The sequence below is a fragment of the Hirundo rustica genome, chromosome 5 (assembly GCF_015227805.2).
Source record: "Hirundo rustica isolate bHirRus1 chromosome 5, bHirRus1.pri.v3, whole genome shotgun sequence".
NCBI classification, from domain to species: Eukaryota; Metazoa; Chordata; class Aves; order Passeriformes; family Hirundinidae; genus Hirundo; species Hirundo rustica.
Window position 1 is genome coordinate 67346015 of NC_053454.1, and position 144179 is coordinate 67490193.

Genomic DNA, 144179 nt, shown 5'->3' on the forward strand with positions numbered 1-144179 from the left:
TTACAGTGGGGCTTGCATAGATCAACATAGGCTTGAAGGAATGGTTAATCATATAGATTGACATTAAATAATTATGTTGTCATGTTGGTATTACCACTGACTTAATATTAGAAATATAGATATATGATATAGATTTTGAAGGTCTAGACTTTGTTGAGGACATAGCTTTAATTGCTAGTTCAATAAAAAGGAAAAGAGAAGAAAGCAGGCCTCATACTACCCCCTTCCCCCCAAAAATATTTTTCTGTTATGAGAACAAAACAGAAATCTCATTAAAAACAAAGTAAACTGTGACTCCATCACTTCATTAAAAAAGAAAGTAACTACAATAGGAATCAATTTCCACACTAGAAAAAGCTACTGGATTTTCAGAAGGAAATCATTAATAAATGAGCAAGGTGGCACATGCATTTACCAACTTAACCAAGATTTTATCACTAAAATCTATACCTTCAAGACTGATCTGTGAATTCAAAACACACACAGTATTTCCATTATACCATGGATCTGAGAGTTAGACATTGACCAGAGGTACAGATATACACATCCTATCTTTAAAACTTATCCATAAAGAAAGTAAAAATATTCAGGACATGTTAAAAGAGTATCACTCAAACTGATCAAAATTACTTTTTCATAAATCTCATGGTAAGAGCATGTATGGGAACTAGGACTCTTGTCCCATTTTCATAGAATGGTTTAGGTGGGAAGGGACCTTAAAAATCACCTAACTCCAGCCCCCTGCCATGGGCAGGGACATCTTCCACTAGATCAGTTTGCTCAGAACCCCATCCAACCTGGCCTGAACACCCTCAGGAATGGGGCATGCTGAGCTTCCTCTGTGCATCCTGTTTCAGCACCTCACCACCCTCACAGTAAAGAATTTCCTCCTAATATCTAACATACCCTCTTTCAATTAATATCCTTCCCCCTTGTCCCATCACTCCAGTCTCGTACAAAAAGTCTCTCTCCATCTTTCTTGCAGTCTGCCTTCGATACTCGAAGGCTACAGTTAGGTCACGCCAAGGCCTTCTCCTTTACAAGGGTGAACCATCCCCAATTCCCTCAGCATTTCTTCTTCATAGGGATCCCTCTGATCATCTTGCTGGTCTCCTCTGGACTCACTCCAGCAGCTCCATGTCCTTCTGTTGGAGTCCAGGGCATTCCTTTGGCTGCCCTGGAGGGTCAGAGACCTGGACAGGGCGGTCTGGGACCCTGGCCCAGAGGGACACTGGCTTTGATCGCAGTCCATGGGAAAGGCTTCCTGCACTGCGGGAAGGATTGCAAGCCACAAAAGTGTGAAAGATAGTAGTTTAGTTTATCACAGGGTGAAAAAACAGTAGATTTGGGTTTTCAGCATTGAAGTGAATGGGGGCAAGATGGAGGATTTGGGGCGTTGTCTCCTGCTTCTTCTTTCTTCTCCCCTCACTCCATTTTCAGCAGTGATGGTGGCACAAAGTAGTTTAAAGAGATTGGGTCAAAGTAGGGATGACCTCTTTAGTATAAGTGATAGGTATTGGCAAGTAATGATAAATAAAGAATACATAGCAGTTACTATAAAAGATAATGACAGCCCAGTTCAGGAGGAGTTGAGGAGTCACCAGATGCCCGAGCAGCTGCACAGACCTTTGTTGGGCACTGAGAAAATTGTAAGATAAAAAATAACAAACAAAGCATGCAACCTTGAAAAATCAGAACCTGAAGATTCCATCTCTTTCTTGCGTTTGGCTCAGAGCTTTGCAGAGGGCAAAAGACTCTAAAACCACCTGAATCTCGGGGAAAAAGCCTGACATCCTTCCTGTGCTGGGACCCAGAGCTGGATGCAACACTGCAGGTGGGCTCTCACCAGAGCTGAGGGGCAGAATCCCCTCCCTCCCCTGCTGTCCGCAGGGCTTTGGATGCAGCCCAGGACATGGTCAGAGCATGGCCCAGAGCCATTTTAAGATACTGTGGTAAAGCCCTATCACACCCAAACAAAACCCTGATACCACAGAAAGAATTTACAAATAATCTATAGAAGATATAAACCAGGCACATTTAAAAAAATATTTGCTTGTATTACATCCTATTTATAGTTCTTGCAACTGGAATCACTTGCTGAGAATTCAACATAATAAGTACAACATGCTCAATCATTAGCTATAAAAGAATAGAAGTCCATCTGGAAACCATGTAGCAGATATTAAGAGACTATTTATAAATCGAATTTTAATTTAAAGTGCTGCTGAGATTGAGCCTTAAAAAGTTTTCAGTTTATTTCAATTGGGCCAAGTCAGCTTTAGAGGATGTATGAAAATATGTAGAACTGCTTCAGGTTATTGATAGGACATGCTGCCAAAGCCATACTCTGTATTTGGGATTAAACTTTCCATCATAGTAGGAAGATCTGCTAACAGAAAAATCCTCACCTCCAGCCCTTTTTTATAGATGTTTATTAGCCAGCAGTGCCAGCAAGAGCCACTGGAAGAATCCATGTGCTTGAAGAGTGGCATCCACTCTCTCATTGGATACCCTAGGGCATCCAGTTCAGCCTGCCTGGGTCTGACCAATGGAAGAGCTGTCCTTCCTTAGCTGCTGGAAACTAGCTGGGATATGCTGAAGCACCTAAAATTACACTAGACACCTACACCTCAGGTGTCTGACTCAGCCTCGTTTTTATATTCTTGTCTGTTTTATCAAAGTACCAAAAACTAATCACAATCTGATTAAAATATGTACAGTATGGGGTACAACTCTAGCCATAATTTAATAATTTATGACCTAAACCCATACACACATATCAAGAAAACCACTGGAAGGAGACGGTTTCATTTTCGTGTTACTGCAGAGAATGACAAGAAAAGCAAGGTAAACGATCTGAATAATATTAGTTTATCTGCACTCATGGCACATATCACTGTTTAGATAAAAACATTTCATTTAGAGGAACAGGTTTTTGAATAATTTTTCCAGATATTGGACAAAAGCTTCCAAAATAAAAGAGTTTACAGGTGCCAGAGGTTATGCCCCTTATTTATTATGACAGCTGGGAAGCAGGATATTGTCACCTAAATACCCAGTCCAGGACCATCTTGTTTGACACAGAGAGATGTGGAAATAACTGGTCCTATTATTGAAGGGGAACACTAAAATATGATTTAAAGTCCAACTCATGTTGTAGCCAAGATATGATTGGACAAAGAATGAATATGGGCAGAGAATGACAACAAAAGCAAAGCAAACAATCACATCCCTAACTCTGACTGCTCTGTTAATAATTACAGACAACCCAGTCATTCTTCAGGAACCTGTTACCCATCCAAAAAAGTCCAAGTTATATTTCAGCCAACAAGCAACACAAAGGACTTCACAAAAATACCATGCAATGCCTGACTACTAGCTTTGAAACAAACTAAACAAGATGCCAGGAGAAAACAGTGCTAATCTCTTCCCACTTCCAGTGTTTTTAGCCAAGTACTGCAATGACTCCCACTGACAGTTTTGCATCAGTAGGATAACCTATTTTTAGCCCATTAAATTTCCTGTATCACTTTACTCTGTCAAACAGAAATGGCTCTCAGTAACTCTAAGCAATTACATCCAAGCAATGACAGAAGTTACAGAATGTGATTGTCTTGGTTTGAAAAGACAGGTGTCTGCTAAGGAGAGGCAGGCCTCTCTAGGAAATGAGGAATTCAAATCCTTCCCTCCGTGTTATTATAATTTGGATGATTAAAAAAACTGTTCAGTCAGAGCTATGGGGAAAAGAAATAACAGTCCTTTACTAGTAAATATAACAGGACAGACAAAAAAAACCCAACAGCAATTATAATAATAGTAAAACAGAACCAAGAACCCCGAGGGCAAACGGTGGAAGCTCCGGTGCTGATGGCTGGAAGCCGGGCGCGGTGGACTGTCCTCTGCAGGCAGGGGAGTGTCCTGGCAGGCAAAGTTGGCAGTGCCGGAGAAGCCGCAGCGGCTGGACCCGGGCTGACCCAAAATCCAGCAGGACAGCGAAGAAACTCCGAATTCCTGGGTGCTCTAACAGATGGTAGAATTCCCAGGACCAGACTCCTCCGTTAACCGTGGACTCCAGGCAGCTAGCAGTTGCCCGATCCGTGCTCCCTGGAAGACTGAGAGCCGTGAGAGACCACCACCCTCAGCTCTCCCTGGAGCTTTCTCCCTCCCCCAAAACTAAGTGATCAGCTTCTTTTGTCCAGGTTAAGCACTGTCTAACTACCAGCATTTAGTCTCCTAGCAACTTGGGGTGGGGGGGGGGGGGGGAAATCCACAGGAAACTTAACCCTCAACAGTGATTTATATCCCATCCAAGCCTTTTTTCTCCTGCAAAACCTAATAGCTTTTTATAGAACCACTACCTTTCCAGTTTAGTGCCATTTTGTCCAACAATCTCACAAGGCTTATCCTCATATTGTAAAATCCTCAGCAAACATTTAATTAAAGACCTAAATAATTGTAACCAATTATTAAGAAAAGCATAATGAAGATCCTTATTGTTTTTTAAGCATGTGGGTGCTGGTCTGGGCACACACAAACAGCACTTAAGCTACTTTTCTGCTTTCAGAGAAGACTCTTACTATATTATGGCAAAAAAACTCTCATTAATGAGGAATATGTGTAAGAGCAAGTCAGTCCCCCAAGGCAGTACAGATTATCATGTCACAATACAGTTTTAATAGCAGATATTCTTTTTATCAATTCCACTAACACAGCTTTGAAGACATCATACAGTGTTGCAGCAGACCTCTTGTTAGGGGTAGAAATGAGCCAAGACACAGACTCTCATTTAACAACATGAAAAGGGTCACAGTTTATTGTTCTTACAGCTCAGCTCTCCTGACTCCAGCAAGCTCCTACTGCAGTGTCCAACTGCAGACCCTGACTGCTGGTTATTTCCTGCTGGAATATGACTGCAAGTATTTCCTTGCCACCTCTGACCACAGGTTTTACCCAGCTCAGCTGTAGCTGCAGGCTCCAACCCCATCAGATCCAGACTGACCTCACAGCACACCTTTTACAGCAGCAACTCTCTCCCTTGTTTCTTCTTCTTTATTTCTTCTTCAGGGCTCCTCTACTTCCCCAAGACCCTCTTGCCTCCCAAGTCTCCCCTCACCAAGCCAACCCATCCCGTTTATCACACTTACCTTATCAGTCACAGCTGTGACCCATTAAGGGCCAGGCTGTTCCTCTTTGGTAATTAGTACAGCTGTGACTTAGCAGGGCTGAGGTCACCCATAATCCTTTCTTCTACACCTACAGTATAGCAAATTCATAACCTGATACACCATTCCCAAATAAATGGAGAAAATTTAATTCTTCTGCACCTTTTTACTCCTTTGCCTCTGCAATTCTTCTAAGGATAGACATTCCCTAAATTTTTGAAGTGACAAAGAAAAAGGCAGACTCCCTTGCTGAAGTGAATTTCTGCTGATGTTCCCTCAGAGCATTCAATAATGTTAAATCTGGGAGTATTCGCAGCATGATGTGTATTTTACTTGATACACCCGAGTCGCTGATGATATCACAGGAATCTTAACTGGAATACTATTTTCCACCCTTCCAAATTAAATTTCTGCATCAAAACCACCTCCAAATAAGAAATAGTAATTTTTCCACATTACTTTCACAGTTTCACTGTAGAGATCACTAACAAAACTAAAAAAAAAACCCCACATTTCCTCAAAGGCCAAAATTCAAGGAGTGCTGCCTTTGTGAATAGAAAAATGTACATATCCCCATATAATGGCCAACTAAAACTATTCTTTTTTCACCTGTCAAAATCTTTGGATTTAATGTTTTAGTTTAGCAATTCCTTTTCTTCTACTGCCATATATGTAATAGAGGCATATTTAATTCTTTCTACATATGTGTTAACTTCTGTTGGAATAAAACTAGACACAGAACCAATTAAAACTTTATACAGGAGACCAGTCCAAAAAAATTAAGAAGCTGCATGATAGCAGACACACGAAAGAGACAGTCATACATATATGCATTAAATCCTCAGAAATATCAGGTCTCCAAAATTTTTCCGTACTGTCTTAATGAGAAAACACCATCTCCCCCTCTCAATTATAAACAGCCTCAGAAAAGTCACTGGTGTTAAAAAGGAAAGCATTTGACCCACCTTATTGACAGAAAGAATTTAGCATGCTTGTTATAAGAGCAAATGGACTAGGTTAAGGTCAGGGAAATGGGAAAGAGAAAAGATTCAGTAGAGAGGTAGAGAGTGGGGTGAGCCAACTGTGTTCTTACGGTAGAAGAGCTGTATAAGGGTTTAAAAACAACAGGTGCCCTTTGTCACCTTCAGAATCACTCCAGACACATAGCTGAGCATGAGTTTTGAGACGAATTTTTGATATATGACAACAATCTGTATGCTAAGAAGGCAAATTCTAATGGAGAATTGGTGAATGTGGTTTTTTTAATAATTATCTCTGTAACTTCATAATGCTTTTCCTTCAAAAGAGAGAAGTGAATGTTGCAGTTCTTATATTTAATGCACTTAAAACAAAAGTACTATGGTTACTGACTTTTCTCTGTGTGTGAGGATGATGCAAATTGGCCTGTATGCAAAGACACTTCTACTTTACTGTTATCTTTGAAAAGAATTTCTTCAACAATGCCATTCAAAGAAAGAGGCCTGGTTTTTTTCCTTTGTTGTTGCAATTCAAATAGTAAAAAAAATCTAGTAAAGAGAATGCTTCAGACTCTCTTATTTTGTTCTCTTAAACAGGATTTCTGATTTTTAAATAGTTGCTATTCAGCTGCTTGTTCAGAATCCCTTATACAATCGACTATGCCAGCTTGCCTGTTACTGATCTGCCTGAGGCAGGTTGCTATGTTTTCAGAACAAACAAATATTAAAATACACGTAGAATTCAGCTGAATGTTAAAAACAAAGCAGTGGAGTCTGTTCACAGCTCTCAGCAATGTTTTCATAACAATTGAGACATTTTATTTTATTACATCAATTTAAAGCTCTGTTTATCACAGAATTTCTATTAATGTTTTCTCTCTGGATGGTCTATTTAAATCATCATGCAATGAGGCTGTTTTAAGTCTTACTTTAGCACTCTCTTCTCCATGATGTTTCTGGACCATGAAGGGAGGTGTAACACCATTTGCAAGGGGGAATTTTGACAGAGCAAAACTGTGACTCCAATGATTATATCCTGTGTATACTATCTAGTCAAGAACTGTGTCATTTTGAAAAGGGGATCATGTAATGTTAGGTAATTATTTTTTCTGCCCCGTATTTGTGCTCTTGCAAGCTAACCATTCTCAAGCTTTGCTTTATTTTCAAAAACAGGTAAAATCCTGAATCAATACATATATTAATACATATATAACACATGTAATAATTTTTTGGCTGAAACTTGATGGGCTTTTTGGTGCAGCAATGATTGTAGAGAAATTTAGAGGTCATGTTGAAATTAATAATGAATGACTCTCTCTTCATTCATTCATGTTCACAACTTGCTGACACTTCCTGTGAAATTGGCTATTTATCAAAAGAAAGTTTTACTTAATGATTTTGTCCTGTGCCTATTTTTGCCTCAACACCTCACCTGGGAGCATTTTAGAGGTAGGCAAACAAAATGAAGAAGGCTGTGGTGGCCTCTAAAACATAAGGAATCCCAGTTACTGTTTTTGAGATGTTCTAGATCTCCCTTGTCTCCTATGGAAACAGTTAACTGTCCCAAGCATATTTTTTAAAAAAATTATTGGGACAGGAACTGGTGTGCTCAGAAACTAAGAGTTCTTGTCACCAAGTCAGAGAACTGTTCTCTTCTAGTCCTTCTGGGTCAGGGCACATTTCAGTATCTTACAGAAAATACACAGCTTCTGCAGCAGTACCTTTACAGAGGTACAAGACAGCCCTGCTACAGTATAAGTCATGATCGTGGGAGATTTTTCAGGGTCAAATATAGAAATGTCTCCCATTTTTATTTGTATACTCCATTTGCTTTATTTGTAAGCTCCCCAGCCACAGGAATACTACTGTGTACAACAGAATTCCCTAATCTGCAATACTTACGGGAATTTGAGTTGAAGGTTATGTAATGGTATCTTGAACACTTAGTGATAACTTAAGAGAGAGGCTCTTCAGAAAGTTTTCTATTTCCATCACTTTCACTTTAACCCCTGCTTACTGAAATATAACAAGGTCATAGTAAACAAATTAATGTGTTGGTGTCTTTATCGTTCCTCTGAAACAGGCAGCTCTGCAAGGGTCAGCTGATTCTTGTGGAGCAGTAAATGATCCCCACAATGTCACATCAGGCCAAGCTAAATTGTAGCCAAACTTCAGCTGTAGTTTTGTGTCCTTTTGATCACAAAGTCTGCAGGCATGTTTATGAAACACAGGAAGGAGTTAGAAGTTTGTGTTGGAAGGAACAAGCTTTAAAAGAACTAATGAAAGCATAATTAGATTCCAAATTTTGTCCCTTGTCAGCCGGTCGTCCTGACCTTTAATTTTTTTTAAATTAACTGCATAAGTACTGTAAGCTTTATTTACATAAATGTTATTTACATAAGTGTAAACAGTTTCTTAGGGTACAGGATGTAGCAAACACTACATTTAGTAACTGGTTACACCTATCTTACTCTTTCCATGTAAGAACTACCTTGTATGATCTGGGACATGTTTTACTCCAGCCTTGCTGTATCTGAGCAGGGACATCAGGATGCATCAGTCATAAACACAACAGCCTGATAGGGCTTAACTGAGAAATCTGCTGGTTCTTTGCAACAATATCAAGCTTTACCTGTTAATTCAAAGTTCTCAAGTGTCTAAGACAAGTTGCTTTGCCTTAAACTTCCTTTTTGACCTTTTCACCGGCATATCCTTTCGCCTTATACTCTTTTCCAAATAATCTCAGCTGTTTCTTGACTGGAGTCCAAAATGTTCTGTTTGAACTCTCTCAGCCACAATTCCTCCTCTACACAATTTCATGTTATCTGCTCAGTGTTTCTTGTTTTCTTTTACATTCAGCAATCAGCAGACCTGGCCTGTGATCAAATAAGTGCTGGAGCTAAGTCCCCCTGAGCACATGCAGTGGCTGCTGACATCACAGGGTCAATTGCAGGATACACTTTCCTGGAGCTTTTGCTATAGGGTATCAAATGGGCTGTCAATTGCTCTTGTCCTGAGACGTTATACCCATTCTTGTCCTAGTAAACTCTTACGTGATCCAGGAAAATTCTATGGGCTGAAACTGCTGGAGCAAAAATATATTTACCAATGGAAGAAGTCATATTGCTGAAGATTTTCATTCACTGGTTCTTCATATTGAGGATTTTAGTTCTGGCCTGTTGAGAGAAAATCAGACTCCAAGAAGTTTTTATGCAATCCAGGGTCCCAACACCTTATCCTCCGCACCTGCACATACCTGTGCATAGGAATCACCATGGAAATCTCTTGCTCACATTTCCTCTTAAGACTGTCTTGTCCCAGTCCAGTTTTAAACATTCAAGAATCAGGAAGTATGATCAGTTCCAGTTAGGAACAATTTGAATCTTTAAGTTATTTAAGGTCTCGCTACTCCATATATAAAAATCTAATAGCACGCTGTGGTCAGTTTAGGAATGTCCAGAGAACCATCCAACCCAAACAGTCTGAGAGCTTAAAAACTTGTGAGCTAATGTTTTTCTCATTTGTTTATCAGGAAATTAGGCTTATTTATATAATTTAAATTCAGGCATGATCAGCCTTTCTATATACACAAAGAATTAGATTGGTTATCCTAGTGGAGCCAAAAGAAATTACATACCTTTGGGAAAATGAATACATGGCCATTACATTTCCCAAATCATACCACTATAACTATTTTTTTCCTTTACATACACAATAACCATACCTCTTGGAGCTGCTCCCATGACTGTTCTATCATAAAAACTGAGCTCTAAGGAAAGATAAGAAATTAGAGAAGCAAATACTGAGTGTTAGAACAGCGAGGAAGTTGTGTCAGTAGTACAGGACAAGAACAGAATAGAATGGAGGGAGATGAGCTGTTAAAACCTCTGCAAGGGAAGTGAGGGAAAAAATAGAATTAATACCAAACCTGAAAGAAGAGTCAAAAGAGAAGGGGGGAAAAAAAAAAGGAAGATGGCTTATTTTTGTTGTAGAAAGAAATATGTTCAGGGTTTGGGGAGGAAGGAATAATCAAGGATAGAATTTGTTGTAGAAAGAAATATGTTCAAGGTTTGGGGAGGAAGGAATAATCAAAGATAGAAAACTATAAAATTTTGAGTCATTGCCTGGAATTTCATCTGAGGGTTTGTGACTTCAGTTTCACTGTTAATAATTTAACTTAATAGACCCACCCGCTATTCTGATAGAAAAATGGCCCCTCGGTTTTTACTGGAGTGTTTATTCTATATTTAATACTCTCTGTAGGTGATGGAACACTTGAGACTGATGACTCTCACCACAGCCATCTGACATCCAGTATTAACGAGTCAATAAATATGCCCCCTTTGTTATGTGCAAAGGCCCAAGATGTTCTTCAGTCTTTGATTTTTCCTATTCATTAAAAATACAGAGCCTTTCAAAGCATTCCCTGTCAAACAGAGATAACAGAGATTTCATTGGCCATTGTCTTGTACATGGTGATATATCTTCTAAACAAAAGTGTCAGAATGTTGACACAGGAGAAATCTGGCCAGCTGGAGGGCTTTAACAAATAACAAAATATAAAATTAAAGCATTTTTAACTGTTGTGTTTAATATAAAAGAATCTGCAAAAGTTAATGACTAGATGGGTAGTTTAAAACAAAAGCCCCAGCAGGCAGAGAAATAGCTAGCAAGGGAAATTCTTGATCCAGCTCTCTGGAGAGCATAGTTGGAATATGGCATGTATTTTTTTGCAATACAAAGCAATTACAGGCATCTCCAAACAATAAAAATCCACAAAACGTTCTGGTGTTCTGATTATTTTTTTTCATTAGATAAGCTTGCGAAGTTACAGGATCCCATTTCATGCTGACAGCTCTCCACATCTGATAGGAACACTAGGAGATAAAAATGCTTAAGTAATCAAATGTTGTGCATATTTTTAAATGTGCCGATTATGTTTAGTACAGCATCATGAAAATAAATATGGGAACTTGTAAAAATTGAGAGCTGTATTTGTCCCTTATATAATCAAATTCACTGCCTGTTGAAATAACCCAAAGTACAACCAGCACAAGATGTGAAACATCACAAAATCACATCAGGCCTCTAATAAGTCATCTAAATAGACTTTTGCAGCCTCCTATTGATGGTGAACATATCACCCACTGTGGGAAAATCATTCATCTTGTCTCTGCAATCTGATGGAAACTTTCAATACTCAGAAGTAAAAAGGATTTTCTGTTATTTTGAAAACCAGGATCTCCTGCTTCTGGATTCACTCTGTAGAGACAAATCAATAGCAGACATGGGTTTATAAAGTTTCTTCCCATTCCAGTTAATCAGGATTGGTTAAGCTGTTCCTAATAGGAAATGTTAAACATAAATGAAAAAAATATATCAGGCTCATTTAATACAAACTTCATGCTGTAAAGAGTAAAATAAAGAAGCTTTCCTTGATTTATATTTGGCTTTGGACCACATTATAAACTAAATGGCAATATGTGTAAATTTTTAAATTATATTTGGAAAAATTATTCTTTAAAACAGCACATTAACTAGCTTGAAAAAATTGTTTATATATCTGAAAATGTATATCCATTATAGGTCTTAATCCAATAAAACTGCATCTGATAGGATTTTCCTGGTATTAGAACTAAATTTACTGGTAATTAATATTTTGATCAATGATCTGGAAGTAAATATAAAATTGCAGTTGATAAAATGAGTGGAATCCATGAAGAGTGCCAGGCTGGAAGTCTGGAGGATGAGGTGGAGAAGGTAATGCCACAGACACGAAGACACATTCAGCTCTCCATGCCTCATCTTAGACTGACAGAATTTACATTGGTCAGCAGCATATTTATTTAAAAAAAAATAAAAAACCAAAACCCAACAACTGAAGAGTTGTCATCTTCAGTAAAAGAAAAAAGATGAATTCTGTTTAACAAGAACAATGTGGAGAATGGCTGTAACTGAAGGAAGACAAATTTAAACTGGACACAGGGCACAGATTTTTAACTGCATTCACCATTAAAGGAATAGATGCCTCAATTATAAAACATTACTTCAAGATACTAATGAGTTTATTATTCTTCACTATATAAGGACAGGAAAGTAACAGTATTGTCCCATTTAACTTCTTAGGAGTTCTTAAACTGCCTTTTTATAAGTTAGAATGCTGGCCCAGCAACTAAAGAGATAGCAAAATTGGGAAGGAAATCTTTCAAAATGCTTCTTGTTTTCCTTTATACCTACAAGATTGTTAACTACCTTTGCCCAAAGGAAGTCTTCCATGACTCAGCAAACACGAGCACAACTATCAGTAGAAAATGTCTAGGATTTTGAAAGTTCATGTGCATTGATGGTATCAGATAAGACAAAAGAGATAATGACCTATAGTACAGAGAAAGGTTATCAGGAACTTCTTACTGACATATGAAGTATAAAGCAGTTCTAGGCAATTCTGGTCTATTAACAACATACAAAGTAATTTGCAGTCAGGTGTTTCCTGGCCTCTTTCTTTGGCTCAGTACTCAAGAAAAGTTCCCATGATTTCTGGGGAAGATGCTAGCTGAGGCTGCTTCCAGTGATTTCTGCAGATTAAGCAGAATTTACTTCTTTAAATCCTGTACTTGAGGAAAACAATTTATTATTGAGCCCAAAGTATGAGCTGGAATGTCTGTTTTTATATCTGAGGAAATAAAAAATCTTTCAAATACAGAAATATTATTTAAAGGTTATCTATACCATAAGTTGTTAGGTATAATGACTTATTAACTTAAAAATAATTTCTTACAATTGCTGAAATAGGTACTGGTTTTAAATCTTTGCTTTAATATATTTTAAAAGTGCACAATATGATTTCTTTTTCTTTAGTCTTCTGTGAAATAATATTGTCTGCATTTTCCAGCCTTTAATCAGTAACACCCTGCTGTTACTGTTGGCCTCTTTTGTGGAGGAGATCAAACTGGGCTCCTCTCCAGAAATGTAACTCCTTAACCTTTACAGAATTCCTTAACTGGCTAGAGGGCAATTTGTTATGTTCTCCCTTTACAGAGCTGAAAGAGCTGCCTCTGCTGCCCTGCAAAAGGATGAGAGCAATCGGGCCACATCCAACCTCAAAAGAATTCTGGAAAATAACTTGTTACTAACTTTATGTTCTGTTTTGGGGGTTCAAAAAAATGTCCTGGACTTGCTCCCTCAATGCATTCCTCAATATTTAGCATGAAATCAGAGATTCTTCTTCAAAGCTCTATCTTCTAGTCAGATGCTGAACTACTCTTTAAAAATCTGCATACATTCCAAAATTGTATTTATTATGGAACTGATGCAATATAAATGACAACATTTTATTTCTTTTTTCATGAAGGGCCTTAAAGCTGAGAATCCAATTCTCCAAGTTTAAGAATGTGTTTTTAGTTACTTGATCAGCTGCTGTTTTCAGAGCTCTTTAACTATTCCTCTCTGTTCTGAACATCCATTTTCAGTGAGATAAAGAAGAAAACTGCATGCTTTAACCTGTAAATACCCAAAGATATGCACAGCACCCTGATGAGGTACTTGTCAAAAAAGGTCCCAGAGCTAGTAAAGTCCATGAGCTTTGAAGTGTTGGTGCATTAAATTATTTTTAAAAGCATTTTAACATTTTAAAAATAATATCTACACGTAATACATGCAGAAATATTCTAAATGTTTCTAATAACACTTAAGAAAAAAAAAGCAGAGTATTTTAGAGTTCACGATGGGATGGAAACTAGTGCATAATCTAAACAATATGACTGCACCTTGCCCTTCCAGTGATCTCCAGTAAATCCATAGCCTGACCTCATCGGTTACCAATCAGAAAACATAATGCTAAGCTACAATATGTCTTATGGCATACCTTGTCACTGATTTATTACAATAATGAAGGTCTGTTATGCATCCTGACATAACTAGGCATTAATAAAAGCAGAGTGGCATTAGCTCTGCCTCTATAGATGTTTCTGGAATGTATCGGTATTATTTTGGCATGCTGGTTTAAATTGAAGAGATGTGCTCAGCTGTACTGCAGTTGAATTTTTTCTTCCTATAGACCACTTTTGCTTAAGAGAGCCCCAACTAGACATAAGCTGCAGTGGTTTGTGCAGCAGGTACCAGATATTACAAAGAGTTTTAAGCTAGTCTACGTTCCAAATTAACAGAATATTTCCTTTTTCCCTGTATATATCATGGCAGTCTCCTTCAACCCTGGAAGTCTGGAGTTTTCATATCACTTTCCTAGTTGGCAATAGGCTGATCTGGTTTCTCTTCTTATTATCTTCCTGATGAATCCCAATCTTCTTTTTCAATAAACACTGAATATTAACAGGCAGTCACACAGCTGTTCTATGCACATTAAAAATGTACACATAATTTACAGATTAAAGCACTTGAGATTCTCCCAAGAAGGAAATGGGGCTTTATCTTGATAATTAAAAAATGCAATTACATCTGCATAAAGTACACTGTGACTTTAATGTTCAACTCAATGTACATGCTTTCTCACTGAAGTCAAAGGTGTTGAAATCAGGATAGACAGCAGCAACAGTCAATAAAAAGTTCTTTAATTCATTTTGGCCAAGTTCTGGCTGTGCATCTGACTCTTCAACCTGGCTACAAACAGATGTCCCGTGTTTTACTTAGTCAATGCCAGGAATATGCTGGAAACCCTCCCACAGCGTGTACCAGGGAGAGTAGACAGTAGATATTAAAAGTTTATGTTGGTTGGAACCTGAAAGCTTCAGATTAATGCATGGATTGCTGTGGCAAGTTCACCACCAAATAAGCAAAAAATAATTTTCTGACTAGCCATAGCTAGAAAAAAAATGATTCTATGATTTGCCACTACTTGGGATGGATGACAAGTAAACACCGATAAACTGTCCAAGTTCTTAACTACAGCTGATTATGAACAGAAAGAATATTTGAGGCAAAGAAAACAAGATTTAAACATAATGACAGAACACAAGGTATTTCTGGTGCAGAAGGTGAAGATACTGTGCTTGAGTTCCTTAGTAACTTTCATCTCATCAGTGTTGGGCTATAGCTGATCTGCCAGCACCTTAATTCTCTGTCATAACACCTGCTGCCAAACAGCAGAACCCATAGCATCCAACACTGAATGTAAATATTTTTAAATCTTACAGTGAAATTGTTCCAGTGAAAACCAGAGCTAGTGGCCAGCAGTCTTTCGTAACAAGAAAGCAAGCAATTCACAAAAGCCTGAACTCTCAAACACAAATCTGCTGCTGCTCCACTGGAAAACACTATAGGAGATCTGGTCCTCATTTTGTAAGCTTCCACTGCAGACTTTCTGTAATTTTCAAACATTTCTGTGTGATCTCAAGCCTCACAGATTTTTATGGACAACTTGCAAAGAATGCAGTAAGATGTCTGTTATTTTTGTAAGCCCCAGAGCTTATGACAGGTTGAGAGAGAGCTCATTTGATATTCTCCCTTGCTGAAACTTGTTCTTTATTCCTGTTGTTAGCAGATAAATATACAATATACCATAACCTTGTCAACATTTCTCTTGTTTATCTTGAATTACCAGGTTTTTTGAAAGTGAACTTGAAACACTAATCCAGTGAGGAAAAATTCTCATTTCCCTTTTTTGTTTTCCTTACAAAACATACTTTTTGAAATTTTATACAATATTGTATATTGTAGCCAAACTACAAAATTCAGTTCCTCAAATAATATATTTTCTATCGAAAGAATAAGTTTAGTCACCCTTATTTTTATCTGCAAGTCAAATGCTACATTCTACACTGGATTTTGCACAAAAGCTTTAATCAAAAGAGAAGTGCTGTCTGCTTGTTTTCTTATTGCAGAACTTCCTAGGATTCATTCTCTAATGGGAAGATACCTTTGCAGAGACTGGTCTAAAGTCATGGGAGGCAAATTTCATTGGAGTCAGCTTTCTGATTTTCTGATATTCCTGATAATGATATCTTTGTCTGTATGTATCCTAGTTCTCCATTTCCTGTGATTTTTCCAAAATAGATTAGAAAAATGAATAATGACTTTTTCTGGATATGGAATCTTCAACATTCCTGAGAACAGTTCAGTTGTGACAGACGCTGTTAAACAGCTACATGGGCTGGGAAAGTTACCAATATGCAAAATGACTATGGAAAAACATCCAGGCTTTATCATTTTTGGTTAAACACTAAAGCCTGTGATAGTGCACAGCCAGTGCAGGTTTGTCAAGCTGTCAGGAATAAGAGAAGCAGGAGGAGGCTGCCTTTCCTTGCATCACTTTGCATCACTCCCTCACCTCTCACACTGTGGCACAATTTGCACTTTCCTAAAACAAAGAAAACCACAAACAAACAAAACAACACCAAAAACAAAACCAAAGAAAACAAAAAAAGATAACCAAACCAAACACAAACCTCTTTGATGTCTGACACATGCAGACACAAACAGGCATCTAAAACAGATAAAGAGATAAGGGAGGGTAAATAACTTGTCTGCTCAAAGGAAGACATTCCTCTGTGCATCCCATATGAGCAGTTCTGTCTCAAGGACTCTCTTTGTCCTTGGAATTCTTCCTGCACGGTTATTTCCAGGAAGAACAATCAGTGACATTTTATAGGGGACAGAAGCTTCTGAAAAGCCTGAATTTTTGGAAGCAGAATCAAAGAAGAGTTGCAAATTCTACTCCCATCACTGACTTCCAAACTCCTCCTAAAATCCCCCCTTCAAGTATATACATTCTGTCTGTACTTTTCTTCTCTCTTTATAAAAACAGATGCAAAGTTTTGAACTCGCTTAAAACTGATCCTTGTGAAATTATCAGCTTTTTTTTTTTTTTTTTTTTTTTTTTTTTTTTTTTTTTTTAACAGATTTTGTACAATGCATATGGGGAAAAAATATAATACTTTTTGGACCAGAGATGGTTTGGAATATATAACCCTGACAGCTGCCAGTCACAAGTCAGACAATTCTATTTGCAGAAATGGATGTCTGTAACATAGTTTTTGCTTCCATTTTTCAGAGAAATCCACATGCATCTTCACATTATATTCGTTTTGATGGTGTGTGCTGCGTGTGCTTGCTGACCAAAGCAAACACTGTATTTGTCATTTAAGAGCCAGAAGTTTTTTTGCAGTCTGAAAATTGTCTCCACAGCTTTTCCCATCGTGTTAGCAAGCTTTTATTAGTTAATCTGAGTTATTTATTAGTTCACTAAGAAGACTGCTGTTACAGGAGAGCACTGTGGAGTTACCATACGAATGAGCACAGAACTTGCAATGCCCTCTAGTGTTTCTGGCCTGGAAATTAAAAATTAGAGAGAAATTTTGTTAGCAAGCTTGGTTAGATGCACTTCTAAGTCCCTTTGTGGATACTGAAAACAAACCCATTGTAAACAGAGCCACACCATGAAACACAGATCATCCATAAGAAGGAAGGCAAACAAATAGCTGAGATTTCAGAGACCAGAAGAAACTGAAGTTTCACTGTAGTTTGATTAGAATTGCATTATCTCAGAGACAGGGAAAGTATCCATCCTAAACCACAACTCCATGACTGCCCTGAATTTCATATGTGGACACAGTGAGAAACAGTCCTGATGCTGGAAGACAAAATCAAGCCAAGACACGACACAATGTATTTACAAAATTCTCTCCCAAAACGGCAAAAATCATAAAAACTACACAAACATCAGGATTTTGTCATCTAGCTAGCAACTATCTAAGAACTAACAATTATTTTTGGAGCAGGGACTGCTTTGATTTGACATGCAGCACAGCAGCAGCAGTGTATCATTACAGCACTATGCCCAAGCTAAACAGCTTTGATCATGCTTTCATGTTCAAGCAACTCTCTCACACAGTATAACCCTTGTTCTGCAAGGTTCTGGCTTGGTATAGCTCAGATCTCCTCACCCTCCTGCTGTGTGCACTCAGGAAGATATGTCCCTAGTATCTCTTAGATTCCTTGTCAGCGATTTCTTACTTCTGCTTAATTAATCTGAAGAAAATTCAATTTTTAGTTGGTTTTCATACTTCAAACACATCAAAATAGAACAGAAAAAATGCTCCAAAACAATGTTGTAGCTATCCCCTACTCATTTGTGAGAGTTTACCTAGTTGTTGGTTTGCTTATTTTATGAATGTGCTGATGTTTATTCCAGGAATGTGTCGGCTTTGTAATTTTTTACTTCACAAGAAATAATAGACAATTCATTTTTAAAAAGTAACTTAAGCAAAACAGTGGCACACAAAGTGGTGCTTGTGGGACAAAGTGATCACAATGTTACCATCAGTCACTGAGGAGGAATGAATGGGGAACTATTTTCAGAAATAAATATATAATGCCGAGAAATTGAATTCTTAGGGATTCATCCTCAGGCACTTTTGATTTTGACAGGTTTTAGACAGCTCAAGTCCTTTCAGGATATAGGGATTAACCTCAATTATCCTTTTATTTCTGAGCATCGCAAGGAAGCCCAGAAATAATTAGAAACAAAGAAAACTCCTTACACATATCCAGAATGTTTAAGCTAGAAGAACTTTTTCTAGAAGTCCCTAAAAACTGGTAAATAATGGATAAAGATTAAGAGGGAAGAAAGGTCCACAAGAAAAAGGAGCCAAAGCATTAATAATAGAAACAGTGATAAGGTTATTTCTTTATCTGACTTCAAATTGATATTGCGAAAGCTGCTGGTTTAGCTGTACAGCAATAATCGCAAACGGAGAGACTGGAACTAATCGTAAAAACTTTGATCAGCACCAGGTGGAGCTATTTTGCTTTTTTAAAATTTTGTAGCTTGGTGAAATATTTACATTTTTAATAATAGGCTCTGATGAAAATTAAATAAGTGAGAAGAGTATCTATTTTCTCATGCTGTAAATTATTTGTGGCTGCTTTTGGTGTTATGTATTTATATATTTAAGAAGCAGAGGATTCCCAGCACACCTGACAGGAAAATTTAAAAAATCTTTAGCTTTTAAAATAATCCTACTTCTCTCACAATTAAACTAGTTTTATCAACTGTTTAATTCGTAGAAATTCTATCTATGCTTCTCTCAGATTTTCACACAAAAAGAAAATCCCTCTTAATCCAAAAATGCTGTTTTGTGAGGTGGCACATATAAAGTACATGTATTTGCTTGTAAATTTTTAAATTACAGACAGGCTGTTCCAAAGCAATGCACCAAAGTCTGTGCCTCCAGAAACTCAGACAAGTCCGGAAGCTGGAGTTAAGAAGGAGAGAAAAATATAAAATCAATCCTAGAAAATAAATCTGGGGTCAAAGGTTTGGGTTTTTTTTTTTTAGTTAGCATGTTTGCCACACATTCTTATACTTTGCCCAGATGTTCATATAAAACATAAGTTGCCCCTTTTTATGGTTCTGATCTATTTCTCACAAGAGCACATGGCCACAAACTCATTTATAGACAAGTTTACAAGAACTTTATCAGTTTCAATTTAACAAAGTCTAATCATGTTTTATCAGTCTTTGCAATATATCAGTCACGTAATCATTTCAACTAGGTTGAGGTTTCCCATTGGTACAAAAACTGTCTTAGAGGAAGTAATAAGAATCCAGCAAGTTATTTTAAAGGCCATGAAGTAGCCACATGTTGCCAACCTATCCCCACTGCTCTACAAGCTGAAGATTCTTTGCAGAACTGGAAGATTTATATGAAATTAGTGACATCATCCTATGCTGCTCTTCAGTTTATCACTTACTCATTAGATTAATGGTTTCCCCACAGACCATAAATCTGTATTTTCAGGGGTTCCTGTACTGATGACTTCACCAGTTTGCCAAAAGCATTGCCTTTGTGGCTGCTTTTAAAGAGAGCCCAGAACCGTAGGAGTTTTGCTTGACAAATAAACTGGATTTTCTCGCTTGTTGCTGCAAGGCTGGACAGAAGGCAGAGCCTGAATGCACAGAATGTTTAGTGCCCCTGCAGTCTGAGAAGAAGAGATCCTTAAACTCAGTGTAGCAGAGCTGTTCTGCTCACTGCAGTGCAGTGCTGATGTAACACAAGGAAGGTAATAGGACAGCTTGGGGAACCCAGCTGTCTCCGTACAGACACAAAACAAGGAGCTATTCTTTCAGTGATGCAGTAACACCAAATCTGTCAGTGTTTCGGGTTTTTTCCATATGCCACTAGCTTCAATGAGAATAAAAGCAAATCCAGAGGTGGATGTCCATATCTGATTGTGTCAGAAGTGAAAATTAGAGGTTGCCTCTACCTTCTTTACAATTGTTTGTAGGCAAGAGGCAGAGCCTGGAACCATCGCCTTGGAAAAATACCCTACCAATCCCACTCCTCAGTCTTTCAAACATGACAACAGACAGGCAGTAGCAGCCTGAGGATGCATCTTATGGTGAGGGAGAACCTAGCCTGTTGTTCAAGAACAACAGTACCCATGCCACATAACTGCCATCACTATCCACTGTTAGATCAGCAGAAGATCAAGTCATACCAGAAATAAAGCATTGTAGATATGAGGAATATTTTTAGACAGAATGGCAGAACAGGGGAGTAATCTTGTACCCTAACAAACATTTGCCATGGACCTTACTTTGGGAATTGAGTACAGTACAGTAACCTTTACTTACGGGTAAACAAACAGAAAAAACAACAACAACAAAAAACAGGGACTTTTTTCCTTCAACTGAAGGAATGAAGTATCTCCCAAAACATTTCAGCTCTCCCCATCATGTGCTAATGCCTCATGACATAAATGACACAATCATACATATGAAATAATAAGCTGATTTCCACCTTGTGCAGCCCATGAATGCTGGGTAATCTTTGATCCCTGAGCACACTAAAACTCACCAGCCAAGTCAAGGAGATCAAAAGTGTTTAGATCTTGCAAAAGTAGCTTTACCACCTCCTTTAGTTTTTTTCCAGAATGGGATTATGACTCAAAAACTTCTGACCTTGTCAGCATAGGAAATAGTTGTATAATCTGTTAGAGCCTGCTGGAGAAAAAAACACAGTATGATTTCAGAAAGAGGAGTATGTCATAGTATCACAGTATTTTGCTATTTCTTTTTTCCTTTTACATCAGCAAGACCACAACTGTTCTGTAACAAAGCAAAAGGGTTTTCATAAGGCAGTTCAGCTGGCAGCAAAAGTACCACAAATAGAAGGGGACCCCAGGTATGCTATTGTTACTTTGTAGGCAGGGTGTCTCTTAAAATTCATTATTGTTGTCATTTCTGTGTGTTTAAACTGGTTGAATTTCCTCCTTCCCCAATCCCTAATGATTTAGCTTTCTCTGGACTGCAGGATTTTATAATCTTTCTCCAACTGCAGGTATTTATTGGATTCAGAAAAATGTGCTGTAGTGCTGTGCTCTCATTCGTGTACAAATACAGGAGCTGACAAACTTCAAATGGAATAGTGACCTTCCTTTCAGGTGGCCTAAAATCTTGCAGAAAACACAACATGATTGCACTTTGTATTTTAGCGAAATTGCAATCTATAAAACTCAATAAAGTAATTCTCGTAAATGTCAAAGGCTAGGGTATCTGCCGAAGTTGTTACAGGATTAATGCTAGCTCAGGCCCGTTTTTAACTTTAGAAACTTAGGTGCAACTAAGGTAATGTAAATATATTCACTAAAAAATATAGGGCTCTGAAAGTATCCACTGTATCACTTTTGACTCTCCACTCCTCTTTCATTTTCCAGTTGTGTCACCCATAAATATTGAGTCTAGGCATACTAAATGTGGTGGAAGTTGTAATTCACACCTAGAAAACATTCTATTTGATTTTAAAATTAGTAATTTGGCCTGTTTACCAGCAGTGTGGTGCTTTGTGATCTTCCATTTCATAAGCTACACAAAGCATAAGGCACCTTCTTTCATCTTGGCACATTTTGGGGGTCTCTATACTTATATTTTACACATTCTAGATTTCCTGAGTTGCAAGTAATTCTAATAAGGATCTTCACAATCAGTTTTAAACCCATGTAAAACTAAAATACTTGTAGCAGATTATATTACCACTAAATTCAGCATTAGCTCAGTAGTTAAGAAACACCAAAAAACAAAACAAAAACAACAACAACAACAACAACAGTGTCCCAGAGAGAAGGAACCCAGGGAAAAAGAAAAGCTGACAAGGATCTTTGAAAGGCCTTCTGGACACACAGGGTGATTTTGATGGTAACATTTGGGGTTTTGTTGCTTTCCACCATCAAATTCTAGACCCAGATGTGGGGTTTGTCGTACCCTAATTGAATTGGAAAAACACACCCCTGCTGTGTACAAATTAAACATCTCTGCCTCCTCAGGGCATAAAAAAAGTGCAAAGGCTGAAATATGGATGGTGCCTAAGTGTTTTTCTAAGGCAATGGTGACACAACCACCATGAATTTTCCATCAGCTTTCTGAAATCAAGATGTGGGTATTGCAAAAATTTTTTTGCTCAGTGCCCACTGTGGAAGCATTATGCTGATCTTGATATTATACATACCAAACTCTTCCAGTCACTGCTACTTAGACACTAAATCCTGGTGTATTCAGGATTCAGATTCCCTGGCATCCTGGTGCCAGATTTTTTATGGTGATAATTGTTAGTCCCGCTGCTGTTGCTCACCTCAATGGATGACGGTGGCTCCGCATCTTTGACAGGAATAGGATTCAGAAGGGATTGTCTTTCTCTTAAAATTTCATGCTGGTGTCAAAGACAAAAAAAAAAAAAAAAAAAAAAATTAAAGAAGACGAAAAAATGTCAAGACATCTAAATATTCGAGTCACACTACTTGGTGAGAATCCCATCCACAGACTCACTGCAATTCTTCATTTGCCCTCTCCAAACTGAATTGTTGCCACCATCTACTCAAGCCAAAGTCTCCAAAAAAAAGCTGAAGCTTTTGCTCCTTGTGGTAGCCACCATCCCAGAGAGTTTGGTGCTAAAATATTCTGTGGTTTCCAGTTTGCTATCCATTGTGTATCATGCCAGTGGTCCTCGTCTTAATGGTCTTTTTGGGAAACGACTGTGTTGCTGTGCTGCTGCAATTACCTCAGGCACAGTGTCTGAGGGAAACTAAAATTTATGTTTTTTATAACAAATTGCAAGACTTTATTAGCTATTGATCTTATGTCAGCTGTTGGAGAGAACATGGAGGAGATGACCACATCTTGCAAAATTCTCATCATTAGAGAAAACTGATCTCATAAAAGGGAGCAGAGAAAATAAATTATGGTAATTCACGGGAAAGAATAAAAATGGTGCAGATATGCGTTTTATACATTCACATCCCTCTTTATTCAATATACTGCATCAGAATTTTACAGATAGGAACCCAGTGAGGAGTCCCGTGATCATCTGAAACCACTTGTAACTAATATTTTGTGAAAGGGGGAATCAAAGATTGGGTTGGATTTTGTGGGATTGGTAATTATTCATATTGCTACTTAAGGAAAGAGGATCAACTGGACAATTCGCTACTTTGACCAGCAGGAAAATACATGGAGAAAACCTGTTTTCTCACATAGCGGGAGCTGGGGACGAAGCTGGGGGGGAGGGGGAGGGAAGGGGGGGGAGGGGGAGGGGAGGGAGGGGCGGAATTCTACGGCTGCAGTTAGGAACGGCTTTACAGCACGGAGGAGAGACTCGGTTTTCACGGTTTCAAGTTCCTGACAGAAGCCACACCGTGCCACAGCGCAATCCCTGCAGGAGCAGCCGCGCTCTCCTGGCCGCGCAGGGCGCGCTTCCCCCGCGCCCCGCGGGTGGCGCCGGACGGTCTGAGGGGCTCGAGGGCTCCCACCTGCCCGGGGCCCCCCGCAGTGCCGGTGCCGCGCAATGCGGCGGCGGCGGCATGTTCGGGGCGGGCAGGTACAGCATCCCGCGGCCCGTCACCAGGAACCTGGAGGACCTGGACTCAGTGCAGAGCGTCCTGCTGCACAGGTCAGTGCCGGGGACGGGGAGCGGCCGCTGCGGGGCCGGGGTGCGGCTGCCCGAGACCGCTGCCCGAGCTCGGGAGGCTCTCTGGCACCCCTGCCCCTCCGCAGAGACGGACTCCGGATCCCCGGCGAGCAGGAAGGGCGAAGGGCCGTGTCTTGCCGCCGGGAGCCGGGGCTGCCCTTGTGTGGAAGGCAAGGCAAAGGCAAGGCAAAGGCAAGGCAAAGGCAAGGCAAAGGCAAGGCGAGGCGCCCTTGGGTTTGCCTCCCTCCTTCCTGGAAAAGGGGAGGACGTGCATGTGAGAGGAGCTACGGGGCTGAGCCCGGGCCTCTTACGTGAGCAGAGAAACGTGCTGATACTCTTTGATATGGGTTGTTATTGCATCCGTGCCATACGCGTTTTAACCCTTCTCTACGGGGACGGGATAATGTGTTCTAAGTCGCGCACAAATCCAAGAGGTATAGTAAAGAAATCATTAAATGAATGTACAGGAGGCGGCACACTGTATGAGAAACAGTTGCTTTTCCTCCTGCATTCACCATCCCTGACGGACGATTTTCCACGGTACGCCCCCAGAAAGACATCTCGACAATGGGATCTTGCCCAACAGGCCCGTGCAGGACTCTGAAAGCCACCCTTAATGGCATTGTCCATGTGCTAGCTGAGAGCCGCAGAAACTTTACAAAGAAAAACGCATCCCGTTCAGTAGAATCCAAGAGAAGCTCGTCTCCAGTTCTGCTAAGTATTCGTTTCCCGTTTCTCAGCCACGCTGGTTTATTTCCAGCTGCACAGAAAAAGCACACGGGCACTTCCAGGCAGCTTTCGCTACGGAAACTTGACAAGTGGTTGTTAACTCCAGTTCTAGGCGTCAGACGGAGCAGCCGTGCGAAATCCATTCCTGTGTGCGCTGGGGTTGCAAACAGAGAGCGCAGCAAGGAGGGCACGCTGCAATCAGCCTGCTTCGGCAGCGCACTCTGAGGCTGCTTTATGCATAATAAACGTGCTCTTATGCAAACACAACGCCATGGACTTTTCAGTGACTTAACAGAAAACGTTCTGTTTCAGAGCCGGGTTAAAAACATGCTGCCCCATGGTATTGATTATGTTAATATACTCTTAAGTGGAATAAGGCTACTCATGCTTGAAACATTTGCATGTTGACTGACTGCAAATAATGGTTTTCTTTCATGCCTGACATGCCTGCTATGCATAGCAGGTGATCCTAAAAAGAGCATTTAAAACATTTAAGGTGAAGTAAAAGAAGCAGGAAAAAAAAAAAAAATACAGCTGCTTTTTATTCTGGAGAGAACTCTTAACTCTGTAAGAGTGTTTTTCAAAAGAATGAGATGGGTTGTACCGCTCTTCCCAGATTCCTCACGGCTGTCTTCCTGTTGGTTTTGTGTTCTCCTGAAATACCTTCTGTGATCAGAGTTGATACAGAAAGCTTAAGAAGTCGAAGTATTTTTCTATTTCATTTATTGAGCACTAGACCATTTGTTCCCAAAGTTTCTTTGGTCCCGGAGGTAGCCTTCATTCTCCGTGGAGTCTGTTTATTTGTAAATATCCCAGTTAAAATGACAGCCTGATGTCACTCCTCAGTTGGTGCCACTTTGCTGTGGACGGTGTCTACACAGTCCTGTGAGAGGAATTGTGAACAGAAGATTCTGTAATCACAGTCTTAGACGGTTTTATGGAAACCTTGTAATCAAAAAATCTTAATTGTTAAAGAATCCATGTGAAATACGTATTTTGTCCTTTAAGAAAGCCTTGAGCAGGAGAGGGGAAAGTTGTGTGTTGTCTTTAATCTTTCAAAAAGAGGGAATGATTTCTGACATATTTTGCTTGTGCTCTGCACTGGAGAAATAAAAAAGAAACAAACAGGAACCAATAAGTGAAATATAATGCCACTCAGGTTTTGTTAGTTTTTCTTTCTGTAAAGCAGGTGTTAGCAAGAAACACATCTGAAGAACAAAGATGAAACTATTTTCCTCTTTGTTTTATCTGCTTGCTACATATCATATTTTATCTACAATATATGATTTGTGTCTGTCCAGTTATTGGTGGAGCCTTCCTGGAAATATTAAGTGATCTGAAAACAAGCAGAAAGGAAAAAATGAAACATTAACAAGTCATTTAGGGCCTTCTTATCTCATTATCACTAATGAAGAGCTGTAATTTGAAGCATGGAACCAGTGTGTCCTCTAGCCTGTCTTCTTTTAACTTCAGTCTCCTGAACACAGGCACGGATCAAGGCAAGGTGTTATTTTTAAAGCACAACAGCTTCTGAAACCAGTTAAGCCAAAAAAAAAAAAAAAAATCCAACAAAATAAAAATTAAAAAAAAAAAATTAAAAAACCCCCCTCTTGTTCAGGAAATAAATTTCCACACGTGGATTTAGTTCTTCGCAGGAACAGGTAATCAGAACAATCTTCAGGCTTTAACTGTCCACTCCCAAGTGCTCATTACCCAGTTGTCCAGTGAGGGTGAGCAGTGCCTCAGCAGCCTGAGGGTGAGATGCCAGTGATGCCCCCTGGCAGATTTTTACCATCTGGATGTTAAAACAGCAGCTTAGCATAGAAGGCTCATGGATTCCTTAGTGAGGAGCATCAGCCCCAGCTACTTGGATTAAGTGTAAAGTGTCTGCCAGAAGACAAATTATTTCAAGTCTCATCCTAATATTTGTGCTCAAGAAGTGAGAGGCTTTCCTCTCAAGAGGGATTGTGTGGGAAAATCTGTGTCTTCACTGAAATAAGATCCTGCTGTGTGAGATACATCCTGCAATCTTTAATTGTTCCCACAGCAGCAAAAATTCCACATTCATTTCAGTGAAGTCTTTAGGCTCCCAGCTATTCCTCTCAGAGGACTAAAGCCTTCCATCATCCTTCCATTCATAATATACTTATTCCTATAAAATAGCAAGTGGTGCCAGAGCAGTGCCTCCTTGAGAGAGAGCCTGGATTTCTCACTTAATGAGCAAACCACTGAAACCAATTAATCAACTCTTGAACTCAGTGAAATTTAACTAACAGCACCATCTGGCATTGACTATCACTTCTCTACAGAAACACTTCAGTGTGCTGCTCTGTGTATTAAAAGTGCTTGCAAATGTAAGCATAATTAGGGAGGGTGGGACAGTGTATCTCACCTACTTCTAAATTGAAACCGTGGTAGAGCAAACTTTTTTCTTTACGAAATGTTTGTGTCTCCCCCTCTGGATAGGTTTGTAGTCTTCATAACCATGCAACAGTAATTAATCTGTGAAATCAGGTCTTGTACAGCGACTTCAGAATGGCCACAGTACTTAATACAGGCATTTTTACTCCAGTTGAAGCCTTTAATCACATGGATGTGAGTCCAAAACATTTGTCTGTTAATTCACTTGAAATCACACCTACTAATATACACTTCCCTAAAGCAGTTTCAAGTACAGGAATTTCATACCAGGATCCTGTCACTCCTCCATAGTGTTCCAGCGCTATAAAACCTCACTGCTGAAGCTGTGCAAATATCCTACAGAGCAGAGATTAAATCCAGCGCATTAAACATGTTCCAGCAATTACTCTCCAGCCCTTTCCCTACTCACCATGTGTGTCGTGATGGTTTTACTGACACAGCTCCACAGTCTGCAGGGCTGCCATAGGTCTTGTTTTTCATGGATGTGAATAATTTAAGTTCTGAAAACCGAGTAGGGTTTTTATTTTTGTCTCTCTGTCTCGACTGTGCATGATTTTACACGTGCAGACTGCATGGGCTATTTTAAGGTATTTGTTTGGGTCTGTCACATCCTTGCTTCTCCTGAACCGCACTGCTCTCCTGACAAATCTAAGGAGAAGCTACTTTAATTTCTCACAGCTCATTTAATTAATATAATAGCACATAAAATAAAGCACAGAGGCATCCCATTTTTTACCACTTGACCCGAGAATCACTTTTTACCTTGTGTTTCCCCCTCCTGATCAGTGTTTGGTTATAACGCTCTGAGTCTCACCCCAGGACTCTCCAGTTTCACTAACGGTGTCTTTTAGGGGACGGGTGCTGGGATCTCGGAATCAGGAAGCTAAATAAAGTCTGGTTCCGCATGATGCGTTCCTGTTCAGCCGGGGAAAGCCTTTCGAGGGCCGGGGGAGGCTGGGCCCTTGGAAATTCCCATTACAACGTCGATTTGCCCCCAGCGCGGCGGGACCGCGGCGCGGCCCCTCACGGCCGGGCCCTCGCGCTTCCTGCCGTCTCCATGGCGCCGGCCAATTGGAGGGCGCGGCGTGCGTCACGTGGCCTGCGCGGCGCGCTGTCATGGCGTCCGCCGGGCCCGGCGCTGCCGAGGGGATGGAGCTGGCCGGGGGAGAAGGCGCTGAGTTCGCGGGCACCGGCAGCGAGAGCGGCTCCTCCCGCTCCTTGATGTCTGCGAGCTCAGAGTAAGGGCGGGGCCGGAAAGGGTGAGCCGCGGTGGCCGGGGGCTCTGCCAAGGTCGCTGCGCAGCGGAGCCCGGCGGGAGGCGCTGGGAGCCCCCCGCGCTGTGGGCGGTGCGGCGCTGGGCTGGCTCTGCGAGCTGAGAGCCGTGTGAGGTTTCTGCAGAGTCTCTCTTCAGAGCCCTGATGGTAACGCGACGTGGGTTCAGCTGCGGGCAGTCCTTGCACCGAGTCCTGCATCCCAGCTGGGAAGCGGAGGGGAAGGAGGAACTTGGCACATGCTTTAGCCAGAGTGGTGTAGTCTTTCTCTTTTAGTGTCCTGTCTAAGTCAGAAGACATTTTTGTAATAATACATATTTTAAAGGTATAAATGCAACCTCCAAGGTTTTAATTAATTTGTATATTTTTTTTTAATTCGGATGAAGGTAAACTTACAACATTAACTTGGTTCCCTGTGTTAAAACAGCTCTGCTCGACACTTCAAGTGTGTATTTCAGGGTCTTGAGACATTAAATTTGAAGAATTAGGGATTTTTAGGAAAGTTAAGATAGTAAGTTGCTGAAATAGCTGAAGTAGATAGGTAAGCTTTGTTCACAGTTAACAGAATGCGGATCTTAGATAAGATATCCCGGATTTAGTAACTCATTGCTTGTCAGCTTTATGTTTATGTGGCTGTGCTTTAATGAAAAACAAAATGTGGTAAATAGGACATAAGATAGCTGCAGATTTCCTGCTTAAAGGACCCATTGAACACAGGAAACTATAAGTTCTACCAAGGATTCATTTGTCACGAATGCATTGAAAAGGTAGAAAGGTCAGGACGAGGAAGACTCATCTTACTTCCTCCTTTTGGGTGACCCCTCCCCAGAAGAGACCCCCGACTTATTTTAGGAAACAAAGTACGCATGCTTAATAGCCTTTTTTGACAATTAGCATACGAAGCGAGGAATGGGAGGTGACAGGGGTATGAACATGTATTTGTATTTTGGATATTCAGCACTTTTGTAAATAAAAGGATTTGTAATTACCTGTGAATTTCGCAGTGCGAATTAGGGAAATATCCCGCAGTGCTGCCCGGCCATAATAAACATACACTTTCTAACTTTAAACTGTTAGAGAGTTTTTGTCTGTCACAGTTGGGTATCAATACTAGATCAATACCCATATTTCTTTAATAAGTCTGTTTAATCAGTGGCATTTCATTCAGCATGTTCTTTTCGTCATGCTGTGCAGTGGAGGGGAAGAAAATATTTAAGTGGGAGAAGTTAGAATTGTGTTCAAGTGTAGTTTAATTTGTAGTTGTCCTGTAGCTCTGGCTCAGGGATAAAGCTGTTGTGTGTACACCTACTTACTTTATTCCTATATTTATAAGCCAGAAGTCAACTGTAAAATTTCAGCTTGAACCCATTTTTTAAAATATTTTGTGTGTTTGGGTTTTTTCTTTCCTCAGTTCTTTCATCTAGAGTGCCTTTTTACTGTCATTCTTTATATATAAGGGATAAAGGTGTTCCACAGATTTCAGCACATAACACATGTTCTAATACTTGAAATAATATATGTAATACTTCTAATAATTTATCTATAAAAAGTTAGAGTTATTGTGTAAGCACTTGTTTTGACACAAGGGAAAAGAGACCAAAATCAGATTTTTATATTTATATTTTCTTCCTTTTTTCTTTCCTTACTTGGTTTAAATTATTGTGACACTATAACGTTAGGGGCAAAACCTCTCATCCTAGGTGCAGACTTCTTGTTTCAGATTTGCTTTTCCAGATGCCTGTGTGGATCTATATTGGGAAAGTGAGAGACTTTTTACAGTCCAGATCCTTCTTGACTTTTCTCTGGAGTGGTTCTGTTTGGGTGAACCTAGAGTAAACACCAGACATGCCCGCACCTTCTTTCCCCCCAACCCCTGTGCTTGTCTTGGTTTGAAAGACAGGTATCTGCTAGGGAGGGGCGGGGCCTCTCTAGAATTGGGGAATTCCAATGCGTTCCCTCCAAATTAGTATAATTTGAAAGATTAAAGAGGCTTTTAAGGGAGAGCTATGGGGGAAGGAATAACAGTTCTTTACTAATAAGTATAACAAGGCAAACAAACAACAACTACAGCATTAATAATAAACAAACAGAACGAGTAACCTCGAGGGACTTTGTTTCACAAAGCCTGGGGCAGTCTGATCCCTTGGGACCCCGAGAGCACCAAGCTGGGATGGTGGGACACTCCGGGGCTGGTGGCTGGACCGGCGGGGGTCCCCAGCAGGCAGGGGGTGCCCTGGCAGGCAAAGGGCAGTGTCCCAGCAAAGTGAGCAGTGCTGAAGAAGCCGCGACGACTGGACAGGGCTGGTCCAGCTCCAGCAAGGCAGGCGAAGGGGCTCCGAATTCTTGGGCGCTCCAGCAGATGATGGATGTAGAATTCCCAGGGCTGGACTTTCTTTTGACAGTGGACTCCAGTCGCAGCAAGCAGCAGCCTGACCGTGCTCTTCGACACCGAGAGCAGGAAGAACCTGCTCAGGTCCCCCAGCACTGTCATTTTCCCTCCCCCAAACTTCATGTGATCTTCCCCCTCCCTCGGTCACGTCTTTTTGTGTTAGTCAAGTACCCTCTAAGTACCAGCACTTTGTTTCGTAGTAACTTATGGGAAAAAAATCTTTAAGACAAAAAGGAGCAAACCTAACCCCCAACAGTGCTCCATATTCTAATAAAAATAGAGAACAAAGCTGGAGACGATGAGTGTATGAACTGACATCCAGGCTGAAATTTTGACATCTACCCCAAAGAAGAAACAGCTTTTCCAAAGATCAATCTCTTTAAAGAGGGAATAAAAATGCTATCACACGACAGGAGTTTTTGCTAACCCAGATGTTATTTCTTTGTAAATTTCTAGTGTTTGCTTTTCTGTGGGTTTTTTGGTGGGGTTTTTTTCTTTGTTGTTGTTGTTTTGGTTTGGTTTTGGGGTTTTTTTTGTTTTTTGGGGGGGTTTTTTGGGTGTTTTTTTTGTTGGTGTTTTTTTGTTTTTTTTGGGTTTTTTTTTTTTTGTTTTTTTTTTTGGTTGGTTGTTTGGGTTTTTTTGGGTGGGAGGTGATTGGTTGGCTTGGGCATTTGGGGTTTTTTTGTTTGTTTTGGTTGAGGGGTTTTGTTGTTGTTTGGCTTTCCTTAATTTTGCTTATGTATGCCAGAATGTAGGAGTACTCCTTAAAAAACAAACCAAGGAGAAACTCTTCTCATGTTATTCCTTGCCTAAAACCTTCTGAGAGATGTTGGATCAGAAAGAGTGTGCCCTTTGTTAGGAAAATTAATCCACGAACACCAGAGGTTTGTGTCCAAAAAGGAGATGGAGGAGTCCTTTTACTTTATTCGAATAAAGGGAAAAGCCATGGGGCATTTCCCCTGGGGTCTCTCAGTTTTTCGGAGGATGCAGCCTCCTTTTTATCCTAATTTCCCGGCCGCATTTCCCTCTCTCTTTCCCCATTGGCTGTAGTACTTGAGAGGTACAGACTTCCCGAAATGCCTGAGATTCCCCTTTTAATGTATAACCCGCCTAATTTTTAATTTTTATGGGATTTATGGGTTTTTCCCCATTGTTGCTTTCATCTTTCATTTCAATATTGAATTTCAAGTATCTTTTCCATTCATCAATCAATAGAATCCTTCCCATTGTTTCTCTTATCTCTCAGTGCTAGTTTTGTCTACCAGCAGACCCAGAGCTTGTTTGTAAAGACAAATCTAGTCATTCCTCTCACCTTGACAGCCTTTAGGTTTTGTTAGCATTCTGACACTTCCTTGAATAAGAACGCAGGATTTCAAGTAAGACTGCAGAAATCACAAACTTGGATATCCTTCAGGTATAGCCAAATTATCACAAGTGGTGGCTCTTCTTTTAAACTACCTATTTGGGCAAAAAAAGCTAATAAGTGCAGAGAAGATAGGTAATGTTTCTTTCTGTCTGCAAGATCCATAGACTTTTCTCAATAACAGGGGCTCGAGAAAGAGAGTAATGCCAATGTTTTCTGTATTGTTAGTCCAGCCCCATCCTCTTGCTGAGCCCTTAAAGGTGCTCTGGTACAATGTCTTTATAATGATCTCTGTTCAGCAAAACTTTGAAACTCAGTCATTTATCTGTGTTTTCAAATTAAAGCTCTGGTTGAATATTTATGACTGGCTCTAAACCAGATTTGCACTCTTTAGTCAGTAAAAGTAGTTCTAGTGTAAAATGTATGAATGCATGTTGAATTTAAACTACTGTATTAATGTACATCTCCAGTCTCGTTTTTCCTTATATGATTTTTATGAAACAGAGAGGAGTCTTTCTCATCTGGTTAGAAAGAATTAACTGGTCTTGTCTGTTCCTGGAAACCTTGCATGCAAAACATCCCAGATAATTAAATCTCTGACTTCTCTTCTTACTTTGGCCGTTACTGATTCCCGTCTATCTGGAGTAACACTCCACAGATCACCTTGAGGTTCATTTAGTCTGCTGCCCCTCAGCAGGCAATTTTTTTTTTTTTTTTCCGCCTCAGCCAAAAGAATATGATTTCCTTCAGTCTCCTTCCCTTTAAATGTGTTTATAGGCTCCTTAGCATTTGTCTCTTTGCTCTGGGTATGTTCCACTTATTACATCTTTCTTAAAACTTGCTATCCAAAACTGGATATGGCTGGCAACGCCATTGCCACATTAGGAGAAAAAAATTTTTGCACTGTGCTGATGATGTTTCTGTTGTATCCTAGAGCTGCTTTGCAGAAGTGTCTTGCTCTTGACTTTGGGTGATCCATACCAGCTGCCAGATCTGTTTCTGTAGCAGTGCTGCCTCTGCATTTTTAGTGTGTATTTCTGCATACGCTATTTGGAACTTGGCTTTTAAAATCTGTTACCTAGACTTCATCTTAGATTGTTTTGGGGGTTTTTCATGTTAAATCTAAGTGATTTTTAAAAATGTTTATCTTCCCTTTACAAAGGGCTGGCAGTGCAATCTCTGCTCCCATAGCATTATGGAATGTCCTGAGTTAGAAGGAGCCCACAAGGATAAACAAGTCCATCTTCAGGCTCTGCACAGGACCACCGCAAAAATCATGCCATGATTGTATTACAAATGCATAAGGGAAAAAAATAATGGGAGAAAACAAACGGAATGGAATTTTTTCTCTTACGAGAAAGTCCCATCGTGTGCCTGAATGTAATTACTAATTAAAGCTTGCATGTCAAAGAAATATTTGTTTTCTGAAAAGAGAATACTGCTTTTTGCAATGGGCGTTTTCCTCTAAGGCATTTGAAGAAACCATTTTGCTGGTGAGAGGGATGTTTTTCTTTGCCAGATCCATCATTCATCTAAAACAAGCTCTAACCCTCATGGCAGACTTAGAGCAGTTGAGCTATCAATGTTCAGGAGGTAACTGGGGTTTTTTCTGCTTTTTATTCAACCCTTGCACTCTCTCTGTCCCCTCCCTGCTTAAAATAATCAGATTTCACTTGCACAGTGATCTTTCTTATCAGAACTCACTCAATTCACTCACTCATTCTCCTTATTTTTCCAGTGACCTTGAGCCTGAGTGGTTGGATAGTGTGCAGAAAAATGGAGAATTATTTTATTTAGAATTAAGTGAAAGTGAAGAAGAAATTCTGCTTCAGAACAGCTGTCCAGAAATGCCAGCAGTGAATCATGTCAGGTTTTGTGAAAATGAAGCTGAAATTATTCAAGAGGGATCACGAAAGGAAAGAAAGTATGAACTGAAGAAATGGACCAAAATGCTAAAAAAGAAGAGTCTTTTACCAAAGCCTTCTGGTAAGAAAGGCAGTGGAAGCTGCAATGTGCACCCCTCTGCTCCTATTTCCATATTGAAACACCGGTCTGCTCAGAAAATGGACGTCACTGTTCAGCAAAAGTACAAAGATGTGTCTGTTTATGTAAATCCCAGAAAACTCTACAGTGCTGGGGAAGAAGAGCAGCAGAAGCTGCTGGAGGCCTTAGTGGGCATTGTCCATCAGTCTTCATGGAGCAGCAGAAAAGTAGAAAAACAAAGCAGGAGGGATAAAGCTACCAGAGGAGACAGTGAAGAGAAGCTTGTGGTACATGGCTTGGTGCCAGGTAGTTCTGCAATGAAAACAAGTCAAATCCTGATTGGTAAGTAACTGAAGGAATGGCTAACTCCTGCATTCTTCCTTTAATATGAAGATTTATGGGTTTTTTGCTGTTAGAGGCAGCTGACTTGAATATTCCTGAGACGTAAGCAATTACATCAGTTCTCGAGGGACTGTTTTAAGTTAGTGTCATTGCATCTGATGGTTTGTTACCTAGTCAGTTTTACTGTATTACTGATTTTAAGAACATGTGGCATAACCAGAAAGGTGTTAAATATACAGTAAGGAGATCACCATCCCTTAGTGTTCAGAGACTGAGCAGCTTGGAGCAAGAAATACCCCACCACTACCTTTAGCTTAGGATTTTAACTGAGGATTTACTCAGTAGATGAGTGGGACTGGAGCAAACCTGTAGTCTGCCAGATACTGTATTTAGATTTCCTTCTTCTCCACAGCATCCTCCTTAGATAAAAAGCTTTACTGTATATATGCTTTAAATGGATTTTGTATCATAAAAATGAGGGGGAAAATACTGTGTAAGGTACGTTCTTATGTTACAAACTTTCTCCACAGCCTTGTTTGGTTATTTTTCTGTTTAGCAAGTCCGACAGCAGCTTCCTCAGCAGCTGTGACTTTGGGAGGCTCCAAATCCATGTCAAGGCTGCAGTTTGGGGAGGCAGTGAGCCAGTACAGCCTTTGTGTTGGTTTGGCTGCTCAGGCGCTTCCATGGTCTGAGGAAATAATCTGGCAAGAAACTAACCCAGAAGAGAAATTGGCTGTCTAGTATTTTGCTGGTGCAGTAAGTTAAGCTTGGGTTACAGAAGGTCTGACAGGCACCCAAACATGAATGATGGAGGGGAGTGAACTGCTGTGAGGGGTACTGAGGGAGCAGAAATATTCCCACTCCCAGCATTAAGGCCACTCAAAGCTTGGCACTTGCAGGACATCAACCTCGGAGACAGTAAATATGAGACAACCAGGCTACGTCTTTAAAGGTTGAAAGATTACCTAATTACCCTTGAAGCTGGTTGCTCACAGAGTGGGAGAGCAAAGATGTGATGTTGGGTAGAAGATCATTAGAAATCTTAATGCTATAAGTAGCACAAATCCCACAAAGTCAGCATGGGTGCTTTTGAAATTCCAGTGTTATGTGTGTAAAAAGGCACATCGTGCTTCGACTGGCTGATTGCTCCAGCGTGTGTTTTTGATAGAGATGCTAAAGAATACTCCAGAGGGAAAACTGGATAACTTTCAAATTTTCCCAGCAAGAACTGGTTAGTCAAAAAATGGGACAAGTGGGCTTGAGAGGGAGGAGAGAGCAAGTTTCAACTTGATCTGCTTAAGGGTGTTTAATCTAATTAGTGTAAGAGTGGGTGTTTGTAACCTCTAAGTTAATTTTGAGACACAGATTTGCGTGTAACACTTTTGTGAGAGCAGGTGTGAAGTCAGAACAGTGTAGGCAAGTACCAGATCCAGGAGATCAAGCTGACCTATCCAGAGATAGTGTTTCATCTGCTGCACTTAATGCTTCCCAGAGCTAGAGAGGACAAAAATTGTGGGGTTTGTTTGTTTGTTTGTTTCAAATAGAAGAACATTTAGCTTAATCTAAGAAGAGTCTTACACTTTATTATGTCCTAGGCTATCATCAACCCTTGCCTTCTTTTTTTGCACATTGAAAATGAAATAGTTTCAAGCATACTGGGGTTATTCAGCTCTTATCTGGGAAAATGAGCTGTGTTCAGTGCCAACAGTGGAAAATGTATCATTTTCTTATAAAAATATTTTCAAATTATATATCTATAGTGAAGCTGAGTACTCTGCAATTTTTATGTGGTGTCTAGAAATAGGGATGCTTTGCATAAATTAGATGCTCAGATTTCAGTCTTGTCTGCATAAAGAGTATACAGTAAAAAAAAATCTGTTCTTGTCAAAAGTCTGCCCAGTTTACTGTTTCTATACTGCACATCACAGGATGGGATAGCTGTGGTGTACACCCAAACCTGATTGAGAAGCCACTGGAGTTCAGTAGATAGCTCTTCAGATCTGAAGCTGGACAGAAAGTTCAAGAATAATTACAGTAGAACTTTGCCTTTCAGTTGTTCTTTATCAAAGTAGGTTTTAGGAGTTGTGTGGAGAACTGTGGAAACAGCCAGTTAAGGATGGTTTTGTGGTCAGTCTAAAACTGAAGAATTAGCACAGAAGTGAGCAACTTCTTTGGCCATCACAAAGGAGGAATACCTGGTCAGCGCAGCACGATGCCTGCTGGCTGCTCTGGTTATAACTGTGTTCAACTGCATTGACCTGAATGCTCATAAACATTAACCTGTTCTTGTTTAGCTTTATAATATTTCAGTGGCCTTTGGTAGTCCAGACCAGCTTGGCAGTAGTCTTTTGTGAGGCAAATCCAAATAATATTTTCCTTTAAAAATACATGCTTTAAAATGACATCTGTTTGTCTTCCTGGTGACCAGTTTGCAGCACTCACAAAGTGGTTTATACTTCAGCATTTTTAGTAGAAGTAACTTCTTTTTCCATCCTTAATAATCACTTTCCTCAGGTGGCTTCTTGTATTTGTTTTGAAATGTCTTAAAACATCTGTTTATTTTTTGTGCAATACACTTTAATTTTTGGTTTTAAGATTGCATATGGAAGTCATAAGTCTTGTTGCTGTACTTTATTAACCGAGTGGAATGCAGGCTCTGACCGTATGTAAGTAAATACAACACTTTTGCAAGCTAAAAAACCCTGCTGCTTTGTAACTCTAAAAAGATGGCACTCTATTCATGTGTTGTTTATCAGTTCATTTACCTTTTTTTTTTACATTTAGCAGGCCAGCATCCATCTTAAATTTTCAAAACATAAAAGCCCTCATTGATCTTTAAATTCATTGCCACTCATTTTGGTTAAGATAAAATACAGTTGCTTCCATCTTTTGCTTTTTAAGTGTCTTTTGTATTTTTGGCAAAACGTTTTTCTTGCTTCAATTAATTTGCAACATTATGCAAAGTTTGGTCTGCTGTGGAAAACTTTGAGCATGTCTTCAAAGACGAAAAGCTTGTCAAAATACTCACATTTAGATCCTGACAAATAAGGGTTGTGATAGGTAATGCCATTATAATTTGGTTCCCACCCCCCTTCAAATTGAAACCTGTTGGATTCAAGCTAGGGAAAAGCTCTTGTAAATGCTGATGAGCATCATCTTTACCATAGTAAAAATAAAAAATTAATTTCAATGACACTGAAAATGCAAAGCTCTTTTCACTATCAAAGCATACTGTTGTTATCGTCTTTGAAAGTATCTTACTGCTCTCATAACCAAATAGCTCAGCATGAATCTTCTCACTTTATCAGTATGTACAATTGTCAGAAAATTGTGAAAACTCCCCACTGACAAGAATTAATTGTGTTTGATTGAAAAGAAGGGCTGTAATAATCCCATTTTGAACATGTGTGCAAAAGATACAGCTGCTGTTGCAAACTTCACTTGAAAGGTCCATATCCTTAGAGTCCTGACAGGAAAAAAAGCCCTTGAAAGGACCAAAATACTGGGAGAGTTTGAGATTTTTATGTGGCATTACTGTACTTGGAGTATTTGTGGAAAAGACTTTCCAGAGTAGAGATGTTGGGCTCACAAGATGGAACCAGAGTTTGTGTAAGCTTTGCTGTGTTCTCACTGTGGTGTTTGGGACGTGGCTTTTGTTCTTTTCATCTCCCCTCAAGCACAGCAGCAATTATTTGGATGAAAGCAGCCTGTTAATATACAAAACAAGTAATTGATCTGCCTTTCTTCAGTAGGAATGCCTTCCATAGTTTGCCTTTCTTGGAAAAGTTTATGGGAACTTTTGTAAGTGCTCCCACCAAGTCATTACTGAGAACAGAGAAAACTAAATATCAGGACTCCATGACAAAAGTGTCCTCCATCCTCTCCCATGGTAACAACTATAATCTCATGATTTCAGGAAAAAAAAAGAGAAGTGCATCTCCCATCGCAGTGTGGAAGTGGTACTCGCCAGTCAGTGTCCCTGGGCTTAATCCAGTGGGGATCTACTTTTAGAAGTGGTGCTTGCACGTTATCTCTAGGGAAGGGATGGTTAACAGAAGTCATAATCTTGTGCCTCAAGTGGCAAAGAGAGGCAGAAATAAACATTCTAGGGATGTCAGCAGTGCCAAATATTTTCCTAAACTTTGTCCTTAAACAGGCAGGAATAATTCCATCAGCTGTGTGTAGACTGGGTGTTTGAGATCAGCACACGCTGGTCTTGGTTGCTGCTGACTGAATGGGAGAAGTCTCTTCTGATGAGAACAGATAAGATAGAAAGAATCCCTGCCTTGCCTCTTTGTTTCATCACTCAAGTAAAGTTCAGCCCTGCTTCACATCATGCAGAGGACATGTATAGATGTCTTAGAGTTTCTTTGTGAACTGAGACTCTTCCCACAGTAAGTGATAGAACTCAAAAGCTTGATCATTCATTGCTATATTTAAGTAAAGCTTACTATATTCCTTAAAGAGAGTGACAGAATCATAGAACAGTTTGGGTTGGAAGAGTTTCTAAAGATCATGCAGTCCTAACCCCACAGTACACCCATCCAACCTGGCCTTGAGCACACCCAGGGATGGGGCAGCCACAGCTCTACTGGGCAACCAGTGCCACCTCTACCACCCTCACAGGAAAGAATCTCTTCCTAACACATGATCTAAACTATGTTTTTTCAGAAGGATGTATTTTTTCTAAAGATAAATTTATTGACTTAAGGAATGATATCCTGGAGCGGCCTGAAGAAAATTCCTTTCTTCTATTGCAGCATCTCTAAAAATGGAACTGAGTGATACTTTGTTCTGATGTTTCTCCCTATATCTGTAATTCAGTGATGTTTTAGATTGAGGTGGTTCGATTTAACTCTGCAGACCATCGAGTTAGACCAACTTAAGCAATTGCAAAAGCTATTTACACTTCGATTTCATTTAACCAGAATTGTTTAAGCATTAGGTAAGTGAAATTAGATTAAACTTCATACAATTGCATTATTTTTTTGACATAATTAATGTCTGAAGACCTGAAACAGTCTGTCCTTAAGTTTTGCAGACTGCTAAAGGGCAAGAAACAATTTAAAATAAAATGTGGATGTCAAGCTCTTACAAAGTACGAGTTGCATGCATTAACTCTTTCACTGCAGTTAATTATCACACTGAGTAGATCTTGTGGTCATGTCCTGCTTTAAGACTACACTGGGTTCATAATTTTACACAGCTCATACTTTGCCCAGTGATGTAATTTGATCTGTTTACTTCACAGTCCCTATCCTTTGACTGCTGTTGTGTGTGGCAAAAAGAAAAGTAGCAAAAAATGCAAACACCCACCCTCGCTGCCTCCACCCCCAATTCCGGAAAATCCATACTAATCAGTAAAGATTTTCTACTGTGTATGGAGTTGCTCTTCTTTGATAGTGATACAGCATTTCCGGGCAGAAGGAAGGCAGCCTTACAGGACTGCTTGGGCTGTGTGCTCTGGAAAGCTCTTCTATGCATGGTCCGTGATTACATTTTTACCAATTGGATGGAATAAATATTTACTGCTGCAATGAAGGTTTTACATGTGTACATTAGTCATTGAATAAATAAAACGTTTGGAGTATGTAACACGTAAATACTGATGGCTCTTCTCCTTTCCAAGTGTCTTTGTCTGTTCCACCCTGGGAGATGTGGTTCAGGTACTTTCCCTCAAGTGCTGAGGTGTGTATGTCTTCACAAAGTGTGCAGCTCCTCTTAATGGCTTTACAACAGAATTCATAAGGATCCAGTCAAACAGAACACAAACAACTTTGGTTTAAGCAGATGAGTTTAAGACAAGTAGAAAAGTAATTTATGCTTTCTCTTGTAGTTGTGAATAGTGATCTTTAATACAGTGTTCTTAACAAAGAACATAGTAATCCTACTTATAATTCTTGTACCCTTAGTGCTCTGCTTTTCATTACTAATTTTCATGTCCCGGGGCTCTGGCATGGACTTACTGAGTTCCTTTCAAATGCTGTTTAACTTTCAGCTTTTCTGTCTTTGAATTACTGTTGTATTGAAGATTTGACAGACTAAAACTTTACTGTCCTGTGCAGCAAGAAACACACAGGTTAGGGAGAGAGCTATTTCTTGAAAAAGAAAAACTTTAAACTTTTTTTATGTAGAATAAAATGTAACCTTTTCTTGGTTTTGCATTCAGGAGGAGTAGGAATGGCTTTCCCTTTAATGTAAAAGAGTGAGCAACTGGTTAATTCCTAATGTATTAAAGAGGAATGTTGCTTGCATTTTGGAGCTATTCATTGTTTCCTTATTGATGGTTAGTTAAGAAGAATGTTCTGTCTCTTGCTGACCTTGATTGTGTGTTGCACTGATTTTGAGCAATCAACCTTGTACCTGGGAAGAATCCCAGTTGCAATTTGAAGGTATTTAAAAACAAGGTAGAATATAGAAATAATGGTCACTGTTAGTCTTCTTCTGAACTTGAACATTCCATGGCCTTGAATAGATTTTCAGGGAATGGAGAAAGCTTAGAGACTCAGGCTGTGATTTTTCATAGCGTGCATATCATTAGCACTGTGTCAGTTTGAGCTGAACAAGTCTCCTCTCTGGAAAATTGAAATACCCACTGAACCTTACAGTGGTTCAGTGCTTCGCTTCTGCGGGTGATGATATTTTTGTTGCCAAGTCAAGGCTTAAAATATAACTATGCTATGCATGCATTTTTGCTGCAAATCCGTATCCTTTTTCTAATCCCTTTCCACTGCCTGAGTTAATAATCTTGGAGAGGATGTGGAGGTGCTTTCTAGGGGAATCTTTGTGCAGCTCAAGCAAAATGAAGCTTGGTTTTCAATTCGCTCGTTCAGAAGAGCTCTTTGTATTTTTAGTTCACACATAAGAATGAATGACCTTGGAGTCAAGTCACCTTCAGTGTTAAGTAAGAAGCTAATTTCTTTATTTCCTTATCTACAGAAGATGCAAGCTAGAAACTAATTAAAATTTTTACGAGAGACAGCAGAGACAACTGGAAGTGCCACCAACAAAAATCAAGTAGAAAATAAGGCCTGTTTTGTTAGTCTAAAGTTGAATATTTGCCTCTGTAAAGGAAAAAATGAACCATCAAATCCTGGTGCCACTGGCAGTCACTTCTTACAGTTCTTGTCATAAATTTATGTTGCCTCATCTTAGGTACTGTAGTGGTTTCACATTCACTAAATTTTGGTCTTGGTACTTACTCTTTCTGTGGGAGAAAGACTAGGAGAAAAACAAAGCAGGCTTAACCTTAAAATTAACAAATAGTTTTATTAACATACACTAAAAGAATAGAAAAAAAGCTGGAAAAAAACGAAAACAGAATGAAACTTCAAAAACACTCTTCCTTCCCCTTACAAACTTTTTTACAAAACAACATAAAGAGACAAAACTTGTAATTTTCAGTCAGTTTTACTATGTGACAATAGTCTTTCACTAATTGATTAGGGGAAGAGTATCTTATAGAGTAATGGATCCCATTGACAACTTAGAACAGTTCTCTTGTGGGTTTTAAACTGTCACAAAAACAACCGCCCAGAGAAACCTGCCTTTGTGACCCTCCCAGGAGCAGTTTCCCAAGCTGCTTATCGGTCATGGGTCTTACACTTTTGCATACTGGGGTGTCACCTTTTAAAGATGAAAAAAGCAAAGGATTCTTCACCTTAAGGTACAGAGATATCTTCTCACTTCTTCACTGGCGCAGGGGGCTTCTCATCTTTATCTCTGTTTAAGCATCTTGTAGGATATTACTTAGTTCATCACAGACACTTTTGCTCGAATCCTCACACAAATTAAAACAATCATCTCCCCAAATGCATATTTTTCCCATGATTTAAAGGAATGACTTAAATAGAGAGTTCATTTCCATGGATCAAATAAGAATAGAACAACCAGCTCCTCAACCCTCTGTCCTAATAGTCTTTTCATTCTTGCTACTGACTTCATGCTGTTGGTCTTTATGTTCACTCTGTCTTTTCTTACTGTCTCAGAGAAGGGCTAAGCTCTGGAAGCTTCATGTTTCTCAGAAAGAGTTAAATCTGCTCGGAGTATTTGTCTCTCTCTCTGTAGCTCGTGGTGTTAGGTGTTCAAGGCTGTGCTGATGAGGGAGGAAGAACTCACAGAAACATCAGAGACTGGAGCACTTAGGCAGTCTGGAATCAAAAAAAAACCAGGCAAGATCATAAATGCCTTCTCAGCCCACCCCTCAGTGTAAATCGGGGTGGTCTCAGCCCAAATGGTGCCCATAGCTCTTATCAGGGCCCCAGCAGAGATCTCTCCCTGCTCCTGGGAAGTCTGAAGAAAAGTAGCTGTTACAAAACAGCAACTTCTCCTTCCCTCTGCCCCCTTCACCTGGGAGCCGATGGAATCCGGCCAGGCCTCAGGCCAGCTCTCCCCCAAAAAGGGGGGAGCAGCAGGCCCAGCTCGATGTTACCTGTCTCTCTCTAGCCAAAGGAAAGAAGAAAAAGGACCCACCTTCAGGAAATTCACAGGGTTTTATATGGTACTTCCCAAAGTCGCAGGTAACAATTTCAGTGGTCAGAACAGACGCCAATATTCCAACTAACTCTCTGATAGGTTGCTGTCTCTTCCAAAGAAATTCCCAGGTCCTGACCTGGAGAATTATTCTACATTCTTCTGTAGCTAAAAAACCACACTGTACTAACCCATGACAGTACCTTTATTGGGTAGCTTTTGGGAAGCTTTTCAGAAATTCTCTAGTTAGTGCCTGATTTCCACTCTGCTTTCTCACCTAGGCTCTGCTCACCTTGTCTTTAACCAAGAGATTCTTAATTTCCCATGATTGCTGCAGTATTACATCTGTCTATCCGATCTCATTTGATTTCTTTTTCTTGAGCACAGGTGGATAGGATGGTAAGGAATACTCTGGATAGGATCACTCACCTACATTCCAAGGAAGGGCCAAACAATGAATGGTCAAAAGCCTTTCTATTTTTACTTTCCAATTTCTATTATTTTTGACAGGTCTATGTAGTTTTATCTCTTGATGTTATTTTACTTATATATTTTCTAGCTTCACATGTTGGTTTTCATTTCCACAAGTCTCATCCCTCTTGCACACTCCATGTTTAAACATGCATCTTTTTGAGGGGGAGGAGGCATAGGTTGCCAATTAATTACCACTGGGATACTTATTGAGAATATTTTCCTTCCCTTCATGTAGAAATGATTTTTGTACTTTAAACTGGAATGTGGATTTTGCAAGCTATAATTTGGTTCTGTTTGCTTTTGTAGGTGGTGATTCTGAATTTTCAAATCTCTCCCTCTTGCAGTTAATGACTTTGTCTTTGGGATCCTAAGGAGTTGTTTTGTTTTGTTTTGGTTTTTTTTTTTCCCATTTCCAGTGATGGTAAGGGTGTCAGATGTGGAAAACACAAGGTTAGGCAAGAAAAACTGCCAGACAAAAACATGGAGAGGGGGACCCATGGCAGGGGACAAAGAACGGAAGAGAAAGGACTAAGCTGAGAAATTTGCTGTGTTTTCTGGTCAGGGAACAAGAGATATACAAGCCTGGATGGAGGGAAGAGGCTTGGACAGTTGTTGTACAGAAGGAGCACCAAGATGATCAGAGGGATGGAGAACTTGTCATGAGGAAAGGCTGAGAGAATTGAACTTGTTCAGCCTGGAGAAGAGAAGCTTCACAGTTACCTAATTGTGGCCTTGAAGTACCTGAAGGAGTGGGAGACACTTTTGACAAGAACATGTAGTGACAGGATAAAGGGGAATGTCTTTAAACTGACAGTAGATTTAGGTTGGATACAAGAAGGAAATTCTTGACTGTGAGGATGGAGGGATACTGGAAAGGACTGCCCAAAGAGGCTGTGGGTACTCCATCCTTGGAAGTGTTCTAGGCCACGTTGGATGGGATTTGGAGCAACCTGATCTAGTGGTAGGTGTCCCTGTCTGTAGCAAGGCGTTGGAACTAGATGCTTTTCAAGGTTCCTTCCAACCCAAACCACTCTGTATTTCTGTGATTTTTGTCAAATGATGTGAGTGTGGCCATAAGGCCTTAAGAGCACTGAGGTAATAGACTAAAAGTGGTAAATGTTGCATGTAGCAAATATCTACTTAAATGTAACAAATGGACAATTATGACAGCTTGAATGGCATACTTATTTAATAAGACACTGTTTTGTTCTGTATTGTGATGCAGTAGCCACTGAATTTCTCATTTCTTGTCTATTCCACCTCCAGGAGATATTCTTGTTGCTGTTAATGATGTCGATGTGAATTCTGAGAACATAGAGAGGGTTTTGTCTTGCATTCCAGGTCCTATGCAGGTACAGTATACAGTACAGTTGAACATTTATTCCAAAAATCCTCTATAAAAGTTAGTACTGCTTCTAGCCTTTTTTCCCTGAAGAAACAAAATTTAGGTCCCCTTTTCCTTGAAACTTCCTCTGTTACCTTTCAAATGCATTGCTTGGCTTCAGTCAGAGTAGAAGTTTCAGAGTTTAATTCTGGTAAAAATCAGAATCAGAAAAATCCTATGAAAATAGGTAGGTGCTGATGTCTAGCTTAAAATAAACATGTCAGCAGAATAGTGGAAATTTTTTTGCCAATTACTTTATTTAAAATGGTAATAATTGCTCTGAAAATACTTAAATAGAATAATTATCTCTTCATCAATACAAACAAGACTTACAAACCACAAGAGTGTAAAAACAAGCCCTGAATGAACAGGAGTGCTATTAAAAATATTTAAGAGCATTTAAATTATGAAATCGAGACAGGCATAATATTTAATACAAAGATTAATGCTAGGAGTTCTAAGAGTTGTTAGGTTGAATACTTTTAAGATCTTTGAAAACTCAACAGTGATGGAAGTGATAGAAGTCAGTAATAAAAATTGATACCAAATAAAAAGTTCCAAAAAAATCTGACCTGATGAATAATGTTTCTTCCCCAAAACCTCCTGCATATATCTTTTCTTCTAGCTGAATAATTTTGGAGCTCTATGAAGATTAAATAAGTAATGAAGAATTAGATAGCTAGTTCACAGCTAAGCCAGTAGAGTGTTACTCATCTAGGATGTTACTAGCATAAAATGGAATATTCTGAGTTATTCTGCTTAAATACACTTCCTGATGGATAGGAAGACAAAAGTTGGAACACAGAGGTATGAGCAGGAGCGAGTTAAAAATTAAGGTGTCTCTTGGTAGTTTTTCTTCCGGTAGAATGTACGAGTTGATGATAGTAATAGAAATATTTTACAGTCCAGTTGTTTTTAAAGGTAGAAATTTTATGTTTTCTTGAGCACAGAAGTTCTGCTTGCAATTTACATAGTGCAAGTTCCTGTGGAAGTATATCTGCAGCTGCAGTGAGATTGATACTTGGGATGTCAGTTTCAGGAAGCTTTCCAAGATAATCTGACAGCTGAAGTTTGACTGAGCTACTGGAGTTGTGGTCAGGTACTGGCAGAGCTCCATGGGAGAAAAAAAAAACCTTCTCTTGTCCATCTTTGACCAATATGGAGTTGCTGTACTGTTATTAAATACAGAACGATTAACAAGGCAGAGATGGTAACAGTTTGGTGTAATTGCATCCTCTCTGGATTAGGGTGTAGGTATTACTTGTTGCTGAAATGCAGTGCAACTATGCAGAGCAGTTCCTGGTGATGCAGTTGTCACTGTTTGCACTGTCAGTAGTCTGCCAAGCAGGCAGTGATTACTTGAAATGTAAAGCAGTTTGTTTATGGTGGCTTTCCATATCCTTTCATTAAAGTGCCAGTTATTGCTTTTCTACTGTGCAGTTTGAGTCAAGCCAGGCGAAGTGGTGGCTAGAATAGACCAGTGGAGATGTAAATGCAGACTTGTGGGGTTTTGCACTGCAGTCATGCTGCTGAAGGAACAGAGAGTTGTGTGGTAGCTGATAATTTGTAATACAAGCAAAATTGTCACTTCTTCTCATTCATCTTACCTTGCAGAATATCAAAAAAGATGCAGTTTAAAGTCTTTTTACTTACATGTAAGTTATTTCCTTAAGTGAAGTTCCTCTTCTTCTGGATTCACATTAAAAATTGCTGGACTTAATTTCAAAAACTTCACTACCTAGATTCAACTGCACCATGTGACATATCTCATTGTGTTTCCAGAATTTTTTTTTTCTTACCTTAGTTTAGGCAACTGGATCTAGGCTTGTAAGGGCTAGTTTAGTGCATTTACTGAGCAGTAGAAGTCCAAATGCTACATTAGTCCTTTGTTTTAATTTCTGTAATCAAAATAGTTGCTGTCTCCTAGGCACCATGAGACAGAGAAGGCAGCATAGAAAGGGCAAGATATGCTAAAGGAATATACTGTTCTTTGATACTCAGAAGTTGCAGAACCATTTTACTCAGAACTTTCTAAAAATATCCAGCCTGAGACAAACATCTAGAATCAGAAATTTCAGCCTGAAAATTTGAGTTACAGTTGTGTAGACCATGGCACATGGCAAACAGATACTGAAAACAGGAAGCAGCAGGCAGTCTTTAAAAGGCAGGCTCTGTCTGTAATAAAATCCATCTTCCAAGCCATGCAGCCTTCTTGCAGATGAAATCATGCCTTCCTGGAGCAGTGATTTATGTAACTGATTTGTATTCTGTTAATTATCACTGGCTTTCAAACTGCCATCTAATCAAGTGCATGTCATACCCCCCTGTTCCTGTGTTATGGGAAGTTAACTGTTCATGTCTTACCCTACCATGTCTGTGGGGAGCTCTGTCATGTTCTACTTTGTCACCTTTCCTGAGCAGAAAATGATGATCCATGTCCCTCACAGTTTACTGTTCCTGCCACCTTCTTGCCATTTGATTAAATTATTTTTGAGAAATGTTCTAAGTATTGAGAACACGAACATGATATATAGAGTGGAATATTAATGCTTTTCCCATTCTTCATGTTGTTTTCTGTTATGCATTGAACTGATTTTCTTCAGGAGAAATGGAATCAAAGCTGTGGAAGGTTTCACAGTCAGTACTTATAAAAGGGGACTTCGTAGTCATATTTAATCAGATCCTATGCACTGCTCAGGATGAAGATTCATTTCTTCACAAAAAAAAAAAAAAATTAGGATATGTAGAAATGCAGTCTCTTGGTCCTTTTCTATTACAGTGATGTGAGAGGCGGCATGGATGACTCCAGGTTGAAAGAGAGTTAAAGTTCTGTTCAGTCCAGTTTGTTTTGAGCTCTTCCCTGGAGGATCATATGGTTATGTCTCTGAAACAAGACAGACTATGTTTGTTTTTTTAAAAAACTGAGAGACTGAAAGATAGATTGCAGCAAGAATGACATCTGTGTGTCATTAGTGTAGAGACTGTAGCCTAAGTGTCATGACTAAATGTCCACTGACCAAGATTCAGTAGAAGTTAAGACAAATAACTATTGAGCCTTGAGGAAATCTGTAGAAAGTTAGAAAGGGTATGAAGAAAATATTCTGAAATATATGCAGATGGTGTGACAAAGAAACAGAACTGCGTCTCCGAATGTTGGAGAAGAAAACACACTTCTGGAACTGTCAGCTGTCAAGTTACTGGGTCTTAGAAAACAGCTGCTTCTTAGCTGGGTGTTCCTGCTCCTTGAGCCCTGTTCACATGCAGTGTCAGGAATCAAAACTGAACTGATGAGGAGAGGGTGAGGGTGAGATACTGTCAGAAAAGAAAGGGGTGGTACGGGTAGTACGGTAGTAGGAGAGCAGTGCTCTACGAGGGGAGAGGAGGAGAAAAAAGGCTGATAGCAGCCCAAATAGGAGAGGAGAAAATTAATGGAAAGTGTTGGGAGAGGGAATAAAGTGGAAGGGGAAGGTGCCAAGCAGTGACATAAGCGTAGCTGTAAGAGCTGACGATGGCACTTCTCTCCAAACTAATTTGACAGGCAGTGGGTGTTTTAAAGCATCATTTCTTGCTGACACTCTTCTCTTGAGGTTTGTGTACACACACAAACAATTACGAAAATGATCTGGTTTTAAAACGTATAAATTACCTCTGCTTGAGCTTCTCAAAATTTATCGCAGCTGGAAAATAAAAAATGGATTTTGTTGTATCAGACCTTAGGCTAAACTGCCACTGATTTTAACAAAGAAGCAGGATTTGGTGTGATGTGTTACGTTCAGAACTTCCCAGCCAATAGGCATGTTACAGGTATTTCAAGGCAGACGGTCTTGAGTAAAAACATGTGAAAGAGGGAACTAAAGAGCATGCCTATGTAGGCCAAAATATATCTTCAGTCACTTTGAAAAACTGATAAAATCTATGGTTTCATCCAAGAACATAAATGATTTTTTCTCCTTGGAAATTGCAACTTTTATGCTCAGTCAAGAGATAGGGGTTTCTCACATTTTTTTCATACTCAGGATAACGTGTTCATTCACCAAAAAAAAAAAAAAAAAAAAAAAATCGCTTTCATTGCTGCTGAGACTACTAACAAATAGAATTTTTGAAAGTCAGGGCTTTAAAAAGTAGGTCTATAAAGCAAATTTTGAAACATGTTTCCACATCAAGTTGGATATGTTGTTTGTGTGTCAGGAAATTCACATTTATTCTAAAACTTCTGGGTTTAAACTTACTTGGGAAATAATGGACAGTAAACATCATATAATTTTTTGGCAAAATAAGCTTGATGATCTAAACTTCTAAGGTTTTGTTTAAGAGAGGATGTTCTGTTTGTGTTCTGATCTTTTTTTCTTCTGAAGACATAGCACAATAAGGGATGTGAAGCATTTTTAGGCTACTTGGTAGTTGTGTAAATTATTAAATACAGCAAAAAGCTCTTATTTTCTGATTTTACAGTTAAAAAAGGAAAGTTAACATATTGAAAATGAAATAATTGCTACCATTACAATTTAATCGTACTTTTGCAGTTCAATGTAAATTTAAATGGATTTCCCTGTGGAAATGTCAGTGCACTCAAAATGGAAAAGAAATGCTCAAGAGCCTTCAGGATATGTATTTGGGAAACTGCTGACATTTTGAAAGAAGTCAAATACTGTGTGTGTTTCAAAGGGTTTTTGTGATCAGTCAAAGCCAGAGCAGTAAGTATATTTTCCATTCTCAAAACCATAAGAATTAAGTATGAAAACACAGCAAACTACATGCTTACTCACATGGTTCATAGAGCATGTAATAGCTGGCTTTGTCCTTTGTAATAGATGGTTATGTAATGCTGAATGTATAATTGGTTTTCTTGAAACGGCAGGAATTTTGTTTGCTTATATCTTCCTCAGTAAAGCAGAGGCTGAGAACACCTAACCTCTTAAAGGGTTCAAACTGCATCTGTTTCATGTGATGGTGGAAAGTAATTGTAAATACAGCCTCATTTTCACAGTAATTAATTACCTTGATAGGTGAAACTGACATTTGAAACCTCGGTATTTGAGCCTGAAGGAACTTCTCAGCAGAGGAGCAAACAGACTAAGTCAGGTATGAACAACCTGGGTCGGCTCCTGTGGGGTGAGGAGAGTTTGGACCTTCAGCAGGCTGTGCAGGACATGCCTCACATCGTCATGTTCCTCACGCTGAAACTGGACTCGGAAACATCCAGGGATGAGGTATGTGGCTGACTCAATAAACTTGAGCTGAAAGATAACCACTGACCACGGCAGCTGCTAGCATATTTGATGTAAAAGGATAAATAAAAAATCCTCTTCATGGTTTGGAGTGGTGAATCATCCATAAAATACCCATTTTGGCAGAAATAAGGCCTGAAATTCCAAGGAGGAAGAATCAGCATTGCAGCTGCCAAACTCTTGAGTGTCCTTGAGCTCGGCTGAGCGCTGCTGAGCAGCAGCAGTTGAGGAGCAGTCGGGCTGGTGACTGCACAGTCGAGGTGCATTCCCCAGTGCCTAGCTCACCGGGATGTTTTCAACGACGGCATCTGCCCAGGCAGAAAAATATCCCCCAGCACGAGCTATTGGCAGTCCATATCCATAATCTGTCTGGCTCCTGTTTTGAAATGCTAATGTACCTTTTCTTAGAGGGCTCTGGCATGTCTGCTGTTAGCAGTCAGCCGCTGATTCTTGCTTGAGCAGCGTTTTTAGAGCCACTGAAGTACTTTTCCTTTGTCCTGTAAAGCTTCCTTTCGCATCTCTCCTTTTTATGTTCTTCAGGAATATTTTGCCAGTGTGCATGTAAGCCATTGTAAGTTTGTGTAGCTGTTCAGGATGTAGCCATAGCTACGAATACTCCTCTCCATGCAGGGACACAGAGCTGAGGTTGGCCGCTTGGCCAGTCTGGAAGTGACAAGTGGACAAAATGGACTTCTTAAGAACAGACATTGGGAAAAGACTCTTCTGCTTTTGTGTGAATTCTCAAATTTAGCGTTGTGTCCCAGTGATCTTACATTATCTGTGCTGAGGAGACATCAAACAAAGCACAGATTTTTCCAGTCCCCAGGGACTAAGATGGCAGGAGGGTGATGGAGTAGGGAGCAAAAAGAAAACATTTTGCTTTCTATCCCTTGGAATTTATCCTTAGATTGAGATACCTTTACTTTTTTTAATACTGATTTTCAACTGGTACAAGTCTATTCTCTGTTGGCAATGTGTAATAGTGAAAAAGTGTTCCAGCTACACAAAACAGGTTTTAATCTTATCTTCTAGAGATAGGGTCAGGAGGAGAACCCTGGAAAATTACCTGATATCATAATAAGTACTAGTGCAAGACCAGTGTTTTCTTGACCACATAAGCTTTATTTTAAAAAATAATTTCAGGGCCTCTGGCTCCTCTCTTACACACGTGAATGCCTGATTGCAATTCTGTGCTTCACAGTAAATTGAGTGCTGGTTTCTTGTCCCATTGTTCCTTTACATTCTCCCAAGAAACAGGGATTAATCCTGAACATTGAGCAGAGGTAAAAGACTGTAATGTCCTTGTTGTCCCTTCACAACATGGAATAATTGCTTCCTGAGAAGTCTTGGCAATTATGCAACCCCAAATATGTTGAGAGATGCTTTGCTGATATAATGAAGCTCTTTGTAACGTTTCCTTGCAAAATAATGCCGCCTTCTTTAAGGCATTTGTCTTTAATTTAATTTTCTGAACTTCAGGCAACTGCTATCCTGTAGATGTACTGTCCCAGATTTAGTTGAAACAGTACTTTAAATGAAATTCTGGTACCCCAAAGCCATCCTGCACAATAGAAATATAATGATCCATATCCAGAGGAGGTAGAGTATGCTGATCACATCCGTGTAAACTGTGGCAACTGGAACTTGTAAATAATTATTCCACTTGTGAGCTTTTGGCACCTAAAATAGAATTAATGAGCTTTAAGACTTGGAAGCTCTGTGTGCTCAGCTATACAGGGAAGTTGTACTGGGAATCATTTGGGATGTGTGTATGCCTGTGGCGGGAGTGTCCCCATGGTAATAGTTTCTCCGTGAGTAAGGTCAATCCTGCCTTTTTTTATATTATAGTTTAAGGTGGGTATTACAGTTACACATTATTTATAGCAGTGTACAACACTCGCATCTTTGTCTTTGACCTGATTTTGGCAATAGCGTGTCTTAAAAGGAATAATCTTCATGTTCCTCCTGCTGTTACTAGAAGACTTTGTCCAGATTTTAGGGTTGGGTTGAGGGAGGATTTACACTTAAAGAAATGAGCTACTTGTACTTATTAATTCCATTGTTATTGGCCTGTGACCTTTGGGCTTGCTTTGGAGACAGCTTTTGGAGATCGGGTGGCCATGTGTTGGCCCTTGCTAAATCAGTGTATCCATCCAGGATAACAGCTCTGCTAGTTTGTTACAGTTGGCTTTTTCTTTCCCTGGGAATGGGTTCAGATAATTCTCAAACAAATTTTGTGTAAAGGCCCTAGTTCATAGTGAGGAGGGGGGAAAAAGGCTCTTTTCTAGCCCTTTGTAGTGCTGCAATTAGAAAACAGCAAGGTTTCTCCAGTTGAGGGATTGATTCCAGAAAAAAAAAAAAAATCCTTGTCACTAATGAATATTTATAAATAGAGTTAATTAAATTGGATATGAATGAAGAGTTTGTCAGGTCCTACTGTAATGAAATTTTGTATTCGTTTAGTCTTGATGAAGGAAAATTTTCTAACAGGTGTTGGCAGTGGCTGAATGTGCTTAGTGACATAAACAGGGAAGTTAATCATGCCTGTGTTTCATTTGTTTGTGGAGAAAGATACTTTACCATAATCTTTGCAGTGGATATGCTTAGTATTACATGCTTTTGTTTTGGTCCATCATGATTTGGCAGAAAGCAATAAATGAGGGGAAGTCATGTTTGCTTATTACTGTATTTCTATAGTTGATGAAATAATACAAAATTTTTGAAAGTCCTTGAATAAAAGAGAGGTTTTTTAAAAGTGGTTAGAAAAAGAAAAATATCTCACAAATATTTATAGAGCTTTAGTTTCAAATGACTTTTGGAAATGTATCTGGTCAGATGTTTCATGAGAAATCATAATGGTGTATTTTAAGATTTGAGCATATTCATGAGTTATGTTTTATGTTCTCCATGTAAAGCAGCTAGGTAGGGTTAAACAGAGAGACTTGAGTTTTCATATTCTTATGTTAGTTTTGAAGAGCTGGATGTCTGATAATGGTTTCAGTCAGAACCTGAAAGCACTGTACAGATACTTGAATCAGAGAATGACAATCGTTTGGTTGGAAAGGATGTTAAAGCTCATCCAGTTCCAACCCTACAGCCATGGGCAGGGACAGCTTCCACTGTACCAGACTGTTCCAAGCCCCATCCAACCTGGCTTTGGACACTTCCAGGGATGAGGCAACGACAGCTTCTCTGGGCACCCTGTGCCAGGGCCTCAGCAACCCTCACAATCAAGAATTTTCTTCCCCTCTCTTGGCATCAGATGTATTAACAGTGTACTTAGAACTGTAGGATGCAGTGGCCACACTGTTTGCCATTTCATGTTTCTCCATGTAATAATTATTCTAAATAATTCACGCTTTTCTATAAAATAGAGATTTTTTAACTGTGAGAAACATTCATGTGTGTCTTGGTTGAGGGATAAATTTGGGAGAAAACCTTTGAATAGGATCCTTCTGGGAAGTAAACATAAATGGCCTTTCTTTCTAAGTGGTTCGGTAAAAAAACTTCTTCGGAGAAAAGTGGAAAAAACTATTTTACTTAACAAACAAAGTGTATACAAGTATAAAGAATGAATAATATGAAACAGTAGAACTTCTCATTTTGGAGTGAGATGGTAAATTGAGAAAGTTCTTGCTGTGGATGTAGTTTGGCTCTTTCTCAGTCTTTTATCAGTCTTAGTCTTTCTGGCGCTGCTGGAAAATGCTGAGGTCTAGGCCCCAGTGGGCTGTAGGTGCAAGCCCCCAGTGGTTTTTTGGGTTTTTAGTTTAGAGCAGGTTTAAACAGTTTTAAGAAAAAGGAAAAAAAAAAACAGTTTAGGGAACTTTTTTGCCTTAGTTAGCTGAAACTAGCTAAAAGTAAAAAAAATCTTTGTCCTGCAGTCTTTCTAAGCGTCTGCTGAACACCCCATCTGGAGAAGAATGTGTAGGAGTCAAGCAGTTTTCTTAAAATAAATTCTGCGCTTCTCTTTGCTCTTAGAACCAGTCTTAAAGGCACAGAACGTAATATAAAGTACAGATAGAACAGATGATTGGGGATACAACCATCATAAAGTCACCCTAGGACAATGTGCCTTTTAGAACTTTCCAGTATGCCCATAGAGCACTCTGCTTGTTTCAATGTCATATGAAAGAATATGATAAAAGTTTTCATGCTTTTAAAAAAACCCCAACTGTTACCAAAAAAAAAAAAAAAATTATCCTTCCTTCTGTGGGGATTTTTTGGAGGGGTTTTGGTTTTGGTTTGCTTAACTAATAGCTAACTTTCTTCACAGCAAGAAATTATTTATCAGTACCCGATATCTGAGGCATCCCAAAAACTGAAAAGTGTGAGAGGGATATTTCTCACACTGTCTGACATACTGGAAAGTGTTACTGGTACCGAGATTATCAGGTAAAAGTGTTTGAAATGTAATTACTGGTTTTTATTACTTTATACATACATGTACAGCAAACATGGGTCATGCATCAAGTTCTAGACAAACCAGAGTAACTCAGCCTGTTTAGGCAGTAACACTTAAACTACAACAGCATGCCTGAAGTTGGAGTGCTCAGCCTGGATGTAAATTGATTTGGGGGAATTTTGTTGTAGCGGGTAGCAGTGACTAGGATTTTTTGTTCAGTGAAATGATTTTCAATTCCTTTATAACTTCATTGTGTTAACAGAAATGTTTCTGTCTTCATTTTTCTAGTTCCTCCCTTTTCTTATGTGAAAAACTGGTTCAAGTTGTTTACTGGAAAGAATCTGACAAGTTGCTCATCATTGGCCTTCCTGAAGAAAAGTGAGTTTCCATGGAAAGGTTTTGTTCTCCTTTAAATTTTGTGTCCTCAAATTTATTTTGTGTACTCTTCTAACCAAAATAGGCAAGAAAGAGCTTAAAATGTACTCCTTTTACTGTAACTAGTTTTTATGTCTGTGATTCCACTATTTTGACTTTATTCACATCTTTTCATATATCCATTGTTGTAGTTTCTTTTTCATTTCCTCTGAAGAGAGTAAGATCCCAGAAATATTTGTAAGTTAGAAAAGAGTAATATCCTAGGATTTTGTCGACTCAAGTTCTTTGCAGAGACTGCTGAATAACATCAGTAATATTATATATTTACACATTCTAGGAGGACTGCTTGTTCATCATAAAGATGCTATAACCATAGCTGTACGTTTTAATTTTTATTTGTTAGTGTGCCACTTTCTCAGCTGAGGAACATGATTCAAGATGTTGTTAGGACCTTGACATTCATGTACAGTTCTTTGGACAGGTGGGTTCTTTCAGAAGTATTTTTTTTTCAGTCACTCATTTTTCATTGGTGTTCACTGAAAAAGACATATATTAGGATTAATTTTAATATTTCCAGGGAATTTCTTTGCATGTTCCTTTACACTTGTATAAAAACAAGAATTCTGCTGTTCTTGCCTTCTGATTTCAATCTAAACACTAGTAAGACACTGTTCAAGCAGTCTTTGTCACTTCAGAAAGTTTTGTCCTTGATGAGGTTAAATCATTCCCATAATTCAAGTCACTGTGGATGTCAGCAGCACTCTGCAAATGCTATCCTCAGTGTCTGTAAAACATAGGTGTGTGTGTATCAGTGTTACATTTTTAACAGAGTAAACACTCCAGACTTCTCCAGAGTGAGTGTCTGGAGTGCCAAACTCCATTTGGTAGTGTCTTTCTCTGCATTTGGAAATCACGCAAGAGATTTTCATTCTGTCTGTTACCTACATAAAATTGCCCAAGTGGATTAATCATATTCTTGCATTTAATTCAGGGTTAATGTATGTTTGCCATAGTGAACAACAAAGACTAAATCTCAGTTTCCAAAAGGATGAGACTGATGTTTCACCCACCTTAGGTTGCTCTATGACATGTGCTGTAGTACCATACTGGTTTAGTTTGTTACTGGTTTGTAGGTACTGCCTGGATATCAGCCTAGTTGTTTTTTTCATGTTAAAAATGCATCCAAATGTAGTATCGTGCTGTGAAGAGGATTGTGTAGCACTGAGGGTTATAAAAGCAAGCTGCAATTTCTCAGTGTTATTCTAACTTGGGGTTCATGTTTGTCCAGTGCTTTTTGCCAGGTGGAAAATGTTTCTCGCCTGGATCATTTTTTCAACCTGTTCTTCCAGCATGCCCTTCATCCTGCGAGGCTCCAGTCCAGCACCAGCCCCGGTGCTCAGCACCAGGATTCCTGCAGTGCCCTGTTCCTAGACAGCCTCCCAGGCCTGCGCTGGGTGACTCTGCCTCAGGAAATCAAGGTCATGTCCTTTTCACATCTCTCCAGGAAAACTTGGGCATGACAGGCCAAAAAGTGAATGCAGGTGTCTTCTGCTCTTCCTCTCTGATTTACCTGAGGGCTCTGCCCATCCCAGACCGTCCATTTTCCTATAAAATTCAAGTTTGGAGCTACACCACCATTCCCACAGGATTGCTATTGTGAGTGTAGTTTGGTGTTTTCTGGGAAGAGAATAGGAAGAGTAGGGAAAGCAGCCCCTGGTAGGTAGCTATATGCTCGATTTTGACCCTTGAAATATTTTGGCAGGCAGGAAATACTATTCTTGAAGCCCATGTATTGCTCATAATTTAGGAGAGTTATGAATGGCTGTTGTAGAATCAAAATCAATGACATCAACATGTTATTTGTTGACACCAGACAGGTACAGCTTTTCTGCACCATTTCATTGTGCCAGGTTACCTCCATGTTAGAAACTCAGTTGTGCTTTAAGCTGGACTAAGACAAAAGGTGGATCACAGTAAATAACATTTAATTATAACATTAATAACATTTTAGCTGCCAGTCGTAAACCTCACTTTCACTACTTCAATATCTGTGACTCCAGTTTAAAATGTTAGTCTTGTCATGGTAGCATTTGTTTTTTAATGAGTATCTGCTGTGATTTAATGGAAATAGGAACAGCTGGGAAATTTTAAATTCAGAGTTTTCTTTCACGGAGAGACCCAAAATATTTGTAAGTTTGTAGATAACATTGTTAGGGCTAATTCTAGCTATTAGAAAATTATTCTAATCTCAGCTGACCATAAACTCCATTATCCAAACTTATTTCAACAGCAACAGCAACAAAAAAAAATACATTGTAGTCACTGAACATCAAGAGGCTGTACAATGTGAAATTAAACTTGCTTTTCAGAATGGCTCTGGAAAAGGCCCGAGTCTGGATGTCCGTAATGACTTTTCTTCTGCAGTGGCATATTCTGTAATTTATAGGTCTTTACTTGAAGATAACATTAACTAGGACTTTCCTGCATTTCTGTTTTTGTAAGACCTCAGTGTATAATTTTCATGGGAGTGTTTGGAGGGGAAGGGATGAAGGGTTAAAGTCTTTCAATTTACTATCAACAGGGTTTGCAGAATGATTTCAGGTTTGCTGTGCTTCAGTATGAGTTGTCAGGGATGTTGCAAGTTACGCATTAGTCTGTGCCATTGTTTCCAAACAGATTTCTCTTTGCTATTGTGACTTTTTCCCCTGTCTCCTCTAAAGGACAATTGTCTTCTCCTTTATCTTTAGTCACAAACTGATAATGATTTAGTCCTTTCCACCTTGCACTGTAGTTTTTTTTCTACATTTTTATGATTTGTTGATCGAGGGTTTTCCATGCTTTTTTCTTATTTCCCAAGTTTCTGTAGAGAGGCTCTGTTGCGCTTTGATCTCCAGTTTAGCTTTCAGGCTGTTTTTTTCTTAGAAAACAGTAAGTTTTAGAAAACAGCATCATTGATACTTACAACACAGACCTCACTTTCCAGAGGTCTTTGAGATAGTTCCCATTTGCCAGAAAAGTGGTGTTGTTGCAGAGCATGACATTTCTACTTAGTGTTTGGGTGAAGATCTTTCTCTATAATATTCTATAATTAATATTCTGTAATATAAAACTAAAAATGTCGGTTCTTCAGGCAGAAGGCCACTTACATTTTGACTGGGGAAAAGCTGAGAGACTGGTTAGTTGTCGAGTGCCAACAAGCTTGCTGACATTTCTCTGTTTGAAAACTGGCTGAATTTCAGTTAGAGGCAGGCTGTTAACACACAGCCCAAGAAGTTTGTAATTATGTGATTTAGGTTCTTTTCAATAAGTAGCACATTTATGTCATGAGTTTCAGTGCCTAAGACCAAGGAATGTACTCTTATTAAAAATTGAATTAAACAACAGCTCTTGCAGCTACAGAAATAAGGAAGCTTAGAGTAGTTTCAAAAGAACAAAAATAATGTGTGAGAGAGTTTTGGCAACTTCCATAGAGACAAAAAAACTTAAATCCATTGGATAAAAGATTTTTCTGAAAACTCAGTTGGAGTTGTTTGCAAGGTTTGTCTCTAGACCTCGTGTTTTGAAGCCTGCTGAAATTAAGAGTGACATCTCCATTATACCAAACACTGCGGTCAGCAGGCACAAACAGAGAAATAGTACAGTTCAAAGAGCAGGGAAATAGGCAGGGAAGAAGGATTTTTCTTGATTCTGGTATCTCCAGCTGTTCTTGATATTTGCTGTTATTAATAAAAAACAGGTGCAAACTTTTATCCACTCACTTTGTCCTTGTGAATCCCAGCCTGAGATGAGCAAGACAGTGAGGTGTGCTATTACTAGAAATTGATGTGTTGGAAGTCTCAGTTAAAAATTATTTTTTCACTATTTCAGATGGAAATTGACACAGCGCTGAGTGATCTAGAAGCAGCTGACTTTGCAGAGCTGGTAAATATTTTATTTTCCTTTGCTTTGCACAGTGTCTCCCTGCCTTGGTGTCACATTCAGTGATGTAAACAAGCACTATTTGCAAAATCCATCAACTTCTTTTAATCAAGTGGGAGTCAAAGCAGTTTATCCTGAATTTCTCTCCATACTGAATATTATAATAATATAGGATTGGTCACTGAAAATCCATGATTTAATATAATTTAAATCCATAGGATGTCCACAAAAACACTAATTTCAACAGAGGTGATGATTGTTACATTTCTTCTTTGTGTAAATAACTGTCTCCCTCCCAAGCAGTTGTGAACAAACTTGGAAACATCTATGGATAAGGATTTTATTTTCCAGTTTACAGAAGGCAATTACAAATTCTGCTTGTTTTTAATACTGTTAAAGAAGGTAATAGTAATGTAATTTACTTAAGTAACTCTTAGCTTGTTAAGATGGTGTAAACATACTGACTTTTCAGCTTTACTTTGTGATGAAAGAGTTCTCTTGAGCTCATGTTCTGGAACAGTTACTCTAAAATGCTATTCAAAAGAATCCCTGCACTAAACAACCTGGATGGTTATTTACAGAAATCAGTTTTTGTAAGTTACAGTTTATTGCACAGAAATTGATTCCACCTACTTAGCTTAAAATACAATATATTCATCTAAAAACAGTGCTGCTAATGGGAGAGCACTGGGCATTAAAAGATTAATGAATGGGAATACTTTGAGTAAAAAGTCAAAGACTGGAAAAAATGCTTTGACTTTTAAGTTTTACTCTAGGAGGGCCCCTGGTGTCAGTAGTTATGCTAAAGCTACTCTGCTGTTAACTGTGAGAATGAACATATCCTAATAAAGACAGTTTATTAACAGATAACAATTAAATAGAAACTAGGTATTTTGAGCTGAAGTTTTTTAGAGAAAACTGTAATGACACAAAATACAATAATGGAGGCTAAAAACCTGGTATTTCTCTTAACTGCTCAGTATTAACTGCTGTTCTGGTAATAAGAGGTGGTCAAATATGAATGTATTAAAGTATTGATTACAATTGACCAGAATTAGTTCACTTGCATTTGGTAAGTAAAAACACTGAATTCAAAATTATACAATGTTGTTTTTTTTTTTTACCCCCCAACAGTCTGAAGATTATTATGACATGAGAAGATTATATGTGATCCTGGGCTCTTGTCTCTTTTACAAGGTAGTATTGGTGATTTAGATTGAAAGATGAGGAGAATGCATGTAGAAATCTGATTTAGTCTTTCAGAATCTCACAAATCTGAGGTGACTATATGACTGGTTTAAGCATGTATTTCTAGTAACAGATCTAGAGCTCAAACACCTTTACAGAAAAAAATCAGTGTTGGGAAATGATATGTACTGTATCAACAGCAAGAACAAAAATACTTCTTTAAAACTGGAATTTCTTGGTGTGTAATCCAAGGATTGGAAAGAGAGAGCAATAAGAAAGTAGTAAGAGTCAGTTCAACTGAGACTGTAGGATACTCTAATATTAACTCTTTCGTTCATACCCATGTTTTAATAGCAGCTGCTCCATCTTGAATCTGTCTTAAAATCCAAGACTTGAGAAATTGTATTGACAGCTTTTTTTTACTTCGGCCTCATTCATAACTTTATTTCTCTTTGGTAAATGTAGGCAGTGTAATCAGCAGTACAAAGAGGGAGGTAACAACCTTTGCTTTAAGAAAACTTTAATTTTAAGGATTTTATCAGGCAATTCTCATTTGTGCCTGGGGCTGTTATGAGAGAAGTGGAACTGCACAGTATCTACCATGTGTCTTGGTTTGAAAAGACAGGTGTCTGCTATGGAGAGGCAGGCCTCTCTAGGTAATGAGGAATTTGAATCCTTCCCTCCGTGTTATTATAATTTGGAAGATAAAAAAAAAAAAACTTTTCAGTCAGAGCTATGGGGAAAAGGAATAACAGTCCTTTACTAGTAAATATAACAGGACAGACAAAAAACAACAGCAATTATAACAATAGTAGAACAGAACCAAGAACCCCGAGGGCACACGGTGGAAGCTCCGGCGCTGATGGCTGGAAGCCGGGCGCGGTGGACTGTCCTCCGCAGGCAGGGGGTGTCCTCGGCAGGCAGAGGTGGCAGTGCCGGAGAAGCCGCAGCGGCGGGACCCGGGCTCACCCAAAATCCAGCAGGACAGCGAAGAAACTCCGAATTCCTGGATACTCCAACAGATGGTAGAATTCCCAGGACCAGACTCCTTCGTTAACCGTGGACTCCAGCAGCCAGCAGCCCCTGATCTGTGCTCCCCGGAAGACCAGAGACCCCCAACCCCCACCCTCAGCTCTCTCTCCGGGAGGTTTTTTTTCCCTCCCCCAAACTAAGTGATCAGCTTCTTTTTGTCCAGGTTAAGTACTCAGCATTTAGTCTCCTAGCAACTTGGGGGGGGGAGAAATTCTACAGGAGACTTAACCCTCAACACCATGACAGCACTCCAGCTGTAAAACCCTTAGTGCTAGAACCACTGTACTCTGGATCTTCTTTGAAAGTTGTATTAATTCCAGTGAAAGCTTACTATTTTTGGAGAGAGAACAAAATGAGAATTCGAGGACCTTAACACTGTAGCTGTTTTGCAAGCTGGGAAAGCCCAGATCACCTTTGATAACTTGCATATATGCTGATGGTTGATTTGTTTATATTTAGTGTTTTGATTATTCAGATGAGGCCCAAAAGCTCAGTGTTGTACAACTGTACACCCAAAAGAGTCTATGGCCAGAAACCTTAGGATCTCAGTGCAAGTGGAGCAGGGATAGCTCTGTATGAAAAGTACTCTAGAAGTGCTGCATGCTGGTGTTGTGTTTCTCACTGAACACACTTCCTTTCCTGTGTTTAATGAAGGGATACTTGATTGGTAATCACTTGCCAAAGGAAGACCTTGTGGATGTGGGTTTCTATTGCCGGCACTACTGTCTGTTACCCCTGGCAGCAGAGCAAAGGATTGGGCAGTTAGTGATTTGGAGGGAAGTGTTCCCGCAGCATCACCTTCAGCCCTGTCAAGAGTCAAGTTTGACAGGATACAGGGAACCTGAAGCAAGATACTTCTTACTGATAGTTGGCTTGGTGAGTTAATGCTGCAGTATGCCCGTTCTCCGAGGCTGTCTTTTGCTATTGTGAGTTGTCTGTTCACTAGATCAACACTTTCCATGCATTTCGTTGGGTATTTTTTTAAAATACTCAAACTGTAGCTGTTTCATGGGATAGAATTTCCCAGGGAGTAGTATTATTTATACATCTACAAAGCTTGCATATTTTAATATAAATTCTCATTGGTTTATGCCTTATTCACTTCAGTTGAAAATATTTCTACCTTCATTATCTTGTCTTTTCAGACAGCTTGCATCAGAAATGTCTGGTTTTGGTGAAGCAAACTGATGCGTTTGTAAGCAGTCTTTTACGTTTGCATCCTCTGTATTTACAGAGACACTTTGTCCTCTGTGTCCTGCTGGAGGCAGGGGGCTGTGCATCCAGAGCTATTGGGAATCCAGGACCAGACTGTATCTATGTGGATCAGGTCAAAGCCACCATACTCCAGCTGGAAGGAATAGATGCCAGCATAGAGGAAAGTCTGGATTCTCCCTCCATCCCACCGTTAGCCTGTGCCGACTGGTTCCTACCTGCAGCACGGGACAGGCTGGAGAGCCTGAGTACCTCACCAATGCTGAGCAAGCTGCAGAACTCCTGCAAGCCTGGGAGCACTTCTGAGAGCAAGAGGAGCCTCTGTGGGGACGCTTCTCACAGCACGCAGAAGCAGAGCCCCCCGAGGGGCAGCGGGGGAGCCGAGCAGGGCAGCGAAGGGCCCACAAAGAAGGAAAGCACCAATCCACAATCTGTGGTGGAGCAGGTCAGAGAACATGGGCAGAGAGAATGGATAAGGTTCTGGGGGGCTTGAGGAGAGGGCAGTTCATTCAAACTCAGGTAGCTTTTATAAAAAACACACTATAAAAGATTAAATCCCTCTAATTTGGTAGAAAATACTTCTGTTGCCTTGGGAAGCTCTGAGTCAGCTTCAGAGCCATCAGAGTTTTTTATTTTATCATTCCTTGTAAATATTTGGGGATTTCACACGACTGAAGTGGGCATAGCTGAGCTGAATAAAACAGATAGAATTGGAGAATATCCCCAAAATAACCGATCAAAACTAATTGTTATACAGCTGTACAACTGCTTCTAACCAAGTTTAGTCTAAAATAGGCTATAAAATACATTTATATAAACTGATATAACCAGGCCTTATTAAACATGCTACATTTTCCTTTCTGTTGGTTTGGTTGGATTCTGTTCTTTCTTTAGCTGTGTGTTCTCTGTTATTTCATCTGTCTGCTTGTTTTTCAGGCCACTAGGAAAAAACACACCCTGCTCAACCCATTTCATTCAGGAAACCTTAAAAAAAACCCTTCAGAGAAAGATACAGAACTTCTTAATGCTATCAAGTAAGAAATGATTTTTATTGAGTAATTTCACTTTTTAAAGGCCATGCTTGGATTGGTTTTTGAATATACACAAATCACAGAAGTCCCTGCATGATTTTATTCCAACCAAAGCTTTGCCATGCAAATATTATCACAAGTAAATCTGTTAAACTGAGAGCTTAATTAAACATAAAAATTTGAAATAGTACAATAAAAGATAACTGTTTCTGAATAATGTCTGTATTGTGCACACATGTCCCATATCTGTGTGACCTTGTAATTTCAAGTGGAAGTTTTTAGACCACACATGTACTTACCTTGTGCCTCCATGTTGTCTCTAGGTAGGTGTACAATGAACAAAGATTTTATTTCACTTTCCTTTTTTGGGGACAGTTTTTGAGAACACAAGTGCAATGCCTAACTGGCACCACAGTTTTTTAATTTGTTGGGGTTTTTTAATTGAGTATTACAGTCAAAATTAGCAGGATTTCCTTGGTGTGGAGATAGGAACCTTTTGAATGCCTGTATCCATTTTGTACCCTACTGTGATTAGAAAAACAATTCTGCCTTAAGAAACAAAAGCTGCAAATTATTTTAGTTTTTTTTAATATGAATTCTCCAATATTTTTAAGGTTGACATCAGGTCCTGAGAATACCCTCTTCCACTATCTGTCTTTGGAGACGATGCAAGGAATCTTTATTACTCCAACTCACAAAGAAGTAGCACAGCTCGGTGGCTCCATCCACCCTCAATTAATTGAGAATTTCTACCAGTGCTGCCTTTCAATTCGTTCCATTTTCCAGCAGTCCATGAGGAAAGAGGTACAGAAATTTGTATTTCTCTTTGTCCAATCACATTCTCAAGTCAGTATTTCAAGATTCTTTTCACTTCATTATTTCAGTGGTTCACGAGCAGGCTGTATTTGCATGTCTGCAGACTCTAAACCAAAGTGGAATGCTGTCATTTGTATTTTTTAGATCCTAAAGTGACAATTCAAGTGAGTTAAGTGAGAAAAGGGGAAATAACATTACAAATTGAATGAAGGCAAGTTTGCAAATAGCAGCATAGTTTTTCTTTAATATTTCTTTGATGTTACTGAAGAAGTCATTTCTGGCTAGACCCTTGTAAATCTAGGAATTTTTAAGTGTTAAAAATAGTGTTAATTTGGTGGATTGGTCATGTGACACTGGGGTTTGGCTGAGTAGGACCTTGGCAAGGAGCCATGTGTTTTTGGCATGTCTCTTGGGAGGTGTAGAAACCCAAAAGCAAGCAGAGAGAATAAATGAGTATTTCTGAGCATCAAATTGCCTTTGGCTACAGCCATTAAATAGACATTTTATAGTTCAAGCCATAAAAACAGAGAATCAGAAATAACTGATGGACACATCTCTTTCAGTGAAAATTGGTGTAGTCTTTTGCATATCGGCTCCAGCAAGTAATGCTGAAATTGGCAGGAGGAGAATGTAAAATAATAAACAGAAATTTGCTTTGTTCATAGTGCATGACAAGAAAATCAAATGGAGAAATGTACTATTATACTGTGTATTCTTTTTCATCTGCTAAATATTGTTATGATTTAGGATCCAGAGAACTGCACCAGTAATGCAACGTTACTGTAAACTGATTGATAATTAACTCTGCCTCAATTTTTGAGAACTGAAAATTCACAATTTAACATTTAAAATGTGTACAGGAATCTTGAATAAATCTTAAATTGAGCAAAAATAAGCTCTGTAGTCTTAAACCCTAAAATAGGATGTTTTGACATCATATTTTCTAGATCTTCAGCCCCTATATCTTCAATATTGTAGGCAGACTGAACGTTGTGGTTTCTGCATCTGCATATGGCAGACAGAAGTTCCTTGAATTGTTTTCTAAAAAAACCTTTTCTTTCACCTTTGAAACAACTGTTTCACTGGCAGATCCAGAGACAAACTGGAATTTTTGCAAGGTTTACTCAAAAGCTCTGCTCAAAACATAGCTCTAAAAGCTGGAGAAAACACAAAAATGTCTTTATTTTCTATGCTTTTATGCCCTCATACTGAGTAAGAGTCAGAAAATGCTCTGAGCAAAGTGCTTCAGCTGTTTATTTACAAAAAGAAATTCTTGCCTGGCCAAGTTTATTCAATAGACTCTTACTATCACAGCTCTTAATTAGGGAGGCACACAGAGAAGAAAAGATGCGAGCTTTACCTGTTGTAACACACTTTTAAAAAGTGCTGTAGTAACTCAGATGTCTTATTAGAAAAACAGTGTTTAGCTAGAAGGCAAAAAGTCAAAAAAAGGGAGCACGTGTCTATTTCCAACTTGTGTAACAGTGGAAAAGCCTTTTGATGCCAAGGTAACAAAACTGGAGAATTGCATCATGTAAGCAAGTTAATCATATCTTCTAAGCCTGGCTTTTTGACAAGAGAATCATCCATCAGAGCATCTTGAACAAATCACATGTTGTTATTTGCTCATGTTTATGTCAACTACTATGTCTACTAACATTTCACTTATTGTTTTACAGAAAAAGAAAAAGGCAGGCACTGGGATTTCTGAATTTAGTAAGGCAGCTGAGGACCCATGTCTGGTAAGAGAATATGGACTTCTGTTCGAGTGCTCTCCTGAAAACTGGAGTGACCAGAAGAAACCACCACCAACAATGAACTACTGGGTCGTGGGGTAGGTTTAAAGACAAATTTCACCTTCAGTTTTTCATTTTGACTATGCCATTGTGTTCTTTAAAAATAAATTCAACTTTGTAAAAAAAACTGTTGCACATCACAAGAATACTTGAGCTGACTGACTGAGGTAGCTTTAATTTAAGGGGACTGGGAAGTTGCATTAATGTGAATTTCCACCTTTAACAGTTGCTGAGTCGATATTAACAAATGAGGTGAACAGTTATAATTACTGTTTCATTATAAAAGAGGCTTTTTCATTGGGAAGAAAAATGTTTAAAGAGAAAAAAAGAAAAATAATCATTTCCCACCATGAATGTATGTAACTGCAGTTCATGTAGAAAAATTTAAATCTTTAATTAAAACATTCAAAAATGCTTATGCTACTGTTGATATCTTTTAAAAAATATAAATTATAATGCTCATGAATTAACAGCTTCTGTATTTTAGCTCATCCCATCCAATGAGCTCTTCTTTAGCTCTAGAAGAGCTCATTGGATGAATATGTAGGAATGTAACTACCCAGATGTTACTACATTTAAAAATTAGTAAATATGTGAATCCTGAGGCTTGCTCCCAAGGACCTTAATTGCAGCTTGTAGCCCAGAAACCCCGATTGCTGCAAATAGACCAGTAACACAGAAGATCCTGAAAACCTGAAGACTTTTTTCCCTACACAGCATTAAAAAAACTGAGTAGAGAATAACTTGATTTAAAAATCCAGTGTATTGAAAGAGGTAAAGGAACGCAGGACAGGCACCGAAATTTGCCAACTGTCTTAGACAGCCACTTGTTTTTTAACTTCCTACTGAAACCTCACAGTACAACCAGAATCTACCATTTGAGGAGAAAAAAAATAACACCTGTGATGATTTTCTTCTTTTTCTTCTTTCTTTTTTTTCCCCAGGAGACTCATTCTCCATCCCAAACCTCAGGAGTGTTATGTGTGTTTCCATGACTCAGTGACAGAGGCTGCTGTGGAACTGGCCTTTAAACTGTCCTTTGGCTTAGCTGCATAGATGAGCTTCCTGCACACTCAGGCATGCTGCACGGTGGTGGTAATTCTTTAAAGTATCCCCTATAAATGGAAACTAACTCAATTTGGGTGCCACCCATGGGGTATCTTTGAAATGCTTTAAAAAAAATCAAATACATTGTGGTATGATGCAGTTAAAACTTCAGTGGTGCTTCTATTGAGCTCATTAATTGAATACTTAAAAATATGTCAGAGGACCAGAGTTCTTATTACTGTCACTTTTTTTTTTGTCCTGGTCATAACTTTATTATGTGAAAACACCATATAAGTTGTAGGTTCACTGCTGTTCCGGCAACGTGAAATCGTAAGCTGATCGTCAAAGTACTCTATGAACATGGAAATTGGTGATGGAGGAAAAAAAAAGTTCTCCAATTAGTTAAAATTTTGTGCCTCCAAGGGCCTGAAAAATGCTGAATGTTTTCAGTAGCACTGGGTTAATCAAAACAGAGAAATCTTTTAGACAATTCCTGGCACTTAGCCTCACAAAACTAATGGCTTACCAGTTCTGCTCTCCTGGCACACTTGAGGACTATAGTTTGGTTGATGTTTTACTTGAATCCGTGAATTTTAACTATAAATAATACTTATATTTGTTAAAATGCAATTTTGAATACAGAAAGAAAGATGGGGGACGGGCAGGCAGGGTGGTTTCAAGATGTACAGGGACTTGGCTTATTTTATATTCATAATTTCATAATAAAAATGTGTATTTGTTAAAGAAGAGTAAAGCTTTTTTTTTCTCTTAATGTATTTTCTCTTTTATTATTTTATTCTATTTGTTTTTTATGAGTGCTTTTCATAAAATGCATAATTAGAATTTCATTTTAAACAAAGAGATCAAAAACTTTAAGTCTTCAGGAAAGCAAATTCGATTTCATGGGTTCTCATGACCAAAGCTTTGGATCTTGTTTTCACTAGCAAATTGACACAGTTTGGGGTAGTCCTAAAACAGTCAGTCAAATGCTTGCAGTGCTCACAGCCTGATTCACAGCTTGTCTCGATCACTCAACAGTTGCTTTAGTTCCAAGCAGCAGAAGTCTTAGGCCTGAAATGCACGGGTATGACTGAGGACTTGGTTAATCAGCATCCTCCAGGATTTATGGTTCCTAGCAGATGAGCAGCAGTATTTCAATCTGAGGCATACAAATCACAGCAGAAGCATGTTAGCTGTGTTCCCCCTGTATAAATCAAGTGATGTGAGAGTTACACTGTTACACCTCTCAAAGGGCTGAAATAAGTGAGGTTTGGCTATTAGATTTCCTGATGGATGGAAGAAGGAACATGGAGGAAAGCAAGCAGTCTTTGCTGCAGTGCTTTTATCTTAGTGTCCAGGAGAACCCTCTCTGTAGAAATTGCTTCACTGCTGTAGACTCCAGGACGGTGTGGATGAATGTAGAAGAGAGATCTCTGAAGTTGGGTTTTAGAAGATGAGGTTTATTGTAAAGGATATGAGGCCTTGCTCTGAGCTGCCAGGCGCAGCTCGTGACAAGGCCTAGGGAGGTGGGGGAAGGGAGAGGTAGGGAGTGGGGGAGAGGAAAGTCCTCGGGGAAGGGTACCAGGCAAAGAGAGAGGGGAAAGGGGAAAGAGCAAAGAGAGCATCCAGCCTCCTTGGGACCCCTTATCAGGGGGCTTCAAGGTGGGCTGGAACAGGACTTGGGCCAATGGGGTTACAGATACCTGATACTTCAGGGGAGGGTTACAGGTGTGGGATGAACCATACATTGGGGTTGAGACAGGACATTCCATTTGACCTCTGGGTCTAGCTGCAGGTGACCTTCAGCTGGTCACATAACTGTCTTCCCAGACATCCAGTAGCTAGGACATCTCAAACATCAAAACTTACTTTCAATTCTATCTCACTTACAGGTTTCACATTCTCAGAATCTAAGCAATCATATTTATAGGGCTTTCTGGCTTCATCCTCCCCAACACCTCTCTTTAATTAAGAAGAATAATGCAATTCTAAAAGTTCCATCAAGTTTCTGATACCTGTATAAGCTGTCAGGCATTGCTGTAAGATGGGGTGTGAGCACCCTCTCTGTCAGACAAAATGTGTAAGGAGGTTGCTTCAGGAAAGCAATGTCTTCACAGCCCTGAAAATACTCTGCTCTTCTGCACTCTCCATACGTATCCCTAGTCCTAGAAATGGATGAAGGAAGGAAGTTGAAAATCTAACCTATTTCTCATATTACTGATGTTTCACTCATAGTTTGAGATTTTCTAGTGCTAACACCACATTCACATGCTGTTGGTAAGTTTCAAAATAAACCTCTATTTCCAAAGAGAAGTGCTTGAAAAAGAAAGGGCCTGAAAAGGAAGATTTTGGCCTTTGTTGCAGCTCATACCAAATAGAATAGATACTGTATAATAGCCTTGGTGTAGTATAAACTTTGGAAATTTTAAAACATTTAGTTATTTTTAAAAATCTATTTCTTTCTCTAGAATTTTTGGCACTGATAGTTTGGCAAATGTTACACAGTATTTCCCAACACAGGCTCTAAAGGTTGCTTTTAAGGACAAATGCAAACATATTTTTATGTCCAAAGGGGATAAAGGAAAACAGGTAAAAATAACCTTTTGCATATTAATTTTAATAAACTAGATCTGGTCAAGAGCTGTGCACTTCTTTCCCTCAGCATGGCTGTTAATTAGTGGTGGTAGAAAGAGGCAGGTTTCCTGTGTAGCTTATTGTTGCAGCAATAAAATCTGAGGTTTGATCTTAAATTATTAATGACTTCGTGAAGTGCCCATAAATGTCCTTCCATTCAGATGGATTCCTGAGAGGCACATAGGCCAACACCCATGGAATTAATTACAAGAGATCTTGGTCTTGGAATATGAAGTGTTGATACTGGCATTTGGCAAATTGCATAAAATTCACTCATATCAGCAGAATGGAAAATAAATTCTTCATATCTGATTCGTTTAATGTGAAAATAGGTGGAAAATCTGCTTCATTTGTCTCTGTCTTAAGTTATCTCTTTCAGGATTTCTTTGATTAGGTTTTAAAAATATAAACAGAAATCCAGTGTTCTGTGATTTCTCTGGTTGACAGTTCTTAACTACAGTGCCAGAAAGTTTCCTTGCCACAGGCTTTTCTGGTAGTGCTGACAAGGAGGAATTCTGTCACTCACTAGAGTTTGATTAACCTCCCGATATCGCATGCAAATTCTTAAGCAGTCCTTTTTCAATTACAGTCATCTTGTATATAAAGAGTGTAAGGTGGTTTTCTTTCTTTCCTTACAGTGGAAAAAAGTAAAACAGGCATTGTGTAAATAACACTGTTTATAGTTCTTAAAATCTCCCTTCCATCTCCTGGAAGTGCTTCCAGATAGCTCACATGTGTATGAGCTCATGATTCAAATTTCAGAAACATTCCATGGATAACTCTCAAGATTAATTTCCTTAGAAGTACCATATTTAGCAAAGTGGCATATCCACTGTTGAAGCTCAGGGTCTTTGGATGCTTTCTTACATGTTCTGTTCAGGACAGGAAATGGAATACTACAGCTGTGGAGTTGTTCCCAAACTGGCAAATAAAAAGTGATTTGGGGTACATCGACATGGTCTGCATTTACTACACAAGATGTACCCCTGATGCAGTTACAGCCAGTACAGCTATGTCAGAGCTGTAAAAAATTAAGTAAAATGTTTCTTCTACTGTGATCAGCTTTTACAAGTGAAAATATAAAAAAACCTCAGTGTAGGAATTGTTCTGAGACTGTCATGTTTCCTGATTATTTTGTAAATACAGTGTTTTGGATAGATCTTGTTCTTTGTGCTTTGAAGTTTCATTTAGTACAAAGGTCGGTATTCTAATATTGTGATGCTGTGTTTTCATAGCTGTTTACAGCAATCTTTGTGTTTCAATTTTGGAAGGGCATTTTGGCAAACCTGGCTGTTGGCAGAGCAGCAGGAGCAAGATCCACTGAGATCAGCTCAGTTGTTCAGAGCATGGTGCTCACACTGGGGAAGGCAGTGAAATCTCTGCAGTGGCAGTGCCAGGCTTACCTGATGTGCCTCAGGTATGATATGTACTTCACTCTAGAGGCAGACCAATGAACAATAGTTTTAGAATCCTTTCTGTTCCTTAAAAAATTACCAACGTGCAATTAAAAGCATAAAAGTTATAGAAAATGCACAATCTTTAAAGAAGAAGAGTGAAAGAAAATTCTCTGGAAATAGTGCTGTAGCACAGCTCTCAGTTTTGCATTTGTTTTGATTCTGTAGGGAGAAGTTTTAACTGAATTTTGCCAACTTTGGGTACAGAAACCAGAGGAATTTAGTTTTTCCTAACAAGATATTATGGGGTGTAATTTAAAGAATTCATGACCATCCTTGTTCTGTATGAAGAATATCAACTGAAGATTTTCTCAACTGGAGATGATTTCTGGGTAGTTTATGTCTATTTCATTCATTCAAATAGGTGAAGTTAATTTCTTGAAAAGTGGGTCTGGAAGGCTTCGTAGTACAGAGAGAAATCTCTGCTGTCTCTGGGGTTGTTGTCTTTCCTGATTTGCCTGGAATGGACAACTTAACTCTGGTTCTTGTCTCTAGAAGGTTATCCCAGGAACTGGCTGCTTTGCTTCATCTGTTGCTTCCTATGCCTTGTACTTGGGCTGAATTAATAATTTTGTGATGCCTTTGGTATAAGAAGATGTACAGTTTGGAGTTTTCCCTTCAGAGGTTGGTTTATTCCCTGCCATGTTTTTACCTGTAGAGAATCTGAAGAGCTGGAAAACAGATTAAAAATCTACACATAGAATTTTAACTTTTTTAGCTTTGTCACATCGATTTTTTTAACTTTTGCTCCACTATAGGGAAAAGCTGAAACAAGTAATGCTTCCCATACATATGAGCAAGAATGTGTGGACAGGAAGTGAAAGCACGGTATTCCGTAGAAAAAATTCTTTCCAGAGAAAGGGCAAGACAATTTGATCCCTAAGGATTCTGCTGAATGACAGCAGCACTGGAATGGTAGTTACTTAACCTGGAAAGTGTTTCAGCAAGTGGGAGCCACTGCCTGTTTGAATACACTGTCTTCACCCCTCCCTGTTTCTATGCTTTGTTAAAAACAAAGACAAAGCAATGATCTCCTCTGTTTCAGTGTCTCAGTTGTGCAGGCAGTCTGTACTGAAAAGCACAGTGTCTGCATGCATAACAATGTGCATAAATTTCTTTTCTATTATTTGCTGCTGAGCAACAGTTTCAGGAACTGGGGACTGGCTTATTAAAATTACAAATACAAATGGACTTCCCGGCCTGTACAGGGAATCACTCTGCACCAGGCTTTCAGTTTTGGATGTTACGGGCACCATTAAGGTAGCTTTTACAAACAGAAGTGAACACCTTTTAAATCTTTATCATCACATTTATTATGCACCAATGAGGGTGTTAGCAACAGCTTTTCCCCTTACAGTTATTTGTGCTCGACAGACTTATTAGGGAAGAACCAAGTTTTTCAACAGTAGGATTGACAGTACAGAAACTGATCAGAATTACATTTCTTATCTGCTGGATCTGATGTGCAGTTTACAGAACTCGTACAAGCTTCCAGTCTTTTTGGTGAAAGTATCTTCAGCTCACAGCACTGTGAAAGCTTTTAATAGAAAACTAGGATTGGCCTTCCTTTTCCTACCCAGAGCCAGATATTTGGAGTAGGACAGGTTTGAGGGTAGAATAATTTTACTAGGTTGGTCAGTAGCATTTGAAGTACATTTAATAATACAAAATCTTGCTGTGAAGATTATCTTCAAACAAACAATTTAAAAAACAAAACACAAAAATGCTCTTGAGAAACCAGGACTTTGTTCCCTGCATCCCTGAGGAAGTTTTGCCACCCAACAGCAAGAAAGAGTTGATAGTTCTAAAGTGTTTTGTTTCAAGGATCTTCTCTAGTGGTATTCCGGGAAGGCGAAAGAAAATCTGAATAAATGTTGGCATAGAATTTGCTTAGGTCATTTCAGAAAATGCCAGGGATACTTAAATTCCTACATAAGGCCCTGCATACCTCTGGTAATCTGTCCTAAATATCACCAGCCCTGAAGCTTACCACCTTAGCACTACTGGCATCTTCCTTTAACACTAAATGTGATTTCACTGTTCTATGCTTTATCAGAGCAGCAGGCCTACACTCCATGCTGGTTTTATTTCAAAGTGCTGTGCCTCTGGAGGCTTTACCAAAGAATTGACTCTGTTTCTAGTCATTAACTTACCACCAGGACAGAGAAGAGTATCAAGATTATTACAAATATAATTTACAAAAAATTAGAGTAAGATAATGGATTTACTGGCAGAAAATATGAGAATAAGAGGATTTAAATGTGTTGTGGGTGTATAAATGTATTTTGTGAGTGATCCTTTTTTCATTCACATTGTTCTGAAGGTACAAATGAAGCTGATGAGTACGATTTTAACAACTTCTTATGATGCTGCTTATTCTGATCCAAGTGGAGGCCTTGAATTAAATATAGCACCTCTTATTTCTCCAGATAAGACTGTATTTTCCAGATGGGATAACTTTCTGGAACAACAAGCATACTACAGTTGCTGCTTTCAGCAAAACAGGTTTCTGTCAGCTAAGCAGCAACAGCCATTATCAAATAGGCTCTCATTTGCATATGTTCATGTTGATCCAAAACAAAATATGCTGAATGCTCTTTAGCTATGTTATGACACTTGTTTTTTTTGATCATGTGAACATATATTTCATATGTGTGTCTCACTGGCTTAAAGTAGACAAGGCTGTCTTTCTGCCATTATGGAGAACCTAGAACTTTACCTTGACACTCCAAGTGGATTTGATTTCAGATGTAGCAAAGTTAAATCTTCAATATTAGTTAAAAAATAAATAAATAAATAAAATTATATTCTCTCCACTAGAATTTGACATAATGAGAGGGATTTGGATTTGTCTCTCCCAAAAAAAAAGTGCATGTTTTTTGCTAATCAAGACAAAAAAACAGTGCTAGTTCCTAATACAGCCCTTAATATGTTTTAGAGGACTCTACTGATCACTAATGAACTGCAATCTACTTGGTATAAAACTATTTCACTTATACTAAAGAAGGGAAAAAAAATGAGCTGTTGCAAGTTTTAATAGCATTGAAAGAATTCAGACCACCCTTAGGGATTGGGAGTGACCTCATTTAATTCCTAAGCCTTCTATTTGCCCAGTAGAGCTTAAAAGAAGCATCAGAAGAAGGATCACAGCTTTTCTAAATTCAGCCATTGGTACCAACTAACAGTGTGATAGCCAGATAAATATTTAATAGTCAAAAAATTCTCCTTTGGAGTGATCCATTAGGAGAAAAGTTCTTTACTACAGAAAGACCAATGAATCCAAGGAAATATTTCCTTGCCTTTTATTTGAAATTCTCAGTGTTTCTATTTTGTTCGTACTAAAACACTGAAAAGGCTCTTTTACCTGGCTGGCAGCATTTTAAGCCAAAACACAGCCCAAAACCACAAAGAAAACATAAAAAGCCAACACCTAGAACACTTAGTACAGTATCGATTGAGAAAATTAAAAATAGTTGAGGATTCTTCTCAGTATTGAGGATAAATCTTAGCATGTACATAAATGAGAAGACTGTTATTTCTGAGGTAATAATTTTCAAGAGGGAAACAAAAAGTTATTTATAAGTTACAAGTTATCAATACTCCACAAATCTTGTGGATAACTTAGGATCCAAAAGAAGCATTTAGGAGGCATTTAAATGTCTGGTTTAAAGAAATTAAGGCCAGCAGTGTTCCTAAGATTTCACCTGAACCATTAAGTTTGACATGAAACTTGGCTCATGGCGTTTGTACAAGTATTTTTTGAGCTGCTAAAATACCAGATATGATCCACAGGACAGGAGTTGGAAAGACTGGGGCAGCCCCAGGCCCAAGATTGCTACAGAGGCAGTCGATGATGAGCAGTGGGTCTGTGCTCAGGCAAGTCTGTGGCTTTTCTGGCTGGAGTGAGTTTTGTTCATACAGACTAGGCATCAGCATGACACTGAAGCACACAGACGACTTTGAAGAAATGCCTCCAAGAGTTGGCTTGCCCTGCTTGTACTCTCATCTCCAACTCTTAACAAAGCAAATAAAAAGTCCACTGACAGTTTCAAAACAGCTGGCTTGGGTTGCACAACCAAACAAGAGCATCTGCATTTAACCTCTTTGCCCTCGAGGTTTCTCTTCAGTCGGGACCACTCTTTTTCTAACGGGGGTGGTAAGAGCAGAGCAGGAATTGAAACTGGGGGATCCACCTCCCTGGCTTCTTATAGATGGGACCGGACCTGGTTTGCCTTTCTGATCCTAATCCTAATAAGTAAAAATGAGAAAATTGAGGCAGATAGAGTAGTTGCGTTACAAATAATTCTGTGTACCAGTGGTTTCTCTTGCCTCTGGAGGTTTTAAAGGAAAAGAACATGTGTTCATTAGGAAAATTCTGGTTGTTTAGTAGGCCACTGAAACCGTGACAAACGGGAGAGATAATCAAGCCTCTTGACAGGACTGTTAAACGACTAGTGTAGTCGTTTTGTGCTTATTTTTAATCTCTCCAGTGGAACAAAACTGTGCAGCGTCACATGCTGTGTCATTACGACGTCACATTGCTGTGTGAAACGGAATGCAGTGTCATTCTTAGAAGCAAGCAAGTACTTAGGGAACTTTGTTCCAGCCGGTACGTTTTGTCAAGTTTCAATCCACAGATACCCAATACCCATAAAACGTGGGGTAAGCAGAAATACTTGGGGCTCGAGATTACTTCTTTTCCCCAGGGAAAGGAAACAGATGAAGCTGTTTCTGGAAATGCACAGGGCCCAACCCCAGCCGGGCACGGCTCTTCCACAGGTGTTGGAATGGGGGTAACGAAGGACTCGGCGGCCCAAACTCCGCCTGTCCCTGGCACCAGGAGGCACCGAGAGCCATCCCCACCTCTGTGTCGGACACAACTGCTGCGCCTAACCGGGCTTCCACCGCAGGACCCACCCTGTACCGCGGCTCTCCAGGTTCCATCTGCCCCAGGAGCCGGGGGCCGCCCCCTCCCCACGGCACGTCCGTGGCGGCTCCCTCCGCACGGCCGTACTAATGGCCCCGCTCGGCACCAACTGCTCCGGATTGTTATAATCCCATTAACGCGGACTATGAGCCAGTGACTGGCCGCGGCTGCCGCGCTCCCCGGATCCTTTAAGGCGGGCGGGGCGGTCCCTCCGCAGCGCTGACACGGCGCGGGGCGTTGCTCTGGGCGGCGCCGCTCCCTCCCCGCTTTCCCGTGTCCCTCCCGTTCCAGATCCTTCTGGAAGGGCAGCGCCTCCCGAGCCCTGCCGGAAAGAGCCGAGGCGGTGCCCGGGCCGGGCGGGCTCCCCGCCGGCAGCGCCTGCGCACGGCGGGGCCGCTGCCGGTTGGTGCCGGCGCTCCGCAGTGGGGGAGCGGCGGGCGCGGAGCCGTGGCTGGTCCCAGCCCCAGAGCCAGCGGCGCGCGGAGCACCGGGCGCAGCCATGTCTGTGGTGGGCATCGACCTCGGCTTCCTCAACTGCTACATCGGCGTGGCACGGAGCGGTGGCATCGAGACCATCGCCAACGAGTACAGCGACCGTTGCACGCCGTGAGTACTGGCGCGCTCGGGCCCCGCCCGCCGGGGGCTGCCCCGCGCGTTCCCCCGCGGGATCCCCCTCACGACCCGGTCCCCGCGGCCGTGCCGGCCGAGCCGGGAGCCGGCGGAGTGCCCCTTGCCGGCAGTGTGTGTGCTGGGAAGCGCTCGTGTGGCCGGGTGTGCGTCCCTGCTCCTGGCGGTGCCGGCGTGTCCTTGAAATCCCGCGCTGTGCTGCCGCGCGGCTCCAGGGGCTCGGGGTATTCCTGTCTTCACAGCGCTTTGCTCTCGGGTAGCCAAAGATCCCCGTGGAGCCCATGTGTTCCCCAACTCTAGAACGGCTGCCAGGGCTGGGAGCGTTTCCATTAACAATTACATGAGTGGTGGCGAGAGTCGCGAGGAGGAGGAGGTTGATTCAGCAGGGAAGCGACTCGATGAGTTCCCTTTCTTTAAGCCTGTTCCTACTCGCACCGCATCTGCTGGCCCTGGAATACCGAGGTCTGGCGAGGAAGGGGGGGGGGACTGGGCAACGTCCGTGATGATGGGAGACGCAAGACTAGGTGGAGATTTTGCTCTTCTGTTTCTATGGGATACGTCTAGGATTTTTAGAGCTCCATCTGTGCATAATTTTGAAGGAGGGTTCAGGAATTCGTGTAATACTCATGAAAATCGGGGGTTGGATGGCGCTTGTCTTTTTACAAAGGGACTTGTAGCCAGCAGAGAGAGCTGTTTCTGCCGTGCGAGACTGTAGTAACTTCAGCACTGCTGCCCTGGTGTCGGAGAAATGTAGGTTTGCTTTCTAAAAAGTAGATTTTTAAAAGTACAAAGAAGTTGTTTGCTGAAAAGCATGCCGTCTGTTTTAATGGGAATACTCTTGAAAATTCTTTTTACTATTTAGAAGAGTATCCTTCTCATATTAACTCTCAGGAAGTAATTATCCTTGTGCACTAGATACGCATTGAGAACTGAAATTCTCTGGCCTTTCAAATGCAGAGTATCCCATGAAATTGTTGCCCAGAGAATCCTCAGGCAGCTGCAGTTTCCTTCCCCCTTGTGATGAAGACCACTTCCAATTTTTAGCTATTTTTGGAGTGTGTTCTTTGCTGGTAGGTTTATCTGCATTTGATATTTCTCAAACTAACGTGTGATTAACTCTACTTTCAAGATACTTGCAAAGTGATTATCATAGAGGTTCAGCTTAGCAATTACAGCATCTGGAGTGCACATACACTTAAAGACAGTACCTATCACACTTAAAGTGACATTTTCATTGCCCTTTTCTATCCCAAAATGTAGTGATACAGGAGACCTCGAGGAACATCTTTTCTCATGTTACTGTCTTGAGAGAAATCGAACAAAAATAAACAGAAATGTAATAGGTTCGTTGCTGTTACGTAAGTTTATCAAGGTAGCTAAATCTTAACTTCAAGTGGGATTTGAGTGGTCTAGACCGATCTAATTCTTAAATCATCAAAACTTGTTATTACACATAGCAACACAGTAAATGAACTTACTTGAATGTCCCGATGGAGGTGCTCAACATCATGGAGGTATTTGAGTTAGCTACTAGTTAATTAGATTTTGTAATGCAGTGCTTGGGATTGTCGGTGTTAGTGCAGCCGTGTATCATCCTGGAAGCTGTAGCACAAATACTTCACAAAGAAGGGAAAAAGATTCTGCCAACAAGCCATGCATTTCAGTAGAACCTGCGTATTTCCTGGCCTTTGGCCCTGTATCTCTTTGAAAGTTAACTGGCACTTGACTTTTCCTGAACTGGGAACTTCTGAAGGTCTGTTTAACACATTTACAGTGCTTCTGGCATGTTAAACTCCTGGCAGATGGCCCTTTCAGGTGCTCTGTCTCACCAGTGTGGTTTTGTGGAAAAACAAGACCGTTGTTGATAGCTCATGACATCACACCAGGTGTGATTAATGTGATCACATACGGTAATTAAGATGTTGTAATGACGAATCTTGGAAACTACTGAATTTTTTGAAGGCAAGGAGGGCACTTTTTTTTTAACTTCTCTGCTTCCCGTCAGCAGGAGGGAGAAACCATACATCCCCGTGTGCTGTGAGTAATTGAAGCAGGAGCTGTGATGGCTTCATGCTCTCCATGGGGTAATGTGCAAGGTAGTGCTGTCTGTGAGCAGAGGCAGATTCCTGCTCAGAAAAGGTGTGATGCAATAGCATTAGTTTGTAAATAATTTGCTTGCTGTGGAAATAGCTCGTTTATCTGATGTCCCCTAATTATCAAAAGGCAGGATTGGGAACTGTAGTATCGTGATGTTAAAAAATTGTGAGAGTTGTTTGTGAAAGCTGAACTACGTATTTGAAAATGTAGGGTAATGCCTCGTGTGTTTGCAGCAGTTAAATCTGGAGAAGGTTTTTGGATGTTGCAGAGAAGAGGTTTCTAGAAAATACTGTCAGATTGCAGTGCCTTCAGTGATGAAGAGAAAGCAGGAAGCAGTCTGCTCGAGTGACCTTTATGCATTCATTAAACATACGAGCTGTATGAAATCTGGGTTTCTCTGTTACCTCTGAGTGGTTATAGCCAGATCGGTTGCCTTTCGGGGGAGAGTAGTATTTCAGGTCTGTGATGTGAAGATGTGATGGTAGTAACTTCCAGAACAGAAAAGAACATTTCCAAAGGCAGTGCTGAGGGGCCAGATGGTGTCTGGGGCCTGAGGCAGCCTTTGCTGATCCAGGGGGGTGTTCAGTGGTAGCTAAGAAGCCGCAGCGAGCTGTGGATTAACAGTAGAGCTTCCCAAGCCCTGGGAGCTGTTCCCAGGTCTCCCTTTCTGCCTGTTTGCTGCGTGTACCTGGTAGTCCTCAGTTTAGGAAGCACTTAACAGCTCGTTCAGATCCCGTGGTTTGTGGCTTTTTTAATTGTTGTCTTAGGATTGTTGCTAACGGCTCTTAGAGTGTCAGTGGGGCCCTGTCAGACTCAAGGGCTGTTGAGTCAAGAGAACCAGACCAGTAAAGTTTGGGGTTTTGAATTAAATCTCACAGGCTTCTTAGGTTTTAACCTGTGACCCAGAAGTAACTATCTGTGCCTTTCCTTCATTGTAAGATCTGTAGAACATTTAAGCTTTTACAGAATCCCGTAAATGCAGTTAGAATGACAACAGTTGCAGTTTCTTGCTGTTTCTAAACTAATTTACAAAGAACAAAATAACTGGAATTCCACTTCAGGTTCTGGCGCTCCAAGCAGTTATGCTGTTATTTAACACATCCATGTTCTGTTGAATTCTGCTTGAATTTTTTTGGGTGTTCTAAAGTACCATGGAAATACTTGATGATGTTTTCTTTTAAAGCTGATTTTTTTAATTTTATTTTAAATTTAGAGCATGTGTATCTTTAGGATCCAAGACCCGAGCCATCGGGAATGCAGCAAAGAGCCAGGTAAATGGATCAAAAAGTTTTTTGGCTAGTAAATAAGTTTATCATGGAGAGGATTGTCCTGGAGTAGCTTCTTTTGATAGCTTAAATATTATGTTCACTGGGATTTGTTTGTTTTGGTTAAAAGCCTGTCCTGAAGACAGGTTAAAACACTGATGAGAGAGTATGTCTGGGAAGGCTTTACATCCAGATGGGATCTGAATTAGAGGAGAACTTTAAAGGAAGGGAAATGTGTTAATTTGTTGAAGGTTCATTTAAGGTTAATGTAGATAATAACTTCATTAGTTCCTGCAGGCAGCAACTGCAACAATATAGGATCTTAAATATTTCATGCTGTATCAGAAAGCTCCTCTAAAATAAAAAGTACAGTGAAAGTTGATGGCAGCAAGTTAATGGATATTACATAGAGAAGTACATACAAATTTTTCTAATAGGAGCCATAGATTAAAAAGTAGATGATTCTTCCTCTCTCCTCACACTTTGCTTTTCAGTGAATGTGTGGGGCTTGACACAGGTCACTGTGTGCATTAAGCCACTGTAAAAACTTCCTTTCTTCACAGTCCTCTGTATGAGAATGTCACGGGTAATGAAAATATCTTTGCCACAGATCGTCACAAATGTAAAAAATGCGGTACATGGCTTCAAAAAACTGCATGGAAGAGCATTTGAAGATCCTTACATTCAAGCTGAGAGGGCCAAACTTCCCTATGAACTTCAGAAGATGCCAAATGGCTCCGTAGGAGTAAAGGTGACTGAGAGCTTTGGGTGGAATCTCTCTGGTGGTAGAGATGAGCGCTTTGGGCCCTTGTCACTTCACTTCCTGTGTGGTCACTTACATTTTCCTTAAAAAAGCTAAATGCGTTCCTGTGTCTCTAAATAAGTCTGTACTTTCTCCAGGATGTCCATTGAGGTTTCTCATCAATCATACTAGTTTACCATAGTCACATTAGCTTTTCACTTGACCTTACTAGATTTACCTTCAAATCTCTATAATTACGCTGTGAGATTATTAGTTCCTATCAGACATGCAGAGACCAAGTGTCAGGAAAACAGCATAATGATCTGAATATGAAATTTGAACAAGTTACTTTTAATTTGCTTCTGAACTAAATGGCAGGAGTGCTTGGGATTGCTGGAGAGATGATAGCTTGTTAGGAATTCAGGACACAGAACCTCCCATGATGCCTGAAGATTCAGCTGCATTTCCTGAGCAGGGCAGGACTGTTGGAATTGCCTGGTTTACAACCTTCCCTGCCTCCTGTGCTTGAGTGACTGTTGCAGGAAGCAAATATTCCTTGGGCTTCCTCCAAAACTTGTATTTTTCACTTGTGTTATAGGACGGTGTGATCCTACGTGTATTATGCTCTTTTTTTGCTGTTGTTTTTTAAATTCAAAATACACAAGCATCCGAAATACTGTATCATCGTGAATAGTCCCTTGAGATAACTGAGGTGTTAAGCTTCCTACAAAAAAAAAAACCAAAACTGAGCTGTTGAAGACTTGTTGTAGGGAGCACAGGTCAATTAACAGAGAGTTATTTTTGTGTATAGAGCCTGGTGTTCAATGGGTCTCAATGCTCAACATCACAAGTAATGTCCAAGCTGCACATCTTGAGAGCAAAGCTGAGATGATTGATCACAGAATCCCAATTCTCTGTTTCAGGTGAGGTACTTGGATGAAGAGAGACTGTTTGCAGTGGAACAGATCACAGGAATGCTGCTGGCCAAACTGAAGGAGACTTCGGAAAGTGCTTTGAAGAAACCAGTGGCCGACTGTGTGATTTCAGTAAGCTGTGGTACACTTATTGCAATCCATAGGCAGCTTTATGCAAGCTAGGACCATTTATACCATGGTACAGTGGTACAAGTAGTGGATAGAAATATCCCCAAAAATGGGCCTTTGTTACAGGTTTTCCAGATGAGCATACTTCTTGAAGCACGTGTAAGGAGATGAAAAAGTTGTTGCATCCACAGTGTATTTTCAGAAAGGACACAGTGCTTAAACTGATCCAGTCTGTCTGTCTCCAAGGGCTACAGACAGTATTTCTGATTACTGTAGTGCTTGTTAAAAATAGGAGCTGTCCTAGGTGTAAATATATCCTCCTTGCTTCCAAAGAACCTTCCTAAATTCATGTTAAATTTCTTTCTTGTTACATGGGTGAGCACTCTTGTAGTGAGTTGACAAATTGCGAGTCACCTGAACTGAGAGCTCTGAGAGTCTGCTGATAATTTGGCACACCCAAACTACTTGGCTTTGTTTGAAAAAGTCTTTTTATTTTGTTGGATACGAAGTCCTGTGTCTGCTTTTCACATGGTCTTTGTTTACTGGCCCTGGTGGGAAGTTTGGGCATGAAGGATTGCAGTTACCCCTTCTATGTCAGGCAGAGACATGGGAACTGGAGAGCTGCGTACTTCAGCTGTTAGAAGTCTGCTTTGATCTTTTTCTGTGCTTCTTTACAGCGTACAAAGACACTGGGAGAATACCTCCCACTCACCCAGGGATCCTTGGCAATTCCCCACAGTGGTAGCCAACAAAACACACAACAAAATGGAGCTCTACGTCTGCTGAGGAGGTGCCAGCTGATTGCAGCCAGATCCTAAATGGGCTCTGATCCTGCTGTGGCTATTTTTAGTGGCACTGAACCTTGTAGCACACTGTAAGCTGGCACTGTGGTGGCAGTGATATCTGAAAAATGGATACAGGTTCAAGTTCAGTTCCAGCATCACTGCACTGCTGCTGCCATTGACCTACTGTGGGGCTGTGTGTGAATATTTGTTGGATTGACCTTGTCCTGCACTAATGTTTCCAGAAACTGGTGGTGATTTTAAGATGGAAGACTCGTTAAAACAATCTGAGAAAGCATTTTCAAGACTTTTTTGTGTGTGTATGTCAAAATCTGCATTACTTAAAATAATCCTGGCTGCCACTTCATTTTGGTCATATTTGAACTTCTAATTAAAATACGCGCTAAAACGAATTAGCTAACTGTTTTATCCAGCCAGCCTTATTGATTCGAGGTTAGCTTATAACAGTTTCTTGTGGTAATGACATTTATAGGATAGCTTGATGGGCAAGTCCAACAACTGTAAATTAAAAAATCCATAACCCATAATATCCAATGTCATTATTTTTGGAAACAGGTCCCTAGTTTCTTCACTGATGCTGAAAGGAGGTCTGTAATGGCAGCTGCACAGATTGCAGGATTAAATTGTCTGAAGCTGATGAATGAAACTACAGCAGGTAAAAGGCTGGGTCTTCTTTTATCCTTTGAGGCTGTTCAGGCTGTTGAATGTGAGGGTGATGACACCCTGCTGTTACCCAGTTGGGAGCTTGGGAGAGAGCTGCCCAGGCTAGTACTGCCCAATCCAGTTTGGGAACTGGAAACACAAGTGGGGTTGTGAGCAGCACTTGGGAGGCATCGTAAGAGATGGTGTTTGCTAACCTGAGCACGGTCATACTTGGGAATAGCTTTGGAAATAAACCTGGAATCTGTCCTTGAAGTTGTGGCAATCCTGTCAGCTGTAGCAATGGTATAACTGTTTCTATGAAGTGATTTACCCCCTCTTCTGGTTTTGGTGAATTCTAGAGTAGAGCATAGAAACACGTAACACTTGTGGGGACTAAAGTTGGAGCTGCTTAAATCAGTAATTTTTATTTTTCTTGATTCTCTTTGCTTTTAGAAAGTCTCAAAAAGCTTTCCAAGTGAGTGCTGGTAGTGAAAGCTTAGATTCTTGTAAACTAGTCTTCCAAAACATTTTCTTTATTTCTAGGACATGCTTGACTTTTTCAAAGCTGCTGTAAAAAAACCTGAAAGTAAGGCATTTCAAGGGAGAAGTGTAGGCTTGAGTCTTAATCTGTGCAGTTTCACAAATTGCAGTGTTAATTTGTTGCAAGCAGAATCGAAGTACGCGGTGAGTCTTTATTGGTGCTAAACCTTCACTTGACATCTCTTTCTCTCTTGTCAATGAAAATGTGTTTTCAGCATGTTTTTGACTTTTTAGTAAGAGTTATGAAGGTGTTTATAAAGGTTAAACATGGGCAGTGTTTGTCTCTTGGTGCTGCTTTTAATGCATGGTCTGCAGCTGTGTGCGGCTTCCCCTTACCTTCCAAGGGGTATTGTTTTCCAGTTGCATTGGCCTATGGAATATACAAGCAAGATCTGCCAGCCTTGGAAGAGAAGCCAAGAAATGTGGTCTTTGTAGATATGGGACATTCTGCATATCAGGTTTCCATCTGTGCTTTTAACAAGGGAAAACTGAAGGTAATCTTCTAAGTCATACATTAAAAGCCTGAAGTATTTAAAAATTTAAAGTATTTCAAACTCAAAATACTGCTCTGTGGAAAGATTAGGGTTTTTTTTTTAAAAATAAACATCTATAGAAAATATTTTTAAATGTAGAGTACAAAACCTTTCTGTTAGATTTTGGCTATTTAGTCAAGTCAGTTTTTGTAAAATGTTGGAAGTGAAGCATCCTAAAGTGTATTTTGGAAAGTGCTTGATGATTAAGGACACTGCACAGTTTTTGTGTCATATCCCTGAAATATTTGCATATTCAGGGAGCCTCGTAAGCATTGTCATTGTGCAGCTGACTCACCCACTCACAGGAGAGTCCTGAACTGTCTTGAGTTGCTCCAAGATGTTTTGGGGGGGGGGGGGGGGGGGGGGGGGGGGGGGGGGGGCGGTATGTTTTGTGCCATCCATGACAGTTCAAAGTCTAAATAGTTCTGCTGGTTAGAGCCTTGTGATAGAATCACCAAGGTCGTGTGATGAATCCCTATATAGGCCATTCACTTTAGAGTTGGACTCGATGATCCTTGTGGATCCTTTCCAACTCAGAATATACTATGATTCTATAAATCCAGTGTGATATGAAGTAAAGCTGAACAGTCTTTGCTTCCTGGTTGGGAGACTTTTTTTGTCTGTGACCTACTAATGGCTGAATGCTTTTGTGGGCCTGTCTCTGGTAGCCAAATGCCCTCTGAAGCCCTGTGGAGGGCAATGATGGCACATCTTGCTGTGCTGAGTAAGTGACACAGGACAAACCTTGTCTGATAACTTCTGATCTTGGTTTTGCCTTCTGCCAGGTCTTGGCCACTACCTTTGACCCTTTTGTAGGTGGTAGGAATTTTGATGAGACTTTGGTAGATTACTTCTCTGAAGAATTTCGGACAAAATACAAACTGAATGTAAAAGAGAATCCCCGGGCACTGCTGCGATTGTATCAGGAATGTGAAAAGCTCAAGAAGCTGATGAGTGCGAATGCATCTGACCTTCCACTCAATATCGAGTGCTTCATGAATGACCTGGATGTCTCCAGTAAGATGAACAGGTACTGGGTGTTGTTCCCACTGAGGGGCAGAGAGTTGTGGTCTTTGGCTGCCTGGTAACACCAAGCACTCTCCCTGCCCTGCAGAGCTCAGTTTGAGCAGTTGTGTGCTGCCCTTCTGGCCAGAGTGGAGCCTCCTCTAAGAGCTGCCATGGATCAAGCCAGTGAGTAGAGGTTACTTGGGGTGCTGCTAGTCATCCAGTCATTCCTGACCTCTTTAATGATTATCTTTCCAATGTATTTTTTGTATTTATTAGAATTGCAAAGCTAAATACTGAAAAGTTAAATGTAAGTTCCATTCACATGCTTGCCATGAATGCATGATCCCATTCCTGCCTCATTTAGTTCACATGCTACTCTGCAGCCTTGGTTATTGACTGTCATTCACCCTGTGTCATGGAAAAGGTTGGCACTCTGAATTTACTAAAAAAACACAAAACAACCAGACCAAAATGATGATGGTAAAAGATACTGTTGTGTGCTGCAACCTTCTGGCCAGCCTGTTCCATGTGATACTTACATGTCCCTACTGACCTGGTAATTTGGCAGTATATTCTTAAAATGAATTACCTAAAGCATGTGCCAGTAACAGAGTTTTGGGGTTTGGGGGGTTTTTGGTTTTGGTTGGGGTTTTTTTGTGTGTGTTTTTGGTTGTGGTTTTTTTTGGTGGTTTTTTTTTGTTTTTTGGGGGGTTTTTTTGGTTTTTTTTTTGTTTTTTTTTTTTTTTTTTTTGGGGGGGGTGTTGTTTTTTTGTTTGGTTGTGGGTTTTTTGGGTTTTTTTTGGGTTTTTTTTGTTTGTTTGGGGGTTTTTTTGGGTTTTTTTTGTTTGGGTGTGGGGTTTTTTTTTGTTTTTTTTTTTGTTTTTTTGTTGGTTGGTTGGTTGGTGGGTTTTTTGGTTTTTTTTTTTTTTGGGGGGGGGGGGTGGGGGAGTTGTTTTGTGTAGTGTGAAGGAAAGAATTAGACTTTAAACAGGAAAGGTTTTATTCCCCATTCCAGCACCTACAACTAAAAGAAAGGGAGGAATTCTGCTGATCTTGTGACTTGGCTAAGTAGCAAATACAGGAATTAAAAACCTGCGTAACTGCTGAGCAGAGCTGTTCAAGGACTGACAGTTGTTTGAGATGACTTCATACACATATCCTGATTCCAAAATTAAGAAGTTAACCTTCAAGCACAATGTGCTATTTATTAGATATATTGGCTTAAAAGATTTTCTTTTCTCTTTTGGCAAGCAGAATTAAGCTAGACGTAAAATGAGATTTATTTGGGTTTCATTTTGTTGGTTTTGTTTGGGAGAGGTGAAGTATTGTCCAGTAGTGCAGAAGACCCAATTTTACCCTTCTGAGTTCCTGCGCAGCAGAAGGGGGATGCACATGGACAACACATTTTTAAAGAGCAGCTGTTCTCATTGATGCTTGGCTTCTGCATTTCCCAGGTTTATGCAGCTGGAAAACTTTGTAACCTACAGGATGGACAAAGAGTTTTAAAGATCTTGTCAGCCATGAAATATATTCAGTGCTTGTTACAGTGTCTAGATAATAAGAGAACTTTTTTTTTTCCCCCAAAGATAGCTTTCTGATATCTTGATGATAACCTAAGGGCATGCACTCTCTTTTCTAGAACTTCAGCGTGAAGATATCTACAGTATAGAAATAGTAGGTGGGGCTACTAGAATTCCCGCAGTGAAGGAACAGATCTCTAACTTTTTCTGTAAAGAGATAAGCACCACACTAAATGCTGATGAAGCTGTTGCAAGAGGCTGTGCCTTGCAGGTATAGTTCCTGAAATAAAACTTTAGTATGGCTTGTTTAACATAATGTTCTAATGAAATACAGCTAACCACAGGCATAACTTACTGCAGGTGAAAGAAGATGCAGTCTTACTTGTTCTTTCACTAATTGATGACAGTGACCATGTCAGAAATGATTCTGTTACATTCATTAATTTGCTGCTGTGTCGTATTAGAAAGATGGGCTTGTTAAAAAGATCTGTTAAATTTGAGGACCCAAATTCTGCTGTTCTAATTCTGTGTCATTGTTTGGAACCTTTGCTGGGTATCTTTACTGAAAATCACTGAGGGAATAACCTCTATTACTTTAGTTAAGTCTTTCAGATCAACTAACTCCAGAGGAAGTTCTGTTAAAAATAAAAAAAAGTCTGTGATAAGCAGGACCTCCATATGGTCTATATGATAAGTATTAATTCTTGTACTTGTTTTTATTGTACTTGTATTTATTTGAGTACATGGATATAATAAAATTTTGGTCTTTTTTTTTTTTTTTCCCTAGTGTGCAATTCTTTCTCCAGCTTTTAAAGTGCGTGAGTTTTCCATTACAGAGGTTGTTCCTTACTCTATAACATTGAGATGGAAGTCATCTTATGAAGAAGGAACGGGGTAAGTTGTACAGTGCCTACAAAACTGTGTGTTCAGAGAGAAAGAAAAATGTCGAGCTGTGGAAAAAAACAGGCCTCAGGTTTTGAAGCTGTCGTGCACTTTGAACACTTGAAATTTTAATTTTCTTTTTTAGCATTTTACCTTTTGGGTTCCAGTTACTGCTGAACAATGGAAATACAATTAATTAATGAGTCCAGCTTTGAGACCTAGAGACCTTCAACCTCCAGCTCTCACTAAAAACTGACTTAAACTAAATCACTCTGTTGCTTGGTTAACAGGGCTGCTGATTGTTAACATACCTTGACTTTGATGATCCATGAAGTTATGCTCAGAGATTTCATGCTGTCTAATGTTTATTGCTTCAGGGAGTGTGAAGTCTTCAGTAAGAATCATGCTGCTCCATTCTCAAAAGTAATTACCTTCCACAAGAAAGAGCCTTTTGACTTGGAAGCTTATTATACCCATCCACATGAAGTGCCTTATCCTGATTCCAGAATAGGTAAGGACATGGGAATAACACCCCCATTCCTAACTCCAGTTGATACAGGAAAAAGTGGTTCTCCTTTCTTGTAAGATATGTTACTTCCATATTTTCTAGCTTACAGGAAGGCTTAGGTTCTTTAGAAAGGCTCAGCACAGGCTTCTTGATTTAAATGTGGTGAGAAAACCTTACTGACATCTGTGTTTGACATGCCTGAAAAAAATTCTGCATTCTTCCGTCTGTCTTTACAGTTTCTGAATGCTTCAGAAGAAGTAGGCGCAAAGAGTTTAGTGTTCTGTTGTGTGGTTCTTTCAGTGTCTATAAAATTGATAAGGCTCTTACGTGCTTGCCAGCCTGGATTTTTCAAAGAAATTGGATCAAAGGAGCTGTTGCCTGTCTGGACAGATAATTTGTCTCATGCTATCTGTCTTTTTTGTTAATCTGAGAATATAAAATATAGGTGTTTTCTCAATTTAAACATCCATAGTAGAGTCTAAAGAACTAGATTACATAAATAGGTTTCTTGTTAGCTAATGCTACCTTACTTGCAGTTAGTAGTACACTCCTTAGGGTCTTTAATTCATTATTTTATTCACTGATTTATGAATCAGGTACAAACTTGCTGCTGTCTGTGCAAGAAATCCGTGGTCTTGAGGATGAAACATTCTCCTTTGCGTATCCACATCGTGTACACTTAACTTTTCAGCAAGTTGCAAAATTTGCAAGTTGACACTTCATTGCTTTCAGAAATCTTGCTAAGCACTGTTCACTCTCCAGAAAGCGTAGTGCAGTCATGTTATCAAATTCAAACAGAATCTTTTATCTCTGTTAACATTTTATTTTTCAGTGTGAAGTTTGAGTTACGTGGACAAAAGAAACCTTTTGAGATGAATCAGAATAGTTTCTCTAGTGTGCTGGTTACAGAAGGCAACAGAGAAGTAGAACACCTAGTAAAGTACTGTCTTTTTTATGGAATACAGATAAAGCAAAAACATCTTACTAATTATCAGTGAACTGATAATAATCGGGGAGCCAGCTTTTATTTTATTTGCCCGCAGCTTGCGCTGTAGGATTGTCAACTAAGTAGAAAGTTTCCAAATAGCTTCAGTTATGTGAAGTTGCTGTTTGAATTAACACCCTTAAAGGAATGTGTTTGGGGTTTTTTCCTCTTTTTCTGCATTTTGGGACAACAATTAAAGCCCCCTCTCTTGTTTCCAAGGGCGTTTCACTATTCAGAATGTTGGTCCCCAGCACGACGGTGACAACTCCAAGGTGAAGGTGAAAGTGCGTGTCAACATCCATGGGCTGTTCAGTGTGGCCAACGCGTCCATCATAGAGAAGCAGAGCATCGAGGGGGATCACAATGACACCCCCATGGACACAGAGTCAGCAAGTAAGAACCAAGGCAGAGATGAGGAGCTGGTACGTAAAACTTGTAAACATCTCCCCTGTCATTTTGACAACAGAGCCGATAATTGCAGGGTAAACGACTGTGTTCTGCTTATCATGGTTACTGCTTCTCCACCCTTAAATCACTTCCTTGGTTATGTAACACGCTTCTTCGTGTTTATTGCTTAAGTGCTGGTGAAGTGCACTAAGAACAAAGAATGGAAAAAAGCGTTCTAAAAAATGAAGTAGTTTTCTCATTGTTCTTTATCATCTCTACTATTTTTAGCATTATCTAGTGTTGCTAGCAAAAGTTAGCATATTTAATGAGATCTGTTGACAAATTAATTCTAAAGGTTTTTCCTCACAAACTGTTTTCAATGAGTAAAAAATATTTGGTGTTCATTTATACATGGAAAACTCCACTGCCTTCTGAAAGTAGCTCCCTGTGAGGTGCAGCTGTGCCCATTTGCAGTGCAGAGTTGAGGACTGGGTGCCAGGGAGCAATTTGGAGCTGGAAACAGCAACACCAGCGCTGGCCCTAGCAGCCTTTCTCCTAAGATTTGCCCTTAGTTTCTCTCACTTTAGTTTGGATATTCTACAGGAATTAGACCAAATGGTTACACAGCTAGCATTACATAATTGGTATAAGCAACTTCTTATATACTATGCTGCTTTCCAGAAATGTGGGCATATTTGAAATGCTGAGCATGGTGCAGTTCCTTGTGGGCAAGTGCTCCATATGTGACATTTGTAACCACGTGAGCAGAGGTTGGAAGTGCTAGAGCTGGCATTGGGGGTAAGAGGCATGTGGAGCTTACTGGTGGGGGTGTGCTGAGTTCAGTATGAGAGCAGCTGCTTCCATGCTCAGGCTTTCCATTTGTAGCACTTCATTCATCTAACACATCTTCTGTTTTACAATGGTGCTTGTCAGCAATTACCTTTCAGTATAGAGGATGATCCCCTTGACTCTGAGGAGGAGGTTTGTGGTGTCTGTGTCCTATTTTCCCCTCTCTAGCTATTTCCTGTAGGCAAAGCAGTTCTTCCATTTGTTGGCTTTTCTGTGTGAACAGTAAGAACAGCAAATAACAATTCAGATACTATTTTCCTACTCTGAAATGACAAAATTTTAAATTTGGTAGAAGTAGTTTTCTTGTTTTCCGCTTTAAACTTCAACATAGGCACCTGTGCTAGAGTTTGAAATCCTTAAACAATTGTTTTTATTATTTTGCACAACTGCTAAATTATTCTGCATGCATATGTAGTTTGTGAACCCAGAAATATTAATTCCTTGTAATGGAACTTGGACCTTTCAGACCTTATATACAGCTTCTTAATTATTAATGCACTGGATCTCTGAGTATTAAAATCATCCTGAAAACTTCAGGCTTACCCATTACTATGTCATTAAAAGTGGTTTTCAGTGATGACACTGAGCTGTATTTCTTAAACCAAGTGATCTGCGCTAGCAATTCAGCAGTCTTTCAGACTGTTAAATTTAGAATAAGGCCTAAGTGATGAACTTACTGAAAAATTTAAGTGAGGGTCTCTTTTATTTTTGGGTGGCAAGGAGGGAAGATAGTTGTTCATGTACTCCCAAGAGGCTACTACTACAGAAACTAATTTTTGCTGATTTCCCTGCCTTGTGAGGCAGATGCAGGCAATAATTGCAGTGATTAAATTACTTATGCTTTGGGTTGCAAACTTTAAAGTTTAGGGCAGAAATGATAGGAGGTCAAAGTTCTGGCTGTTCCATAGAGAATCCATTTTTGTTTCCTGTGTTGGTGGTGCATTGCTAGAATGTTCTTTGATTTCATTTTATATGTATTTTTTTCTAGTTTAAAGTGAGTATTCCCAAGGCTTAGTGTAATTATGTAATGGGGACAGACAGCAACATCAAGCAGCAGAGTAGAATTCTCATTTCATTTGAAGGATATAAATACAAATACAACATCAAAATGCCTGTTTAAACTTGGTGAAGCATAAATTTTTAAGATTGATTTATTGTAATTGATACCGTTCCTGAATCTTAAAGCAAACCTTTGCATTCAGTTATGTAACTCTCTGCAGGATAAAATGCAAGTTGATCAAGAAGAAGGTGTGCAGAAAAATCAAGCTGAACAACAGAACCAAGCAGATGAGGAAACTGAAAATGGTGGAACTGAAACAAAGGTTTGTATTCAGTACTGGTATGACATTTTTTGCCCAGGATTCTCACTGATTTTGCTAGTTGGAAATCATGGGTCTGTATTTAGAGGACAGCTATATTGAGATGGTTAGGAAAGGAATCCTACCACAGCACTTTAATTTTCAACATAGGATGATTAAGACTTTGAAGCAGGTTTCTGCTGTTTACCCTGGTTTTATAATGAGGATGGGATTTAGGGAGATTAGGAAACATTGTTAAAAATAATATGCAGTGCTTTAAGCTTTTTGAACAAGTTTTTTTAACAGTTCTGTAAAAGAATTAAATTTCACCTGTTTGGTTCCAAACTAAGGTAATAGTGATTTTGAATACAGAGGAATGCTTAATTTACATAAGAATTTGTATAAGAATATTAATTTGTAGCTGTCTTAACTAGTTTAATTTGTCTCTCTTTTTTGAGCATAAATGTAGTAATAATTAATTCCTGGAAGTTTCTTAGTAGTGTCACTCTTTTCATAGGCTGCTTCTGGAGAAAAGCAAGGTCATCCCTCACAGCCAAAGGCTAAAACAAAAGTTAAGAGTATTGACCTCCCTATACAGGCAAGCCTCTACAGGCAGCTGGGCCAAGATCTGATCAGTTCCTATATAGAAAATGAGGTAAGCAGCATAAAGAGGTGGCCGCTCAAATTAATGTCACTGTAAATAAGTATATAAAAATTATTTGCAGTCATTGACTTAGCTAATTTAGAATTCTTTAGGAAGTTGCCTTTAATTGTAATGGGTTTTGTTGTGGTTTGTGTTTTTGGTGAAATGACTCCGTTTCTTTGGACTTAACCTAGCCCATTCTGGTTGTGCTTGACAACCAGACTTACACAATGAGCAGTGACTTACACAGAGGGGAACCTTTTTATCAGTAATTGTGAATTATCAGGACTCTGCCAAATTCTCTGGTGCAGTTTCAAGAGTGGTCACTAAGCTTAACACTTAGAAATGCTTTCAGTTTTATGTGTGCCTTTCTTCACCCTAGGGGAAGATGATGATGCAAGACAAGCTGGAGAAAGAACGAAATGATGCTAAGAATGCTGTTGAAGAATATGTGTATGAATTCAGGGACAAGCTGTGTGGAGTCTTTGAGAAATTTATCACTGAAGAGGTAAGACTTGCTTTTATGTTTCAGCTGTTGGAAAGTGTTCCTTTGTATTTAAAAATTCTGAGTGTGTGTTTTGTGGAGGCTGCAGGGGTCTGTTGGACTAGTTCTGGAATAGGAGATGCCTTGACTTCCCAGCAGTGAAGTTCAAGTTAACGCTAACGCCTGACATTTGACTTGCAGAGTTCTTTATTGCCTGAGAAGCTCCTCAGTGGCAAGGAAAGATCAGGGATGCAGGCAGAAAGCAAAAACCGTGTAGTCAGCATAGGAAAGTAGGACAGATCACCATGAGCTTCTGAATGGCATGAGTGGGTAGGAATAAAAAGGAAATGAACAGATAATAAGGAACACTCTTTAGAGGTGCATGGACTGTCTTAAATAGCCTCAGGACTGATTTTATATCTCTAGTAAACTTCACCTGCAAATCACGTGAGCGACGCTGTCCTGCCTCTCTCATCACTAAAATCTTGGCTTTGGAGTATGTTAATTACTGTTTTCATTCACTTTGAATATTTGAAGCTGACGAAGCAGTCCTTTGTTGAGTGGGATGCGTTTGTGCCGGGGAGGGGGGGGTCTCATTTGATGTGTTCCTTTCTGACTTGGAGTGTTCATAACTTGCTTTGTAGGATTCAAACAAGCTGACCTTGATGTTGGAGGACACAGAAAACTGGCTGTATGAAGATGGAGAGGACCAGCCAAAACAAGTGTACATGGATAAGCTCCAGGAATTAAAGGTAAGGTTTTAAGTTGTTTTCTAGAAAACTCATTCATGTATGTTTGGAGTGTTCAGGTTGTGTATGTTCAGTTATGAAATAACCATAATATTTAAAATTAGAAGTACAATTTAATGTGAGTTGTGCTCCTAATTTGAAAATGGTTGAAATGAAGCAGACTGTCACTAATGACAATAGATTTAATTGCTATGGGAATTTTCTGTCAGACTTCTTACAGTCTGAAAGAGGCTTTTGAGTAGTTTGACTACACTCCTGGGTAATGAGAATTACGTTCCAGAATATATATTCTGTTTTTCCTGGTCTCAGTGATCATGTATACTTGTATAGTAAGACCATTTTTGGGTCTAATATCCAACAGTAAAAGCTCTGGGGTTCTTTAACAGTAGCATCATTTGGTTATTGATGACAAACACCCCCTAAATGCTTCAGATTTTAAGAATCTGATGGGGAAAATGTGAGTTCTGATGAATAACTACCTACTTTGTAATAAGCTGAAGTATGTGTCCAGCCCTTGGGTTCCAGCTGTTTACTCTCCAGTCATACTTCCTCAGGGGGAGGAATAACTAATGGAAACAGCAGTCTAGATAGTGGATACCAGTATTCAAGAGAAGGAAAAAGCAAACAGTGGATAAAATTAGAAGTTTTCAGATTAACTACTTGAAAATTAAAGCATCTGTTGAAGCCTAACTGGTTTCAGTTCCAGATGCATTATTCCAAATGCTCTTTTTGTAGAAAACAAGAAAATGCCAGCCCTAGAAAGGACAGTCACTATTTCTGTGTTTAAACTTTTGCCTTTTTTTGTTGGTGGTGGACTAAAGCAATATGCAGAGACTTGGTTCTTTGAATGGGAGAGAAGAGGAGTTAAAGGCAGCCTTCCTTCCCATGCTACATTGTATTCTTAGAGCAGACTAAAGGAAATATGTATTTTGTAAAAATCTTTGTGCTTATTTCAGAAATTTGGACAGCCTATTCAGGAAAGATGTGTGGAACATGAAGAGAGACCAAAAGTTCTAAATGAACTGGGAAAGAAGATTCAGCTCTTTATGAAAGCAGTAGAAGCATACAAAAATAAGGTAAAGCCAAATGATTTAGCTATTCAGTAATTATAGGTGTTTTGAGTTTTGCCATGGTCTTGTGTTTAAACAAATCCTGTAAAGTTACCTCTTGGACTGCTTTAGAAGGGCTGTTGTAGTTCTGCTCCTGAGAACTTTAAACATATTCTGCATTGCTAGTAGAAAGAACTTCTTCATGAGAACATAAAGATTTTTGTGTTTTTTACGGCAGCTGCTACCAATTGTAATGGATCTCTGAATTTACAGCTGTTAGCGGCATTTCTGTAACTTCTGGGATTAACTTAATTGGGTGAGCAGCATGTTTTAAGTGGTGATACAAATACCTATCTCTCTCCTTAGGATGAAAAATATGACCACCTAGATCCTGCTGAGATGGAGAAAGTTGAAAAATGCATTAATGAGGCTATGAATTGGTTGAACAGCAAAATGAATGCCCAGAACAAACTCAGTCTAACTCAGGATCCAGTTGTCAAAGTGGCAGAAATACTAGCAAAATCTAAGGTAAAAAAAAAATAATTGCACTTGTTGCATTCTAATCAGCTTTTCCTGAACCAGATTTTAGCCTAGATCTGAGCTAGAATGTTACATCTGCAGAGAGATTTTAAAGCTATTAAAAGATCTATACAGGGGGAGCAACAGTTAACACTCTTCATTGTTGGCTCTTGATTTACAGTAGTACCTCTGCACAAGCCTTTTTAAAATACCCTGAATTACAGCACCAGGTTTCTTCAGAATGGATTGTCATACAGGTTTGTCACAAATCAGAAGCTCCTCAGGAAGTGAAAGGCTTTTTCTGAAGTTTCTAGACTTGATAGAATAGAGAAGTCTGGTCCTTGACAATGAAATTCCAGGCCATTACAGACCAGAATAGAGACATTCTAGTTGAGTGCAGTTGCTGTGCCACCAAATGACCTTGCTGTCTCACTTGTGTCACAACTAGGAATTGGATAGCTTCTGTAATCCCATTCTGTCCAAGCCCAAGCCGAAGACAGAAGCTCCCAGTGACAGGCAGTCCAGAGCTAATGGGGAACACAATGGGCCAGTGAATGGACAGAGCGCTGCTGAAACAAAACCCGAACCAGCCAAGGACAACCCTCAGCAGGCCAAACCCCCTGGAGAAATGGAAGTGGACTAAACCTTGCATTTCTTTTACTTCATTAAAATAGTACAAGTAACCACAGGGTCCATTCTTTTTGTCTGGTACACACCTCAGATGTTAAGTTATTCTTAGTCAAAACTTCTGTCATTCGTTGCTGAGTAGCTTTGAAAGTGTTTTATATAAGGTACACCTCTGATGTTCATTTCCACTGATGCTGCTTATGTGGAGCTTTAGCCAAATGTAGATTGTATAAGTCCGTTGAAGCTTTCCCAATATATTTTATATCAAACATACAGAATTGATATATAAATGGCAACAATCTACCTTATATAAAGCTTTTATTGTGGATAAACCTCAGCTCCTTTATTCAGGAAAGGATACTGTATTGCACTACTGATGCTCAAGTGTAGATCTAACCACATCTTTATTTTGGAAAATTATTGGAATTGAAGTGGCAAAACCTGTCACTTGAAGCACTGACCTTTTCTAGTTATTGTATTGTTACAATTTAAATATTAAAATAGAGGTTAGTTGGCATACCAGTCCATCTTGTTGATGTACCATGAGAATTGTATGGTCTTTTTCAAATGAACTGAATAATATGAGCTTAAGTGCTTTTTGGGTTCCCATACCATTACCAGTCTTCATTACAAACTGTTCCAGCATCGTGGCTCTCCCAGGTGCTGGAATTCCTGGGCTGTGCACATTGCTGTGCATCCCCTACTGCGCTTAGGACAGGGTGGTGCTAGTGAGAACAGGATGAAAGGGGAGAACATTCAAGGCCTGCTGCGTAGCTTTCCCTTGAAAATGTCTTATTGCACATTCAGCTGTTTTCACTTCTCTTGTTTTGAATTCAATTTACATCCTGATCGTATCATCCTGGAGAGGAGAAAACAACAGAAACAGTGCTGTGCAAACTGGGTATCACCACCCTGATTTTGAGGTTGCTTAAATGCTGTTTGGTGCAAACTTGAAAGAAATGCTGAGAGCTTATTTAAGCCTTGATGCTCGGCATGTAAATTTTTTGGTCAAGGACCAAAACGAAAGAGCTTAAAAACTGGATATTATTACCCCAAAGATGGAATCTACTTGATGAACTTGCATAGTTTACCACTTGGCTGTGGTCATTTAGCTCTAATGAAAGTGTCTACAATGTATTACACAGGAGAATCGGTGTTTTCTGTGATGCATTTTAAACATTGTCAAGGTCCAATTCCAATGTATGTCCCAAATATATTCCAAATGGTTTTGTCAAGTCACTGAGGTACTGCAGCACTTGCTTAAAGCCAGTCTCTATTGGTTTCAAACCACTCTTCTGTTATCAGAGTGGGAATGGGCTACTCTAACCATGAAAAGTGGTTTCTTTGCCCAGCAAAAGAAACTAAAATAAGTTGCAGTGTAATGCTTCAGTGACTTGGAACTCTGTCCCAGAAACAAATCCAGATGTTAGCCAGGCACTCCTGCAGCAGTTCTCCCATAGGAGGTGTTGCTGTTGTAAACAAGTGAAGAATCCCAATCTTGTTGCTGGGTTTGGCAGTCGTTCTATCTTCAGCCGGGCCCTTCATCTTCTGGCACTGTTGATGCTACAAAAAGTAGTTCATGATCTCTGGGAGAGGTGAATTCAACTCTCCCATATTGTCACAGAAAAAGGACACATCATTTATGGCTGTACATAAGTCTGCCAGACTAGTTCAGGTGCTGGAAATGTATCTTCATAACTGACATCAAGTGACCAAGGTACATGTGCTTTGCTGTCTTTCCTGTTCTTCTTCCATGCAGTCAGTGTGGATGGTCTGACACTGTAAGTTGAGATGTTTAATGCCTTTGAACAAAACCTGAGTGACCCTGAGGAGAGCTGTTCTGCAGCTCCTCTGCAGCCTCAGTCTTGAGTTCTGCCATGGTACTCACACCCCTGGCACTCAGGGGGTGACTGTACTGCAGCATCAGCTGTCCTCTCAGGCTGAGCTGCCTTTGGTCTCACAGGCTTTAACACCATTTACATCCTAATGGCTTTTACCACAGCAGTGTCATGAGTAGCATTCTCAAGTACTGGCTTCCTAAAATCCAGCTGCGCAATAATTTATCTAGGTAGACTTCTTGATACTTGTGTCAGAAGAGCACAAAATGGCAGAAATCTCCAGTGTGAGCTCTCCAGTAGCTAAAAGGTCATGTGCAAGACCAGAGTGTCCTCTCCTCATGGCCATCAGATGCTTAATACTACATCACAGATGTTCAAGGCAATGCTTAGGATAAAGGCTAGAATAATTCTGCATACTTAAAAGCAGATATGGTTCAGGCAAACAGTTGTAGTCAATTTTCTTACTAGAATAGGGGTTTCTTTGCTGTGCATCTGGTCTGTCTCTAGATCCCTGCTGAAGAGGAATGCTGCCCACAAACTGCCCACAGGAGCTGGCTCTGAGGTCCATGTTAGGAATCCTGTTTGGGAGAGCAGAGTTGATCTTTCCACAGTGAGGTTCACATTAATATGTGACTTGCTCATACGTAATCTGTTTCCTGTTTAAAAGGAGATTTTACCAGGACAGATTTAAGTACTTACACACTATGCAGAGCCTGAGGTTTTGTGTCAGACTCAAAGGAGCAAGTTCCCTCCCTGACAGCACCAGAGTGAGGGTCTTTGCAATATAAAAGTTTTGTTAGGGAACCAGCAGTAGTTTGCTGCTCTGCATCTTGTATATTATCACAGCAGGTATTTGTTGATAATTTCTTACTTGGAACGTTCTGCTGAGGGCAAGATACCTTTCTGACATTTGAAAACATATTTGCCTCTGTCCCACAAAAGGAAGCAACACTACCTTTGTAAACACTGTAGAGTTTTTTTTAAAAAACAAAATTTTGTACATCAGGTTCTAAAGTTTCATGTAACGATCTAGTTACAAACCAGCACCAATACATTGTTTCATTCTACCAGTAAGAGCTTCCTTCTTTCCTTTAAAGAGGACTCATTCTCTCCTGCCTGGAGTATTAATGGACTTGCTCAAGAAAGGTACTTCAAAATCAATTAGTTTTAATTTTCTTTACTAAATTAAGTTTTGTTTAGAACTGATTAATGAGTTCCTTTTCACTTTTTTTATTATGGTACTTTAGATTCCAGGGAATTTCTTTTGATTTCATTCAGATTTAACATAAACAGATTTGTAACACTTAAATTAGGGTTTTATTCTCTTCTTTCTTGAAGCTGCCGCTTTGTGACAAAATACCCCTTGATTCTGATGAAGGTTTTGATTTTGTATGTCTGAATTTGAATGAAGACTCCTCTCCCTTGTTAGCTTCTAGCAGTATCCTTGCACTGCTTAAATACTGCCTTTGGGCCATGCTTGCAAAGCATGGAGCAAGCAGCTGGGTCCTGCGTGCTCAGAGGCAGCTGGGAACCATCCAACCTGTATTCCCGCTCTGCCTCCCCAGGCTCCGGGCAGAGTGAGGGGGAAGGTGCCCTGTCTCTGGCATGGCAGCACGGGAGAGGCAGTGCAGTGTCTTGCGGTGCAATTCCAACATTCCAGATGCCTTGTGGAGTGGGAGATGGAAGTTTCGGTTCTTCCACATGCAAGTGGAAGCTGTTAACATAAAGCATCCAGTCTGTGTGTTGAGATTTCTTTGTCTCTTCAACATTTGAAGTTTCTTAATATTTTCCAACATCTCTGTGCGCTGAGCTCCAATTTCTCCTACAGAGTGCTAGTAACAGTTCTCGAATATTTAAGTGGGGGTTTACCTGTAAGGATTATGTAAGCATAATTTCAGGAAACAAGCAAGGAGCTGGCAGGAGGCTTTTCTTCCCAATTATTTTTTTACACCAGTGTGAAAAATTAACAGCCTTAACAAAACTTGAAATCGACATTTCACAGAGCTCCAGTTTTCCATGCCGGTCAGCTAGCATCCAAAACATAAAGCCGTGTTGCAGACACACTGTATTTATTGGTTTGATGCACCTGCCCAGTTGCTCTAGGAAAAGAAGCTATATTCAATTCCCATAGATCAGTGCCAGCATGAACCTCATTCCTCAAAGTAGGACTTCTCATTGCTGTGTAATCAGACTGTAATACTTAACACATCTGTGAACCCTTCTCAAGTGAAGCTCAGATGCCTGAACTTGAATTGTGGCCTGGTACAAGGTCTGCCTGCTCAAAGGATGCTTGTGATAATTGCCACTAGCTGTGAGTTTATTAACTGGATGGAGGAATATTCTGTTGTCTCTTACACTTCTGCTACTCTTAAGTTCTCTCTTTTCAGGCACCAGGAGACAGAAACTATCAAAAGAGGGGGTAAAAAACATGATGCTTAACAAAAGGATTTAATGCCTTATAAATTTTAATTTTGAACTCCCAAGATGGCACTTGGAGTATGAACACAAGCTCTTAGCAGTTACAGAAAGTGTGTGGTGGCTGACTCCTAGCTGAATTCTTAATTCTCTGTGGTTGAAATTTGAAGACTTCAGCCACTCACTACTTACATGTAAATAACAGTGAAAACAGCTAAATGTGACTTTTGGCGCTGCAGAATACTAAACCAGGAATGTGCTTGATGTGACTTACTTGATATAGCTGTTAAACATCAGTTTCCTTCTTTCCTGGTCAGAGGGAAATACATTGAGCAATGAAAACCAGGAATCATTGCAATGAAATCCATCAGGAATCATTTTAAACGAAAATGCAAGAGCTGTATCCACCAGCCACTTCTACCAAGTGTTAAAATACTTTAAGTTGATCAAAAAAGGTGGTAGTCCCTGAATGTTACAGTGGTTGGATAAGTTTCTTTCCATAGTTGATAACCATATCTCCATAGGTTGAGGGGGAAGAGATGGGAACGTGAGAATTCAAAGCAGTGTTTAAGTATGGAAAATGTTTAAGATGTGTGTAAATGGGATCCTTAGTAGTGACAGATCATGTGCAAATTGACAAGACTTCAATTTATTTTTGAATGGCAATATAGATTGTCAAGGTTGTGTATAATGATAATAAATGTATAAACTGCTACCTGAACCATAAATGACCACCCAAGACCTCATTTTTTCATCAGTGTCCTTAAAAGCAGCTTTGTCTCTTGTTGTGGGTTGATGCAATGTGAGTTTGTCCAAAAGGCCACAGTTAAGATAAAGATTGTTTTGGTGCCTCACCTGTCCTCCTGTGGCTTCTATCACCCTTCTCTGTCCCAGGCTGCTGCAGTCCACACAGCACTGCTTTGTCTCTGGGGAGCTGCAGTTATTTTCACAGCTGCCATCCCATCCCTGCATTTGGATGAGCACGGATTTTCAAGTTTCCAGTAATTCATCTTTCATTATCGACTTAGTGCAACATACAAGCAGCAACCTGTGGGATTCCTCCAGGAATTTTTCTATGTGCTAGCAGTGTAACAGGAATCCCTGTGTTCTCCACCAGGCTGCAATGACTGTAGAATTCTGCATAACCAATACAAATGCACCAAAACAAGATGATTCAATATTTTTAAACCCATCTTCTTCTCTACACTTCAAAAGTTCCTCAAAGTCTGCATTTCTTACAGGCTTTGCATTCTTAGTTCTCAATAAATAATAAAATATTTCAGCTATATTAATTTCACAGGCCAGGTTTGGATTTAGGGGTGGGGAAAGGTCCTTCCTATTGAAAGAGCTATATTTACATGTATATATACATGCACATATATAGTGCATATGTAAAAATCAACTTGACACCCTTATCAGTACAGGGGAAAATGCTGCCCTTAACCTAGTCTGCTGTCTCAGCACCTCAGACCACTCAATCAGCCCCTCCACTCTCCAGGATTTACCAGCTGTGCAAGGATGGATGTTCACCAGGAAAAGTATCCCATTGTCACACTGCAAAAGGACTGTTCTAGCAAAATAAGGTGAATGTTGAAAGAATCACAGAATATCCTGAGTTGAAAGGGACCTACAAGGATCATCCAAGTCCAACTCCTGGCCCTGAACAGGACACCCCAGCATTCCCACCATGTACCCTAGAGCACTGTCCACGTGCTTCTTGAACTCTCTCGGGCTTGGTGCTGTGGCCACTTCCATCATGAGCTTGTTCAGTGCCCAGACACCCTCTGGGTGAAAAACCTTTTCCTATTATCCAACCTAACCCTCCCCTGACACAGCTTCAAGCCATTCCCTTGGGTGCTGTCAGCTGGCTAAAACTCTCATGGAACTAAAAACACAGCCAAGATGTAAGGCTAATGGGGTATTTCCATCAAAATACTGAAATATATTGGGAGGTCCTAGATTTCAAATTTTGCCTGAAAACCGGCTTCTCTGAACTGTAATACCCTAACACTGCCTCAAGGAGCTGGTTCAGTTGCAGTTTCAGGGAGAATCGAGCTGCTTGCAGTATAAAACCAATTTATTCCCAGGGACTGTGTTTGGCACAGAGGTTCTGAAACAAGAGTGTCCCTGTGATCATTACCATGGCTGCAACTAAATATTATCCTTTACTTTCTTAGCTTAACTCTGTCCTACATTCTTCATTCTCTCTACAAACACCAATGTGCTCTTCCTTTTATAAGGTTAATTAGATTTTCAGTAGTGATGAAGCACTTGCAGTTGCAAAGAAGAAATTGACGCCTTCTACTGCAAACATAATGTTTAAAAACTACTGGTCAAAGCATTTTCCTTGCAAATTTCTTCAGAAAATAGCCTTATCCTCACATGAGAGAACGCTCTAGGAATAAAACTGAACATTTTATAAGCACTGAAAAGACAAAAGTAAATGTGGGTTACTACTTATGCCTCCGAAGGACAGTGAAATTAAGCGATTCATTCAAGTCACAAAATATTTACTGCAGGGGCAAAACATGCTACATTCCCAGAAAGGGAGCCAACACCACCAGGAAGGCAACACACGAGCACAAAAATCCTAGGCCAGAGCTTTGACTTCCTCCTGCCTGGAAAATAAAATGACAAAACAAAATGAAAACACTTGTCTTGACAACACTACAGTAGGAAGATGTGGCCCAAGAAGCTTCCTTTCTCAACCAAAAATAACTTTTCTTATTTTACTTATTCTTTTCGCATCTTTCAAATGCTCCTGTTGCAATAAATAGTCACCACCTACTCCATCATCTACCTGCACTGCCTTGTCTAGAGTATCAAGACAGGACAAAATACTCTTATATGGTGATTTTAACGTAGAGTGTGGAGATGGAAAATGAGATTCACTCACTCTATTCATGATGGCACTTCTAAAACTGTACTTTGCAAAGTCACTGATGAAATAATCACACCAGCTCTTGCAAGCTCTTATTAAGCGCAGATTAACAACCAGCTCAGATATTTCAGAAAAGCCACTGGCATTACGTTTGCTGGCTTTGAGTGCTAATTTACAAAGAATAAACAACCCAGCTTATCTCTCTGTTGCTTTTTCAAAAGCATTTTCCTGTAACATCAGTTCACAAACACCAAAGAAAATTTACCAGGCTGACACCTCTGAGCCTTAGAATGACAGTGGAGGAAGTATTCAGTGAGTTCAAACAGAAGCAAGCTTCTACCACAGGAAACCTTAATTTTCTTCCACATTACAGAAAGTTTGAAATACATATTCATAAATCTCATTTGACTGGTAGAAATATAAAATGTATCTAAATTCACTAAGTTGCCAAGACTATGGAAATTGTAAAGATAATTATCCTGCAACTTTTAATTACATAAATAGAGAATTTGCCTTTGTTTTTGCTTGCAAGAAAATAAACAAACATAGTCCAATTTGCTAAATTCTCATGATAGTGCTTTTTCAAGACAAACAAACTGAACTCAGACAACATAAATTTATTTTTCAGTATCATCCTGGGGGTGGGACAAGCCTCTAGAGAAGTATTTTGTACTGCTTTCCTTTAATATGTCAGAAAAAAACCCCACAATAACATGCTCACCCCAAAAACATCAGTAAGAAGTGTCTTAATACGTTATTTGTGTTAATATGCTAAACTGTTGATCAAAATCCTTTGTAAACAACAGAACAAATGCAAAAATTACATCTTTATGCTCAGGTGACACTTTGTTTTCATGGATAACATCAGTAAACCAATTTTCAAAGCCAGAGGAGCAGACACATATCCTGATATTGAAGTATGAACTGTAAAAAAAAAAAAAAAAAAAAAAAAAAAAAAAAAAAAAAAAAAAAAAAAAAAAAAAAAGGAGAAAAAATATAATTAGTAGTTTAGTTAGACTTAGGACAATGAAATTATATTTTGTTGAGGAAGCCTTCAAATCTCACACTACATCCATTGTTACCATCTTGAAATCCACCTGGATGAATTTAGTAGATATGAAGGGATTCAGCTTCTTTGCAAATCCAGCTGCTTGCTTGGTAACTAAGTGCTAGTTACAGCTAAAAAGTCACAAAAAATTACTTCAAAGGGAGTCAATCAAGATTTCCAACAGAATAACCCAGGAAAATACTGAATAGATTTGTATTAAATTGGGTTTCAGCTCTAGGTATCCCAATAGCAGTGTTGCTACACTGAGAGACCTGTCCTTTGCTTTTCAGTTTGTCTCACTTTGCAGGGCAGAACGTCACTCATAAGGGCACATGATGCAAGTGCTAACCCCTGAGTACCTGCACTGATTTGAAACTCCTTCAGCTGTGCTGTGATAATGTTATCTTCACTTTGGGCTGAGGAATTATTTTCACTGATGTGAGTTTCTGCACTGTGTGATGCATTTAATGATAATTCCAAACCAAGCTAGGTGGTCTTAAAGAGTTCAAATACTAAGACCACCCTTTTACAAGGAATTTATTTTGACTTGAAAAAGTTTTCTGTGCTAGAAACTATCACTTAGTGCTTGCAAGTGCAATACAGTCAAAAGAATCACAGAAAAGGCAACTGGAAAGACTTGCACAGTGGTTCATGCCCTGCTCAGGAACAGGGCACAGTCTGGGGCTGTGTTCCATACAACACATGTATGTTGTCTGTAACAAATACAGACACCTACAACAAAGGCATCAGTCAAACTAGCACATCATGCCAATGACCTCATTGTTTCCATAACACAGGCATGATGTCAGCTTGCCTCTAGTGCTAAATCACTGACTAAAGTCACTTTTGGCATATACAGAGACAGGCTCAAAGATACCGCACAAAGTTACAAATTCTCTAACTTCACTAAGACAGACAAAAGATCTGAGGGGAAAAAAGGTTATGTTGGCATAAATGGTAAAGTACCACTGGACTGCTAAATTCTGGCCTTATAGTCCAACACAGTCAGTAAAAACAAAATACACACCTGACTTTGACAGCATTAACATGAGCAACAGAAGATTCCTGTAGCACAGACTCAAGGCCAATGCTGCAGGGCCAGTAACTTCATAGGAGGGTTCAAAGTTGGAATGTCCATAAAAATGTGTTAGTCACTGCAACAAAGCCTTCTGCCACACCAAGGATTTTACTCAAAAGAGATTACAATTAATAACCAGCTTTCAGAAACATTCTTTCAACAAACTATTTTTCTCTTCACTTATATTACAAATTACTTCCCTCCAGCACACTCCTCAACTAAGGCTGAAACATGTTGTCAGTTTTACAGATGGGTAAACTAAATCACATGGCTAACAAGTTTGACTTGTTTCTTAAAGATACAGATTTAAATAAAAAAATTCCTTCCGTGAAATAAATTGAATTTCACTACCAACAATGTAGGGGAGGTGAGGAAACAATTTTTTCCACTTTTTTTTTTTTTCTTGATCAGCAGAGCAGTGGCACAGTCAGATCCAGGATAAAGTTTTCAGTTATTTTTTTCTGTCTGAAATATGTTCCCTCTGGAGAACTCACCATCATACAGACAGATAGAGCTGCAGCCCCTTCCTGTGTGAGGCAAATCAGCAAAAGTGATCCAGGTCTCAAGATACTTGTTCAACTCCCAGCCTGTCTCAACACAAAGATTCTGCCATCTGAATTCACATTTCCTCTGAGCAAGGTGAAGAAAGAACTGTCATTCTCCTGAGCAGCTACATGAGGAATCTGAAGTGGAAAAGTTTAAAAAAAAAAAAAATAATTCCAAAACCTGGACTACTGAAAGTGAAAACAGAGGCTGTACTGCACTGTAGCTATGCTGTTAGTCAGACTTAAGCAATAAACTTGCCATGGAAAGTTCTCAAGGAAACCAGTCTGGTCTCCCTGGTAAGAGAGAATATCTGGGAGGAGAATTAAGAGCTTAATAATTAAACCTGAGCACAGGCTTTTGCTTAAGAAAGGCGTTTCAAAGCTAAGCTTTGAACACACTGCTTCACATACCTCTGAACTTCAGGCACACTGCAAATCTACCCCTGCCAGTTTGAAACTGCCTCGTTTGAGTCCTGGTGCAGCCACAGCAGCACAAAGCTCAGCACAGGCTACTCAATCCTCAAACATAGGCCCAGCCTCAGGCTCCGGTAAAACCAGGCACCCATGGTTGGAAGAGAAGTGACAGATGTGAAGCAACTCAAAGTACTTCTGAGACTTCAACTTGCAGAAGGGGGGGAAAAACAAACAAACAAACAAACAAACAAAACCAACCAAACAAAAAAACCCAACCAACCAACCAAAAAAAAACGCAATGTGAGTTTCACTGGGAGGAGGAAACATTATTCTGATTTTTCCTCCTATTCAATATGAGCAAGGCTGGCCACTATAGAGCTGTAAATGTCACAGAACAAGTATTATAATATTATGTCCCTGCTTTTGAAAAATTTAATTCCCAACCTTGGAATCAAATTGAACTTTTGTACAAATCTATACAACTTCTCTAATTTCAATGGAACTACAGCTTCTTATGTTTAGAGCTGAAAATAATCCACTACAGTTTCTGTCCTTGGAAAATGCTGTCCTATGATTGCTTCAGAGGAGATGCATGGTCTAAGCAGGCATTTCAAATTTATTTTCAGCCAAGATGATGGGAAATAACCACATTCATTTAGTTAGTGATTGGTTCTATTACTAAAACTGACAGAAATCTTACTCTCTTTTCCTAAGCTCCTCTTATTTTAGAGGAAGAAGAAGCTGAGGTTGTTGTAGCCCAGCAGCTACATAAATGTCACAGGTTGTCTGGTATCCCAGGAATACAGCAATGGTCACTTCAGCTTGTTCATTCCCACAACAAAGCTTCTACCCTTCATGTGACATAAGGTAATGCCTGATGGCTGAGTGAATAATCCTGTATACTCACAGTAAAAATAAACACACCTCATACTGAGCTGCATGTGACAGGTATGTATGATTCCTCTTTTGCTGCTTGTGTGAAGCACAGAGTAAATCCATTCATTCTCTTCTGACAGAAGAATGAATAAACAGTTCTACCAAGACAGATTAACTCAATCTTTTTATCCAGGATGTCTTAAAAGATGATTTGTACTCAATAAGGTGTGAGCTTTTTAACTCTAAAAGACTGTTGAGATATAAATGCTCCACTTATTTCATACCAAAACTGTTTCTTACTGTGTCTTCCTGCATGGAGACATTAACATGCCATTCAAAATCCAGTTGTTTTTTATTCAGAGGAACACAAGGAAGCTTCATGTGCTCGCTGTAAGCCCAGTGTACAGGTAAGTGCTTATCTCTGAGTTCTAAAAACATATATTAAAACAAATGCTAATTAGAAAAAGGATTATTAAAATATAAGACAGTAATTACTCTCATGACTGTTGCATAGTTCAATATGGCTCAGAAACACCATTAACACAGGAATTGTGCCTAAGGGAGCAGTCCACCTTTCCAAGTAAGACTAGCTGTCAACACTGGCAGCTACACCCCCTGCTGGCAATTGAATATTCAACATGGGAGACCAAGGAAAACTCCAGCCAACACCTAAATAAACTCTTAGGAAGGTGGAAATAATGCTGGCATCAGGCAAGGATAAAAACAATAGAGCAGTGAATCCTCAGGCACCAAACTACAGTGAGTGTACACGTCACCCAATGCCCGTCTGCAGGGTTGTATTTCCAGTGAGTGTGGCACTCAGCTGCCAAGAGAAAAGGCAAAGAAACACAGGTGAAAAGGTTTACAGAGCAGAAGACAAACAGGTAAAATTGCACCTGAGGATAAACTGGAGACCAGCATCACCTCTGGATTTTGATGCTCAAGATGGAAAGGGAGAGAAATATTAGACTGAAGCCTTAACTTGAATGAAACACATTGGCAATAAATTGATGCTGCAGTCTTCTCATTTTTTAGGCTGAGTTCAGCTCAGATTAGGTCTGAGGTGGAATATGCCTTGCATAAACAAAAAAAAAAAATCATTTTTGGTTTGGTTTGGTTTGGTTTTTTTTCCCAGGTTATCTTCTGAGTCATAGAAGAACGCTATCATGGGTTGGCACATGTAGAGGAATTTTTAGAAGAGCAAGGCCACAATCTTGTGATGAGAGGTTTGAACAATCCTTCCTATCAGGGAATAGTATAAGGCCTTGTATTGTTCCTATGCTGCTTCTGTGCTGCCTGCATTAGCAAGAAAATAGCAAATTAACAATTTACAGGCCCTTCTCATGGATGCTTTCTCACGGATACTGGAAGGCATGTAGCAACTTGCTGTCCTTTCTCATGGATGCTGAAGAGAAATGCTGATCGCATGACAGAAAAAAATCGACCATGCAGCCAAGAGACGTGGACCAATAGAGTCTCAGTCATTTAGAGTGTCTGAACATAAGTTTTTAGCCAATCAGCTATTGCTTAACAGTGCGTGCTTTAGCCTCTAACCACATAAATATTGGCTTTCTAGAACAATAAAAGGAGATCAAACTTAATGACATTGATGCTCGTTTGATACTCGGCTCCTTTCTTTCTACAAAATTGTGACCCCAATGTGACGAAGAATCTGCAGTGAAACTTCAAACTCTGGATGACAGAGACGGGAGCTGCGAGAAAGGAGACGCAGAAGTGGCCTCACAGAGACAAAGTGGGAGCTGGATTCTGAGAGTGCACTTCAGACTTCTGCAAGGTAAGAACTGTGAGCATGGAACTCGAGGCTGCAGTTCAACTGCTGGAAAGCATTCTCTCTAAGAGAGTAAAAGCAGTAGAAGTTAAGAAGATTCACGTTTTAGTGAAGTGGGCACAGGAGCAAGGGCAATTACAGGAAATCCCTTTGCTATTCAGCCCTGCAGCATGGCAAGATGTGGGGGAATGTCTGTGGCAGATGGTAATAGCTGGTGGAAAAGCTGGGAAAGAAGCTCAAACTTAGAGGAGCATTTGGAAGTTAGTGACTGAAACATTGAGTGAAATAAAAGCAGAGCAGCAGGTAGCAATGATTGCTCCACAAGCATTGAGCCCGGAACCTTCCATGGGTGCCGAGAAGAAAAAACGTGGACTACTTTTTGGTACTGGCCGCATGCTACCTATGAGGGGAATGGCTGCAGTGCTGAGTCATTCAGCTGCCGATGTGCAACGCCGTGTAGAAGAAAAGGAGGAAGTGTCTGCACCCATGCAGGCAGAGACTGAGCAAAATACAGAGTTAACTACCGACAGTTTTTCTCCATGGACGTAGAAATAAGAGGGAGAAGTGAGCTGTGAGTCTCGAAAAATTTATCCCCGACTGCCATCTAGTGGATCCAGCAGTTCAAGTCAGTCACCAAGTTAATCAGGCTCACAAACTCTGGCTGCCTCACATCAGCCTGAAGAAAGATCAACAGAAGCTATGATGAAAAAAGTTTTAGAAAAATTAAAAGACCTTACTGTGGAGCGATAAGGACAAGACAAACATCAAGAAAAACCTACAGTTCCTTCTTGGACAACCTGCACACAGCAATGTCAAAATGTAATGGAATTAAAACACTTGGATTTAAAAAGTCGACCTCAACCATAGGCACCGCAATCAAATTCTATGCAAGTAAAACAAAATTTGCCCTCTCAGTGGTCAGGAGTCATTAGTGATGCTATACTTGAAGGAGAATGGGAAGCTGCTGCAGCAATCTCTTGTCCAGCTGTAATAGACCATGCAAATCAAGTAGCTGAATGGAGACCACATGATTGGAAGATTCTGCAACAAGCAAAGCAAACTGTCACTCAGCATGGATTGAAATCTGAAACTGCAAAATCAATTTTGTCATGGATCTTCACAGCAGATGTCATGGCCCCTGTGGACTGTCAGTATTTAGCAAGATTGTTGTTGACTCCATCTGAATTTTTAATGTGGGAAAGTGAATGGTACAGAATAGAGGCCAACAAACAGTGGTCTCAAGGTCATGATTTATATGGAATTACTGCAGACATGATCACAGACAAAGGAAATTATTCATCTACATCAACTCAACTATCATATCCTTTAGCTCTGCACCATTTGGCTGCTCAACTTGCTCAAGATGCTATGTTTAGTATACTATGAGATAGAAAAGCTCCAAATTTTTCCAACGTGAAACAGGGAATCAATGAAAATTGTTCTCATTCTGTCAATTGTCTGTGGGAAGCAATTAAAGATAATTCAAATTTACCAATTGAAATGAAGGCTCATCTCTTTCAAGCGCTTGCATTTGACAATACCAACAGGAAAACAAAATCCATTTTAATAAATTTACTACAAGGATCACCTGTTGATCAAATTCTCTCGTGTGTCAGCAGAGCAGAACAACAATCACAGACTGCTATGGTAGCAGAAGCAGTGAAAGAAGCAGTGGGATCACAGACCAAATTAATAGCAGCTGCTTTTAAAGCAGGAGAACAACATTCAACAACTGTTTGTTCCAAGAGGTGACAAAAAGAAATTCTATGCTATTGATGCGGACAGTCAGGACATTAAGGACAACTTGCACTCAAATTGTCTGGTGTGACAAATGTCAAGTTGACAATCATGCTGCACTAGCCTGTCGGAAATCGGGAAACAGATTCAAGAGCGTAAAAGGAGGCTGTGCGAAGACAACAGTAACCCCCGCCTGAGATTTTTACACCAACAACTGCCAGCCACCAGAGGGGGCCTCAGAGTGGATATGGAAACAACAGTAAACATCACCTTAACTAATACTGCAGTCCAGAAAATTCCATCAAATCCTAAAGGCTCTTTATCTAGTCAAGACAGTATTCTTTGAGGAATCCTAGTAGGAAGGTCATCAGCTGGTATAAAAGGACTCATTGTAATTCCAGGTGTCATTGACTGCAATTTTGAGGGACAAATACATATCATGGCTTATACTTCGAATCCACCAATATTTGTACCCAAGGGAAGAAAGATAGCTCAAATAATTGCACTTTTTAACAATCAACCACACTGTACCAGTCAAAAATATGAAGAAGACTTTGGGAGAAAATGGCGAGGAACTGAAGGATTTGGTTCCACAAGACCAGAAGTTTGTTTTACACAGTCAATGTTACAGAGACCCATACAGACTCTTACCATCACATGTATGGGAAACAGAAAGAAAATTGCAATGATGCTTGACAGGGGGGCGCATGTAACCATTCTAAGTAAGCAGAAATGGCCTGCTGAATGGCCAGTCCAGACACCACCAGGACAAGTGTTAGGTGTGGATGGTGCAACTGCTCCTCAACTCAGCATGCATCCAGTGACCTTTTGTTTTTCCAAAGGACGGATAGTGGTTTTGCAACCTTATGTGATGCCTTTGCCAGGAGATTTAGAAGAATTGACTGGATGAGATGTATTGTCACAAATTGGAGTTGTCATCACAACTGCACCACTGCAAACTTTTTAGGACAGGCCACTGAAGTGCAACCTCCAACTCCAGCCCTCAAATGGCTCACAGATAAACCAGTTTGGGTAGATCAGTGGCCAATGACAACTGAGAGGCTGCAAATTGCACAACAACTAGTAGCAGAACAACTAGATACTGGACACATAAAACCATCAGTCAGCCCATGGAACACACCCATTTTTGTAATTCCCAAAAAGTCAGGCAAGTGGAGACTGTTGCATGACTTATGACAAGTCAATTCACAGATGCAAGCGATGGGAGCTTTGCAACCAGGTTTACCATCTCCAATCATGTTGCCACAAAAATGGCCTTTTTTAATTATTGATTTGAAAGACTGTTTTTTCACTATTCCACTTAGTGCTCAAGACACTCAACGGTTTGCCTTCACTGTTCCATCTGTGAATAAAGGAGAACCAGCCAAGCGATTTGAGTGGGTGGTCCTTCCGCAAGGCATGAAAAACTCACCCAACTTTACATTGATTGGGCCCTGGAACCAGTTCGACAGCGTTTTAAGGACACTATCATTTATCATTATATGAATGACATTTTATTTGCATGACAGCAGACATTTAGCAGTCAAGAGCTCAAAGACAACTGTGCTTTATTGGCAAACAAAGGACTGCTTGTAGCTCCTGCGAAAATTCAGCAAACAGCACCATGGAAGTATTTGGGGTGGAACATTTCTGACTCCCAGATACACCCACAAAAAATTGTTCTCTCTATGAACATTTCCATGCTGCGAGATGCTCAACAGCTTTTAGAAGATTTGCAATGGGTGTGGACCATTGTGGGAATTACTAATGAGGACCTTCGTCCATTGCTGCCACTTTTGTGAGGTCATGATGTTGCTCAATCTTGTCAACTATCTGTTCAACAGTGAGAGTGCCTGTGGAAGTTAAGTCAGAAACTCCAGACAGGTTGGGCCTCTCAACGACTTCCAGAAGTACCTTTGTCTCTCTTGATTGTCAACTCAGAAGATAGTCCTTTTGCAGTCATCTGTCAATGGCAAAAGAAAAAGGGGGAATGTGACCTGGAATCAGATGCCATTGATGCCATTGACATTGATTGCAAGAAGCAAAGTAAGAAGAAAGCATTCAGATGTGAACCTGAATTTTTCATTTTGGAATAGATTTTTCTGCCCACATCACCACCCCTCAGTCTTTTAACTTGAACATAAGCTATCGGAGCTGTCATTCGAAAAGGGCGGAGCAGAATTGTTGAGATCTCTGGGACAGAGCCTGCAGACATCAGTATACTTGTCCGAGAAGAAGACCTCACATGGCAGCTTTGACATGCATGTCCATTGCAAGAAGCTTTGTTAGAGTGTTTGGGTGTGGTTCACTCTGAACAACCAAAAGGAGCTCTATGGCAGATAATCAAGAAAAATCAGTGGATTGAATGGCCAAATGTGTGCAACAACCTGTAAAAGGAAGATCTGTATTTACTGATGCTGGAAAAGCCTCGCACAAAGCAGTGTGTGTTTGGAAGGAAGGAGATGTCTGGAGACCTCAATATCTCCAAGGAAGTGCTGGAGACACACTTCAGACCTTGGAACTCTCAGCAGCGTGCTGGGCCATGTCCACCTGTCATCAAGAACCTTTGAATGTGGTGTCTGATGCTCTTTATGTTGTTGGAGTAGCACAACAAATTGAAGATGCTCTGCTAAGAGAGACGAAAAACCCAAGATTAGGACAGTTGTTTATGCAACTCAGAAGTGCAGTCAAACTTCACACAGAACCGTATTGTATCATCCACATTCAAAGTCATCAGCTGGATCAAGGTCTAGGAGAAGGAAATGCTCGTGCTGATGCACTTGTGAGGGCAGTTAGGCACATGCCTCCTCAAGATCAGTTTTGTCAAGCAAGAAACGGTCATGATGTATTCCATCAGAATGCAAGCCCCTTGCGAAGACAGTTTGGACTTTCGCATGCGGAGGCACAAGGAATTGTTCATGCCTGCCCACAGTGTAGTCATTATGGACCAGATCTTGATCTGGGTGTTAACCCTAAAGGTCTCAAAGCATTAGAGATCTGGCAAATGGATGTTACACATATAGCAGACTTTGGAAGACTGAAGCATGTACATGCATCTGTAGACACCTATATAAAAATGGTGTGGACCACTGCTCAAACAGGTGAAAAAGGAAAGCATATATGCAAACACCTCACCACCTGCTTTGCTGTTATGGGCGTTACAGAAAATACAAAGACAGTTAATGGTCCTGCTTATATCAGTGAAACTGTCAAGGTGTTTATGTGACAATGGGGTGTGAAACATATCACTGGTACACCACACTCTCCTACTGGTCAAGCTGTCATTGAACACATGCATCAGATCCTGAAAAGCTATTTGCTGAAGCAGAAAGGAGAAGAAAAGATCTTCACCAGAGAATGAACAAAGTCTTGTTCACAATAAACATTTTATGTCTAATAGAAGGACATGAAGAACCCCCTGTTGTTATTCATCACTGGACTGTAAAAAGTGGATGACCACAAAGTCTTTCTGATTTGTTTATAACCTACCAGGACCCTAAGACAGGGATCTGGGAAGGTCCTGCACCAGTTCTTTCTAATGGTCATGGATATATGTGTGTGTCCACAGGTGAAGTCCCATTGTGGGTGCCCAGCAGATTTACGCAACCTGCATGGCTGAAGCAGAATCCAGACAACAGTGGATATGAACACTGTGTCTCACCAAACCAGCTGCATGACTGATCAACTTATTGCAGTACCAGAGATTGTCTCCTGAAGATATAGCACAACGAGTGTTTAACAAGGAGTCATTTGGAAAGAGAGTTTTATCAGCAGAATTAAGGGAGTGTTGTTCTTTAAGTTGTAGTCATTGTTGCATTGTGGCAACTTTAATTTTGTGCTGTGGTTGCTGTTCTAATATCTTTCAGAGGCAGCACATCACTTCTTGCATCTCATTGTATTTGTTTTTATTGTAGTGAAGAATTTAGTCAGCATACATTTGAGCAACATTGTAGAGATTATATAGGGCTTGGGGGCCAGCAGAACTTGAGAAACTGGATGCCAGAAAGTTGGGAAGAGATCACTCTAGCTGTGTTAAAATCTGCACTCGAAAAAGCTTGTGCTATTGTAGAAGCAAGCTTACGCACTTCATTTTTGGGATGGTCATGTGTCTATTGTGGTGCAGAACAAATTGCAACCTCCACCAAGCAGATGTGCATCAGAACATATGGATTACATGGGCAAATGAGACAAGTCGAAGTTCTTTCTGTTTATACATGACCTCTGCAGAAAACCCTTTTAGAACCTGTCTGATAGGGATTCCTGGGATAAACGTGTCAGAGTTCAAAAATTATAGCACAGGCAATTGCAAAAAAGAGATGTCAGATGCTCATTGTATGGCTGAATTGATTTCCAAATTAACGAAACCATTGCCATGGGACCCACAAGAAGTGGACCTTTTAGGGTCTCAGCCCATTACCAATTAATAAAAAAATTGTACACAAACAGGTTATGGATTTGGCAGGTTGTGGCGGTGCAAGAAGTGTTTTGTTAGGTTTTTATAAGAAGTTTATGTTATGGTTCATTTCACTGTATCCCAGTTCTGTAACCCTTTTGTTTGTTCTGTATAATACGGTCTTTTGTGTCAGTCTTCCCACCCCCCACCTGACTTGTAACATCCCCTCTGACCCCTCCTCGCTCTGGGGCAGCCTGTCTATCACTCCAGGGGTCCCTCCTGGATTACGAAATCTCAGGGAGAGGGCTTCAGGTGATAGGTCCCCTGGGGGGAATTCCTTTAGCTCTGGATTTTAGTGGTCCAAGGCTTGGGGGTGGGCACACCTTGTTACCCCCTGAATCCCCTGATTTGTTGTCTTGCTGTAACCCCCCCCAGAACCCCTCCCCCGCTTATAAGGTGGAGGAGGGAGATTCTCTCGTTCTCTCGCTTGCTGGCCTCTCTGGCCTGAGGTTTGGACCAGCTGCAGACTTCCCGCAGCTGGGCCTGAATAAACATCTTTTAACCTGCAAAGCTGAGAGCCAATCTTTTCTTCTGCTGCCGTTGCTGTCACGACACTATTGGGTCCAGCTGCTGCTGAGAAGCTGACCAGCAGGTAAAGATCACCTGCGTGCCTTTCCGAACTGGGAACTTCTGTGGCTGAGCAGACCCGAGCTAGCCAGAGGTCATCTCCCGCCCGGTGCAGGGATGGAACCAGCCACAGCGGGTCTACATTTGCAGGTGTTCAATTTGTTAACTCACATAAATGGTCAGGATGGACAAATGTGACTTCCACGTCACAGTGGTATTCAAAGGCACAAATAGCTATTGTGGAAGCAACACTATCTCCAAATCACCTCAGGGTTTTGGATGCCTTGGAATAGAAACTATCAAAAGTCGGATGAGTCTTTGGAACAATGGCACTCCCAAAGCTATTCCTCCAAATGTATTTTTAATTTGTGAGGACCATGCTTGGCAGGGAATTCCCTCAAATGTGTTTGGAGGCCCATGTTACTTGGGGAAACTAATTCTTTTAGCCCCTTCTATGAGACAGTGGCTAAATGTGACCATGGCCGATCATGTGCAAAGGAAGAAGAGATCATTAGGATTGACACAAAAATGTAATGATGAAGTTAATTTGATGAGTGTTACAGCTAGGACCCTTTCAGATATATTTACACCAGGTGCAGCTGCTGGAAATGCATTGAAGAAATTAGCACGCTTAGTTTGTTGGGCTGAAAAGCAAGCAAATGCAACTACTATGGTAATAGAAGAATTGTTAATGGATCAAAATAGTTTGAGGCATGCCATTTTACAAAATAGAGCTGCCATTGATTTTCTGTTGTTGGCACAGGGACATGGATGTGAGGATTTTGAAGGAATGTGTTGTATGAATTTGAGTGACCACAGTGAATCCATTCATAAGAAATTGCAATATTTACGGCAGCACATTCAGAGTATCCAACAAGAGCAAGGCCTGTTAGATAGCTGGTTGACCAATTGGTTTGGCAACATTCCAAGCCGGCTGAAAGAACTAATTAAAGAAGGCCTGAGATTTTGCGGATATTTGCTAATATTTGTTCTTGCTGGATGCCTGGCACTATCTTGTGTAAAAAAAGGTTTAGAAAAGGTAGTGAATCAAGCATGGATTGTACAAAAAGAAAAAGGGGGAATTGTAGAGGAATTTTTAGAAGAGCAAGGCCACAATCTTGTGATGGGAGGTTTGAACAATCCTTCCTATCACGGAATAGTATAAGGCCTTTTATTGTTCCTATGCTGCTTCTGTGCTGCCTGAATTAGCAAGAAAATAGCGAATTAACAATTTACAGGCCCTTCTCACGGATGCTTTCTCACGGATACTGGAAGGCATGTAGCAACTTGCTGTCCTTTCTCATGGATGCTGAAGAGAAATGACAGAAAAAAACCAACCATGCAGCCAAGAGACATGGACCAGTGGACAGTCATTTAGAGTGTCTGAACATAAGTTTTTAACCAATCAGCTATTGCTTAACAGTGCGTGCTTTAGCCTCTAACCACATAAATATTGGCTTTTTAGAACAATAAAGGGAGATCAAACCTAATCATATTGGTGCTCATTTGATACTCTGCTCCTTTCTTGCGACAGGCACATGTGGCTGTGCCTCTTTGGCACCGGGCGGACGTTGGCCCCTGGCTGGCTCAGATCTGCACAAGCAACCAGGATGTTTTCAGTCCAGATATGCAAGCAGGCTAACTTTACCTGCTGGACTGGCTTCTCAGCAGCAGCTGGACCAAATAGTGTCATGACAGCAGCGGCAGTAGAAAAGGATGACTTTCGGCTAAGCAGGTTAAAAGATGGTTTTATTCAGGCCAAGCTGCGGGAGGTCCGCAACTGGTCCAAACTGCAGGCCAGAGAAAGTTTGAATCTCCCTCTCATCTTATAAGTGGGGGAGGGTTCAGGGGAGGTTAAAACAAGCTAACAAATCAGGGGATTCAGGGGGCAACAAGGGGTGTCCACCTCCAAGCCTCTAATGACTAAAACAAGGGGCAAAGGAATTCCCCCCGGGTGACCTATCACTCGACGCCTTCCCAGGGGATTTCCCAATCTGGGGAGGGATTCTGAAGTAATAGACAGATGCCCCAGAGCAGAGGGGGAGAGGGGATGGACAAGGATAGGTGGGGGGTGGGATGATTGACATACAACACCTTGTTATACAGAAAACTCAAAAGGGGATGGACTGTTACAAAACTGGGGGTACAGTGAACTGAACCATAACATAAAACTCCTTATAAAATCTTAATAAAACAATTCTTGCACCACCACAGGCACAGTTTTATTTCTAGTTATGGGGAAATGTGGAATGCTTTTCCCTGCCAGGATCTTAGAGTTGCTTTGTGGGGGGAGGACAGGAAACTATCAGAAATATTGGCAGGTAATTTAACCAATAAGGTTGCCAAATGCGAATTTGGGAAGAACACATTTAAACCCCTCATCTCTGGCAGATCTCTCTTTTTCTTCTAAGATAGCCATGAAGTAACATCATGGGTGGCAGGGAGCCCAGGTCAGGCACTGCTGCCCTCTGGGCCCAGCTGGCCATCCAGGAGATGCTGCTGCATGGAGAGAGAGCAGCCTAGGCTGAGCCCAGTCCTCAGAGCTGCCAGTGGGAAGAGGAAATAGAATGGCTTGGCAATATCACATGCATACAGCTTTGTAGCAGCTCAGAGCCAGGTGCCCGGGAAGGGACGAGGGGTGGAAGAAAGGACTTCCACAAGTTTCCCTTATCAGAACAGCTTTGCATCTCTATGGCCCTGCAGCCTGGAGCAGAGAGCACATGGCCACTCCAGGCCTGGGCAGATGTAACCCTTTCCTGGCAACATGAAGCTTCCAAAGCCTAAGCCTTCCCTGGGAGAGGAAAGAAATGGGCACAGCCAACACAGAGAAGACACACAGTGTGAAGTCAGTGGAGAGAGAGTGAAAAGAGTGTTGGGACAGGGGGTTGAGGAGTTTATCATTCCGTCCTTATCGAGCCATGGAAATGAACTTTATATGTAGATTATCCCTTTAAATCATAGGAAAGATAGGCATTTAGGGAGATGATTGTTAAGACTTGTGTGTGGATTTGAGCAAAGGTGTTTGTAATGGACTAAATGAGATTAAGTGCATAAGATGCTTGAGCAGAGAGAGAGATGAGAAGTCCTCTGCGCCAGTGAAGAAGCGAGACGATATCTCTGTTCCTTGAGATGAAGAATTCTTTGCTTTGGAGTTATTCATATTTAAACGGTGACACCCCAGCATGCAAAAGTCTAAGACCCATGACCCAGAAGCAGCTTGGGAAACTGCTCCTGGGAGGGGTCACGAAAGCAGCTTTCTCTGGGTGGCTGTTTGTGTAACAGCTAAAAAACCCACAAGACAGCTGTTCTTGGTTCTCCGCCAGTGGGATCCATGATTCTAAGAGAGACTCCTCTCCTAAAGATTGGTAAAAGACTGTTTCCACATGCTGAAACTGACTGAAAATTGCCGGTTTTGTCTCTTTATGTTGTTTTGTAAGAAAGTTAACAGTTTGGAAAGGGAGGGAAGAGGGTTTTTGGAGTTTCATTCTGTTTTGTTTTAGTTTTTCCCCAGTTTTCTTTTTCCATTATTTTAGTGTGTGCTAATAAAATGATTTGTTCATTTTTAAGCTTAAACTTGCTTTGCTTTTCTCCCAATTTCACTCCCACAGAAAAAGAACACTAAGACCACTACACTAAATTTGGCAACACAGAATCTGGTGAACGTGAAACCACTGCACACCCACATAGGAAAAATATCATTCCTGGGCTGAAGTTCAGGTGGAACTTCATCCCTGGCACAGGACAAACAGAATCAGCCCAAAACATCACAGCTCAATCATTTAATAGAAAAGAAAAAAAATATCTTTAAAATTCTTCCTGCAGGATTTGTGAGAACACCTGTGTGGAAGTGGAACAGAGCCTGATTTTCCAAGAAACCCTTGCCTGCTGGCTGGTGACCGGTGCTTTTTCTGAAATGTGATTTTTAAAAATCCTTTTTTTTGAGTGCACGCAGCAGTGCTTGCTTCCATTAGCAAAAAATAGGTGCTGTTATAAGTGTTATATATAATTCAGCCCCAGGGGAAGAGGCCCCAGGGGTGTTCAGGGAACCAAGGCACTTGTGCAAGTGCAGTGGCTGAGACTCATCCTGGGGGAAATGCCACCCAGAGAAGGGGATATGGTAGTTTGAGTGTGAAATCAGAGCTGTCTCAATGTACCTGCCTGGTAAAGCAGTGTTCCCACGGAGGCAGCACTCAGGGCTGCAACTGTGACAGAAGCCAACTCCTTGCCATCAAGCCTCTCTGCCATTTCTGCCCCAAACTGAGCTGGCACTTGTGTAAAACCATGAAAAAATAAGGAGAATTGTCGGGTTTGTTCCCGGGCATTCAGGTGGTTTTAGAGTCTTTTTGCCCTCTGCAAAGCTCTGAGCCAAACGGATGAAAGAGACGGAGCCTTCAAGTTCTGATTTTTCAAGATTGCATGTTTCGTTTATTGTTTCTTATCTTACAATTTTCTCAGTGTCCAAAAAGATGTTTGCAGCTGCTTGGACCTCTGACGACTCCTGTCCGCCCAGGGCAGTCCTTATCTTTTATACTAATTGCTACGTATTCTTTATTTACTATTTCTCACCAATGCCTATTACTAATACTAAACAGGTCATTTCTACCTTGACCCAATCCCCATTAAACTACTTTGTGCCAACGTCACTCCTGAAATGGAGTGAGGGAAGAAGAAGGAAGAAGTGGAGACAACGCCCCAAATTCTCAATCTTGCCCCCATTCACTTCAATGTTAGAAACCTAAATTTACTGTTTTTTCACCCTGTGATAAGCTAGACTACAATCTTTCACACTCTTGTGGCCTGCAACCCCTCTCGCAGTGCAGGAAGCCTCTCCCATGGACTGAGATCAAAGCCAGTGTCTTTCTGGGCCCTGGGCTGGGGTCCCAGACCCCCCTGTCCAGGTCCCTGACCCAAAGGAATGCCCTGGACTCCAACAGAGAATCTCTGCTCCTCAGTCCAAGAGAAGTCAGTGGCTTCTCAGGCCATTGGTGCATTGTATCTTTACTGCAGGGACTACATTGAGTTTTGCCTTTCCAGCATCAACTGAACTATCCCACTGTCCAGCCTGGTACGTGCAACCCCAGTGGCAGCAGTGGTAGATCGAACTAGGCCTGGGCTGGGCTGGGCCGGGCTGGGCTGGGCTGGGCTGGGCTGGGCTGGGCTGGGCTGGGAGGGGAATAATCCTGCTGTGCATCCATGGTTTTCCCTCCTGGGGACCTGCAGCAGGCAGAGCTGTGTCCTCCCACTGAGGCTGCCTGAGCCAGGTATGCCTGCAAAATCGCCATGCACCTCTTGCACCGTTCTGCATTTTCCCTGGCTGATGGGAGAGCAGAAGCAGGGCTGGCATCTCCAGGCCAGCGCTCCGTCTGACACTGAGTGTTGCCATGGGCCAGGCTGAGTCCTTGAGGGCACACATGTGCTGGAGTGTCACACTGAACTGGGGCCCCTGTTCAGAGACCGCAGCCGCAGGAAACCACCAGATGACTGGGAAAAGGAACATGGGATCTCCCAGTTCAAACAAACAGAAAACTTTATTTTGAGGGGTGAGGGAGAAAAGCACCAGGGGCTGATGTTTGTCTGGTCCTGCTCAGGTTTTCAGGCCTATTGTAGGGCTTTTTTGCCCGCCGCTGTTGTCACCAGACGTGTCTCATACAAATTGGCCCAGGCTGAGAGTGGTTGTCCTTCGTGGAGTCAGGGAAGAGCCACAGTGGAGCTGCTTGTCTGCTGGGTGCCTGAGTGTCCTGGGACAACCTCGGCACCCCCCGATGGGTGGTGCTGGAGTTGCCAGTCTCAGCGCCCAGGGCTGGCACATCCTCAATCCTGCGGCGTTTTGCCACCGGGCTCTCCGGTGCCTGCGGCTCTGCAGCTCCGTCTGGATAGCGACACTTCAAGCTCTTCTTTTGGCAGAGGAAGCCACCACTGCTGCCGCCACTGCTGTCGATGCTGCTGCCACCCACTGGCACCAAACCCGGGGACAGCCCCGGCAGCCCTCGACTGGCAGTGCTGGGGGTGGCGGTCTCAGCACCCAGATCTGGCACATCCTCGGTCCTGCAGCATTTTGCCACCAGGTTCTTTGGTTTCTGCTGCTCTGCGGCTCCCTCTGCATGGTGTCCTTTCAAGCTCTGCTTTTGGAAGGGGAAGCTGCTGCCACCACCACCGCTGCTGACTGGCACCACAGCCTGGGAAAGCCCCAGCACTCCCCGACTTGCAGTGTTGGGGCTGCCGGTCTCGGCATGCAGCACTGGCATGCGGTTGAGCCATATGGGTTTTGTTGTCTGCCTGGCCGAGGCTTGCGCTCGCTGTCTCCAGGAATGGCGACTGACCTGGTCTGGCCTGGGCTGTCCAGAGAAGCTGCTGCTGCTGCTGCTGTTCGGATCTGCCTCTGCCTGGAGAGAGAGCAGGCAAGTGGTGTGAGCACCTCTACAGGGCTCGGGAAATGTTCCTGCACGATTGTCCCCAAACCCTGATGTGTCCCCGCTGGGCTGGCTTAAGAGCAGGGGAGGCACAGGTGCCCCCAGCCCAGCCTGGCCCCGCTGGCCCAAGAGAGGAGGGAGCCTGCCCTGGGGGGCTGTGGGAGCTCCTGCTTCCCCTTGCTGCTGCTCTTGGCTGCACCCTGTCTTCCAGCCATGGGGAACCGTGGGGAGGGAGACTTCGCTCTCACCTTGCTCCTTCCCAGGAGCACACTTCTTTAGCAGCGTCCTGCTGTGCCATTGTGGATTGGGAGCAGTGCCTAGAGGGTCTGGGCCACAGCACTGGCCTACCCTTCTCCTCCTGACTAAGCATACCTGTAGTGGTGTGAGAGTGGTTTTATTAAGTTATTAAGTTATTTTTGTAAGAGTTACAAGTTATTTTTGTAATGTTTAGTCCACTGTACCCCTCTATGTTTTGTAATGGTTTTCCCCCTTATGAGTTAGGTATATAACCAGACGTTATATGTCAGTCATTCCCTCCCTGCATCTGTCCCTGTCAATTCCCCCCTCTCCTCGTGGTCGCTCTGTCTGTCACTTCGAGACCCTTCCCTGGATTCTGGAAAGATCCAGGAGAGGTGTCAAGTGATAGGCTGGTGCCTGGGGAATCCCCTCCTACCCTCCTGTGATTTGTTAATGGTTCAGAAGTTGACACCCCTGTTACCACCCCCGTGTTCCCTGGTTGGTTGACCCGTTGTCAGCCCTTCCCCGTTTATAAGTGGCTGTCAAGCTTTGATCTCTGCTCTCTCTGGGCAGCAGTGGTCTGAGGCGGAGCTCCTTGCCAGACTGCCCTTAATAAACTACCTTCTACCTGCCTAAAGAGAGACTACTCTTTTTCCGTCGCCGCAACTCTGTCAGGTCCACTCGCTGGTGTGGGGAACCAAGAACTCACCCGGCGGAGGTTACTTGCCCTGCCTGTAACCCCGACCGATCCTCGTTGTGGCAGTGCAGAACTGAGCTAGCCTGCACGCCTGCCAGGCGTGAGAGGACACTGCTATACATACCAATCCTACCTTGCATGAAGAGAGATACCGATGAGCTGCCTCAGAGGCACCAGAACTTGCTCAGTAGCCTTGAGCTAGTTCTTTCTCCATGATCCTCTCCTTGACTCTGCAACTTGTGTTGCCACCTTTAGAGCTTAGGCCTGGGTGATGATGTCACAATAGCCCCTGGGCGTGATCCATTGCTGATTGTGTGCGTGACCCACTCCCCTGATTTGGGGAGTGTGTCCTTGTGGGTGCTGACAGGGACTTTGCCGGTGTCAGGCATGGCTGTAGTGGGAAGAACAGAAATGGGAAACAGGTCCATCAACAAGCCGGTGGGCTTGAGTAGGCTTAGGTCTTACAACAAGTTCTCAGTGATGATCATCCTCCCCATAGGACCCAGGAGGACTTGTCAAGTCTGAAGTGCTTTTAAGCCTCTCATGTTAACATGAGGACCATGTTGGTCCTAAGTTACATCATCTTCTGAAATCCAAATCTTAGACAAAGTGTCCAGTTGGTCCAAGCTGATAAGAAGCCAGCACCACTTGACATGCAGGAGCTGAAAAACCAGGGGTTTTTCCCTTGTTGCATGCCGTGTATTCCTAATTTTAACTCAGTTAATTTCTTCCTCATCCTGGGAGGTGCCAGTGGGATGCCCAAGAGGACAAAAGGACAAAGTTTTTAGCAGGGCCTATTGCCGTAAGACAAGGGGTGATGGTTTTAAACTGAAGGAGGAACGATACATACTAGCTTTAAGGAAGAAATTTTGTATCAGTGAGGGTGATAAAAAGGCTGTGGTCTCTGCCTCAGATTGCCCGGAGACGCCAGGGGAACATTCCAGGTTGGATGGGGCTTGGAACAACTGGACTAGTTGAAGGTGTCCTTGCTTCTTGCAGGGGAGGTAGAACTAAATGAGATTTAAAGTGCCTCCCAAGCCAAACCATGGTATGATTTTATGATCATCTCATCCAACTTCCCTGCTCCAGCATGATCCCCAAGCACGTTATTCAGGGGTCTGTCCAGAAGGGTTTTGAATATCTTCAGAGAAGAAAGCTCCACAGCCTCCCTGGACAGTCTGTGCCAATGCCCAGTCACCCTGTCATGGGTTGGCACAATTTTGTTTCTGTTGGAGTCCAGGGCATTCCTTTGGTTGCCCTGGAGCGTCAGGGACCTGGGCAGGGGGGTCTGGGACCCCAGCCCAGAGCGCAGAGAGACACTGGCTTTGATTTCAGTCCATGGGAAAAACTTCCTACACTGAGAGAAGGTTTACAGGCCACAAGAATGTGAGAAATAGTAGTTTAGCTTATCACAGAATGAGAAAATAGTAGTTTTAGGTTTCTAGCATTGAAGTGAATGGGGACAAGATGGAGAATCTGGGGCGTTGTCTCCTTCTTCTTCTCCTTCTTCTTCCCTCACTCCATTGCTGCATTGACGTGGCACAAAGTAGTTAGTGAGGATTGGGTCAAAGTAAAGATGACCTTTTTAGTAATAGTGATAGACATTGGTAAGAAATAGTAAATAAGAAATACGTAGTAATTAGTATAAAAGATAAGGACAGCCCAGCTCGGGGGGAGACGTGAGGAATCCATGCAGCTGCGAACATCTTGTTGGACTCCGAGAAAATTGTAAGATAAGAAACAATAAACGAAGTATGCAACCTTGAAAAATCTAAACCTGAGAACTCCGTCTCTTCCTTCGGCTCGGCTCGGAGCTGTGCAGGGGAGCAAAGGACCCTGAAACCACCTCAATGTTGGGGTAAGTCCCCGACATGTTTCTAGTTATGGAGAAATGCAGAATGTACCTCCGAGTCAGGACCTGGGAATTGCTTTAGAAAGGACAGGGACCTATCAGAAGCTTAGCTGGAATATTGGCATCTATTTTGACCAATAAAACCGTCAATTGCGACTTTGGGAAGTATCCATATAAAAACCCCTCATTTCCTGCAGGTCAGGCTCTTTCCCTTTGGCCAGAGAGAGGGAGAGAGAGAGCTAACACGGTGCGGCAAGCGGGGCTGTGCCGGGCCTGGCCGGGCGGCCGGGGCCGGGCTTACCTGGGCCCAGAGGAGCGGCCCTGGCCGGGCTGTGCCTCCGGGCCCCATCTGCCGCCATCTGCGGCCCGCCGGCCGGGCCCCTGACACCAGCTACGGGCCTGGCTGCGCCGGGGCCCTCCCCGATTGAAACTGAGGGCAGGGCACAAAAGGCATTGATGGGCCTGCCTGTTTTTTTTGATTCCGGACTGCCTGGACCCTCTGATCTCTGATCTTTCGGCGTGAGTGTCCTAGGTTACAATGTAAAATGTGCCCAAAGTATGTATTCTATCACCATCTCCATGAAATGTTGAAACTAAGTTGTGCACTGTTTCCCTTGCCCCCTCCCTCCAGACTATCTTCTGTTAATGGCCCATCAATGCCTTCCTGCACGACTCATAGATAACTCCCTCCAGGAGCTATCTATGTTTAATGGGCAATCAAGGACCCATTACAAAATTGATAAAATTATATCAGCCCATTGTGAGATGCTCCGCCCAGGGGGAGGAGCCAAGCATTCCCACCTGGATATAATCTGGGATTTGGGACAGCACACGCAGCCTTACCCACTGTATTCCCAGAGGACAAGAGCTACCAGACCTTTCTGCAGGAACACTGCTCCAACAAGACCACTTTATCTGGACTGCTACCACCACGGTTTCAGGTTGTATTCTGTCTCTGTCAGTGATCTTTTGTACCATTGCCTGTGTTTTATTTTATTTTATTTTACTTTTTTTCCTCTCCTATTAAATTGTTTTTTCTGGCTTGGAGTCTCTCGCTGGTTTTGCCTTCAAGCCAGCACAGTGAGTTCTTCCCCCCCCTCAACAGCATGACCTTGAAAATCTGACACCATGAGCTGCAGAGAGAGAGAAAAACTCAGGCCAGATGAGGAGTTTGTCATTCCGTCCTTATTGAGCCATGGAAATGAGCTTTATATGTAGATTATCCCTTTAAATCGTGGGAAAGATATGCATTTAGGGAGATGATTGTTTAAGACTTGTGTGCGGATTTGAGCAAAGGTGTTTGTAATGGACTTAGTGGGATTAACTGCATAAGATGCTTGAGCAGAGAGAGAGATGATAAGTACTCTGTGCCAGTGAAGAAAGAGAGCATATCCACATCGGCCCCCATTCTCTTGTTGCTGCAGACATGGAAAACACACACTGTATCAACAGTTCTGGAATTAGCAGGAAAGTTGCTGCAGTAGCATGTTTGATTTCTGGAAGTAGTGGGATTTGCTCTGACAAGCACAAGCATACAAAGCGAGAGCTGTATTCACTGTTCTCTCTGAAAACAGAGCTTGTACTGCTTTAGAGTTCTAAGATGGAGAGAGAGCAAATAGACATCAGCCCCCATGCTCTTGTTGCTCCAGAGGTGGAAAACAGAGATTATATAATCAGAATCACATCCAGTGCTGCAAGTAGCAGGAAAGTTGCTGCAGTAGAATGTTTGCATGCAGGAACAAATGGGAAAGAACATGGCTTGTATAAAGAGCAAACCGACAAGAACAAGCATACAAAGCAAGAGCTGTGTGAACTGTTCTATCTGCAAAACAAAGTTTGTACTCTTTACAGCTCTAACATGGAAAGAGAGCAAGTAGCCATCAGCCCCCTTGATCTGGTTGCTGCAGAAATGTACAACACACACTGTATCAACAGAATCACATCCAGTTTTGGAATTAGCAGGAGAGTTGCTGCAGTAGCATGTTTGATTTCTGGAACTAGTGGAAACATACATGGGATTTGCACTGAGCAAATCGACATTCACAAGCATACAGAGCGAGAGCTGTGTGCTCAGTCCTCGCTGCAAAACAGAGCTTGTGCATCTTTACAGCTTCAAAATATGGAAAGAGAGCAAGTAGACATCAGCCGCCATGCTCTGGTTACTGCTGACAAGGAAAACACACACCGTACCATCAGAATCTCAGCAAGTACTGAAAGTAGCAAGAAAGTTGCTGCAGTAGTATGTTTCCTTGCTAGAACAAGTGAAAACGAATATGGTTGTACACAGAGCAAAGTGACCTTCACAAGCATACACAGCAAGAGCTGTGTGCACTGTTCTCACTGCAAAACAGAGCTTGTACATCTTGACAACTCTAACATGGAAAGACAGCAAGCAGATATCAGCCCTCATGTTCTGGTTGCTTCAAACATGAAAAACACACACTGTAGCATCACAATCTCATCCACTTCTGGAAATAGCAGGAATGTTGCTGCAGGAGCATGTTTCCTTGCTGGAACAAGTGAAAATTAAAATGGTTGTACAAAGAGCAAAATTACATCCACAAGCATACACAACGAGAGCTGTGTGCTCTGTCCTCACTGCAAAACTGAGCTCATACATCTTTACAGCTCTAACATGGAAAGAGAGCAAGTAAACATCAGCCCCCATGCTCTGGTTGCTGCAAACATGGAAAACACACACCGTATCATCAGAATCTCACCCAATTCTGGAAATTGCAGGAAAGTTGCTGCAGTAGCATGATTCCTTGCAGGAAAAAGTGAAAACGAACATGGGATTTGCACTGAGCAAACCAATATTCAAAGCATACGAATTGCAAGCTGAATGCACTGTTCTCGCTGCAAAACAGAGCTTGTACATGTTTTCAGCTCTAACATGGAAAGAGAGCAAGTAGACATCAGCCCCCATGCTCTGGTTGCTGCAGACATAGAAAACATGCACCGGATCACCTGCAGCTTATCCAGCACTGGAAGTAGCAGGAAAGTTGCTGCACTAGCCTGTTTGCTTGCTGGAACAAATGAAAACTAACATGGGATTTGCAATGAGCAAACCAATATACACAAGCATACAGAGTGAGAGCTGTGTGCACTGTTGTAAGAGTTGGTCTGAAGTTCCCCTCATTTGCCTCACGATCATCATAAGGACCGCAAGGACCCCACTGCAGTTCTGGCCTGCTTGAAGCTGATGCTTGCCAATCGTCTGCAGGTGCATTTTCCTGTGTCACCACGCCACAGTACACTGGCTTTGAACAGTGTAATGGCAGTTCTGTTACTGAAGATTGCACCTGCTTCATGGTCCCTGCTTCACGACAATAATGTATGAATTTCCCCACCTCTTGGCCAAGGGGACTTTCTGGGGTGACTTTGGTGGTCCCCCACAGAAAATCCCTCATCTGCTTCACAACCACCATGACCGACAGAGATCAAAGTCCCCTTCCAAGGACTGAGATTGAGACCTCTATATGAAGCCCCTCTCAAGGACTGAGACATGAGGCCCCTACAACCCTAGTATGGGGGGGGTGGGTGGGCTGACTTAATCGAAGCGAGATGTTTGCCTGCAGGTGTGGTGGTTGGACCAAGAAGAAAATGGCTCTCACTTACAGCTAAGAACATGGACTACCTGTTCTCCCTTGGTGGCTTCAATAGATTCACCTGTTCCCCCCGTGATTGAGGACTATAATAAAAACCCCTGAGTTAACCACGAGAGAGAGACTCTCCACAATGTGACAGGCAGACCCATCGACCGGACCACGAGGACTTCATCCCCACGTTTGGTAGCTATATCCTCCCTTCTTCTCTCTCTCTTTCTCTATCTCTTTCTCTCTCTCTTAATCCCTCTATCACATTTGCTATGGTCAATCAATAAAAGGTGCATTGGTTTTAATACTGAAATCCCCTCTGTGTTGTGTTTTGCACTCTGAGATCAGTAAATAAACCATCACGACCCGCGCTTGTACGAGCGGATCGTGACAACTCTTTTCGCTGCAAAACAGAGCTTGTACTTCTTTAGAGCTTTAACATGGTAAGACAGCAAATAGATATCAGCCCCCATGCTCTTGCTGCTGTAAACATGGAAAACACACACTGTATCATCAGAATCTCATCCAGTTCCAGAAAAAACAGGAAAGTGCTGCATTATCGTGTTTCCTTGCTGGAACAAGTGAAAACGGATATGAATTTACACTGAGCAAACAGATATACACAAGCATACACAGCGAGAGCTGTGTGCACTGTTCTCACTGCAAAACAGAGCTTGTACAACTTTACAGCTCAAACATGGAAAGAGAGCAAGTAGACATCGGCCCCTGTGGCTGGTTCCATCCCTGCACCGGGCGGGAGATGACCTCTGGCTAGCTCGGGTCTGCTCAGCCACAGAAGTTCCCAGTTCGGAAAGGCACGCAGGTGATCTTTACCTGCTGGTCAGCTTCTCAGCAGCAGCTGGACCCAATAGTGTCGTGACAGCAACGGCAGCAGAAGAAAAGATTGGCTCTCAGCTTTGCAGGTTAAAAGATGTTTATTCAGGCCCAGCTGCAGGAAGTCCGCAGCTGGTCCAAACCTCAGGCCAGAGAGGCCAGCAAGCGAGAGAACGAGAGAATCTCCCTCCTCCACCTTATAAGTGGGGGAGGGGTTCTGGGGGGGGGGTTACAGCAAGACAACAAATCAGGGGATTCAGGGGGTAACAAGGTGTGCCCACCCCCAAGCCTTGGACCACTAAAATCCAGAGCTAAAGGAATTCCCCCCAGGGGACCTATCACCTGAAGCCCTCTCCCTGAGATTTCGCAATCCGGGAGGGACCCCTGGAGTGATAGACAGGCTGCCCCAGAGCGAGGAGGGGTCAGAGGGGATGTTACAAGTCAGGTGGGGGGTGGGAAGACTGACACAAAAGACCGTATTATACAGAACAAACAAAAGGGTTACAGAACTGGGATACAGTGAAATGAACCATAACATAAACTTCTTATAAAAACCTAACAAAACACTTCTTGCACTACCACAGGCCCCTGTGCTCTGGTTTCTGCAGACATAGAAAACACACACTGTATCATCAGAATCTCAGTCAACACTAAAATTAGCAGGAAAGTGTCTGCAGCAGCGCTTTTGCTTGCTGTAACTAATGAAAAAGAACTTGACATGTGCAATGAGCAAACTGACAAGCACAAGCATACAAACTGAGATCTGTGTGCATTGTTCTCTCTGTAAACAGGATTTGTATTTCTTTACAGCTCTAACATGGAAAGAGAGCAACCAGACATCCACCCCCATGCTCTGGTTGCTGCAGACACGGAAAACATGCACTGTATCGTCAGAATCTCATCCAGTTCTGGAAACAGCAGGAAAGATGCTCTAGTAGGATGTTTGCTTGCAGGAACAAATGAAAAAGAACATGGCTTGTACAAAGAGCTATCCAACATTCACACACATACACAGCGAGAGCTGAGTGCACTGTTCTCTCTGCAAAACAGAGCTTGTACTTCTTTATAGCTCTAACATGGAAAGAAAGCAAGTAGACACCAGCCACCCTGCTCTAATTGCTGCAGACTGGGAAAACACACACTGTATCATCAAAATCTCAGCCAACACTGATATTAGCAGTAAATTTGCTGCAGTAGCATGTTTCCTTGCTGGAACATGTGAAAACGAACATGGGATTTGCACTGAGCAAACCGACATTCACAAGCATACACAGCGATAGCTGTGTGCACTGTTCTCTCTGCAAAAGAGAGCTTGTACATCTTTACAGCTCTAACAAGGAAAGAGAGCAACTAGCTATCAGTCTCTGTGTTTTTTGCTGTAGATACGGAAAACACACACTGTAGCATCACAATCTCATCCACTTCTGGAAATAGCAGGAATGTTGCTGCTGTAGCATGTTTGATTGCTGGAACAAGTGAAAACAAACATGGGATTTGCACTGAGCAAACCAACATTCACAAGCATACACTGCGATAGCTGTGTGCACTGTTCTCTGCAAAACAGTGTTTGGGCTTAGGTTCAATTTTGGGGTTTTTTTCTTTCCCTGTAGAATTTTTCCCCCTTATTTGTTGCTAAGAGACTAAATATGGATGCTAAAAGGGTACTTGACCCACACAAAAGAAATGTCGAGTGTGGGGGAAGATCACTTAAGTTTGGGGGAAAGACTCAGGTGGCTCCTGGAGCTGGCGGGTGCTTTCTTCCTTCTCTCAGCATCAGAGAAGACATTCGGGCTGCTGCTATCTGCGTGAAGAGTCCACTGTTAATGGAGGGTCCTGGGAATTCTATCATCTGCTGGAGCACCCAGGAATTCAGAGCTCCTTGCCTGCCCTGCTGAAGCTGGGTCAGCCCCTGTCCAGCCATCGCGGCTTCCTCAGCACTGCTCACTTTGACTGCTGGGACACCCCTCTGCCTGCTGGGACAACCCACCATTTCCAGTCATCAGCCCCGGAATTTCCACTCCGGCTTGGTGCTCTCGGGGTTCCAATAGATCAGACAGCCCAGGGCTTGTGAGACAAAGCCCCTCGGGGTTCTTGGTTCTGTTTATTATTATTGTAATTTCTGTAGTTGTTGTTGTTTGTTTGTCCTGTTATATTTACTAGTAAAGGACTGTTATTCCTTTCCCCAAAACTCTGACTGAAAATCCTTTTTAGTCTTCTAAATTATAATAATTTGGAGGGAAGGGATTGGAATTCCCCATTCCTAGAGAGGCCCTGCTTCTCCCTGGCAGATACCTGTCTTTTCAAACCAAGACACAATTTGGTGCCCAACGTGGGGCACGAGGGCATTGAGAGGAAAAGGAGTAACAGTTCTTAAGTGCCTGCATTGTTGTGTACTGGATATCATGTGGTCTGGCTTACCCTGGTCCGGGCATGTGCTGGTGGCCGTATTTCTCCCATTTGCGGGCCCTTTCTAAGCATGGGCCCTATAACTAAGGCTACTGTGGCTGTCATCCAGTTTCCTATATGGGTTAAAAAGGTGTGGAATAGTAGATTTTTAATTCCCTCTGAAAGGCAGGTACATGGATTCAGGGTTATCATACACTGACTGTGTGGTTTTGGGGTTACTTTAACAATGGTACCTACTGTGAAGAAATTACATCAGGGGACATTTTTTCCCAACCCTTCACCCAGCTCTTTGGGTATACCCCACCAGTTTTTGAAGGATTCAAATCTCTGTATGCTAATGAAATCATAAAATGGCTGGTGTTGCTGGTATGCCTGTTCTGTTTAGCATTTAGAGATAAGGGGAAACTGACCTGGATAACCACCCTGATACCTACCCTAGAGAATAAGGATACTGCCCCACAACCTGATCCTGCCCCACAGCCTGACCCTGCCCCACAGCCTGCCTCAGAAATAAACCACTCAGATTGAGTGAAGGAAATACGTGAGATGTTGAGAGAGTACCTTGCCCCTGTAGTAGCCTCATTAGGCCCAGCTGCTGGGAAACCCTCCCCCTGCCCCGACAAAGGAGAGTCTGATGGTGCAGCTGTGTAACCCATAGATGTTACAACCGTCCAGGTTCCAGCTGAACCACAGGGGCAGCCACAGCCAGCAGCAGAGCAGCAGTTGCCCCTGTGGAAACAAAGAAGTATAAGGTGAAATCAGAGCACCCAGGCAACAAGGATAAGAAAGGAGGGCCCTCACAACCTGGGGGGGAGCCAGAGGTTGAGATCATCACTGAGTCCGTGTCGTATGAAAGTCTCCGTAATCTGCAAAAAGATCTTGCACGACGGGTACAGGAGGCTTATACAACCTGGTTACTTCAGGTCTGGGACCTTATAGGTATAGGCGTGCAACTAGATAGTGGTGAGGCAAGGAATTTGGGACCCTTGACCCAGGACTCAGGTGTGAATCAGGTATTCGTAAGGGAGCCAGGTCCCTCTTCCCTTTGGGAGCGGCTCTTAATGAGTGTACGGGAGAGGTTTGTCCACAGAGACAGAATGCAGGAGCACCAGCATAGAATGCGCTGGAAAACCCTTGAGCAGGGGATCCAAAAGCTGAGAGAAGTAGCAGTATTGGAGGTACTCTTTGGGGGGGTGGACAGCATGATAATGACCCCGACAAAGTCAGGTGCACAGGGCAAATGCTGTGGAATCTGGCAACTCTAGGACCATCTCAATATGCCACATTCATTGCAACCATTAATGCCCATAACAGCCAAGAGACAGTGGGTTCTGTTGCCAACAAGCTCAGAAATTATGAGAGTATGATCTGTGGCCCAATGCAGGCTCAGGTCTCTGCCGTGGTTAAGGAACTCAGAGAGGAGATGAGGGAGATGAGGGAGGAGATGAGGGAGGAGATGAGGAGGAACAGTTCCCATGTGGCACTGGTGCAAGTTACAGGCCCCAGAGTCAGAACTCAAAGTCCCCCAGCTAGAGAGACAGGGTACACCCCACAAGCTGGCCTGTGGTTCTTTCTGCATGACCATAGGGAAGACATGGGCAGATGGGATGGGAAACCCACTTCTGCCCTGGCAGCACGGGTGTGTGAGCTCAAGGAGAGAAACACTAGCCAAGGAGGTCCCACTAAGATGAAGGTGGCCTCCAAATCCCATGACCAAGCTGCCAGGTATTATAGAAGTGAGGATGATATGTCAGATCCCTGTGAAGGAAGCTCTACCATGTATGGCCAGGAAGGGAATAATGACCAGTGCTAGAGGGGCCCTGCCTCTAGCCAGGGAGAGGCACGGGAAAACCAAGTCTTTTGGACAGTGTGGATCCAATGGCCTTGCACATCAGAGCCACAGAAATATGAAGCTTTGGTTGATACTGGTTCGCAGTGTACCCTAATGCCATCAGAACATGTGGGGACAGAACCTATTTCCATTGCCAGGGTGACAGGGGGATCACAGGAATTGACTCTGTTAGAAGCCAAGATGAGCCTGACTGAGAAGGAGTGGCAGAAACATCCAATTGTGACTGGCCCAGAGGCCCCACATATTTTGGGCATAGACTTCCTCCAGAATGGCTATTACAAAGTCTCTAAGGGACTCAGGTGAGCTTTTGGAATGGCTGCTGTAGAGGTAGAGGGCATTAAGAAATTGAATAGCTTGTCTGGACTGTTGGAGAACCCGTATGCAGTAGGACTCTTAAAGGTAAAAGAGCAACAAGTTCCAGTTGCCACCTCACTGGTGCACCATCGACAGTATGGGACAAATTGAGATGCCGTGATCCTCATCCACAAGATGATCCGTGAGGGGTGGTCTGAAAACCCACTCACCCTTCAACAGCCCCATATGGCCTGTGTGCAAGTCTGACAGAGAGTGGATATTGACTGTGGACTACTGTGCCTTAAATGAAGTGACTTCACCCTTGAGCGCTGCTGTACGGACATGCTGGAACTCCGGTATGAGCTGGAGTCCAAGGCAACAAAATGATATGCCGCAATTGACATTGCTAATGCCTTTTTCTCCATTCCTCTGGCTGCAGAATGCAGGCCTCAGTTTACTTTCACCTGGAGGGGCGTGCAGTACACTTGGAACCGACTGCCCCAGGGGTGGAAACACAGCCCCACTATCTGCCATAGACTGATCCAGGCTGCACTGGAAAAGGGTGAGGCTCCGGAGCACCTACCGTAAATCGATGACATCATTGTGTAGGGAACACAGCAATGGAAGTGTTTGAGAAAGGAGAGAAGATCATCCAGATTCTCCTGGAAGCTGGTTTTGCCATCAAGCAGAGCAAGGTCAAGGGACCTGCCTGAGAGATCCAGTTCCTGGGAATAAAGTGGCAAGATGGACAGCATCAGATTCCCACTGAGGTCATCAATAAGATCACCGCAATGTCCCCACTGACCAACAAGAAGGAAACACAAGCTTTTCGAGGCGCCATACGTTTCTGGAGTATGCACATTCCTGAGTACTGCCAGATTGTGAGCCCTCTCTACCTGGTCACCCTCAAGAAGAACGATTTCCACTGAGGCCCTGAACAGCAACAAGTCTTTGCCCAGATCAAGCAGGAGATCGCTCATGCAGTAGCCCTTGGCCCAGTGAGGACGGGACCAGATGTGAAGAACCTGCTCTACTCAGCAGCCGGGAACAATGGCCTGTCCTGGAGCCTTTGGCAGATGGTGCCTGGGGAGACTCGGGGCCGACCACTGGGATTCTGGAGCCGAAGCTACAGAGGGTCTGAAGCCAACTACACTCCAACAGAGAAGGAAATCTTGGCCACCTGTGAAGGAGTTCAAGCTGCCTCAGAGGTGATTGGCACAGAAGCACAACTCCTCCTGACACCCCAACTACCGGTGCTGGGGTGGATGTTTAAAGGAAAAGTTCCCTCCACCCATCATGCCACTGATGCCACATGGAGCAAATGGATTGCCCTTATCACTCAGCGCGCCAGCATTGGAAACCCAAATCGCCCTGGGATTTTGGAGATAATTACAAACTGGCCAGAAGGTGAAAACTTTGGTCTCACGGATGAAGAGGAGCAGGAACAAGTGTCACATGCTGAAGTAGTTCCACCATACAACCAACTGCCAGCAGATGAAACACGCTACGCTCTTTTCACTGACGGTTCCTGCCGCATTGTAGGGATGAACCAGAAGTGGAAAGCAGCCGTATGGAGCCCCACACGACAGGTTGCACAAGCCGCTGAAGGAGAAGGTGGGTCAAGCCAGCTTGCTGAACTCAAAGCTGTTCAACTGACCCTGGACGTTGCTGAAAGAGAGAAGTGGCCAAAGCTCTACCTCTACACTGGTAGAGCTGGATTCTGGGTCTGTTTCTGGCCCCGCTCCGGGCAGGAGATGACCTCTGGCTAGCTTGGGTCAACACAGCCACAGATGTTCCCAGTCCGGGGGGCACGCAGGCTATTACCTGCTGGGTCGGCTTCTTGGCAGCTGGACTCAATTTTGTCGTGACAGCAATGGCAGCAGAAGAAAAGATTGGCTCTCAGCTTAGCAGGTTAAAAGATGTTTATTCAGGCTGGGCTGCAGGAAGTCTGCAGCCAGTCCAAACCTCAGGTCAGAGAGACTAGAGACCCAGAGCTGAAGAGCTGACAGGCTGAGAGCTGAGAGCTGAGATCTGAGAGGATTTGAATCTCGCTCCTCCACCTTATAAGCGAGGGAGGGGTTTAAGGGAAATTACAACAAGACAACAAATCAGGGGATTCAGGGGGTAACAAGGTGTGCCCACCCCCAAGCCTTGGAGCACTAAAATCCAGAGGAAAGGAATTCCCCCCAGGGGGCCCATCACCTGAAGCCCTCTCCCTGAAATTTCGCAACCTGGGAGGGACCCCTGGAGAGACAGGCTGCCCCAGAGCGAGGGGGGGGGCTGGGGCAGAGGGCATGTTACAAGTCAGGTGAGGAGTGGGAGGACTGACTCAAAACACCTTGTTATACAGACAACACAAAAGGGATACAGAATTGGGGATACAGAAATGAACCATAACATAAACTTCTTATAAAAACCTAATAAAACAGTTCTGCACCACCACAGTGGATGGTAACCAATGCTCTATGGGGTTGGCTGGAAAGGTGGAAAAAGGCCAACTGGCAGCATAGGGGAAAGCCAATCTGGGCTGCAGGTAAGTGGAAAGACATTGCCAGTCAGGTAGAGAAGCTACATGTGAAAGTCCGTCATGTAGATGCCCATGTCGCCAAGAGTTGGGCTAATGAGGAACACGGAAAAGACGAGCAGGTAGTTCAAGCTGAGAAGATAGAAGTGTCAAAGAGAGACTTAGATTGGCAACACAAGGGAAAGTTGTTCCTAGCTCAATGGGCCCATGATGCCTCAGGTCATCAGGGAAGAAATGCCACCTATAAGTGGGCACGAGACCGAGGGGTGGATCTAACCATGGTTATTTCTCAGGTTATCCAAGACTGTGAGACGTTTGCTGCAATCAAGCAGGCCAAGAGGGTGAAGGTCCTATGGTATGGCAGGAGATGGTCCAAGTATAAGTAGGGGGAAGCCTGGCAGATTGACAACATCACCCTTCCCCAAAGCCCTCAAAGCAAGCCCTCTCCTTGCTCTGTTTCCATGTTAGAAGCTGTAAAGCTGAACAAGCTCTGCTTTGTGAGAACAGCGCGCACGGCGCTAGCTGTGTGTGCTTCTTTTCAGAGGTTTGCACTCTGCACAGCATATGTGTGTTTTTCACTTGTTCTACAAAGCAAACAAGCTCCTGCAGCATTTCTCTGCTTCTATCAGTGATTTCTGAGATTCTGGTGCTAGGGTGCCTGTTTTCCATGTTTGCAACAAGTGCAGCATGTATGCTGCTCTCTGCTTGCTCTGTTTCGCTGTTAGAAGCTGTTAAGCTGAACAGGCTCTGCTTTGCGAGCACAGCGCGCACAGCACTCGCTGTGCGTGCTTCTTTTCAGCGGTTTGCACTCTGCACAGCATATGTGTGTTTTTCACTTGTTCTACAAAGCCAACAAGCTCCTGCAGCATTTCTCTGCTTCTATCAGTGATTTCTGAGATTCTGATGCTAGGGGGCTTGTTTTCCATGTTTGCAACAAGTGCAGCATGTATGCTGCTCTCTGCTTGCTCTGTTTCGCTGTTAGAAGCTGCTAAGCTGAACAGGCTCTGCTTTGCGAGCACAGCGCGCACAGCACTGGCTGTGCGTGCTTCTTTTCAGCGGTTTGCACTCTGCACAGCATAGGTGTGTTTTTCACTTGTTCTACAAAGCACACAAGCTCCTGCAGCATTTCTCTGCTTCTATCAGTGATTTCTGAGATTCTGATGCTAGGGGGCTTGTTTTCCAGTTTGCAACAAACGCAGCATGTATGCTGCTCTCTGCTTGCTCTGTTTCGCTGTTAGAAGCTGTTAAGCTGAACAGGCTCTGCTTTGCGAGCACATCGCGCACAGCACTCGCTGTGCGTGCTTCTTTTCAGCGGTTTGCACTCTGCACAGCATAGGTGTGTTTTTCACTTGTTCTACAAAGCAAACAAGCTCCTGCAGCATTTCTCTGCTTCTATCAGTGATTTCTGAGATTCTGATGCTAGGGTGCCTGTTTTCCATGTTTGCAACAAGTGCAGCATGTATGCTGCTCTCTGCTTGCTCTGTTTCACTGTTAGAAGCTGTTAAGCTGAACAGGCTCTGCTTTGCGAGCACAGCGCGCACAGCACTGGCTGTGCGTGCTTCTTTTCAGCGGTTTGCACTCTGCACAGCATAGGTGTGTTTTTCACTTGTTCTACAAAGCCAACAAGCTCCTGCAGCATTTCTCTGCTTCTATCAGTGATTTCTGAGATTCTGATGCTAGGGTGCTTGTTTTCCATGTTTGCAACAAGTGCAGCATGTATGCTGCTCTCTGCTTGCTCTGTTTCGCTGTTAGAAGCTGCTAACCTGAACAGGCTCTGCTTTGCGAGCACATCGCGCACAGCACTCACTGTGCGTGCTTCTTTTCAGCGGTTTGCACTCTGCACAGCATATGTGTGCTTTTCACTTGTTCTACAAAGCAAACAAGCTCCTGCAGCATTTCTCTGCTTCTATCAGTGATTTCTGAGATTCTGGTGCTAGGGGGCTTGTTTTCCATGTTTGCAACAAGTGCAGCATGTATGCTGCTCTCTGCTTGCTCTGTTTCGCTGTTGGAAGCTGTTAAGCTGAACAGGCTCTGCTTTGCGAGAACAGCGTGCACAGCACTCGCTGTGCGTGCTTCTTTTCAGCGGTTTGCACTCTGCACAGCATAGGTGTGTTTTTCACTTGTTCTACAAAGCCAACAAGCTCCTGCAGCATTTCTCTGCTTCTATCAGTGATTTCTGAGATTCTGATGCTAGGGTACTTGTTTTCCATGTTTGCAACAAGTGCAGCATGTATGCTGCTCTCTGCTTGCTCTGTTTCGCTGTTAGAAGCTGTTAAGCTGAACAGGCTCTGCTTTGCGAGCACAGCGCGCACAGCACTCGCTGTGCGTGCTTCTTTTCAGCGGTTTGCACTCTGCACAGCATAGGTGTGTTTTTCACTTGTTCTACAAAATAAACAAGCTCCTGCAGCATTTCTCTGCTTCTATCAGTGATTTCGGAGATTCTGATGCTAGGGTGCCTGTTTTCCATGTTTGCAACAAGTGCAGCATGTATGCTGCTCTCTGCTTGCTCTGTTTCGCTGTTAGAAGCTGTTAAGCTGAACAGGCTCTGCTTTGCGAGCACAGCGCGCACAGCACTCGCTGTGCGTGCTTCTTTTCAGCGGTTTGCACTCTGCACAGCATAGGTGTGTTTTTCACTTGTTCTACAAAGCCAAGAAGCTCCTGCAGCATTTCTCTGCTTCTATCAGTGATTTCTGAGATTCTGGTGCTAGGGTGCCTGTTTTCCATGTTTGCAACAAGTGCAGCATGTATGCTGCTCTCTGCTTGCTCTGTTTCACTGTTAGAAGCTGTTAAGCTGAACAGGCTCTGCTTTGCGAGCACAGCGCGCACAGCACTCGCTGTGCGTGCTTCTTTTCAGCGGTTTGAACTCTGCACAGCATATGTGTGTTTTTCACTTGTTCTACAAAGCCAACAAGCTCCTGCAGCATTTCTCTGCTTCTATCAGTGATTTCTGAGATTCTGGTGCTAGGGTGCCTGTTTTCCATGTTTGCAACAAGTGCAGCATGTATGCTGCTCTCTGCTTGCTCTGTTTCGCTGTTAGAAGCTGTTAAGCTGAACAGGCTCTGCTTTGCGAGAACAGCGCACACAGCACTCGCTGTGCGTGCTTCTTTTCAGCGGTTTGCACTCTGCACAGCATAGGTGTGTTTTTCACTTGTTCTACAAAGCACACAAGCTCCTGCAGCATTTCTCTGCTTCTATCAGTGATTTCTGAGATTCTGTTGCTAGGGTGCTTGTTTTCCATGTTTGCAAGAAGTGCAGCATGTATGCTGCTCTCTGCTTGCTCTGTTTCGCTGTTAGAAGCTGTTAAGCTGAACAGGCTCTGCTTTGCGAGCACAGCGCGCACAGCACTCGCTGTGCGTGCTTCTTTTCAGCGGTTTGCACTCTGCACAGCATAGGTGTGTTTTTCACTTGTTCTACAAAGCCAACAAGCTCCTGCAGCATTTCTCTGCTTCTATCAGTGATTTCTGAGATTCTGATGCTAGGGTGCTTGTTTTCCATGTTAGCAACAAGTGCAGCATGTATGCTGCTCTCTGCTTGCTCTGTTTCGCTGTTAGAAGCTGTTAAGCTGAACAGGCTCTGCTTTGCGAGCACAGCGTGCACAGCACTCGCTGTGCGTGCTTCTTTTCAGCGGTTTGCACTCTGCACAGCATAGGTGTGTTTTTCACTTGTTCTACCAAGTCAACAAGCTCCTGCAGCATTTCTCTGCTTCTATCAGTGATTTCTGAGATTCTGGTGCTAGGGGGCTTGTTTTCCATGTTTGCAACAAGTGCAGCATGTATGCTGCTCTCTGCTTGCTCTGTTTCGCTGTTAGAAGCTGCTAAGCTGAACAGGCTCTGCTTTGCGAGCACAGCGTGCAAAGGACTCGCTGTGCGTGCTTCTTTTCAGCGGTTTGCACTCTGCACAGCATCGGTGTGTTTTTCACTTGTTCTACAAAGCCAACAAGCTCCTGCAGCATTTCTCTGCTTCTATCAGTGATTTCTGAGATTCTGATGCTAGGGTGCTTGTTTTTCATGTTTGCAACAAGTGCAGCATGTATGCTGCTCTCTGCTTGCTCTGTTTCGCTGTTAGAAGCTGTTAAGCTGAACAGGCTCTGCTTTGCGAGCACAGCGCGCACAGCACGCGCTGTGCGTGCTTCTTTTCAGCGGTTTGCACTCTGCACAGCATAGGTGTGTTTTTCACTTGTTCTACCAAGCCAACAAGCTCCTGCAGCATTTCCCTGCTTCTATCAGTTATTTCTGAGATTCTGGTGCTAGGGTGCTTGTTTTCCATGTTTGCAACAAGTGCAGCATGTATGCTGCTCTCTGCTTGCTCTGTTTCAGTGTTAGAAGCTCTTAAGCTGAACAGGCTCTGCTTTGCGAGCACATCGCGCGCAGCACTCACTGTGCGTGCTTCTTTTCAGCGGTTTGCACTCTGCACAGCATATGTGTGTTTTTCACTTGTTCTACAAAGCCAACAAGCTCCTGCAGCATTTCTCTGCTTCTATCAGTGATTTCTGAGATTCTGATGCTAGGGGGCCTCTTTTCCATGTTTGCAACAAGTGCAGCATGTATGCTGCTCTCTGCTTGCTCTGTTTCGCTGTTAGAAGCTGTTAAGCTGAACAGGCTCTGCTTTGCGAGCACAGCGCGCACAGCACTCGCTGTGCGTGCTTCTTTTCAGCGGTTTGCACTCTGCACAGCATAGGTGTGTTTTTCACTTGTTCTACAAAGCCAACCAGCTCCTGCAGCATTTCTCTGCTTCTATCAGTGATTTCTGAGATTCTGATGCTAGGGTGCTTGTTTTCCATGTTTGCAACAAGTGCAGCATGTATGCTGCTCTCTGCTTGCTCTCTTTCGCTGTTAGAAGCTGTTAAGCTGAACAGGCTCTGCTTTGCGAGCACAGCGTGCAAAGCACTCGCTGTGCGTGCTTCTTTTCAGCGGTTTGCACTCTGCACAGCATATGTGTGTTTTTCACTTGTTCTACAAAGCACACAAGCTCCTGCAGCATTTCTCTGCTTCTATCAGTGATTTCTGAGATTCTGATGCTAGGGGGCTTGTTTTTCATGTTTGCAACAAGTGCAGCATGTATGCTGCTCTCTGCTTGCTCTGTTTCGCTGTTAGAAGCTGTTAAGCTGAACAGGCTCTGCTTTGCGAGCACATCGCGCACAGCACTCACTGTGCGTGCTTCTTTTCAGCGGTTTGCACTCTGCACAGCATAGGTGTGTTTTTCACTTGTTCTACAAAGCACACAAGCTCCTGCAGCATTTCTCTGCTTCTATCAGTGATTTCTGAGATTCTGGTGCTAGGGTGCCTGTTTTCCATGTTTGCAACAAGTGCAGCATGTATGCTGCTCTCTGCTTGCTCTGTTTCGCTGTTAGAAGCTGTTAAGCTGAACAGGCTCTGCTTTGCGAGCACAGCGCGCACAGCACTCGCTGTGCGTGCTTCTTTTCAGCGGTTTGCACTCTGCACAGCATAGGTGTGTTTTTAACTTGTTCTACAAAGCAAACAAGCTCCTGCAGCATTTCTCTGCTTCTATCAGTGATTTCAGAGATTCTGATGCTAGGTTGCTTATTTTCCATGTTTGAAACAAGTGCAGCATGTATGCTGCTCTCTGCTTGCTCTGTTTCGCTGTTAGAAGCTGGTAAGCTGAACAGGCTCTGCTTTGCGAGAACAGCGCGCACAGCACTGGCTGTGCGTGCTTCTTTTCAGCGGTTTGCACTCTGCACAGCATATGTGTGTTTTTCACTTGTTCTACAAAGCAAAGAAGCTCCTGCAGCATTTCTCTGCTTCTATCAATGATTACTGAGATTCTGATGCTAGGGGTCTTGTTTTCCATGTTTGCAACAAGTGCAGCATGTATGCTGCTCTCTGCTTGCTCTGTTTCGCTGTTAGAAGCTGTTAAGCTGAACAGGCTCTGCTTTGCGAGAACAGCGCACACAGCACTCGCTGTGCGTGCTTCTTTTCAGCGGTTTGCACTCTGCACAGCATAGGTATGTTTTTCACTTGTTCTACCACGCCAACAAGCTCCTGCAGCATTTCTCTGCTTCTATCAGTGATTTCTGAGATTCTGATGCTAGGGTGCTTGTTTTCCATGTTTGCAAGAAGTGCAGCATGTATGCTGCTCTCTGCTTGCTCTGTTTCGCTGTTAGAAGCTGTTAAGCTGAACAGGCTCTGCTTTGCGAGCACAGCGCGCACAGCACTCGCTGTGCGTGCTTCTTTTCAGCGGTTTGCACTCTGCACAGCATAGGTGTGTTTTTCACTTGTTCTACAAAATAAACAAGCTCCTGCAGCATTTCTCTGCTTCTATCAGTGATTTCTGAGATTCTGATGCTAGGGTGCCTGTTTTCCATGTTTGCAACAAGTGCAGCATGTATGCTGCTCTCTGCTTGCTCTGTTTCGCTGTTAGAAGCTGTTAAGCTGAACAGGCTCTGCTTTGCGAGAACAGCACACACAGCACTCGCTGTGCGTGCTTCTTTTCAGCGGTTTGAACTCTGCACAGCATATGTGTGTTTTTCACTTGTTCTACAAAGCCAACAAGCTCCTGCAGCATTTCTCTGCTTCTATCAGTGATTTCTGAGATTCTGGTGCTAGGGTGCCTGTTTTCCATGTTTGCAACAAGTGCAGCATGTATGCTGCTCTCTGCTTGCTCTGTTTCGCTGTTAGAAGCTGTTAAGCTGAACAGGCTCTGCTTTGCGAGCACAGCGTGCACAGCACTCGCTGTGCGTGCTTCTTTTCAGCGGTTTGCACTCTGCACAGCATAGGTGTGTTTTTCACTTGTTCTACCAAGCCAACAAGCTCCTGCAGCATTTCTCTGCTTCTATCAGTGATTTCTGAGATTCTGGTGCTAGGGGGCTTGTTTTCCATGTTTGCAACAAGTGCAGCATGTATGCTGCTCTCTGCTTGCTCTGTTTCGCTGTTAGAAGCTGCTAAGCTGAACAGGCTCTGCTTTGCGAGCACAGCGTGCAAAGCACTCGCTGTGCGTGCTTCTTTTCAGCGGTTTGCACTCTGCACAGCATCGGTGTGTTTTTCACTTGTTCTACAAAGCCAACAAGCTCCTGCAGCATTTCTCTGCTTCTATCAGTGATTTCTGAGATTCTGAGGCTAGGGTGCTTGTTTTTCATGTTTGCAACAAGTGCAGCATGTATGCTGCTCTCTGCTTGCTCTCTTTCGCTGTTAGAAGCTGTTAAGCTGAACAGGCTCTGCTTTGCGAGCACAGCGCGCACAGCACGCGCTGTGCGTGCTTCTTTTCAGCGGTTTGCACTCTGCACAGCATAGGTGTGTTTTTCACTTGTTCTACCAAGCCAACAAGCTCCTGCAGCATTTCCCTGCTTCTATCAGTTATTTCTGAGATTCTGGTGCTAGGGTGCTTGTTTTCCATGTTTGCAACAAGTGCAGCATGTATGCTGCTCTCTGCTTGCTCTGTTTCAGTGTTAGAAGCTCTTAAGCTGAACAGGCTCTGCTTTGCGAGCACATCGCGCGCAGCACTCACTGTGCGTGCTTCTTTTCAGCGGTTTGCACTCTGCACAGCATATGTGTGTTTTTCACTTGTTCTACAAAGCCAACAAGCTCCTGCAGCATTTCTCTGCTTCTATCAGTGATTTCTGAGATTCTGATGCTAGGGGGCCTCTTTTCCATGTTTGCAACAAGTGCAGCATGTATGCTGCTCTCTGCTTGCTCTGTTTCGCTGTTAGAAGCTGTTAAGCTGAACAGGCTCTGCTTTGCGAGCACAGCGCGCACAGCACTCACTGTGCGTGCTTCTTTTCAGCGGTTTGCACTCTGCACAGCATAGGTGTGTTTTTCACTTGTTCTACAAAGCCAACCAGCTCCTGCAGCATTTCTCTGCTTCTATCAGTGATTTCTGAGATTCTGATGCTAGGGTGCTTGTTTTCCATGTTTGCAACAAGTGCAGCATGTATGCTGCTCTCTGCTTGCTCTCTTTCGCTGTTAGAAGCTGTTAAGCTGAACAGGCTCTGCTTTGCGAGCACAGCGTGCAAAGCACTCGCTGTGCGTGCTTCTTTTCAGCGGTTTGCACTCTGCACAGCATATGTGTGTTTTTCACTTGTTCTACAAAGCACACAAGCTCCTGCAGCATTTCTCTGCTTCTATCAGTGATTTCTGAGAT

General features: G+C 41.6%; 2 protein-coding genes across 2 annotated transcripts; both read left to right on the forward strand.

Annotated features, from left to right (window-relative positions):
- Window positions 1–28316: 28316 nt before the first annotated feature.
- INTU (inturned planar cell polarity protein) lies at window positions 28317–67697 on the forward strand. Its single transcript, XM_040065568.1, has 16 exons — window positions 28317–28442; window positions 33966–34552; window positions 44765–44850; window positions 49889–50092; window positions 54384–54502; window positions 54801–54890; window positions 55291–55368; window positions 56176–56365; window positions 58755–58808; window positions 59940–60002; window positions 61680–61901; window positions 62260–62682; window positions 63174–63271; window positions 63883–64072; window positions 65764–65918; window positions 66825–67697. The coding sequence occupies exons 1-16, from the start codon at window positions 28321–28323 to the stop codon at window positions 66934–66936; spliced, it is 2793 nt and encodes a 930-aa protein (XP_039921502.1). The 5' UTR covers window positions 28317–28320; the 3' UTR covers window positions 66937–67697.
- An 8640-nt stretch (window positions 67698–76337) lies between these two features.
- On the forward strand, window positions 76338–96259 carry HSPA4L (heat shock protein family A (Hsp70) member 4 like). Its single transcript, XM_040065889.2, has 19 exons — window positions 76338–76548; window positions 79880–79937; window positions 80542–80682; window positions 81597–81719; window positions 83075–83174; window positions 84062–84195; window positions 85020–85264; window positions 85349–85425; window positions 86882–87033; window positions 87550–87656; window positions 88022–88155; window positions 89357–89559; window positions 91594–91695; window positions 92189–92326; window positions 92697–92822; window positions 93443–93550; window positions 94504–94623; window positions 94963–95124; window positions 95564–96259. The coding sequence occupies exons 1-19, from the start codon at window positions 76442–76444 to the stop codon at window positions 95756–95758; spliced, it is 2532 nt and encodes an 843-aa protein (XP_039921823.1). The 5' UTR covers window positions 76338–76441; the 3' UTR covers window positions 95759–96259.
- Window positions 96260–144179: the final 47920 nt, after the last annotated feature.

Bases quoted from the DNA above. Each gene is read 5' to 3' on its own strand.
- INTU (XM_040065568.1), top strand. From the start codon at position 28,321: ATGGCGTCCGCCGGGCCCGGCGCTGCCGAGGGGATGGAGCTGGCCGGG. The intron at 28,443-33,965 runs GTAAGGGCGGGG...TTATTTTTCCAG, and splicing joins TTGATGTCTGCGAGCTCAGA to TGACCTTGAGCCTGAGTGGT. The intron at 62,683-63,173 runs GTCAGAGAACAT...CTTGTTTTTCAG, and splicing joins CACAATCTGTGGTGGAGCAG to GCCACTAGGAAAAAACACAC.
- HSPA4L (XM_040065889.2), top strand. From the start codon at position 76,442: ATGTCTGTGGTGGGCATCGACCTCGGCTTCCTCAACTGCTACATCGGC. The intron at 76,549-79,879 runs GTGAGTACTGGC...TTTTAAATTTAG, and splicing joins TACAGCGACCGTTGCACGCC to AGCATGTGTATCTTTAGGAT. The intron at 91,696-92,188 runs GTTTGTATTCAG...CTCTTTTCATAG, and splicing joins ATGGTGGAACTGAAACAAAG to GCTGCTTCTGGAGAAAAGCA.